The sequence below is a fragment of the Gambusia affinis genome, linkage group LG09, assembly GCF_019740435.1.
Source record: "Gambusia affinis linkage group LG09, SWU_Gaff_1.0, whole genome shotgun sequence".
In the NCBI taxonomy this organism is placed as follows: Eukaryota; Metazoa; Chordata; class Actinopteri; order Cyprinodontiformes; family Poeciliidae; genus Gambusia; species Gambusia affinis.
The window spans coordinates 9,915,452-10,059,630 of NC_057876.1; the positions used below are offsets into that span (position 1 = coordinate 9,915,452).

General features: G+C 39.0%; 7 protein-coding genes across 13 annotated transcripts in view; 4 read left to right on the top strand and 3 right to left on the bottom strand.

The window, feature by feature from the left end:
- The first annotated feature begins 54,183 nt into the window (after positions 1 to 54,183).
- sncb (synuclein, beta) lies at positions 54,184 to 68,936 on the top strand. 2 transcript variants are annotated; one of them, XM_044127931.1, is made up of 6 exons: positions 54,184 to 54,448; positions 55,474 to 55,607; positions 60,943 to 60,972; positions 61,954 to 62,039; positions 65,639 to 65,725; positions 68,060 to 68,936. In XM_044127931.1, the coding sequence occupies exons 2-6, from the start codon at positions 55,487 to 55,489 to the stop codon at positions 68,087 to 68,089; spliced, it is 354 nt and encodes a 117-aa protein (XP_043983866.1). In that variant the 5' UTR covers positions 54,184 to 54,448; positions 55,474 to 55,486; the 3' UTR covers positions 68,090 to 68,936. The 2 variants fall into 2 exon arrangements, with proteins under 2 accessions (XP_043983866.1, XP_043983867.1); XM_044127932.1 differs by having other exon boundaries at positions 54,245 to 54,448; positions 55,477 to 55,607.
- Positions 68,937 to 71,244: 2,308 nt separating this feature from the next.
- LOC122837529 (G protein-regulated inducer of neurite outgrowth 1) lies at positions 71,245 to 75,663 on the top strand. The gene is made up of 2 exons (XM_044127935.1): positions 71,245 to 71,801; positions 72,222 to 75,663. Exon 2 carries the CDS (start codon positions 72,252 to 72,254, stop codon positions 74,364 to 74,366), a length of 2,115 nt encoding a protein of 704 aa, XP_043983870.1. The 5' UTR covers positions 71,245 to 71,801; positions 72,222 to 72,251; the 3' UTR covers positions 74,367 to 75,663.
- A 138-nt stretch (positions 75,664 to 75,801) lies between these two features.
- Positions 75,802 to 89,323, bottom strand: cdhr2 (cadherin related family member 2). Its single transcript, XM_044127934.1, is given in 33 exon segments — positions 75,802 to 75,896; positions 75,899 to 76,137; positions 76,139 to 76,255; positions 76,513 to 76,602; positions 78,168 to 78,281; positions 78,373 to 78,494; positions 78,629 to 78,764; positions 78,992 to 79,060; positions 79,241 to 79,329; positions 79,441 to 79,537; positions 79,678 to 79,835; positions 79,934 to 79,983; positions 80,477 to 80,548; positions 80,666 to 81,250; positions 81,334 to 81,403; positions 82,082 to 82,321; positions 82,849 to 83,092; positions 83,214 to 83,275; positions 83,369 to 83,530; positions 83,606 to 83,755; positions 83,829 to 84,035; positions 84,413 to 84,522; positions 84,597 to 84,672; positions 84,839 to 84,982; positions 85,739 to 85,835; positions 85,837 to 85,880; positions 86,418 to 86,507; positions 86,587 to 86,637; positions 86,723 to 86,862; positions 86,954 to 87,013; positions 87,207 to 87,263; positions 89,062 to 89,148; positions 89,306 to 89,323. Coding segments are annotated over 31 exon segments (4,035 nt in total). The 5' UTR covers positions 87,262 to 87,263; positions 89,062 to 89,148; positions 89,306 to 89,323.
- A 5,602-nt stretch (positions 89,324 to 94,925) lies between these two features.
- On the top strand, positions 94,926 to 114,259 carry rnf44 (ring finger protein 44). Of its 5 annotated transcripts, XR_006371777.1 has the most exons (12): positions 96,546 to 96,976; positions 98,313 to 98,505; positions 99,064 to 99,286; positions 99,374 to 99,541; positions 100,504 to 100,677; positions 100,785 to 100,946; positions 102,028 to 102,143; positions 102,423 to 102,510; positions 103,880 to 104,001; positions 104,087 to 104,186; positions 104,276 to 104,428; positions 114,241 to 114,259. XR_006371777.1 is itself a non-coding variant. In XM_044127938.1 (11 exons), exons 2-11 carry the CDS (start codon positions 98,399 to 98,401, stop codon positions 104,336 to 104,338), a joined length of 1,323 nt encoding a protein of 440 aa, XP_043983873.1. In that variant the 5' UTR covers positions 94,926 to 95,245; positions 98,313 to 98,398; the 3' UTR covers positions 104,339 to 108,407. The 5 variants fall into 5 exon arrangements, 4 of the variants coding, with proteins under 4 accessions (XP_043983873.1, XP_043983875.1, XP_043983874.1 ...); XM_044127938.1 differs by lacking the exons at positions 96,546 to 96,976; positions 114,241 to 114,259 and adding an exon at positions 94,926 to 95,245 and having other exon boundaries at positions 104,276 to 108,407; XM_044127940.1 differs by lacking the exons at positions 96,546 to 96,976; positions 114,241 to 114,259 and adding an exon at positions 94,926 to 95,245 and having other exon boundaries at positions 99,374 to 99,493; positions 104,276 to 108,407.
- Positions 110,735 to 116,646, bottom strand: faf2 (Fas associated factor family member 2). The gene is made up of 11 exons (XM_044127936.1): positions 116,499 to 116,646; positions 114,888 to 114,956; positions 114,637 to 114,771; positions 114,471 to 114,547; positions 114,253 to 114,391; positions 114,074 to 114,159; positions 113,659 to 113,750; positions 112,544 to 112,721; positions 111,583 to 111,754; positions 111,359 to 111,502; positions 110,735 to 111,186 (listed from the first exon to the last, which is right to left on the bottom strand). The coding sequence occupies exons 1-11, from the start codon at positions 116,559 to 116,561 to the stop codon at positions 111,004 to 111,006; spliced, it is 1,338 nt and encodes a 445-aa protein (XP_043983871.1). The 5' UTR covers positions 116,562 to 116,646; the 3' UTR covers positions 110,735 to 111,003.
- A 1,278-nt stretch (positions 116,647 to 117,924) lies between these two features.
- pin4 (protein (peptidylprolyl cis/trans isomerase) NIMA-interacting, 4 (parvulin)) lies at positions 117,925 to 120,697 on the bottom strand. Its single transcript, XM_044127941.1, has 4 exons — positions 120,554 to 120,697; positions 120,295 to 120,362; positions 119,211 to 119,330; positions 117,925 to 118,656 (listed from the first exon to the last, which is right to left on the bottom strand). The coding sequence occupies exons 1-4, from the start codon at positions 120,588 to 120,590 to the stop codon at positions 118,498 to 118,500; spliced, it is 384 nt and encodes a 127-aa protein (XP_043983876.1). The 5' UTR covers positions 120,591 to 120,697; the 3' UTR covers positions 117,925 to 118,497.
- A 20,282-nt stretch (positions 120,698 to 140,979) lies between these two features.
- The window catches only part of LOC122837534 (D(1) dopamine receptor-like), a 7,023-nt gene continuing 3,823 nt past the window's right edge, over positions 140,980 to 144,179 (top strand). For both annotated transcript variants that reach the window (XM_044127942.1, XM_044127944.1), the window contains exon 1: positions 140,980 to 141,441. In XM_044127942.1, the coding sequence (XP_043983877.1) occupies positions 141,386 to 141,441 (56 nt within the window). In that variant the 5' untranslated portion in view covers positions 140,980 to 141,385. The remainder of the gene's footprint in view (positions 141,442 to 144,179) is intronic.

The window sequence follows — 144,179 nt, forward strand, 5'->3', positions numbered from 1 at the left end:
TTTATTTATTTGCTGTGAATTTTATCATTGTTTTTAATGTTCGTTGTGCCTTTCTCATCTGTCTCTAATTCTGTGGTTTAGTATTTCTACACTGTGACTTTCAAGAGTCTGATGTGAAAATAAGAGATAAGTCATTTCTAAATCTTCTCTACTCATCATGTGATATTTATCATGTACAAGACAAGCGAAGAACAAGATATATTAAATAAAAGTGCACACTTAACGCTAGCCGATTATGTTAAGAGCACACAAGCTTAAAACTATTCCAATTTCATTGCTAAAAGTCTATCAATAAGTCACATTTTGACTTGCCAATATTTCCTCACAGACCTTGCAAAATGTCAGATTTATCAGATATTGAGGACATCTCACAATCCAGCAGAAAATGTAATTGATTTTCTGCCGAACTCAGTTCTAGACTCGAGTAATTTGAAAAAAACAAAATCATTCATTTGTACAGTTGGACGTATACTCAGAATCAGAGTGATAAAATACCATCTAAATTCATCTTTCATTTTTTTTATACTAGACAACTGAAAGTTTTCTGTCAGATCTGACTGACGTTTTAAACTGTGGAGGATTAAAACCACATTCCAAGCTGCTCTGTGAGCACTATTAACTTTTGAAATGAATGTACGTTTTATCTTTTACATTAACCCTCAAACAAGTTAGTAATTTTTCACTTAAATTATGCCAAACAAAGATTACATTTTCTGTGAAAAGTGTTTTAATGAGTTTTGTTGCTTTCTTGTTTCAATTCTCCCATAAAGCTTTGAATATTTTTGCATAGTCTCTTCCATCTTAGCTGCTGAAGTTTCTATCTCCTTCAAAAACCCAAGGCAATGTTTCCTGTGTTTAGAGAAGAGCCAACATTACCCAGCAATAAACCTAAAATCTCTTTATTCACATGTACATACACTTTATTTGGCCCTTCAGGGTTTCCCACTTGCTTTTCTTGCCAACATTTAAAAATAGAGAAAATATTTACTGTAACAATGTACGGGTGGAGGATATCGACTAATGCATAAAAGAAAAGCTTTTTATATTTTATGTCCACACATGAGTTTCTCCCTTGATTTTGTACTTCTCGATCAAAAACGGCACCATAAAAGGAACCGTTCCCTTGCTCCTTCAGGCAATAAATAGCTGGCGTAACAGCTTTAAAGCTTCAAAAACTGACTTAGATTTCAGGTGAAACTGTTTCTTCTGAGTAAAATGTTGCTGCTTGTGTTGACATACAGATTTTTTATTGAATATAAACAGTCATACAAAGAACAGACAAAGAAATCTGGTACAACACAGCCTAGATATGCCTTAAAGATTTTCAATCACATTACCAGAAAGAACTCATTCAGAGGAGAAGGAAGGTTTTTGTACGCTGCTGTTCCTCGTCGCATGTACAACCCCTGCAATAATTCTCTATTTTCTTTAAACCTTTTGATTTTTACCTCAACTCAGTCACCATCTTTAATGCATTTTGTTGATATTCTATGTGAAAGACGAACACAAAATAGTAAGTTAAATGATCTTTAGCGAATAATTAATATCTTTTCACATGAAAGGAGCTAAACACAGGGCAACATTGGAAACTGCTCAGGTTTATAATTTTCAAATTTTAAATTTATAATTTTGGTGGATGGCAGAGCAGCGGTCTGGACCACCCTACAGAAAAATGTTGCTTTTTTTTTTATGTGTTGTTTTTAAAAAGACCCACATCCACACAGGATTGTTTTCAGCAATATTAAACATATAAACAATTTCAACCCGTTCTCACTCCCAACTCGTCATATATTGACGCGTGGGACGTCCTTCCGCGTCACATATTGACGCGCGGGGTACCCCTATCGCGTCAATATGTGACGCGAGGGGTTTTACCTTATGCCTTACCGTAATTTTTTCCCTAAACCTAACCAATTTGCGGGGTTTTGAAGTTTCGGCAGTGTTTGCGAGGACCCTTCGCATGAATAATCCATGTAAAACATGCGACCTTCCGAAATTGTCAAATTCGTCAACATTTTACGGTGAAGGAACCTGCCCAAGTCGTCACACAAAGGGGCTACCCTTCGCGTCAATATGTGACACATGGTCAGACGGCGTCCCAACTCGTCAATATATGACGAGTCGGGTGAGAGAATGTGTTGACAATTTTCACTGTGGAATCTGTTTAATAAAAATAAACAAATAATGCTTTGAGGTCCCTAATAATCCACCATAAGCAAGTTTTAGGCTATTTTTACACCGTTGGCATGTGTTTTCTTAAAACTAACATATGAAGCAAAACACTCAAAATATTGAAAAGGAGTCCGCCACAGTGAGATATGTAACCCTGCGATCAAGAAATGTGTGCTTCATGCAATTTATCTCTTTGGTTTGCTCCCTTTAATTTTCTAAACAAGGTCATGCAAGTCTGCCATCTGTCCTGACCGGACAATGAATACATATGAACCCCGATCATTATTTAAAATCTGGTGATTCAGCTTGCCTTGTTGATTACCTGACAAAGGAGAAATCAATAATGCTTATTTTTATGAAACATGCTGGCAGTTTGTTTCTATGGAAAGGCATTTTCAAACCTTAAAGTGACTGTATTCATTCTTAGGCAGTTAGATAAACTTAATTTATCCAATCTATCAAAAGCAATTTGCCATTCTTCACTTCATCCACAGGTGCAGATGTTGTCAACTTGATTACAACTCTTGGCGTGAATGAGCACTCCTGGCACGATGACATGTCTTAGATAAATATCTGTCCACTTGAAAAGACACTTTTGAGCCTGGAGCGCCAGCAAGATTAGATAGCAAAGTAATTTTGAATTTGTAAATGATTTGAAGTAAAAAGCAAAAATGTCATGTATGGTCTTGAAAGAGTAGTCGGTGGTTTGATTTTTCCCGTCTGAAACATCCGGTGAGATTTTTTCCTTTTTCTGACAGATTCGTATTATTGCACTCACCTAATTTGAAGACCAGTTATCTGCTCACTTCATCCCAAGGATCTAACACGCCTTAAATAAATGTGTTTCAGTGATGTGACTGATGAGCTGATGTCAAACTGACTATCCCCTGATAAAGAAAAAAATAATAATAATGTGTGGTGTCATTGGGCTCTCATTATTGTTTTTTTTTTCTCCCCTCCTTCTTTTTTTCATTTAACAGCACTCTGATAATGCGGGTGTATGGATAGCCATGCTAATTATAACAGGCTGCAATATGGAAGTGCAGTGAATTAGAGATGAGCACAAAGGGAAAGAGGAGGGAGTGTGCAGTTTTCAAAATCGATTTAAACTCCAGAACAAAACAGCGGACACGCCGCAAAAATGTGCGCGGGGAACAGAGGAGACTGAATGTAGAAAAATGGGTGTCCACCGAACGACAGAGTGGGAGCTTTGGAAGTACTTGGTTGAGGGTGTGTGTGTGTCAGGGAAGAGAAGCAGTGATGAGAGAGCACATTGGTACAAGAAAGACGGGAAGACTGAGGAGTGACAGAGTCACAGAACAAAGGGATGATAGAAAATGGGGAGCAGGGTAAAAAGTGAAGATGGAGGGAAGAGTTAGAGACAGGGGGGGAAAGAGCTGGAGTGCCCCCAACAGGCCTGCTGGCATAACACACCGACTTCATGTATCATTATAATGCATGGCTTGTGAAAATTGAAACGTTACACGACGATCACCTGAACGGTTGAAATCATTTCCTAATAAGATAAATGCAGTGAATGAAATGAATGCTATTTATTTTTCTGACAGATTTGTTTTCTCATTATGTAAACTATTTTCCTCGCGTTCTTCACGTTTGCGTGCAGTCGAGTGAAGATGAGCTAAAACAAACCGAATTTGACGGTACACCATCATAGAGCAGCAAAACCGCACAGAGTCTCACCTTGCGGCTAAATTTGTGTGTAAAAATAAATAAATAAATAAATAAAAAAATAAGAGGAAATTCCACAGCCCCAAGGTCAATCAGCACATCACATTCTGCTTGTGTTACCATGAGAACAAGAGGCCTTAGCAGTCTCATTGATATTCACAGACACACAGATGTACATTTGCAATTGCAATTAAATGCCATTTTGCCTTTGTAGGCAGAAAAACAGAGGCCGTGATTAGAAAGCTATTGCGATGCGTCTGCACCGAAATGTGATTTCATTCTGAGTATCTGTGCTTTTCATAGATTTTTCATGTGACCTTCAGTAAAAAAAAAAAACAAAACAAAAAAAAAAAACACATTTGAGTTGTTGTGATAATATGCATGTTTTATCGTCTCCGTTCATTTAAACTGCAAAATGCAGGCGGATTCAAATGGGAAGTGAGTGTCAAAACGCCTGGAGAGCTTTTTAAATAATTTTATGAGTGCATGCAAGTTGAATCACAGTAAAATTGAAAGGAGGGTCTGTTTTTTTTTTTGTTTTTTTTTCACTGTGCAGGCTGTAAGTGCCCTCCATCTCTGTCTTGTGTCTGGAAAGTTCATCGCAGTGGGGCTGGTGGATGTGCTTAATGTTTGTATCTCAGACTCGAAACATGAGTTCTCAGTTTAAGGCAATGGTGGGAGCGCCTGCCTCTGTGGGTGCTCCAGGCTAGAGTTAAAAAGCAACAAAAGTAGCTTGAGACCTTCAGGGATAAAAAATAAAAAATAAAATAAAAAATGGTGTTATCTATTGAGCGAATGGATGAGATGAAAGGGTTAAAAGGAATTCCAGGTGGATACCTTCCCCAGATTTCTGAGAAAAGTCAAACTTCTCCTGCTGCTTGCTCTGGAGATAGAAAAAAAAACAAGCAATAATGGTACAAGCAACCTTTCAATTGTCAACCCCTTAAAGAGAAATACTTTAAGGGGTCAGATTTTTTTATGACTAAACATGTGGAGGCTCTCTATAAATAGTGGGGAGAGAATGTTTGCATTGGCTCTGTGAGCATGACTGACTATTAACATCTCCGTATGTAGCAGAAAAACCCTCTGAACTTATGTTTTTCTGTTGGCAATGTGGCACTTTCTGGTCAGCAGCTGCCCCATTAAATCATTTCTCAGCAAACATGGCCAACTGTAAATAGCTGTAAATTTTGCTGATGACACTTCTCAGCTATTGGAGTGAGCACTTTTGACCAAGAATTTAGAAACATGCAGCCTTAGTATACATTTTAGAAATGATCCCTGCTGGAGCATTTGCTGGAGTATAAACAGCTAAACTCAGAGCTACCTGTATGTTTCTTGTAATTGCTAATCAGCTTTTTTTTTTTTTTTTTTTACATGATTCCATTAGTATTTTTGACTATTCATCTTTTGAAAGGAGCTGCAAGCTCTGAGATCGAAAGACTTCTTTTTCGTCTGAAGACTTGCCATTTCATCTGAAAATGTGTTCTAGCCAAAACATGCGAGTCAAACTAAAAGATTATTCTAGTTCTCAATCTTCCAGGGGCATGAATAATGTTGAACTCTGCTGTTTGTATAAACAGATTCCTCAACACATTTTGGTTTTATGTGATAAGGGTGAAATAAATATTGTGTTTGTAGTTGTAGGTTGATTAAATTTGTGTTCATAAATGTGAATAAAAAAGCAGCTTCTTGTTTTAATGTTTAAAATGCAGCTGGTAGACAGATCATGGTGCATTTCATTGCAATGGTCTTTGATATATTTTATAGCCTTTTATTAGGACTCAGTCAAAGTCATGGACAGTTGGATTCCTGATTGCTGTAGACAGGACTGGGTCTTATCTCAATGTGGAGAAACACATCAGTTATAATTAAGGACAAGAAATGTTTTCTGGTTTTATCAATTATCATCAAATTTCAAATGTGACAATTACTGTCTCAAAACAAATCAATTATATACTGTATCTGTTAATATGCTACTGTTTCTCAATTGTCCAACCAATACTGTTAAAGCTCAACCCACGACACACAACAAAGGCTTTTCAAAGATTTTTTTATACACAAGCCGGAAAGAAACAATATGACTTTCCCTCTCCCAGGAATGCCCAAGCCTGGTTAATTTGCTAGATTTCTGGGATTACTGGTTCTGCAGCTGAAGCTTTGCTTTTACTGTAGCTGCACACGTCACCAAAATTATGCAGGACTTTATGCCTGAACCAGATGGAGTGCTATGTATTATGTCGCAAAATTCAGAAACATTTGATGAACTATTATTGAACTTCCTCCAGACATTCACATCATGAGCCTTAAGTAGAACACTAATAGTTATTTATGCAAGTTGTTTAACATTTCAAGTGCAAACTCCAGCCAGGGTTATGAAGAGTTTGTCCATTGTTTCTGTGCATTTGTGGATTTTCTCCAAATGCTTTCATACCGTCCAAAACATCCATGTTAGGTTAATTGGCCATTCTACGTTGCCCTTAGGTGCGAGTGTGTTTTTGTGTTTGTCTGTCCTGTGTGTCTGTCTGTTAACCCTGTGAAAGACTGGGGTCCAGTCCAGCTGCTGCCTCTGGCCTAATGACTGCTGGGACTGGCTCCAGCCCTCTTGCCACCCTGAACAGGATTAAGCAGGTGAACAAAGTGGAGAGATTAGACTTTTAATGAATAATTAACGGCATCCTAACCACTTGGAATGTATGTTCTTTGTGTCTATGCTGTGTAATTTAACTACTTCTAACTTCTTTCAACGTCAATAAATGAAGGTACCCTGCTCCTGTGACAATTACTCACTTCCTAAAAAAACAACGTGTTGATCACATTTCTGAAGAGGAAGAGCTTGGCAGGCAAATAATATATGAAGTACATTGCACTGAGTTTAACAACTTTGGAGTACAACAATTTTACAGTTCCTTTAAAAAAATAATTATGTAGGACATCAGCTTCAATGATTTTCACGGTATAAACCCCAGTTTCTTATGCAGCTCATCACATTTACATTAATGAAGCATCTAGTGACAAATGTCTGCGTTAACACGCAAAACATTGAAATTCACCTCAAAATAAACAATCTAGTATGGCTACAAAGATTATGTAAAGCATATCGTTGTTGTTGGTTTGATTTTGATAAGACTGGATAAAAATAATAAATGAACACTCGCAAAATTTTGCTGCAACAGCAGAAATGCTGTTTGAGCAGAATATTGCCTATTTCCCCATTCGTTTTCTTTTCGAACATCTCAAGTATGGTAATCTGAAATCAGATTTTAATTAGTGAAGCTGCTGGTAGAGCCTGCTGTCGACTGCTTGACAAACATGCCAATGGTGGCCAAATGGCGTTTTAAAATGGAGTTAGTTTAATAAATAAGAGTGATATGTGGGGTTTTGACTAACTGTGCTTTGCATGACCAAACATTGTTCTTTCCAAGTATGTCTTTTTCTTTTTTAACTAAGGAGAAATTAAACACAAGCAGTGTAAAACGACAGGTGAGGGAGGGACAGCGCTGTGTTTCTGAATGTTCACTCCAGCACTTTCTCTGACAAATGATTAAAAGAACTTTATATTGTATATGGGAGAAAATATGAGTGGTTTTGAAATACCGTAGCAACTTTTCAAAACCTTGGTATGCTTTGGTTCTGGTCATTTTACAATATCCAATGAAGAGTAATAATAAAATAAATACATTTCAATTAACCTCATGCTAATACTCAGTCTTCAATCGATGAATGGACAAATATCCATGAATGTGAAATTATCAGTGGTATATAATTTTTTATCTTTACAACTGAAAATCTTAAACCAGCAGGAGAAATAAACTGAACTGCTTTACTAAATATGCAAACTAAGTGGTTTGTTGAGCAGCATATTTCTGTCAAGAATCTGAATTGATACATAAGGCAACCAAGAAGGTATATATTATTTCAGTTTTCTTAGTCTTGAAGTTTAGTGGCAAAGCATGATTGACTTTGTGCCAGTAGTCTTTAATGCAAAGCACCAATACATTTAAGGGTGCAATCTGCTTTAGAATAAAAATAAATAAAAGCTTAATGATATTTTCCATGTCAATTCATAGGATTAATTGTGCAAGACAAGTAGATCAGCGTCTGTGCAGCCGTCGTCCGGGCAAGGACTTGACAACGATGACCCACCTACACTCTGCCATCCCAGCTCAGTGTAATCAAACAGCGTGCGCTCAGAAAATGCAGACATGTTAAAATCTGAAAGGATGACATTAAGGTTGAGAGATGAACAGGATGACAGAGGGCTATGTGAGACAATAAAATCAAGGCCATCCAAGAACCAAGATGGATTGATGAGTCCATTGAGTGGAGATGGCAGGCAGCCAGCTAGCGCAGAGGTCAGCGCAGAAGGATATCTCTTGGAAGAAATGATGCATTTAAGGGGGCCAAGGCTGGCGGGGAAAGAGAAAGACGGAGATATGAAGTGAGCGATGGATGAGGAGGCGTGGTACAGAGACCTGGAGATGAAGCGGGGACTTGAGAAATATTTAAAACGAGGAATAATGGCACATGAAAGACAGATCGATTGAAGAGATGACCGGTAATTGGATGATTGGAAGGAAAATCTAGAAAGCGGGCCTGAAAGAGACTAATAAGTGCAACAGGTTATGAAAAGATGAAAGGAGGACTAAAGTTAATTTCAGTGGAAATAATGAAGAATTTACCAATAGACTGGATACTCCTTATTGATAATTACAAACTATAACAACTTTTATTAGAAGTTCATGTGAAAAGTCATACTCTGATGTGTAATGATCAACATCTTTTACGACCACCGTTCACTGCAATTACATCTGAAAGTGTCATGAGGCATATTTCTATATACGGCAAATGGTCAATTTTGGTTTCACCTTCTTCAACATGTGTCTTGTATCATTTTGCTTTTATCAAATTTTACCTTAATTTTTTTCTTTTGGCAATACTTACTTCTTGCCTCTCTATGGAAAACTCAGAATATCCATTGAATATTCTGTGAACAAATTCTCCCAGATGAGCTGTGAATCTATGCAGCTTCTTTACCATTGACGTCTAGAGTGATTCTCTAATTAACACGTGTCGGTTTAGGTGGATTGTCATGTTTGTTTGTCGCTACGTAATGTTTCGACAAACTGATTGAGAGGTTCAACGTATTGCTGCATGACCTATCTCATCTTTAAACTTATCATCAGCTTTATCCGGTTCGTTAATTGATGTTCAGACTCCATATGCATGTATGGAGTCTATTTGATAATTGAGTAACTTGCAACATTTGAACAATCCTGTTTTTTGTTTCACTTCAGAATCATGCACTAGCTACTCTGTGTTGGTCTGTTACATAAAATCCCTATAAACTCCACTCAGATTGCGGCCGTAATCTGACAATATGTGAAAAGATCAAGGGATGTGAAAAGTTTTGTAAGGCAAATGATGTACTGGACAAGAGTGAAAATCTACAATACAAATTCGCCAAGCGTGTGGGTACTTTGTGCTAAAGAAGCTTCAGTTTCACAGAGACATAATGTCTCATATTATAGTGTGAACCAAAAACATTATGCTGACAGATACGGGTTTTATTAATCAAACAGATTATTCAATGAGTCAGGCACTCAAACAAACAAGAAAAAATAATGAGTCTGAGGCCTCACCACCAAAAATGAATAATATCACCCGTCTGCCTCTTGTGATTTGCTGCGATGGATCCTGCTAAGTGTCTGCTAACACCCCGGCTGGCTAATTGAGTTAGCTTTATGACGGTGAGATATGCAATGAAATTTATGCGACCCATCTGCCACGCAAATAAACAATGCCAGCGGAGATGAAGTGAATCAGTCAGAAGTTAACAACCTAACTTTCTGAAAAAAGTATCTTTGAGTTATTTGACGTGCCATGCTAGGACATTGCCTTTCTTCCTCAAACTCTCGGCTCCCTTCAAAATCCACACCAAGTCACTCTCCCTTGAACTTAAGAGAAATCCTTGGTGTAATGTGAGCAGCACTAGAAAATGTCTGCCTTCATTATTTTCATCCCCTCTCTCCTCTGACATCTGGATATCAGTGCTGTGGGAGTTATTAGCCGACTCTGACTGATTGATATCCCCTATGGATGCCTTTAAGAAGTGAACGACTCCTGACTTCTTGTCACGAGTCAAGGTTGCCGGATAAATAAAGAGGTGTTTTCCTGGGAAAGCAAAGCACAAAACGTTTACAAATGTCTGATAATGTGTATTTAACGTACCTTTCAAAGTGAAAGATGAGATCTTAAGAAGCAGGAAAGACAATGCTCATTTGACAGGAAGTAAAGACAAAATGTAACAAGAATGAGTTCACGGTAAGGATTTCAGCAAAACTTCAAATCAGAGAGGTAGTGAAAAAGAGAAGCTTAAGTCTACTTTTAACTTGCCATGATAATGTTTGATGTGTCAGCTCATTACTTTTCTTTCTATTCAGAAATGCAGTCAAAGAGTAAAAATGAATCCCCTTAAGATGTCCCCACGGGAAGTTCTTCAGAGTTTTTCCCTCCTCCATCTGTCATAATCATGCTCTCACTCTAATACACAGCCTGCGGAGTGTGTGAAATGAGAAGCTTGTTGTTAATGTATATAAAGCTTTTTAGAAGCGCAGCTGACAGCTACCAAGGGCTAAGTTGCTCGGTTGAGGCAGAACCGGTTCTCAGGCAGGACACGCCATCCTGATGCGTACGAAACAGGTCATACGTACAAAACCCACAGGAGCGTCTTAGATTACATGCATGCGTGCACTGCAGGCACATATTAGAGAGAGATCGAAATGAGTTTGCTTGGAGTAATATTTGTGGAAGTAAAAAATATTTACCTCAATATAAAGATTTAGGTAAAGGCTTTGAACAGATATTTAATTTGAGTTTATTTGATAGGGACAGACACATGTAGACATAAACAAAGTGAACAGAACAGCAGTCCATATGTTTCCATCAAAGTGCTGATAGCAAAAACTAATGTCCCTTTTTAGATGTCCCTAATCAGTACATCTAAAAACTAGTAGAAAGTGAAATAATAATCATTTAAAATAATGCAGCATCATAATGACTTATACAATCATGCATGAAAAACAATGAAACATTAAACATTAAGTATGGATGCAGTTCTGTTGTTGACATAACCAGAGTTTTGTTTGATTTTGAACATATTGAAACTGGTTACAGACTTTACATTGGCAGGAAGTGAGATCAAATCTGACAGAGACACTCTGAGCATAAGTGGTTCTACGAAAGGGAACCTTACAATTTTAATGTCGCTCTGGTAGATCTACTGCTGCCCTGCAATTTCTGTATACAATGACTTAAAGGCTTAAGTGCAAGTCCGTTTAAACATTTAAAAGTTCATGATTTATAAAATTAGAGAAATCCAGAATGCCAAATTTAGCCAGATTGTTACAGTGATGGGATCTGGTTGGCTTTTGATGTAAAACCTTTAAGGCCCAATTATAGAGACTTTCTATGACCAAACAGAACCTCCATACGACAGATGTGAGACGATCATAAAGTTAAAGAACTTGCTGACCTCTCTGGTTGGGTACTGGGGCAGTCATTCATCCAGTCACTTGATAATTATGTGTTTTTGAAAGATTGGAAGATTAATACCTGAAATCCAATCCTAACAAATGCAAACATTCTTAAAAGACTTAAATAAATAAGCAAAGCTTAGCCTGGTGGGGGCACAAATAAAGCCTGACGGCCCGCCAGGCTTAATATATGCTGGGGGGAAACGTTGAGTTTGTATCTCATTTATCAATTTTGCTGATTTTATCAACATGGTTCCTAAAGTTTAACTAGGCATCGAAATTTATTCGTAAATATTTTTCTTGTGATACTTGTTCAATAGAATTTCCATTGATCTGAATATGCAAGAACTGTAATGGATTTATCTTTACTGAAAAGCAAATACACTTTGTTTTCCTTCTATTAAGAGGTAAACAAAAATTATTTAGCCATGATGATAATCTCTGCAAGCTGTTATTAAGCTTTTTTGCTGACTATAATGCTGCTTTTGTCTGATGCGGGAGCAATAGTGTCATCAGCATAAATTTGAAGGTTAATTTCAGGACAAAAATCAGGAAGACTGTTAACATGCAAACAAAAATGAGACCTGAGATCTGAAGTTTTAATATGATATGGTTTGTTCTGTGTCTTTTAATTAAATGCCAGAATTATTTAGAACTCAGTTATTGAAAAGCTTATTAGTTTTTTCTGTATTTTTTGTAAAAGAAAATTGTTTTTTGACATTGATTTGTTAAAAGCAATGGGTGCTGTACATGTTATTGGCTACAACTCTGAATATAGTTGTACGGAAACTTTGGTTAATAATTCTCCCTCTAATGTTTTATCATCGTAATTGTAGCTGTGATAAAGCAGCATGTTTGCAAGGCAGCTAGTTTGGTTTCTGTTGCTGACCTTTAGCTGCTCTGCTGTACAGGAAGCCAGACATGTCACTGTCTGTCAACCACTAGCCATGCAGTTCTACTTTTTGGCAGACTGGTTGTACAAGTTGCTCTTTTAACCACTCCTCATCAGGTGAAGTCTCAATCTGCCTGGTCCATTTCAGCTTGGCAGTTCTCCAATAAGCTTTTCCAGCATTTTTTATTTTTTTTTCCTCCATCCTCATGAGTTAGAAATTCCCGCTGCAGAGCTTTGGTATCTTTTCCTGAACTTCTACTTCTTTTCAGAGTGGAGTTACGAAAACAGTGATGGACAAAAAGCCTGAGAAATGTTGAGCTTGGGGTTGTGAATATTTGGACAGATTAGACTCACCTTTCCTGACCACGCTAGGGACTGTTCAGCCGTCAGCCGGCTTTCAGTGTGACAGCTAAGTCCCACTGTGTTTTCAGCTGACAGGCCTGTTTGCGTCAGGTTGTGATCCATTTAAAGAGAGAGCCTTAACCCCGCTCACTCAAAGACACATCAGACTCCACCTTATCCTCCTCCTTTCTCATTGTGATTGTGGGAATAGAGATAGGTGCTCTATCCAGCAGCAGGTACTTGTTTTGTCGTTTATCAGCTTTCATAGATGAATTAAAGCTGCTCTTTGGTTCTTCAGAACATGATATTATATCCCAAGAGCGGAGATAAAGACGATTGCCATTGTTAGCTTCTATATTCTGCTATGCTTGTGGCAGAACTTTGTTTTGATTTGTAGAATGGTGGGCTTGTGGCAAATCACATAAGGATATGTGACATGTTATGTGAAAACAGAGAGCGGAGCAAACGTGAGAGTCAGGTGGAGGATCTGTCGGTAGACAGCAGACAGGGCATGGCAAAAGCCCTTAAATATAATTAAGATGTAAATGACTCTAGCTTTGTGATACTATATAATATAATAATTCATTATGATGGTTCAGTTTGATAAATTTGTTTTTGTATTAAATAAGAACCAATCATTAAAATACTACATCAAAGCAAGAATAGCAGATTTCGTAACAGAGAATAAGACGTCTGATAAAAACACTGAATGCAAAGAGATTTATTTATACAAAACATCTATATTTGCTAAGTTACGCTAAAATATGAGGCTGCAGAGAATAAATTAAGACCCAATTGGGAGCCGAAAGAGCCAACTGCTCTTTGAAAACAGTCGAACTTCCCATCACTAGTGCTTTGACTATAAGGTTTCTGGGAGCATAACAATTTATATAGTTATTAACTGTCTGGGATACTTCCTTTTATCACAGTATAACAATGCAAGCCAAACAGTGGTAGATTTGGCTGCTGGTAAATTTGTTGGATTTATTAAGCTTTTAGTTGTGCTGGCTTCCACTGGCTGGGAAATAGAGTCTCAACCAACCAAAACGTCTTCAAGGTGCAGCTAGGAAAACCTCTGGATTTGCTTATTATGGTGCTCAGGCTCCAGGCTAGCCATTATTAGCAGTACCAGCTAATAACAATATGCTTTACTGCATTCAATTGCTGTGTCAGCATTTCTCCTGCTATAGGATAAGTAGACCATTTCCTGTCTGTGTGGCTTTTTTTATATATATGTAGATGGCTTTTCCACTTTGTGTTGTATAAATGTAAATGTCCCAGCTTCTGAGTTTACTTCAAACACTTTGTCACTTTTGTTGGATTTTTAGAGTAAATACTAATTTCTTACACATCAGTTTCAGTGTGATTAACTTTTAATGGTCTGGGGTAATCATACTACTAGCTTCTTTGAATTTGGATTTTTCTTAATGCAAATAAATTAAGGAAACTAATTCATTTGCATTTTTAGTGAGAACTGTATTAGCGTGTTAAAAAGAAATTAGATTATAAAGAACATGCCCTAGCAGCATATTCAATCTACCAGAATAGCTTTGGTTTAAGAATGAAGTCGTTTTTAAATTAATTATTGTATTCACTGTGTTTCTTTTGTTTGTTTGTTTGTTTGTTTCTTTTTATTACTGTATACAACTAATTTCACATTTCAGATTTATAGTCTTATTCTGCTGGCAACTATTGTGAACTGATCTAAAATTAAAGTTTGTCTACCGCGTGTTTTACCTGAAGGTCTTCTCAGTCCAGCAGAGAACATAATGGTGAGACACTTCAGCGTTCTGTCAGCACACTGTATTTTCAAGTGCACATTATTAGGCCCCTCTTGAAATATTGCCCTCAACATGTCAAAAGTGTACTATCTTTAACCTGCTCTGTTTTTGGCTTGCACAATTGCCAACACAACACTTACCTTTCACAAGCTCTTTGTTCTTTAGCTTTTGCATTGTGCTCCAGCAGAGATATACGTTAAATGGTACCAGATTTGTGTTTACTCATAAGACTCTTAAACTTGTTCAAAAAGCCATTGTGTTTGATGTGGATGTCCTTTTTGCACATATGTTTTTCAGAGCAGGGTAGACAGAGTGGTTTGTGAATATATATCACATAACGCATATAACCAGCATCCCAACTCAGGCAATCAGCTGTTTACTTATTTTTACAGATTCAGCTCAGGCCAACCACTGCTGACATAGTCTTTGTCCTTTTGCCTCATGCATTCTGTTACCACAACCTCTCGTCCCTAAAGGGCTGATTGGCTGGCAACACTTACATTTGCTTCCCCAAAGAGGAAAACTGCATCTTGAAATTATTTAAATGATTTTCATTGAGAGATGTCATTGATTATAATTGTTTCATCCCGATGGCTTTTATTGGACATGAGCATGGAAAGGTTACACATTTATTAAATGTTTGTTGTAAGCTGAATCCCTATGACTTTCTGTCTTCCACACAGTCAGTGATACACTTTGTAACTTATTTTACGAAGAACATGAACCTATCGGCTTAAGTGCACTTTCCAGAAATGAGATCCAAGTGCAGTTTGTGTCGCTGGACTTGTTGAAATGCACAATTAAGCTCGAAATTAAGCAGAATCCATCAAATATCAATTTTTTTTAAAAAGAAGCATTCAGGGGAAAATGCTCATAGATTTATTAGAATACAGCTCAATATTTTGTATAGAGAGAGACCAATGGGAATAATGTAATGATCAATAATGCATAGGGTCGTGCTACTTTCTGTTATAAATCATTTTGCACAATTACAATTTATTGTCTTTATCAATTAGAGATGCACCAATCCCTCATGATTTATTCTTGGACTCGAAGCAATGTCCTACCAGCATAGAGCAGGAAAGTGTTGCATAGCTTTGCAGGTAAACAGGATTTTATATAAAAAAAGACAAACTGATTACAGAGGTGACAATATGAGTTGTCTTTAGCATTTTTTTATAAGCAGTTAGCATGGTTAGCATAGTTTGCTGGAGTTCCTTTGGGTATTTTCTGCAGGATAAGTGTTCAAACGTGAGAGTTCCAACAGACTGTCAACTTCAATATGAAACTCTGAAAGCCCCGACATACTTCATGTGGAGCTGAACAGTAGATCAGCAGTAAACAGTTCATATTCATATCCGCACACACCTTTTATAGAACGGCACAGACCAGGAGCGCACCCCTTCCAACAAAGCTGTTCATGTGGCCCTCAAGACTTCAGAGGCCACATAAGCAGAACTTCAAGATACCATTTGAGTGTTTAAATATTTTGTCAGTCAAATCAAAATGTATATTTTTGCATAGAGACAAATTACATCAAAGTAACAAGATTTTAAATAATTCATTTTAAGAAATCATGGAATACAGTAAAAGCTAGGTTAGTTAAACAATTTTTTTATAGGTTTAATTTTATTGATGTAGTTTTTTGGGGTTTTTTTGCTTGGTCAGTTATGCAACGTAAACCGCTGTGTGAACGGTTTACGACAAAGCAATCGACGTGCAGAAGAAGAATGTAGATTTCAGACAGCAGCGCACTGTTTATGAAATTAATGATGGATGCCACCATCTATGAATCAATTTTAAAGTTATTCAGACCTGAGAGTATCGTCACAAAACCATAACAATACAAGGGACGCTAATAAAAAAGCAAAATGGAGCAATGGCTTTGTCCAGCATTGACTGAAATCTATGTAGAGAAATCTGTTTGGATTCATAGTAAGAGAAGGAGGCGGTTGTGATGCAAAGCACTCCACTGTCACAGACTTCTAATTTCATAACTATAATTTTCAATCATTGTTTTCATCTGGAATTACTGCGTCTGGATTATAACGTACATCTCACATCAGTGACATAAAAGTCTGAAAGAATACAACGTCACCATTCAGACTGCAAACACTAGAAAAACAATCAGATTCATACCACATATTGAAGTGACAATTCAGATTTTTGGGGAGTGAAAAGATTGGAATTGGGCCACGAAAACATCAGATATGGGTCACATAGAGAGCTCTGGTGAGCTTTGTTTGCTGGAAAGTATTTTCTAAAGTTAAAATGTCCACAGTTATTTGGTCCCCAAAGACAATAACTATTCTACTTGTGCTACATCATATACTGGCAACTTATAAATTATTGCAATAGACAGAAAGACGGTAGTCTCAAATTTACTGCAGCTTTTTACATTGTGCAACATTTATATGGTGTGAAAGTTGTCAGTAGCTGAAGCTGTCAAGGATTATTAGGTGAGTTTGTGCTTGTTGAAGGTGTGTTGTGCTCAGGCTATTACAAATTGATTTTTTTTTTCTGTTATGGACCAAACATCCAATCAATCTGACACTTTTCAACAACTTATAGTACCATCAGTGCTAGACCCAGGTCATATTGTTGTAGGATTTCTCTTTACACAATAATTGAGCCCTTTCTATAAAAAACTGATTTGTCAGAAATCACTTTGTAGTAAATATTTGCTTTTAGATGGAAGTTGTTTAAGCTGCCTAAGCCATAGAAGGATTGATGGTTGCATTAATAATGTTGAAAGTTGAGAAATAACATGAGACAAACATAGAAAAAGATGAAAGCCTACACAGAGTTTAAACTGCATTTCACTAAATGCGGAATATGCAACAATGAAGTCCTTTGTTACGCTGTAGCTTAAATGGTGATTGATCACACAACTTCATATAAATCAACACTCTGAAATATGCAGCTCTTGGCTATAAAGTATGCCTGACAGCGCCTGGACCTTGTTTCTTCTCTTGCAAAGATGCCGATTGAAGACTGAAATATCAAAGCCAGGCCAGGATGTTTTCTGAATTCCTCCTCCACACTCAAGTGCTTTCCCTTGTTGCTGAATTGAAGTGCTTTTGATCTAAAACTTGAGGCCGCTGTGTTCTCAGACGACAATGAATATTACATGGGAACAGCCCTGAGACGCAGCTCAACCTTGTGTCCTCTACAGTGATGTAGCGTGTGTCAACAGGAAAATGAGTGTGAAAAAAAACAAGCAAAAAAACAAAAGCTAGATCCCGCAACTTTCTCTTGGCGACTGCAACGGTAGGGCTGCAAACGTCTTAACTAGTAGCGACGCCCACCTAATTCCGCGTGTGGTTTATTTCCTGGGTTGTGCCAGCGCGACAGGCGATAGGCTGAAGGGGCAGCATGGAGGAATTACATGATGAATGGAACCTGCTGCTGATATCATTGGCCCTATGCCCAATGCACGTCAGGATGTCTGTGGCTTATTTAGCTACATCAAAGTCATGCTGGAAGTACTGCAACAGGTGAAATCACAAGGAGTCCTTTGAACCTGAAAAGCACATTATCGGTCCATTTCTACACAGATCTCTGTTATCTCACTTATTTCAGAAAATGAGAGGAGGAAATAACCATCGCAAAGCACAATTACATGACCCACACTGTGCAGAGAGCAGATCAGGCCAGATTTCATTTTGTCATGGTGAGTGGTTGCTCATACATATTGCACTAAGCAGAAATTATGTCAATTCATTTTCAACAGGTTTTGACATCGCTTCGCAATCAGTGCTAGTGCTCAAAAATTTATGCAGCTGGATTTCAGCCATCTCCTCCAAACCTGGGTACAAAGAATGATTTCTTTCCACCATCATCTTAATTCAACCCAAACATGCTATGACTTTGTCTTGAAAAGGTTACCGAAGTTGTGTTGCCATGAACACAAAGCAGTGATCACTTTGTGTTGGCTGCCAGCTGGTTAATTAGTTGCTAAGTTACGGATAATAATTGCTTAAGTGGACTAATGCATGTGCGAGGCTGTATTGTAGTACACTGGCGGTTGTTCAAATGTCTGTGACAGATGAGTCTTTTAAGGCGTACTGACATGATAAACTGTGGGTAAAAATTTGCTTTCTAATATTATAATGTTGCCTCTCCCCCTTTCACTTCAATTTTAAATTCGTTGTCGTTATCAACGCGGCTCCTGTTTGGGGTTTTATGTTTATTTCTTCCAAAGCCATGAGGGCACAGTTCCAGCTTCTTGAGAGCATCTGCAGATGCAGTGGCACCTGATTACTTTCATCAACTCTTCATTAGTTATGCCTTAATCACAGATCATAGCAGCTGAGGCACCTGTGAGCGAAATGGTCTTAATATGGCTGCTGGCAGAGATGAGCTCTCCAGCTGTTTGCTGCCCTCCAAAGCTGTCAGCCCTCATTTGAGCCAATTGCCCTGTGGAACTCAATAATCAAACCTGTAATAACCTCACAACCTGGAATGCGCCTGTGTACGGGGGGCCCGGCCGCTGCACATCTCATTTCACTCTTTCTCTCCTGCGGCCAAATCTAAATGTTGTGCAAGTTAGCGTAGAATGGAAACTGGTGGCTGCATGATTAATTTTTGACTTGATTATTCAGCGTCAGACTTTGTGCACCTGACGTTTTTTTGTTGTTTTTTTTCCCCTCAAACTGCTTCATATGGCATCGCTATAAATAAGTGCATCTTCCCAATTTGTTGAAGTCAAAAATTTCAGTTCTGCAGCATCGAAGACTGACACAGAAGACCACATCAAAGAGGTTACTTATAAAACATTACTTTGATATGCAAATTACTTGAAGGTTTAACCTGCAGGTTAGTGATATAGATTGCAGGACTGAAATATGAAATTAATAGACTTCTTCAAGGCAGCAATCAGAATTTATGTCCTTGTATTTTTAGTTTAGAGTCTGTTTGTTAATACACAGTTCTACCTTCCAGTCCTGATTTCTTCCAGCTTGAAGGTTATATACTCTCAAGATGAGTGTTTGGCTTTGTTTGCAACCCTTTCACGGAGGAATACGTTTCTACCTGACCTGAGTTGATCATCTTTGTTTTTCTACCAAAAACTTTCTTTTTTTTTTCATTTTCATATCTTCCCTTTCCTATTAAATTTTTTTATTTTATTTTTGCTGCCACTTCTTGAGGGAACTAAAGCATCATTATAAGATTATTTAGCTGTCATATTTATAAAACAAGCATATATTTTAGAAAAAAATAAAAAAATAAGAAAGAACACAGTCAGAAATAATCCAAAAGCACTAAATTCAACCCTTAATCTGAGAACATTTTATTGGCTAGAAAAATGACATGAAACTATGATGTGATAGAAGTAGCAATAATTATCTTTGATAAGAATTAGCAACATTGTCATTTTATGTGCACTCAATGGACACTTTATTAGGTACATCTGTAACTGCTTAACACAAACGGTTGAATGGCAGAAACGTTATGCCTGTAGGTGTCTCGACCCGTGAAGACAACTTTCTAAAGCTCAAACTGAACGGAGATTTAAGAGATTTTGAACATGGTTGTTGGTGCCAGACCGATTGGTCAGAGCATGTCAGAAACTCCTGATCTACCAGGATATTATTATATTTTACAAGCTTTCCCCAGATTTACAGAAAATGCTCAAAAAAAAAAAAAAAAAAAAAAAGAGAATTTCCAGTGAGAAGCAGGTATGTGGAGAAAATGCCATGCGGATGTCTGAGCTCAGAGAAGAATGGGCATCCTGGATGAAGACAACGAAATGCAGACAGTAGCTCAAATTGCCACCAGGCTGTGTAGAATACCATATCTGAATGCACAGCAACTTGAAGCGAATCTGCTAGAGCAGCAGAACTCCATGCCTCAGACACTCCTGTCAGCCAGGATAAGGAAAATGAAGCTGCTTTTCACACAGACTCACCAAATTGAGACGTAACAGATTAGCAAAGAGCTACCATGTCTGATGATGCTCAACTTCAGCTGTGACATTCGGATGGAAAGGTCAGAATTTGGTGTAAACAACATAAAAACACAGATCCGTCCTGCTTTGCACCAACAGTTCAGACTGCTGCTAATGTCTAATGTTGTTTGGGAGTTCGTAGCACAATTTGGGTCTCTTACGAGCTGAGCTGCAGCCGACCTGCAGCTCAACTTGCAGAGCTGCACCAACAGCAGAACTGCTACCGACCATGCCTGATTCTTGATGACCACAGTGGGCTAGTCTTCTGATGGCTTTCTCTTGTCTGGAGGATATCAGTGAAATAAAGTCTTCCTTCAGATGTTCAGCGATCAAACGACATTGAGGAGTGGATTAGCACCTGCCACATCTCTGCTGTGCCTCAAGCACCTGGGGTACATGCCAAAGAAATCAGTATTACTCTTTGGTCAGGCAATGTCTGACTGCCAGCTATGGTTATTCTTCATTGCTTGCACGACTTCTTAGGTTCTTGAAAACAAATTTTCAGTAAAACGTTACAGTTTCAGAGAAAGCCCACTGCTTCGCTGGTTGGACACAGGGGAACTTTTCCAGTCCACGAGAACATCTAGCAAGATGCAGAGTTGTTGCTATGGAACAAATTTAAAAATACTGCAGACTTTTTTACTTGCACGTGGACAACCTGCATGTGCATATTCATCTGTAAATAATCCATTCTATGAATGAACATTAGCAGGAAAACAGCAGTGGTGTAGTTTTTAATGAAGGTAAGCTTTAAGCTGTGCTTACCTAATGGCTGCGCTGAACAACCTCTGTGCCAAAGCACACAATTATTGTGTGTCCTTAACTCAGTCATGCTGCATGCTCCTCAGGAATTAGCCTTGCAGATTCTGTTTCATAACAAACTGGATACAACTGCTTTCATGGAGCGAGAGAGATGTAGAGCCCTGAAAATATGTTCAGAACGTGATAATGTTCAATTAATAAGTATAGTTATTTATTGGTGCATTTATTTGATTTGGTATTTAATTAGAACAATTCATTTGATTTATGGTTAAATATGTGCTAAAACTACTTTTTTTTGTCATAGATTACTGTCATGATAAAAACCCTTTAGGAACGACACAATGCATGATGGGAGTTGAAAGTTCATGACTCGTGATTGTGTGCGGAAAAAGAGAAAACTACACACGCTGTACGCGCGATCCGTGGATTTTGTTTAATAAAGTTGCACAAAGGCAAAAATCTACATGAGTTTTTCAGTTCTTTTTAAGGGTGCAACAGAGACGACTGTAAATGTGTTTGGAGAAATTTTCAAACTGTCGTCTCCCACCTTACTGCTAAATAATATGTGTTTTATAGGTTACCAATGTATCCTGCAGGTGTGACTGCCTGTCGTAGATTTAAAAAAAAGAGGGTATTTATAATGGGTTTTTGTTTTTTAAATCATCTAACTTTTGAAATGATAAAACTTCTAAGATAAAATGTGACGCAAACTTAGTTTTCATTTTATGCAACAATTAAGCAGGAAAGAGTCCTCGTTGCATCATCTTTGGCAGGTAGTCTTTTATGCTACTTTACGCAGCTTTCTTTAAACCTTATTGTACAAAGAATTTGCTGCGGTTGTTCACATTAAACAGCACAGTGCAAATTTGCAACTTCACTACTCGGTTTTCGTTTGATGTTTCTAAGACTTGGAAGCACCAATCTGCCTTGTCCTTTAGCACTCTTAATGAAAATAGTTTAAAGCCTAAACTTTTCTGAACAGCTTGCCTTTTTCTTTTTTGCCTAACAAGGTGGGTATTTCACTTCACCCGGGAGCTTTCAGATACACTTTAGTCTCCACAGTGTGATGAGGTGCCAAAACTACCAGGAGAAGGTAGCACTGTGGAGAGTCTGTCAGTTTGCCGAGGATCAAAGCCTTTTGCAAAGAGCGCACACACATCAAACGCTGCCGTGCACCGTGTTACCTAGCAACCTGGACCAGGTGGTGCAGAGCTGGAAATATTAAGGCTCACTTTCTTCCTGTTTTCTGCAAGTTTTAAAGGAAATCGATAAAGTCGTGAATGTGTTGTGCATGTTGGAGTAGTGGAGAGGCCTTTCCTCTGCATTATGGCCGACAGCAGGGACGCAGAGAAAGATAAGAGGTAATATTAAAAGCTGTAGACAGTTGGAAAAACATATGAAGTGATGACGCACATCTTCTGGTGGAGCACACTAATAATGTCCATCTGCTGCAAATAAAGTAAGTGCACAGTAAAGTTGGCAGAAAAAATTTGCATGTAAAGAAATAACTAAGATGTAAAGAGAAAAATGGAGGATCTGTGGAGTTCTTACCCTTCAAACTTTTTAAATTAATTAATTTTTTTTTTACATAGGAAAACAGCGTTTTATGGAGCAGAATTTGCAAGGCTAGCTAAAAACTTTTTAATTTATGTGATACACAAAGTAGTGAACATTTATGAAGTGGAAGGAAAGTATTTCTGGTTTTCCAACTTTCTAAATGAAACTGCTGACAGAATAAATGTTTCTCCACAAATCCGGTCTTTATTGAATGAGAAACATCAGAGATTGTGAGTGAAGGTTGTTGCAAGTCATTGAGTTCATATGGAAACATGTAGAAAAATGTGCTATGGTCAAATGAGACCAGATTTGAAGTTTGTGACCCACATGCAAAACAATAGTGATGTAGAAAAACTCTCACTGCACATCCTCCTGCTGTCCCCATAGTGACACCATCATGCTAAAACCTGTCAAAACTTCAGCTATAGTATTGTCACTTATCTACTTTTTTTTCTCCCAACTTAATCTGAAATGTCTGGCTGCATTAAAATTCATATTTTATTATATTTATAAATCTCGATGGAACAGCTTAATGATTGAAATTGGTCTTGAAAAACTAAAAAACAAGTGAGAAGTCTTGAAAGTTTGTGTTTACACATTATTTCTGTTCAGTTTTACTAAACCTGAAATAAGAATGAGTAAATATTTCACTCTAATGCGGCAAAGCTTTTAGATATATACTCGAAAAAGACTAAAATTGTAGCAAAAGGGGATTCAACAAAGTGGAGCACTTTTAAATGATTATCAATATTTTTAAAAGGTTTCTTTATTTCAGTAACTAATTTAACAAAGTGATTAAAACATCACGTAGATTAATTATACAGATTGATGTTTAAAAGCCTTTATTTCAGTTAATTAAGATGATTTCCTGAACAAAATATTTGAGAGTAGAATATTACCTTCGACCAATATAAAAATGACATGTTTGATACTGAAATGACGACTTAATGAAAAGCTTAACACCTGCTTTAAGGTTAACAGATATTCTAATATATTGAATGTATAAAAACATTTAAATGTTAATTTGTCAAAAAAAAAATTAGAAAGCCATGTTTTAATTTCTTTCCACTTTACAGTTGTGTAATACTTTATAATAAAATGCAAACCACAGACACGAGTTTGTGTTTTAGTAACAAAATGGAAACAACTTAAAGGCGTATAAGAGCGTTTGTAAGACACCGTATCACCTGGTCAGCGTCAGACGGAACCAGTGGCCATCATGTTCCACAAGCTGCTCCACATTTTGATTATAGCGCAGCGATTTGGTCAGGAGGAAACTGAGGATTCCTGCAGGTCTTTTCTACACGGAACAGGAGGCATCTATACCACCTGCCACAGGCAACGACTATATCACATTACTGGCCAAGTGTGAGGTCTTAGCCCACTATCCCAGCCCCCTATTCTACAGTATAAGCCGACCGTGAGGGATTATCAATGTCTCGTTGCTTTATGTGCTCCTTCAATGCACCTGCTGGTGTTTTGGTGATTTAGGCCCACCATTAACACCCCTTTTGTTGACTCCCAGTCATGCCAAGGCACATTAGCTTTATTTACCTATAAAATGTGACGGTCATTCTGGAATAAGAAATGAATGCATGTATAGCCACATAACTGAACAGCTGGGAGACCACCGAGAGCGACGCCACGACGCAGCCGATAGAAACAGGTGTATGCTGGGAAATTATTTGATGAATGTTCTCTTTAGTGTCGGTGACTGACTGCCCTTATTCAAACAGCAGACAGCTCCTATGGCCAAGTACTGAGGAAACACATACTGTACATGGCTCACGCTGTCAACCACACACACACACACACGCACACACACACACCGGAAGGTGAACACAAAGATATGTTAGCCTGAGCACCGCACAATGCCAAGCGCCCTCCGCTTTGATGGAAGACATATCAATGGAACATTTATTGATTGATTTGGTTTGTTGATCATAACTGACAGGAGAAGCCATCCTGCAGGCTGCCCATGGGTGGGAACGCAGGTATGAGAGATGCTCCTTTTCTGACAATACCGACATAGCCAGGTTAAAAAAAAAGAAAAGGTTGGGAGGACACAAGCCTGCATGTGATAACTTCATTAAGCCACACAGGATCAAAAAGAAAATCTTATCACAAAAGGGCATAAACAAACTGAGCAACATCTTTCATTTTTTACGATTTATAAATAGAGCGTTCAGCAAATCGACAACGGTGAGTTAGAAGGCTCGGTAAAATAAAAACATAAAAACCCCTGCCACCCTTTAAGGATGAAGTGGTGCGTCGTGATCTGAATATCCTCAACGCTCCAACCCTCACCTTTTACAAAGGCAATGAAGATTTTAGCTTTTAAACCAGGTGCTCACCGTCCAAACGTAGCTCTCATCTTTTTCAGCCTGACTGTAAAAGGGAAGCTTGCCTATGCTGGCATAAGACCCCAACACACACACACAAAAAAGAAAAATAAAAAAAAAATAAAAAATCAGCAACAACTGAATTCTGGTGCCATGCTTCCTCTCTGTGGGTGTGTGGATGTTTTATTGTTTTATTGTTTTCTTTTCTTGGCAGTACTACGACTCAGTTCGCACTATCATTTCTGTCCTCTTTTGTTTAGATTTTTTTTTTATGCAACATGCAATTATGTTTGATGTTGCAGGAGAAAGTTTCCCCGTGAAAACTATTCATTTATCCTCTGGCTGAAAGGGCTAATATTGATGAAATGATCAATGTGTTGCAAATGTGACAGGAGGGCTTTTTAAAAACCGTCACCGACATCGTGGTTTGAGAAACAACAACCTCTGAGCCCTCTTACAACCTTTCAGCTTTTCACTCCGCTACTTGTCCCAAAGAAACCAATTACTCCCTAAGATTTTCTGCAGCTCAGGATTAGGCCTTTTATCTGTCTTTGGTCCAGGTCAGTAGTTATTCACTATTTAGCTATTTATTTTATTTTATTTTTTCTTTAAACGCCTACATTTTATTGCTTAAACTGAAGAAAATGTGACCTGCTCTTTCTTGACCTCCGTGAACCAAACGTGAAAATAAGAAGGAAGCCTGTATTCACCACAATTCTGCCCCAGGAAAAAGCCAGAGGTGGCATATCCGGATGTAAACAATGACAGGAGATTAACATTATGAAATCATGAAAAGATCTGTGTCTGAAACGCATCACGTCACATCACAGTCCCACCAAACCTGGTCCAGCCGTACATCCAAACAGACTTTGTAGTCAGTTCTCCACAAAAGGCCATCATTTTAGTTGTGCTTTCATTTTGTTAGCTTCCCTCCTGTTATGATTTTGTGACAATACTTTCAGCTTGGACTAACGTTAACACTGATCCATAGATGGTGGCATCCATTATTACTTCTGTAAACAATGTGTTGCTTTGTGACAATATGTTCCTCTTCTGTGCATGTCAGTATGTGGGAGCCTTAAGTATTGCAGAACCAGAAGAAATCTGTAAGGCAGCAAATGCTTTGTCACAGCGCTGTGTGATAAATGCGTTCATCATTCTTTATTACCAGATGAATTCAGCCATGCAGCTGAGCTCCATCACTCAGAATTAAGTCAAAAACATGTTCTTAACCCGCAGAGTTTGGGTTTGTCCTGAAAAGGATTGCACTAGTTACAGTATTTACACCAAATCACAGAGAGAACAGTGTAAACACAGCAACTGTTGTTGCATTCAAACTCTTCTCTGGGGCGCCAGCACCAAACCCTTTGAGGAGAAAAATCTTCTTGATCTGCCTCCATACAGCTGAACTTTCCACTGGGGAGAAACTTCATTCGCATATTTGGCTTCAGCTGCCACAAGTGCTAGAATTATGAGCCAACTATCAGCAAGGCATCTGGCTGGTTGATCTCAGCAGGTGTGTGAGAGCGATTCTAAGTAATGTCTTTTTTTTTTTTATATATAAAAAAATTGTATTTTGAGGCAGGAGTTAAAATGTTGTTGTTGTTTTTTTTAACAATGTGTTAAAATAATTCAGTAAAAACATGTTTTAACATAGAAAAACTGCCAAATGTGTTGGTATTCCAGGTAAAGGTGTTTGAAAAGCATTGAAAGGTAATTAATCTTTTATCGCAGTAGCAACAAAAGATTCACGTGATCTCAAACCAGAAACAAAAACTTAACAAGGCTACCTTTATTAAGAGAACATGTATTCAATATTTAAATTATTGAATGTGCGAATATTGCTTTGCACATCATAGCAGTGCGTTCTACACCTTGTACAACCCATTTTCTAGTAGGATAGCAACAAGTCATCTAGGAATTTCACAAGGCGAGAGATTGCTAGACCACTTGAGCATTTCTGTTTGCACCATCTTGTGTTATTTTTTTCATTAGATAATGTCACAGGCTTTCTATGTGACATAGGTCTTGGTCAGTGATGGCGTTGCTGCTTTAAGTTGACCTTTGTTGACCTTAAGTTGATCGTTATGCTTTTGAAAGTCCAAGCGACGACTCATTTTGAGTCTGCTTATTATTTTTATTAAAGCTCGCTTGGTATTTCAAACACTTTCTGGTGCCATTGTAGAAGAGTTCCCAGGGCCTTTGGAAGAAAACGGGGTCACGGATCCTTCACTGAGCCTAAACAGGTGTTCTTTTTAGCTTTTTCATTTCCATACCAAACCTGTCTAAGATGTTTGGAAGTCAGTCATGGTCTCGTCTGACCAAATCCCTCGGTCCCAGTTACAAAGTCCCACTGGCATTTATCTAACTCTCCATATGTTCACATTTAGGATGGCTGGACAGAAATTTGTTCTTTCTGGTGTTTCTCCATGTGGTTGAGATCTATTGGCTGTTCTTTTTCTATTTTTTTATTTTATCAGTTTACACTTATAAGTGAATTGTAAGGTGTGCCAACACTTGTGCCACTGGTCATTCTGGTCAGTGCTTTCTTAATTTAGAACTAGAAATTATTCATCTTGAGATCATGTTAAAAACAAAAAGACAATTTTATTGTAAGCCTTTTTTTAAACTCTATTTGTACTGTTTCAAAACAATCACTATCTGTCTTCTATTTAGTTTGTATTCTTAGTATGTGTGGGTTGATTTTTTTATTTTCTCCCAATCATTTATAGCAGCAGATTGTCGATACGATGCTAATGTACTTACAAACAAAAATATGACTTACCCATGAAAGCTTTTTCAAACACCACTGGTGTCCTCTCTTGCCCTGACCCAGGGGGGGCTTCTTGGTTTAGTGTGCAACATATGGTGAGAGCACAAACCACCACTCCAGACTGCTCTGGGTCAGCCTGAGGCTGTTTTGATGTTTTGCATGCTGCTTTTGCTCTAATCGGCAGTAACTTTTTTACAAAGCTCTTCCATAGTTTCTTCTTGTCTTAAACATCTCTTATTCTTGCTGCGTTAAGAAAGAAAAAGAACACGAGTGAAAAACTTTTCCATAAACATACTCAACGGGGTAAAACAAAAAACCAACATATGATTTTCTTAAACCCAATTTCCACAGCATGAAAGCAAAAATCTTCGCAGATTTTCCAAAACATCTGAAAATGTTCTCTGATGAATTCCTCACATTTTCTGTTCAATTTAGGATCTAGCATACATCTTTTAGTTTCCAGACCGTTTCTTGTTGGCGCCAAACCTCAGTGTTTTACCAGTCGAAGGCAATTTGTCCAAGTGCTGAAAAGGGATTTCTTGTTGCTTTTAGAGCACTTTCTTTTGTTAAACTATTTCAGTGTTCTTTTTTTTTTTTGCTATTGAACTGAAGATACTGGAAACAATCAGCTTCTTTCTTGGCTGTAAAACATCCTTTACTGGTTGATTTTGGCCATTCAAACGCCGACAATCAAGCTCAGGTGGGCATCGCTTTAGTTTGAGGAAACAAATCACAATCAAACACATGTCCTGCTTGTGTTCTCCACTTCATTATGTAAACATTTATGTAAGTTCTTCTTCCATTATGCAAAAGTTTCTGACAAAACATTTCTCTAATTTGCAGGTGATTGTTCCAGATATTCCGTAGTTTTGTAAATAGTGTTGAATTAAAGGTAATTCTGAGCAAAGCTGGCTGTCTTTATATATTGTGCAATAAATTTAAGATAAATGAGAAAGAGACTGTGTTACATGCAAAATGGTATTGATTTATTTAAGAGGAATAATATATATTCAATGGCAATCTTTTCCTGTTGACCTGTTTATGTGGGCTTTATTCAGAGCTGTAAGGACAGAGACTCTCCTGGTATAAAGAAAAAATTGGAGACTAGCACAAATGCACTTTTTGTAATGTGGCACAAATTGTTCAGCTCTTTAAATTCACATTATTCCTTCAGTGTCATCTCTCTTTTAAAGTGCTCTCTGGTGCTATCAAGTACAAAATGACTGAAGGCTTCTAAGTTTTGGTCTTGGATCGTCACCAGCACACCTTCAAACCCGCAGTGGTCAGTTTGTTCTGTCTGCACTATGACATAACAAATATATAATTTGCAGCAGACTCACCTGAATTATTGGATTCAAAGGAATTCTACTGGCAGTAAGTGTTTCATAAAGCTGTCTTGAAACACTGAAGTAACTTTTCTGTCGCTTGGAAAGAGCAGATTGCAGCCACAGAGCGCATGAGTCTGGAAGCAGATGCATGCTTCATCAAACTTTAATCACCAGCAAGTGGTGTCCTCTTCTAATCGAACACACTCAAGTCTTTGGCCCAATTTGCGACTGAAGAGTAGGATAAAGTGGAAATGCAATGTTTGACAGCATTTAAATTAACCATCATTACACATCGCAAGGATTTTAAATGTCACCTCTTATTTGAATTGAACTTCAAAAACTGGGTTTGTTGACTCCTACCAGGGCTAATCATGTCATGAACTATGTACTGGGATGTTGAGCGGGCTGTTATGTGAGTGTAAAAGTTAGAAAATGAAGGGGATTTGTATGGCATCAAGTCGTGCCAAGTCTTTGAAACATATGTATTGCCTTTTATGGGCATCTGTTGTGAATAGTGCATGTGTACTGGGATCCACGGTGTGGATTTGACAGGGTTGGGTGCATTACTTTTGCTGTGATATCAGAGCTTATGTTACAGAATGATTTGACATTTAAAAATAAAATCTGGCACAGCGTGCCTTATCTGTGTATGAAACAGTGTCAAATGCATAGGTAGATTATGATTTTTCTTTCATTTTCCACACATACTTTTTTGTATTAAATCAATTTAAACAAATTTTTTCCCTCTATTTTTGATAATCACAAATGTATTCTCAAGCTACAAAATATCCAGCGGCAAGAACATGTTTAATAATACTTTCCTTGATTCTTTCTGATCTCTATGTTGCATATGTCATCTTAAGGCCACAGTTTATGCGCACAGTAAAGGGATTTAATAAATGGAAAGATATTAGATGTCCATGCGGATAGATTTGATATATATTGATTCTATCCAGCAAGAGCCAGAGCACTGACATGCCCATAAAAGATACAACTCACAACAAATCTGATAAAAGTTGTGTTCACCCAAGCTCAGCATAAGTCACAAGCACTGTGTGGATCTGAGATGCTACATTTACAAGTGCAAAATATTCTTGTGTCCTGAACTAGCTGAAAGTCTAGCCAGTATCTACCAGTACACAACTTGTATCTAATCCCTGCTCTTTGAATGCAGTCTAATAACTGATGCATGTCAGCATAATTTTTGTTCAAATACAAGAACACATACGTGATATTACCTAAGGGCAATGCTTACTTTCTGTGAGCAAATGTTTTTAGACTGTAAAATTTAGAGCTATAGTCCGAGGCAGTAAAACAAAATAAAAAATAGAAATAAATTAAATATATTGTATTTGATATACATTTTGTATAAATTAAATTAACTCCCCTAATTAGATTTTTTTGTTATTTTTTTTGTTTCTGGATAGTAACCTATTCATTTTAATATGAAACCATGGATGCAAAATGTCTTGAACTGCCAGAAAATAATTTATTTTTTTAAAGGTGTTTTTGGCTCTAGTGGCCATTATTTGACAGTGGTCAGATAGGAAAGAGGGCTGAGTGAGAGAGGGGGAAATCATGTGGCAAAGGTCAATAGGCTGGGACTCGAACCCATGACGGCTGTGTCGAAGACTAATGCCTCCATATACGGGTTGGACGAGTTACCCCAGTGCAATCGCAGTGCCTATAACAACCTTCTCTAATAAATGCCATTTACCATGTCTAAAATCTCAGAGCAGGAAATGCCCAATGTGACCTGGAACCTTTAGTAGCTGCTTTGCAGCCAGCAGGTGTCCTGTGGCTCCATGATCCAGAATGACAATAACATCTCTTTGGGTATTTCTTAATTGTGTATGCCTTCTAATTGCAACGAAGAGAATAAAGGCACACCATTGACGCACAATTGCCTCCCCAAACTAGCAAAGCTCTATGTGCCCTGCCACTCAGGCTGCACAGAGCAAAATAAGCCAAACGGCCCCTTATGACCACGTAGCCACATCAAACAATATCAACAATCACGTCTGCATTATGCAAAAAGTGGGTAAACAACAGGCTGAGGGACAGGAATTGGCTCAACACCAGCTGTCTAATTAGCTTTGTGCTTTCTCTTGAAAAGGAAACAGAGAAAGCGGGACTGTCTGAAAACCGGCCAAGCATCGGTTCTAAGTGTTTACTTGCCTTCATGTCAGATGGGCCGCTGCATTTCGACTCGCACCAACGTGTCAGATTAGACACCAAAATTAGATCCTTACTTGAGTCCCCAGGAGGCCATTGCTGGGCTATTTTTGAATCACTGTAAAGACTCGCTAGAGAGATGGGTAAAATTTACATTTTAATGAAGGCTTATAGCTGATTGCTATTATGTAGAGTTATTCACAAGCGCCGGGGACACACACACAGACACAATGAAATGGTTTAAATCATGTCTTCTTAGCTGGGTGTAGATGCAGCCATGCCCCACTAATTTAACATGCTCCTGTTGAGAGTACTTGCAGAAATAAAGTGTCCTGTAAACACGAACCGAGAGCAGAGAGGACAGAGTGGTGCATTACATGACAAAAAAAGTCTCACTCTGGACTAAGTGGCTAGACAAAAACACTTGGAACAATTTTCCTGAAATCAGAGAGGCTTTGGATGCTTTAGTGGACATGATTTGAGACAAGAAAAAAAAAAAAACATGAGGTGGGCTTTGTGGTAACATCACAGTGACAACTACAGCACTGAGTAGCAGGGGCACTGTGACAAGTGGCACCAATGATGAGCGTTGCTGACGAATTTAGCGCAGTGAAAGGCAACATGTATCATGTCAGAATCGTCACTTCACTGTCATTTAGCAGCAGCCAGCGTGGGAGTGAGGACAAATCCAGACTCCTGCGTCGTTATCAGGCACACTGCAGTCGGCGGCATTGGGCAGCAATAAGTCATGTACAGTGGAGGCTGCTATTCAATAATGGACAACGACAAATTCCTGCTGTTAATGACATTTCAGTGAGTGACATGAAAGGCGTCACAAAACCAGCTTCCTGCTGCGGGAAACAAATGCAGCTTGTGTTGCAGGAATTGGAGTGAAACAGAGTCCTGGCAGCCTCAGCACTGCTTTAAAAGTGATCAGCCCTTGCCTTGTAAGTGGCAGACGATCCTGGCACATCCAGTGCAAGGGACATCTTATCTGCAGTCCCCCCACCCACCCCTTTATCGCTCAGCCCCAGTGGAAATGATTGCCAGGTAGCAGGTTGTCATATGACACAAAGCTACAGCTCAGCATAGCTTCCCACACCAATGGTAGCTCCCATGTGATAACACAAAACACAACAGTATGCTGTTGCTTCTAAGATAGCGCCAAGGGGAAATGTGAGCCCAGTGAAGATTTCTATCTGCCTTATTAAACAGCTGACCTTGACTTTAGGGAAAACCGGATTAGCATGACTTTTTTTTTTTCAGTTGAAATGACGAGCCTCCTTCTAGGGATGGGAGCTCTCCATTGCATACCAGGGTATGAAATGAAAATGCCAGTGTACACCACATTAAAGTCTGCCTTGTCAGACTTATGATGTTGTACAATTACTATGTGATATAAGGCATTTTAAGACTTTCTAACAGATTTCCTACATTAACTATTAGATTAAACTTTGATATCACTAAAAATCAACAGGGTTTTTATATGTTGACTGCATCAAGACTAAGAAGATTGAATGCAAAATTCATGTTTGTGCCACATCCAAGGTGGTTTTATTTTGCTGCTATTTCTGTCTTTTATAGAATCCCCATAATACCCTATTAGTATGTATTTTTTTCTAGTTTGTTACCATTACCATTGTCACCTTATTTGCTTTCTATAATTGAGGTTTACCTTGCTTAACCTCCACATCAGAATCTCACATAGGCAGGCAGTGTCGGCGTGATGCAGAATTTTGATTGACCTTGGCTAGCTCTTGCGACTGGGCAAGGGTGAAACCAGATGGTGGTTGGCTCTTACCTATTGGAGCACAGGGCACTAAGTGACCTGCAGATGGCCTAAATCTGGGTGAGGGCTTTAGCAGATACTTTGGTATGATTTATTGAAAGCTAGCCCGTGGTCCAGGTTTTTGTGGGTTGACCTATGTCAGTTTTCTTTCACAGTCTAAGCTCTGTTGCTCGACCAGGGATAAGAAATCTCCAAACATCCCAGAGGAAGGAGCAGTTGAGGTGAGTCTTGTGTACTGACAAAGACTCACTACAACTTGAGTGGCAGACTCAGCACACTTAATTCAATTAAGTTCAATTCAATTCTGCAATAATTGCTGATCTCAACCTGACCATGAAACCCTCATCATCCACGTCTCTTCAAAATCCATCCATCCATCCATTTTCTACTCACCCTTTGTCCCTAATGGGGTCGGGAGGGTTGCTGGTTCCAATCTCCAGCTAACGTTCCGGGCGAGAGGTGGGGTTCACCCTGGACAGGTCGCCAGTCTGTCGCAGGACAACACAGAAAACAGACAGGACACACAACCATTCACACACACACACTCACACCTAGGGAGAATTTAGAGAGACCAATTAACCTGACAGTCATGTTTTTGGACTGTGGGAGGAAGCCGGAGAACCCGGAGAGAACCCACACATACAGAGGGAGAACATGCAAACTCCATGCAGGAATACCCCGGGCCGGGAATCGAACCCTTGCTGCAAGGCAACAGCTCTACCAACTGCGCCACTGTGCAGCCTCTCTTCAAAATATTTATTGTAAATCAAAGTTGCAGTGGGCAGAATGGATCTCTTGTAGCCATCTGTGAAGCAATGGACAGATAAAGCCTCTGACTGAAGAATTACTCTGCTGAGTTTCTATGTAGTAAAGAGGATGTTCAGAGGATTGTACTTCAATGTATGCAGCATCCATCATTGTGCATTCAGTTCCAGTACAGAACCAGCCTTCAACAGAGTCTGGTTTAGTGTTAGAGAACAGGTCATACCTCTCACCCATTTCATCACAGAGCATTTACATACTCTCCAAAAAATTACAGATGCACTTATCCAGAAGTACTTTCTATGTTAAGGTTAAGTAAAAAGTTAAAAGGGTAAAAAGGGAATGTTATCTCCTTTAATTGCCTTATGTAGCCACTAACATTTGCAACATCTTGCTGCAAACAGTGGACCAGAGCTTCCACAAAAAACAGACTATTCAATCGCTTCTTCAAGAAAACATCACAACTGTAGATTTCTATTACGTCAAACTCTTTGCTGATGAAGGTGCATGAAACCAGAAAAAATAACTCAAAGTCCTATAGGTATAACCTATGCAGCATTGTAGCCAACCCTTCAACCCTACCTCTTTCTTGCTATAATTTTTTTTTTTTTTCTGTCTTGGATTTTTACCAGTTCTCACTGTTGCTGTTTAACAAATGGAAGGACTCACACAAAGTCCATTTCCAGATAAGTGTCCCTCCCCTGGCGCAACACAAACACATCAGACAATGGGTTGGCACTTGCTTGAGGAAACAACACATCTTAGGCCTCCGCCGCCTCAGATGTACACAAGGGTTGATGAAAGGATCCAGAGCATGATTGAAAGGATAACTACATCCTCCAAATTGCAGCGTGTGTCAGGTATACATCCATTTCTCCCTCTCAGACAGAAAAAGAAGAGCATGTAATTTCTGATATTTAGAGGACTCATGTGTAAAGACTTTTTTTTTTTTTTTATCCAAGACTGTAATCACGTTTCTACCCTTTTATGCATCCTGTAAACATAATTAAACATGGCTAAAGGATTCCCTTGGCTCATTTACCTAAATTCCTTTTGACACCTTTGGTTTGCAAAGAGCCTCTCCGCCCAGGTTCAGCTCAAATCCATTTTGAAAACCGATAATTGCAAAGTGAGAAGTTCTTGAATAACTCGGCTGCATGGTATTTACATCACTGAATTGAGTGTGAGTGTGTGTGTCTGAGGGAGGTGGAGCTGAATTGGCCTTTCATTATGGGGTTACCTCTCTCTCTCTTTTTCTTCTTTCCCAGACATAACCATTACTGCTCCTTTTCCTTCACCCTTTCCATACCCTTCTTTCCATTCCTCTCTTGTTTTCTCCTCTGCTGTCTGCACGGCGGGCTCCTTTTTTTCCCCTCACCGTTAGACGTTATCTCAAAGACCAGATCACCATGGCAACAATTAGTCACATCGTCATCGCCCACACTTGTATTTGATGGCTGTTTTTATTTTTTGAGGGTTTCTCAATGCACCCCTACCTCACTGGCAGATTGCCAAGTAACCTGTTCCGCTCATCGAGGAACAATGTTGCCATCTGTTGGCTCCGTGTGTTTGCACACAAGCAGGCGACATTGGAAAAAGAGAGACAAGCACCTCCTCCACCTCTTTCCGTGATGACTCATGACGGGCAATCACATGGCAATTAGGACCTTCGACTCCAACTAGTCTGTGGGGCTCAAGTTTGAGACACGTCTCATCTCTTTCAGAAGGTCAGTGCAAACACCACCTTTCTTTCCATTAATGAAAACAGAGATGAAACACAAAGATGCTGATTCCCTCTAGATCCACACACACACATGCATGCGCTCTCTCTCTCTCTCTCTCTCTCTCTCTCTCACACACACGCCTACACGGAGAATGAGGGTATGATACGGGCCTGACTGGGATAAAAGCGGAGTGCAAGTAGCTTCCTGACAGCTTGGTTAATTAAACATGGAGAATACTTGGGCTTACGACCAGGACTCATACTTATTCATGTCTGCCATATTGTATATCTCTAAGAGAAAAGAGTGCTCTCTTGCAGCAGGGTATCAACTAATGTGAGAGATAATATATTGGCTGAGATTTTGGCTGAGTGTTACCCTTGAAATCTTGGACCTGCTTCTGTTCTCCGGAGGCGCTAATTACGTTTTTTGTTTTTTTTTCTCTCCCCAAGTCTTCCAGTTAAGTGATGTAATACTTCATACTCACAAATAATTTTCCATTTGGGACAAATTGTTGCTCTTGCTATTTTATTCTGCCTAGTTCAATTCTTGCCAAGGAAAAGCTGGGAGAAGATTCAACTCCATTGTTAGGATTTTCATCATCAGGCAGACATAATTTAAGCACTGAAGGGAAAGGAGCAAAGGCGACTGTTCAGAGTGGTCTGATGCAAGACTGGAGGAAAACCAACTCAGTTCTGCTTCAGGCGTTTCAGCACAGAGCTGCAGTTGAGGACCCCTGCTAAGACACAAGCCCGAGGCTACATATTAATTCAGCTGAGCTGTTTAGCAAGAGGTGTAATTCACCTGCTTTGCAGTTGAGACTTACAACAGAGCATGTCCACTAGAGCTACAATGCCTTACATAATGACTTAGACCCCTTGAACCTTTTCGCTTTTTTCACTTTACAACCACAAACTGCTGTGTATTTTATTGATATTTTGTGTGATTGGCAAAGTTACATAACGATACAGTTGTTTGTGATTTTCAAATGAAGCAAAAAGGACACGTGGTTTTGACTTTGTTTTCTAAATTAAAATCTACAAAATATACCATGATTTGTATTCTTCCCCCTTTTTATGAGATGCTGCATTAAATCAGTGGCAACCAAAGATCTTCAAAAGTCCCCTAATGAGTAAAATGATTCTAGTTTATTGAAGACTTAAAACACACAGCAGACAATTCAGGGATTAAGTTGTGAGGTAGTTTTACAGCTGTTAGAAAGTTAATATCCTAAATTTGGTCTTCATAGAAAAGTGGCCAAACAAAGGCCACTGTTAAAAGTCTCATTTGCCACAAACCTTGTACTGGACACAGAAAAGGCTGTGAAAAATGAGTAACTGAACCTACAAACTGGATACTGCTCTATCAAATGAAATTGCATTAAAATGTATTCAAGTTTTTTGTACCATGATAAATGTGAAAAGGTGCAAAGGGAGTGAATCTTTTCGTCGGTAACTGTGGATGTCCATGTTAGACCAACCAGCCTCTGGCAAACAGGGCTGAGTTTGCTTTCAGGTCTTCATTAACAAAAGGGAAAGGCTTTCCAGTCCTTGGACTATAATGCTCTGTTATAGCTTGCCAGACATTGGGAAACAAAAGAGACAAGATGCAGATGCTCCTGTTTTCAGATATAATGACGTCTCTGGTTTTGCTCAGTGAGTCTCATCAAAGCTTTCACAAATAAATATGCAAGATGCAAAAACAAAGAAAAATCAGCCGACATAGCAGAAAATGTAGACATATCTATATTTCTATTTAATGTTCTGTATCCTACAGCCACACAACACACGCACACACATCCTTGTACTGCTGTAGAAATAGGACTTTGAATTGATTTCCTTCATTTTAGAAATGGCAGACATTTACCATGACGGTAACCAATACCAAACAATGCCTAGCTCTAAGCTTAACCAAAATTTAATTCACACCATTCCTCTAAACCTAACTAGTCGAGTGCATTAGAAGTACAAAACAGTGAGAACCAGAAAAAGGTCCTTCACAAAAGACCTCCCTTCTTTGGTAAATATTGTGATTCTGGTCCTCCATACGTAATAAATACAAGTACACACGCACACAGCAAATCCTTTTGGTTTACATTTTGATTCACAATGCTTTCTATTTAATTTACTGTCAACTGCATTGCATTTGTTAACTTTCCTCTCCCAAGTGCCGCTATTTTTGGCTGCATGTCATAAAACCCTGCCATGAGAAAATGATCCCTCCAGAAAACCCTGGCTCAAAGGTCTGCAAAAATTCCCTGCATTTGGTGGTGCTTTGCAAATTAATGCAAACACCTCATCTCCCTTTATTATTTATTCATTTGGAGCAAATGTTTTTCTCTGCATTCATGTGGAAGCTTTGCTTTTACCCTTCAAAGGACAAAGCTACAGTAACCCAGGTGTTATTTTCCACCATGAAAGGGAGCAAAAGAAAGAGTTTGCTATTGTTTATACTCCATATGCTGTCTCGTCAACAACCTGACAGAAAACATTATGACATGGAGAGATAAAACACTTTTTGTGTTGCTTTTCTGTGTCAGAGGCAGGTGAATCTTTTCTCTTTTTTTTTACCTAGCAGATTTGCATAAAGTTATAGGGAGATTAATAGAGCAGAAAGGATGCTTCACCTGTTGATTCACTGCCAGTCAATGCTAAGTCAGGGACCTGCTTCAGATTCCTTCCCTTACCTACAATCCCAGTACAACATTATATAACTGCAGCAGAAACAAGACCAAGGCAGCTTTGAGATTTGTTTGATTCAGGGCCCCAGTGTAAAAATACTCAGATCTTTAGGAACACATTTTTTAAAAAAATAAAAAATACATGTTGAAAATCTTATTTTTGCACATTTAATGAGCTCTTGTTTAAATCACCATTCCTAAGCAGCACTGTTTTCACCCATTATCCTCAGTAACACATCACAGCAGTCATCAGACCTGACGCAACAGCGTCTCATTAAGCCGGATCGAGATCCTGACAGACTGCGTTTATTGTTGAAGCCTTTCCCGAACATTTAAATGTCTGTCGCGCCAGACTGGATTGATCCTCTCGGGTACATTAACCTATCAATGAACGAGGTGCTGCGCATTATGATTAAGCACAAGGAAAACATCCACGTTCTTAGCTCAGAGGTCAGAGAGAGGCGGCTACAGTAAACCACAAAAGCACAACATTGAGCTGCTTCCTGGCATTAATATTCATCAGATGAAGCCCAGGCTGTGTGTTGTTTCCTTCAGGAAGGAAAGAAAATACCAGCGGCACATCTGGGCAGTGTGTGTGAGTCCAAGGTATCGATAAGGACACATTGTTGCATAAATGGGGCAAGAGGACACGGAAATAGCCAGCAGCAAAGATGCGGCGTAATTAAAGTGCATGGGGGTGTCGGTGGGCTCCCTGCCACATTTGCCATTGACTTTCAACCAGATGAGGAAGGTCAGCAACAAGGTGTTTAGAGCAATCTCTGCAAATTGTTGGACTGAGGCTTGATAATCTCCAAGGCTTTAATGGATCTCAGATCTGTTTACCAAGTGAGTGCACCTTACAAAGTCATTTGGCAATTGTTTTACCCTCTAACGTAATAACAGAACTGGAATTGGCTTTTTGATCAATGACATCAGTGGTTAAGTTGATATATTCAATAAGAGCAACAACCTTGAGCCTGTTAGAGTTACTCCACATGTTTCTATGCGTGTGTGATTGAATTAGAGGGTGAGACTGTAAAGTACTCCCTAACTTTCATACCGAATGCATTTCTTTCAGTTTTCTCCTCAGTGTCTCATTAAAAATGCTTTGAGGTTGCGTCTTCTCTGCAGACTGACCCATGCAGTGCTTCTGGGGTAAACATTAACATACAGTACTGAGTGCTGAATGTTTATCTCAAATGTCCCAGACATTTATCATCAAAAGTAACCATAATTAAAAACAGTTGAGGGGACGTTCTTTGAATAACGTCCCCTCATGGATACATGGAACAGGCTTTGCTGATCTACCATGTGTGAATTTTGTTTGTTTTGTTTTTGTACTTTTTTTTCTTTTCTTGACCATAGTGGGACAAAAACAGCAACTTGACTGCACAGGAAGAGCAACCCACCAGAAGAAGAAGAAGAGCTACCCTCAGAGACTGTTGGTTTATCCGAGTGCTGTAAGATTTCCTCTGGTCTCCGTTTAGGGATTAATGTTTGAATGGATAAGACGTACCTGAAGACTTAACCATCTGCAATTTTCACTCTTGGCACAATGCTACAGCTTAAATTTAACACCTTAAGAAAGCACTGCAGTCATTGCGCAGGTGATGATTTATAAACATTATTGTCTCTTTTGATATAGACAACTCGTTTGTCAGACATTAACAGGTACGTAGGAAGACAATTTTTCCCAAGAAGAAATGCATCCTCAAACCATTGACATAAATTGTACTTGCTCGCTTGGTGAATGTATTTATGATCATTTTAACAGTGCAATATCAGAACTCCCACCGTAGTTGAGGAATGTAAGCAATGAAAATAATTTTACATCCTTGTCATTGTTTCATTTAATGAAAGAAATCCCTGAAGTTTCAGAACCTGACCTCACCCAGACAGAATACCTTTGAGATCATTTGTGGAGACTTTGTTCTAGGCCAGGGGTCTCAAACTCAATTTCCCTGGGGGCCAATGGAGGTAGAGTCTGGGTGAGGCTGGGCCGCATCGGGTTTTCCACAAGAAAAGCTCTTACAAAAACATTCCAATGTTATCAAATGTCTTTATTTTTATTTTTTAAACACAAAATAAGATGAAAAAATAAATAAATTAACAATTCATAAGAAAAAAAAAATTAATCAGTAATAAATAAATAAAATATAATAATAACACAGCAGCTATAGAAGACTAGATAAATGTAATTATTCTAATTCAGATTCAAATGGCTGTATTAACAGTTCTTTAACCTTTAACTTTCTGAACATGAATGGAACATTGAACATAAACTGTTATGAATATAACAGTTTATAAACTGTTTCTTCTGCCTACTTCTTACTGCTAGAGGTCTGGCAGCGTTTCCTCTCGACAGGAGCCACATTTGGCTTAAGGGAGGAGGCAGTTGAGACCCTAAGTAGAGCTTGAAGATGCTCGTCAGTAAGTCTGGACCTGTACTTGGACTTATTGAAGTTCAAGGTAGAGAAGAGCTTTTCGCACAAGTATGTGCTCCCAAAAAGACACATGGTCCGCTTGAACATTTGGGAAAGCTCAGGGAAGCTGGGTGGCAATTCTCTCAAAAATTGCCCAAGCTTGTCTGCTTTTCCACTCACCTCCCTGAACTTGGCTTTGAGTTCAGAGTGGCACTCTTGGTCAATGAGCTCCATTTGAAGCACTGTGATTGGTAAGTTAGTTCAGCTCCGCACACAACACTGAAAAGTGCCAATCATATCAAACTCGAGCAGTGTTGGGATAGTTACTTTGAAAAAGTAACTATAATCAGACTACTGATTACTCCTTGAAAAGGTAACTTAGTTAGATTACTGACTACTTGATTTGGAAAGTAACTAAGTTACACTAAAAGTAACTTTTTAGTTACTTTCAGCAGCTGCTGACAACAACGCTCCGCCTCCTGTGAAAATCACATTGAGCTTTGCCAATACTTTTTTGTAAGCTATTTTATAATGGTAACATCAACAATGTGTCTCCACTGATAAGGTTGAACTGAAGAGGAGATTGTAGAAAAATAAAAAACGTGAGTAGTTTGTGTGGTCCACTGTTGTCTGGAAAACTCTAAGAAGGATTTTAAAGCCCCCCCTCCATCCCCCCAGCCTCCAGGTTCTGTGTTACGGCCCTGCGTTTGGTGTCACAGCGCACAGAGCTCCTCCTGCAGCTCACAGCTCAGATGGCTGCACAGATTTGCGACACTTATCTTAGTATTAATAATTAGAATTAAGTTGCCATTATAATTATTGGAAACTACGGACACGTTCATTCGTGGCTGTTTTCACGTTTATTGCGCTGTTTAAATTAGTCTCGATGTTTGCAGTTTTCTGGGCTATAATTCAGAGGTAATACATTAACTTGACATTAACAAAGACACAGCGAGACGGATCATCTGAGAAATGATGAACAGGAGAGACTGAGTAAAACTACCATAATGACGGACAAATTCTGGGATTTATTATGAGTCTCTGCTTATTTCCAAGCCCAAATGAGCAACTTCACGTTCAAAAACGAGCCAAAAAAGCGCAACCTGCCACTCATTAAATCGGCAAGCGACTTTAAAAAATGAAGCCCAAAGCCACTTATAATACTCGGACTTGGCGACAGAATCTCAAAATAGTTCCAGTTTTTCCACCCACAAAATGCTCATCTCCCTCCATTGTTTACATTTCTGTCGCATAGAGACGTCGGTCACTCGACAAGACGAGTAGAGGAAATACGATTCAATAACAAAAGAAGATAGTAACGCAAAAATGATTTTGATAAGTAACTGTAGTCTGACTACTGGATTTGAAATAGCAACGCGTTAGATTACTCGTTACGGAAAAAAGTGGTCCGACGTCAGTAACGCGTTACAAATTAACGCGTTACTGACATCACTGCTCGCGGGCCACACTAACATTAAACTTTCATATTAAGGTGGGGGCCACAAACTATCGTCCCGAGGGCCGCAGTTGGCCCGCGGGCCGCGAGTCTGAGACCCCTGTTCTAGGCCTTCTCATCCGACGTAAGTGTTTGATGTCAAATGAGCTTTTTGAAGAGTAATCAAAAATTCCCTCAAACGCATATCTAAAACTTGTGGAAAGCTTTCCCAGATGAATTTAAACTGTTTGAGCTGCAAATGATGGCCTGACATCAAATAAAGTCTTTGGATTTAAAATGGGTTGCACATACCAACTTAAGTCATATAACAACATATATCAATAAGACATATATTGGCTTAATAAGGATTACCTCAGGCTTAAAAAAAAAACATTGGTGACTTATGATCAATAAAAAATATTATTTGTTTTAGAGCATCAGTGCAGCATGGCATGGAGACAGTCCGCCTCTGGTTCTACTGAGGTGTAATGAAAGCTCAGGTTGCTGTATTGGCGTTTTTTAGTTGATGTGTATCTTTGGGTCTGGTGTCCCAGATTGTCCTCTTGACAACATCCCATAGATGACAGGTCCTCTTCCACTCTTTCTTCAGATCCTAGCAGCTTGATTTCCAAATAAAATGCACACTTTACTGTTATTTGAAATGAGGACTTTGAGCCACTAAGCTACAGTCCATTTCTTACTTTCTGTTTTTTTTTTTCTTAGTTAAAATGTGCCGTCTTGTTCAAGAGGATGTAGGTACAGATTATTGCCCCATTATCCCATGTATAGGACTCATCTATGCATAGTTGCTCTTGATGTACTGAATCCCACCTCAGTTTGCTCCTTATTAATACTTCCTAAATTTTTGGAATCAGTTTTGCTGGTGTATTGTTTCCTAACTCACTGTTGTGGTTCACCCTCATTGTGAAGGGTGTCAGTGACAGTCAGCATTCTTCCCCATATTGTGTAGCCTACTGACCCAGACTGAGAGGTCATTTAGAGGCTCAGTAAACCTATGCAGGTGTTCCGAGTTAATAAGAGTGTGACACCAGGAGGCATTCAAATTTGAGGCACGATCATCAAAATTGTGAGAAATAAAGACCTGAAATATTTCACTTGATGTGTAATGAACTTAAAATATGAGTTTCAGTTTGTCAAAGAGTGAGAAAAAGTCTTGAACTGTTTCCAAAACTTTGTTGGTTTTTTTTGTTGTTGTACCTGTGAATACAACATGACATCAAGTCCAAATATCACAGGAACACAAGATGCATGTCATCCACTGCAATGGGAGGTCGGTAATAGCATGTGGTTCACAAAGACATAGAGTGGGACATGAGGGAAATAATCACACAATTACAGCCCCACTTCTATGTCTATTGTATTGAATGAGACTCTATTATACACATTATACAAGGAAATTCATATCATAGTTAATACAGATGGTTATTGCCTGTAAGAATGCACCAGTTCAATATGTGAGGCTGACGAGAGGAGTGAGTGAAAAAGTAATGAGCAATATGCTTTTAGAGGTCTTTAAAATGAGCTGCTTACAACAGATTGCAGCTCAGATGCAGTTGTGAAACATCCTGCCTTCGGAGCCTTTTTAAGATTTTATTCCTTTTGTTCTTTATGAATTTAATTTCACTGCAGTAATATCTATAATTCAGAGCAAATTCTCCCAATCTCCTTGTCTTTTCCCCCGTGTGGGAAAAAAAAAGAAGACAATATAGATGGGCTCTGCTTAATTTTTATGAAAAAAATGCCATATTCTCAGGCGAACAATGGGAACACTATTACAGGCCTTGGCACAGAAAAGCCTCAAAGGCCTTGGCACAAAAGCCTGTACAAATTGAGAAGATAGAAGTGCAAACTCATTAGCTTACCAGGTTTCAAATCATAGCATTTTTTTATATATGCTGGATGTCTCAGTCTGCAGAGCTCTCATCTGATGAGGGCTTTTTTGCATGACTTCAAAGGATACTGATTTGCTTTAGAACTTGTGGCTGATGTTTTTTGGTCTGATATGTTTGGTCAGAACACAGGCTGTGATGTCTTTAACTGCAGAAACTCTTTTATAATTGTTAAAGAATTTGGTGTAAAAGCACTCATTTTAAAGTTTCTTTGTGAGATGTGGTGCAGTGCATTGCCACTTGTTTCACTGCATATTATTTTGTGTTTTTGGATAGTGTTCTAGTCGGCCCAACACAAAATGTCTTCAAGGACCTTTGAGAGAGCAAAATTATCTGATGGGATGCACCACAGCCGATAGGTAAAGCTTGGCTTCGTTGTTCTGGTGCAAAGTCAATTATCATCTCTCCAGTTTGATCTCGCCTCGGTGTGCTCTTTCTTTGAGACGAGCCTGAAAGAAGGCCAAGTCTGACAGAAAAAGGAAGTTTCTTTTCTTCATATTCGACCTCAGAATTTCTGTGATACAATCCTTGCAGTACACCTAACAAAAGGCGATGTTTGATGACACCAAAGCTAGAAATCCTATTGCAGCACAAAAAGAGAAGTTGCAAAGCAAATAAAGCCCCTGTAGACACTTTTAACTTCTCACATCTGAGCAAACTTGATATTTGCTCTGATCCTTGTTTGCTCTTGGCTTGTGCTGTGCCAAGTATTTAATCTGCAGTTAGAATATTATGATAGCACTTATTGCTGGATTCAATTTCGAAAGTGACTCAAGTCTTGAGCTGCAGAAGCACGCACATTCACTGCACCTCGACAATCGGCGTGCTCCACATCTAATGGTCCCCCTGGGTGCACCGTATAGGTTGTGTTGAAAGATATACTGCTGTCATTCATAATTTCCCTTCCCGTTTTTTTCTTTAAAATGTGCCGTCTTGCACAAAGAGGATGTAGGTAAGATATTGCCCCATTATCCCATTAAGATCTCGTACTTCAGAATCTGCAGCAGTCATTTTAGATGGCTTCTCTTCTGCACCATTTTCGTCCTGCTGCACATGAAGCTGTTCGGTGATGCTGCACTACCATCTGCTGGGAAACCTACATGTGGAATCCATTGCAGCAAATGCCCAGCTGTCTTTCTTCATCTAAGCCAGTGTGTAACAGAGATTGACTTCTCCGTCTGTCACTGATGACATTGTACGACTGCTGTGTTTAAATTAGCCGCGGCCCGATAAGAGAATATAAATTACTCCAAATCTGCCCGGCCTTAGAATCTGACAATTCATTGGGAGAATATATTGAGTCGCCGTGGGTAAGTCTACTGCTGATGTGGCTTAGTATTGACAGTGCCCTGCTACGACTCCCCTTTATGATGAAACTGTTTGTCTAGCAGAGCAGCCGAGACGAAAAGCCGAACAATGCTTGCAGCAGAACAAGCAATAGCCACAGCTGTTTGACTCTCCTATGAAGTAGCATAACACATTATGTAATACAATTACGCACCAAAATTAATAGCAGGGCAATTGTGCAGGCAACCAGCCAGCTGTGATGGCTTTATGTAACTGTTAAAAACCACAAAAATAAAAAGGCAACAAGGACGGGCCTTTTTCGTTGTTTTTTTTCCCAAGTAATACATTTTGAGACAAAAATATTACACGTCATACTTCTGTCTTGAAAGTTTAACACATTATGTGGCATAAAATACTCTTAGTACTGTTTTCAGCTAGTAGGAATTTAACTATGAGATGCTCTATAAAAAGATGACAATGTATTTGTCTCCATTTTATGTCTCCATTTCATGTGATATAGACAATAAAGATTGCCTATGAAAAGTTTATGTCTGCTCTGCCATTTTTGTTACAAATTGCGTCTGCAGAAGCTGCAGTGGAGAGTGAAGACTTTTGTCCTTTCGACAGAAAACTCCAGAGAACGTGACTTCTGACTACAAATAAAATGCATCATAAATATGTATCTGATAGTTGTGAAAAGGTAAATATTTAAAAAAAATGTTTAAAGACATATTTTTATTATCTTATGGAAAAAAGATACGTTTTTAAAAGTAGGGCTTGTCTAATGTGCTCTGGTGGCAAGCTGTTACCCCAAGCTTTTAGTTAGAACTAAACAAAACCTTGATTTCCTAATGAACAGTATTTTCTAATTTTGCAGATAAAAAAAACAAAACAAGTTACATCATATTTACATACAAATACATTGTAATATTGCATCTGGTACGTCACATTGCCGTTGGGTAACTTAGCAATACATGAATATCACAATTATTTCTCTACATTTTACGAGTTTTGACATTAAAGGAACATGTTCACAATAGATAATCTACTATGTGTTTCACTAATTTAAGGTGATAAAACAATTACTGATTGTGCTGATTAATAGATCATATCGGCAACATTTTAAATGTTTCATACACATGGCAGTGATGTTGTGATGAGGTGAACATTTTGGGGGATTTCCAGCTACTAAGAGAACTCCTCTTCATTGGATTAAGTGTAAAAATCATAAAAGACAAAAAGTTAATTAGAAAAATAAACACTATTTATCCCTGTTTTAAATTGCTACTTCTGTAACTCCCTGCAGTGGCTAGAAATGCAGCAATGCTACAAAACAATTTAGCACATTGCTGCAGCACATAGAGTCACTGTAATATTTTCTCCAATATATTTATGTTATTTTATTATGTTGCAGAACTATGTGAATATGAAACTTTCACTATGTCCTATATGTGCAGCAGCAATACCTGATACCAAATTTGAGGCAGCTCAGGGAGCTCCAAATGTTGGATTTCCTACTGGGACGTTTAAACTCTTGACTATAAACACATCGCACAAATATTTTCTATCCAATGTTTGCAAAAACTAAGAAAAGTTGGTTTAACTGAAACATATTTGTCTCCGACAAAGTTTTCAACTATTACTTTTCTAACTTCCCAAAGTGACGAGCTGTGCCGCTCGGCCACTAAATGGGCAGCCTTTTCATCAGTACAGCAAATTTGCAGATACAAGCCTGCAAGTCCTGCTTCTGTCTCAAAGCAGCTTAACAAATTGCCATGACATAATAGACTGTAATATTACTTCCAGTATGTCACATTGTTAATTTGTGCAGCTTGGCTTTTATTCAGGTGCTGCCTATCGAGCGCCATCGCTGCTGAAAGTGCTTTCACAAAGATTCATTGAATTAAGCCTGCGTGCATAAAGAAGATGGAGAATAGCTGGGAGCACTTGTTCAATCTACATAATGCCTTTAATTTTACTACATTTGCTAGTAGACCCCAAGGATAGTTCAATCAGCTTATTGTATACAGAGTTCAATGTACAGAATCATTAACACAAACAGATTAACAACAAATGTTGCACAAATTAACGCTAATTATCAGTATGTACTATAGGGGCTGACTTTCTCAAAAGACGCGGTTGAACAAAGTGATAATCACGTATCCGTGGCAATACAGAAACCCTCAGAGAGCATCAGTCGTCTACAGGTGCATCTATGGTCCGGGGTTTCTCCAGGTTAGGTGATGGACCTGTTCTACTTTCCTTCCATCTTGACTGTGTGGCTGGAGTTCATCTCAAGCCATTTTGGGTGTCGGAGGTAAACTTGCCGCCAAACGCAGCGAGCTCAGAGCTTTCCAGGAGACGACGGCGGCGTGATAATGTCGACGCACTTGAGCTCCGCAGGAGGAGGGTCACACTCAGGTGAAAATTACATCCTGTACAAACCTGGTTATACATTAAAGTACATTGATCTATATATGTCTTCTCTTAATAGGCTCCCTGGTTAGTGCTGTGAATAGCGATCACAGCCTTTATGAAGATAAACGGTCTCTGCTGCCACCTAGAGGTATCAAAAGCTCCCCACCCCGTCCTACTGGGCTATTCATCAGTGCTAAAAATATCACAGATGTTTATTTTTTTCTTTCTTTCTTTTTTTTTTATTATTGAAAGACCTGCAGCAAGCACTCCCATTTTCCCTTTCCCCATTTACGGTAGACTAAATGCAGTCTGATGCGGCGTGTGTGTAACCAATCATTCATGCCCACTTCGGAGAAGGAATAAAACTCTCGTTTGAAGTCCTCCCTAGGCAAGGTTTTTATTTGCACTTAGCTCCAAAGGCAGATGCAGTATGTATGCACATGCCACAGGGAAATGACTTGCAGTCTAAAGAGCTGTAAATTTCTGCTGTGTGGCGGCCTCAGCTTATGTCAAGATTTTAGAACGGATTGATTGGAATTATATAATGCTTGCTTTGACTGACTGAATCCACTCAATGGATCTGTTAAGGAGAAAGGCCTCGCGCGAGCGCTGGTTGTTAAAAGAGGGCATGATAAATAAAGACGGGTTCACTGGGGGCTGCGGGGACCTCTGCCAACCGAGGCTGAGATTCCGGCTGTGCTTGCGATTTAGGAACTGCGCGCAGAGAACATTTTATTGCACAATTTATTTCCGAGATCATAACGCACAGTGAATCACCTTTATTTTTGGCCTGCTGGCTCTGTGGATGTCTGCTCAGCCTCCTTCAGATGTTCACGTCACTCATTTACATGAACCAGTGGGCACAAACATGTGCAAATACAATGTTCAGCTGTGCACCAGTGAACATGTCTTAGCGGTTTGGAGGTTAAGGGGCAGATGTTATTCCAATCCACAGAGCCTCAATTCAAAGGGACTACAAGGATGAAAGTTGTTTACGGCGGAGTTGTGCAATTTAGTGTAGTAAAAGGATATTTATTAAATGGACTGGAAAACTAAATCCTCGAAGGATGCACACTGGACCCTTATTAGCAGTGAACAGCAAGCTCCTTTAATTTAAATAAAAGTAATCCTACTGAGAACTGATTTTAGTCCATGCTGATCATTAAAATGCTGTCAAAAAGAAAAAGGTTTTTCACTGAGGGGGGCCAATCAGAACCAAATCCAACTGTGATGTATCCACTGGAATGATTCTTAAATAGAATGGATCTCCAACCAGGTAAAGAAGGTACCTGCCCATCACAACAAGAACTCCCAAAGCTCCAACATTAAGGGACAGAGTCATGTAAAATCAACTTTTTTGAGCCTCTTACCATGTTATAATGTCATTCCTTCATCAAAAACACACCTGGAATGTTGCTTTGATTCTATCATGCATGTTTGAGAAATCCTTTAATGTCCCCTGGTAGTTATTCTGGGTGCAGAAACGTGCGGTCTCACCGGGCGCTGCCTTCTCTCCTCGGAGCTCCGGTCTCCAGCCAAGCTTCCGCCTCACAGAGCAGGCATCCCTCACGACTCCCCCATTCAGCACCTTCAGACAAGCGGCAGCAGCAATTAGCAAACACCACCTGGAGCTGTGCATCTGCTGAGCTTATGAACTATTTCTCAGTACAATTGTTGTCAAAGGCTAAGTAGAGGGACGTTGTTGCAATGATGCGGTGAAGGGACATCCTGTCACTGATGTGCAGGAGCTTCTTAACCCTTTGAGGCCCTGCTCTGATTTGGAGTGCATTAACCTCTAGAACCCGACGGACCCACCGATGGGTCTGTCGGGTTCTAGAGTTTAAAGAGACAGAGGCCCAATTTCAAGGCGTCAAACTGCAAAATCAAATTGTTTTCAAGTTGTGTGTGATCTATATGGCAACAACTCAAGGTAACGTTGTTACTTGTTTGGGCTATAAAGTGGCGCTATGCCCAGAAGACATATAATATTGCTCCTTTAGAATGTTTTTTTTTTTTACTCAATGTCCCTTTTGTGTGATTAATTTGTTTGACTGCAAAATTGTAAGGAATATTTATGAAATTCTCAGTCCTCCTCAGAATTAGGCATTATTGTGTTTACTGTCTAAGAGCTTTGTGCAACAATAGATTGGTAACTTTGATCAAAATTAAAAGTCCAAGCATCGCCTGAGTATTAGTCAAATTTCAGTTGTTGCTCATAAATACTTGCCTGCTAATTCTCAGGTATTAAAATAACAACCGATGAAGAGATAAGTCCAGCACTGACATTTTCGAACAGTAAGGCACTGTGCTTATGGGATAAATGTGTCTTCTTTTCAATGTAAACCTTCCTGTAAAAACATACAAATAAGAATAGAACCAATAAAATGCCGCAGTTATGTACTTTAAACACCATATATAGCAAAATCAATTTTTCATGAGCAGCAGCGCTTTGCTGCTGCTTACCGTGGCACAAGCAGTCATAAAAGTCAGAGAGCTGCTCTGTTAATTATAAAACGATTAGGATATAAAATAATAAATATTATGGTGCACTGCTCTATGGGTTTGGAAAAGTTATGTCTGAATTATCCACAAGAATTTTGGAAGAGTGTCATTTGAACAGACAAGACCAGTGTTAAAATGTTTGTCCATTTGTCCAGTATGGTGAAAACATATTTCTGCATTAGTATAAAAACCTGATGCCAGCTGTCAAGAATGGATGGTGGAGCGGTGATGGACAGAAGACCTTCTCCAAAAGATCTGCTGAATCTGGAGGGGCTGTGTGACTGAAACAAATCTGAAAAACCAGGTGGGCTAAGACCATTAAGAGTGTCGGCTAGGAGAAATTAATTTTCCATGATTAAATAAAATAAATTAGAAGACGGCTAGGTACCCAATGCAGAAAGTATGTGAGTTCGCTTCTGATCATTATTAGCATTTGTCTAGTTCTGAGGTACCTATAATAGAGTTATTGATCTTTTGGGAAAACCAGAAAGCAGAGCATTGCTGTAATCTATTCCATGAATTAAAATCATTGGACAGGGAGAGAAAACGTGTAGCCCCTTTCTGCTGTTTGGGTCAAAGACTCTTCTGGACAATTATGTTTATAAGGCAAGGTTTTGGATATAGTAAACTGTCATAAAAAAGAATGAAATATATAAAATAAAATAATTTGAATATGTTGTAACTAAGAACTATTTGTGTGTGTATATATATGTATAAACAAATATTTTAAATATTTTTTATTCAATTATACAAATTTGGACTCCATACACCGACTTGCACTCCCCACTGAACGCTGTACTCCCAGGTACAGGCAACTCCTTCCGAAAGGGGCAACCCGTCCAGTGACACAGGAGAGGCTCCTGTCATTCCAGGGTGGAGAAGAGCGGCCCACCCAAACCTCCAGTAGCAGAGAAGCCCATCATCCCGGATGAGAGGCAGATATCACCCGAGTCACTGGGCCCAGACGCTGACCACATCCAGAGACGGGGTCAGAAAGAGTCCACACACGCCACATGAGTCAGGCAACTAGAGCAGCCCCCAGAATAAACAGCCCCAACCTCCCAGTAAGTTCTTACCCCAACTCCACAGACCTCCCACCGCCCATAAGCTCCGACATGAGTTCACCCACAGAACCACCTCCGACCAGCACACAAACATCGAACATATGCCCCCAAACAGAGATGCCATGAATCTCACATCCACAGTGCGCACCCCGGTGCCATGATTAATTAACCTTTTCATTCACCACAAAAGCTGATGAGAGCACAGCACGAGCTAAACACACAGCCCCACTCCAAACACCCCCCACCACATCCAGTGCCTCGCCTCACAGCACGCCGACACCGAGCCACGAAACTACACCGGACCCCTAGGGTGAGAAAAGACCCCCCACTCAAGATGACTTTCTTTACTATCCTCTTTCTTAATGGTCAGATTTGTAGATCGCACCATATTTTGCATATTAATGTTTACTTTTTTTTTCTAGTGGTTAAGGTAGACAGCCAGGAATTGGAGTCCAGTTGGACTCAATTCATCAGCTAGAAAAGTGTGGCACTAGAAAAGGGAAAGAAAAGGGATTCAATACAAATGCACACCAAGTTTCAGAGTTACACTGCTAAAAGAATTTGCATAAAATCCCCATAAAATACTTTAAAGTAGCGGGTAGTTTTGCAAAGCACTCTATATGCAGAGTAATGATGGAGTGAGGAGAGTGAAATTCAGTGTTGTGTCTAGTGTTTTTTTTTTTTTCACTTGGATTTTCCATTTGAGTTGTTAATTGTTGTGTGAAAGAAATAATAAATCCATGTTTAGATTGTTTCTATGCAATTCTATAAGAAAGGGCTCATTGAGGGAGGACAACATTTTATTTAAAATCTTAATTTTCTTAAGACACTAGCAGTTTTATTTCTCTTTTTGTAGTTAAGTGGCCATCAACAATGAATATTTAATGTGAACTAGATCTGCTCAAAGTTGCTCGGAAGAATTACCAGCTGTTTAAAGCTGACCATTAAAAAGCAGTAGACTATAGCTATTAGGGGTATTTTTTTTTTTTTGTTAGAGCATCGTGACCTCACTAAGACTTTCATCGTTCCCTAAAGAACGCGATGGAAAAATGATCAGAGTGTCATTTTCACGTAAAACCACAAGAGGGCAGAGTACGCTCACAAGAAAACAAGCCGTTACGGGAAAATAACCAAAGGATCACCATTGAACACGTTTAATGCCCTTTTATGCTACAAATAAATGTATTTTAGTTTATTAAATACTGGCTTTAAAAAAAACAATACAGTTTTATTTAAAGATTTTGATTGTTGAAAAAATTGACTGCGGTTTATTGTGTTTTGTTTTTATGATGCCCAACACGTACTCCACCGGACATGGCGGATCAGCACCAGGGACAGCGACTCATTTCAGTACCAAGGAAAGCTCGCTGAAATCTTCTGTGACTGCGATTATCAAGGGATTTTTTTAATTATTTTTTTGTAAACTATAATTCAATCTTTTGTGGTGATATCGAGATTCTGAGCGCGCGTGGCTTCAGAAATGAAATCTATATCTTTTCTTCCCCGTCCTCTTTCCTTTCCAGGTCACCTTGTTGCAGAATGTGGCACAATCTGGTCAGATCCACGCAACTGAATGAAAACTACTGGCTGCCCACTCATGTCTGGGATTTCCTCAAATTGGGAGGGGGGTCGCTGGGGGTATAAAAAAATAGGCAGGATTTCGTTTCACATGGAGGATATCGTCACTGGGCGTACGTCAGAGATTGAGGGTTTTAAAAAAAGAAAAGGGGGACGAAGGAGTGAGGGGGAATTTAACCCTTTGTCATCAATCAGCAGGACTGACGCCTGTGATGGGAACTGGTCTGACTAATCTAAATAAAATCTTGTTGGATTCTGCATATTTTTCCAGATGTACCTTTCCATTTGTATTTCATTTTAATTGCTGTGCTGTGTTTACCAAATTAAAGGGTGCATGTATATCACATGTCTGAATGTGCCATCAAGTGTGGGTGCAAAATTGGCGTCCCAAAGTACATCTTTATTTAAGAGCTACTTCCTATTACAAGTGTAGCCCAATAGCCACCAGCATTAATCCTCTTTGGTGTCCCCACATTGTGCATTTAAGAGATGCATTAGAGTTCATTAGCAAGTCAATACTGAAATCCTTCGGTTTAAAAGTATGACAAACATTAACTAGTTTGCATTATTTATTAGATAAACATTATGTAGGACAGCATGTCTTAGAAGGTGAAAACTGCCAATACGTGGTGTTGATGTGGATTATTTCTCCGAGGAGAGAAACATTTCAAATAGCCTATGTTTGATCATTTTTGCGTCATACAAACCTGCGTCACAGCAACTTGTTTTACAATTCCCTACAGTGAGAAAACAATTCATTAAAATGTCTGAACCGCAGATTAGGTTTCAAGGTTGTGTTCAGTAGAACTTAATTATTTAATGACGTAGTAACCTTAAAGTAAATGCTGGATGTCGCGTTATAATCTCTCTTTAAACATCATTTAAAATGTGGTCGAGTTGTTATCCTGGAGCAGACTGACAACTCTATTGCTCTGAATTACTTGCAGGCAGTTACAATGTGCGTGAAACCATTATTTTCAGTTCAAATAGCAAGAGCAGAAAAATATTCAGTTGTTGACACAACTTTCAAACTATGAAGTAGTGCGTTTGTCCTGTGGGCATGCTGTCAAATGAGCAACTCAGGACGCTGAAAATCCGAATAATTTTCTGTTTCGCTGACTACAACTTCAAAAGTGTAAAGTTATAACTGGATCTAGAAAACCACAAAGGTGCGCCTTCACGCTACAATTTATCTACTGTGTTTGGCGTGTGGAGAGGAAAAATAAAATAAGCAGATGAGCGGGCTTTGTTAAATTGATTTCCTTTGCAGTAACATCTGGACTGATCGATAGAGAAGGGAACCGGTGGGGAAAAACAGATGAAACTGAAGCGGAGGAGAGAAGGAGAGGTGAAGGGGGAGGAGGGGTGGGTTGAGCGTGAGGAAGAGGAAGAGGAGGAGGAGGGCGGCATACGTGATATTCTGAGCCGCACTGTAAAGTGGGCCGTCCCTGTTTAGTGGAGATCTGCCCGAGGAAGGCCCACCTAGAGATCATCTGAAGATATCTCCGATTCAGACGATAGTTTCTCGTGTGGGTGTGACCGGACCATAAGGGGACAAGTCGAAGGCTATCTGCAAAAGAGGTAAGGACGACTCTCCGTGTGCCGTCTCATCGTTCATGTTGACGGCTAAGCGTATAGAGGTCACCACCATTTGATGGCCATGCCTGGGAGCGCCGTCGTACGTAGTAGGGAAACCGGTTTCCGCCGAGCATTAAGCAACCCGGAGCTGGTGAAGAAAGTAGACGTATGTAAATTTATAGACCGCGATGAATTTGGAGCACGGCGTGAGGGCTGGGAGCGGGGGGGGGCTCGTCTGTGTGTAAAGACGGATGTGGACGTGATGCGAGATGGAGATGGTGTAACTTGATGCATATAATTAGGCTGGAGATGCTGGATGAAGAATGTTTGACCCGCACCATCCAGAGAGTCTCTGAAGGGATTGGCGCCTAATGTTAGTCCAAGCTGATAATCTGAGGCTTTACGCTGGTTTTCGTTTAATGGTAGACTGTTTCTTGTATTGGTGATTTAATCGTGACTCCCTTCCCCCAGCAACGTAGTGTGGCCGTGAAAATATACATTAAGTCCAACCTCCAGATATAATGTAATCTAGTATACTGTGTAGTCTCTTATGTGTAAAACAGGCCAGGTGGAGTCCTGTCTTCTCGCTGCCACTTGGAGTAACATTTAATTCGAGCAATAATTAATGAGCTCTTCCGTGATTAGCCCTTTCATTCAAATATATTTTTCCCTATAAATATTTAATGCACTGACATGATTTGGAAAAAAGGGAGTTGAATGCATGAGTGAGCAGAGAGGTTTTTATATATTTATATATATACCACTGGCAGCTGACTGAACTGCAGCCGTCACGATCTGCCACAGGAGGCGGTGCTGCCTGTTTCACCACCTCCAACTAGTGCTCCACTAAATTACATCAAGGCTTCATAAAAACACAGCCACAATACAGTTAGCCAAGCACTAGGATGCAAAAAAACAAACAAAAAAAAAACACACACACACACACACGAGCGATAAGGATTTAAATATATGTGAAGCTGAAGCTTATTTTAGTCTGTGATTGTCATTGACTGCTCATCTATCCACAGTAGCTCGGCCAAGATGGATGTGTTTATGAAGGGTTTGTCTAAAGCAAAGGAGGGGATGGCTGTGGCCGCAGAAAAGACCAAGGAAGGAGTTGCAGTGGCGGCGGAAAAGACCAAGGAAGGAGTCATGTTTGTAGGTGAGGCGCTCTCAGAGTGATGTTTGCCGGGTCGTTTTCATGCAAATCACCTAAATGTGCTGTGAGACTTGATTTATTTGATTGTCTTGATTGATTTATACAAGACATGTCAGCCTTGTATTGATTCCCCAACCAATACAAGGCTGACATGGTTTTGCATTTCAACCCTTCTTCAATATTTTCTAAAAATAAATAAATAAATAAATAAATGTCACTTATACAGTAACCTCTCCCGCTCACTGGGCGGATGTCCTATTTCTTACACAAAGTAATCAGGAGAAAGAAGAGCGCATGGGTTTAACATTTGGTCAAATTTGTATTCCAACAGGAGAACATTTCCACAGCTCTCTGTGGGTGACCTGTTATGTAGCACACAACTTCAGTAATGTTCTTAGTGTTATATGCCATGTAGTAAATACCATATTCTCCGAACTATAAAGTGCACCTTATTATAAGCCGCACCTTTGAGCCGCTTTCATGTTATTTTATTTTTTATTTTTATAAATCTGCTGGATTTATTAAGGACGCAGCCCTCCGTCTCCAACGCCGAACCATGGATCCGTTCACGATGAGCTTACGTGCAGCGGCTATCAATCTGGTCTTATTTGCCCAGATTGATAGCCTTCACTTTAAAAGCTGCGTCATACAAACTTCTTTGTGTGGTTTCCATGTTGAGGGTGTACGAGTTTGAAGACATTTCTCCGTCGTGGCTGCTGCTAGCATGTGCTTGTTCTAAATAAAAATTAACACTTTCTTCTTTGATTTCGAATTTTGACTTCTAACGATTCATTTCGTGCTAAAGAGCCCCCTAGTGGTTGAAGAAAAATCCACAGAAAAGCCGCACCGGGCTGTAAGTCGCTTGGTTCAGAGTGGGAAAAAGTAGCGGCTCATAGTCCAAAAAATACGGTACTTTCATATAGAGTTATATAAAAACACAATCCAGAGATACTTACGTACGTACGGTACTTTCATATACAGTACAGACCAAAAGTTTGGAGACACCTTGTCTGTACTGTAGATCTATGGTAAAAAAGATTTGATCCTCCCTTTATTTTTAAGATCTGTTTCTTTGAGTTATTTTTTTGTTTCAGTGTTTGACTCTGCCACTTTTGAATCCAAATTGGTGCTGTTTAAAATGACAGGTAAAACACAACACCATAGGGAAACAAAAACTTATTCGTATCTCTATCTAATAACTAATTATATTAACTTTAAATACTCTGGGGATTATTAAATACATTTAAAAAGAAAACATTTTGTCACATCACAGTCAGAGACTTTGACATAATATATCAGAATTTCATGAGATAGACCGACACCAGGAAGTGCATAAATGCTGATTGGAAGAAGAACAATAAGAAAAAAAAATATGCCAGGCATTTATATTCGACCCAGTTTCATCTGAAACCTTTAAATAGTTCACTCATTTCACTTCAGAAGTCACCAAACTAATAACTAGAGTCCATATGTGTTTAAAGACAAGGAGATTATTTATAAACAAAGGAGCTAAAGGGACCCATGGTGTCACTGGGGGAGCTGCAGACCCACAGCTCAAGAGGGATAATCTTTTGACAGGACAAATATCCATCTGCAATTTTCTGCTTATCAATGAGTGGATTATAGTCCTGGATCAGAGAGACTCTCTCCAACTCACGCTGAGGTTTCCCAAGGCATTCTTAGGCTAGAAGGGCTTTACAGCCCTGAAAAACCTCCAAATTGAGGCACGCCGGGGTTAAAGACCAGCAGCTCTATTCCAAGCCTTCTCCGGACGACTAAGCTTGTCTCCCGATCTCTGAATCTGAGCTTGCTTCCATTTTACAATTATGCTCTACTTTGTGTCGGGCTGCGACATGAAATCCAACTAAAATACATTGAGATTTATGACTGTAATGTGAAACAATGTGATAAAGTTCAGGGAGTTAGAATAGCAGTGCGCTATAGATTTTTTGCTGCTAGAAATAGCACCAACCCTGACGAGTATTGTTCAGTTTGTTTGTGTCTCTCAGAGAAACTGAGCAATGCTGCAAAGGGTTTCTCGGTAAGATGCTGGACACTTGTTCAGAAACCCAAATTTCCACTCACACATAAACCCCTCGCCCCTCTAAATTCATCAGCTTGTTTTGTTTATTCTGCAACGGTTAGCTCTTTTTGTTGCATTCAGAGAACCTTGCCTATTTTTAGCCAACGTTGTCAGATTTGTCAGTCTGTAGATGTCATCTTACTACCCAGCACATTTAGCACAGTGCCCCTGACTTTCAACAGGACTCCAAATATGCCAGACTGCAGTCACAACATGTGCAGACTCATTTCCACTGTTCCCACACTGAGCAGCAAGGAAAAAAAGGACAATTTCTGCTTCTTCTCTGCCGCTGCATGTTGGGTCTGGTGGTGTCCTGGAAAACTGCTCATGTGTTTGCTTGGAGGCTCCTCTTGGAGGAGGGGTAGCAGCGATTTGATTCATCTGAGACTTTCCTTTTGACAGCTGCTGCTACTGAAGACCACCCACCCAGCTGAGCAAAATGAGAGAGGCAAGGAGGAAGCAGTATGCAATTCATGCTGCAATAAACAGGCAAATTCACTGATTCATGTACCACATGTAAGAATAGAATAACTTACGTCTTGCATTCTCTGAATCATTGCTGTTACATCAACGTCTGGCAATTCGTTTCTGTGCTTAAATATTGATGATACTATTTATATTTTTAGTCACAGAAGTCATAAAGTGAAAAAAGTGCTTGCTGAATATGTGCAAAATCCTTTAGATATAATTAAACTTTTATTGTAGCAGTATATTCTCACGCTGAAAGAATGGTCTGCCATCCTCCGTTGATCTTTTAAGATTTTCTTGCCACACTACTTTATTTGTGTGGCGGTAAGATAAACTTAAGTTCTTGTCTTGTCACATTTGTCAGAGATCCAGTTGTTTCGAACACTTGTCTTACTGTAGACATTGGTAAGTGTGAGGGTTTTGCATAGACCAGCCAAGGAGACGTAAAATAATTTCCAAAAATAATCTTAATTTATTACAAAAAATGTCCAAAATAATTCAAAATGACAAATTGGGCCCAAAAACTGAGGTCAACATAACAAAATGTAACTCAAGTGGTAACAAAAGAAACTCAAGCACAAACTGACCTAACAAACAAGACATGAGGGAAACTTAAATAGTGGCTGATCAGACCACTGCTAACACACACAAGGGGGTAACTAAACACACAAGAACCTAACAAATATTAGTGAGATCATTATTAAATCTTTAAATTAAATAAATATCAAATTTAAACTAACTTTCAAAAAGAAGAAACATTAAATAAATGGTCAAAATAAACTATAAACCAAATATCCCCTTCCCCTGGTAAACAAATGGACCGGCCCGCTGAGGGAGTTTGACATCCGTGGACCTCAGTCAGCTGGAGCTCATCTGTGATTTCCAGGGGCAGATCCAAAGGAAACTAATAACTCAAAAGGAAGAAATTAAATGGTTGTCTTTAACAAAAAATACAAAGAACTGACAAATAAAGTTAACTAAATGTGTGCACGTCAAATAGTTAACTTAAAAAGTCAGACTAATAAAAATAATTTCAAAGATATAGATAAATCTAAACTAAACACTAATTAATATATGTAAAGTAACATTAAAGAAAACAGAAAACCATTACCAATTCTGTGTGACAGCAGGGGCAGCTGTCACAGTAAGTTTAGGGAACAGTATTTTTGTAGCTATTTTGAAAAATATCTATGAGAAATTACCCACTGCGCAATATTTTACGTTTAATTCAGGAAGACAGAGAGCCTTAGATTCCTTCTAAAAGGTTCCTAGACTTTCTGATCAACAGAAGCACTTAGCAACTCATTTGCATATTTTCTGCGTATGGCTCTTGAGATTTTTTTATTTAAAAAAAATTTTCTTTGTGGAAATCAAATGTTTCTTGAAATCCACCATTCAAGCTTGTGTGGCCAATTTTTCATCAACTCTGATTTCCAAAAGGTTTCCAATATTTTCAAATCCAAAGTTTAAAAGAATTCAACAGAGCAACTTCCTGTAATGATCTATATCTCTCTCTCCTCCTCCTCATTTTCTTCCAGCCTAAACAAGACATATCTGTTTCCTCTTAGTTATATTTCTGCATCTTCACACTTTATTTAAAACCCCTCACTGACTGGAGAAAGCAAAATTAAAATTGTCTTCACTCTTACTGAGTCTAATTGTGCTGAAGGAGTTGACAGTATACATGTTATATCAGAAAAAGATAGAATTTTTTGCATTAACGAATGGCGAGTCACTAATAAAATCTTATTTGTATTGTTAGCATATGCAACTGTGACTTTTAAAGACTTTTAAAGTATCTCTATAAGGATTAATAATAATTTTGGGGGAGATTACAACACATATATTTAAATACAATAGTAATGTATTGCAGATTACTAAAAATGCATGGAGAACTTTATTTATTTGGCCTTGACAGATAACACTCTAAAGGCTGAAAATCCAAATGGAAAGAGTCACTCCCATTTCTTTAAAAAAAATATCTGAATAAGGTTTATTCAGTGGGTTTATTGCTCTTTGGGATACTAAATTCAATATTTTGTTTTAGCGTGTTTTTATATAACTCTGCATTTTACATGTGTTTCAATGCATATCGGCATCGTTTTTGATATTCCAGTCACAGCTAGGGCATGTTTGCACCACGCTGATATGTTTTCTTTCAAGGTTCAACCTTTGTAGAGACAGCTCTCTACTTCATCCACATTTGTCTTTCCTCAGCCCTCAGTGGCCAAAAGAACCACATAGGATGACAGGCACTGAGTGATCTGTAGGCACACAGTAGATTGCCTTAATAGCTTGATGAAGTTCAGCGTAGATGAATGAAGTCTACCAAAGGTCAGAGACTTGAACAATGGCTGTGTTGTAGTTTAAAGTGGCTATAAAGTTTTATAACCTCTCCCAATATAACAACTGAGAAATCTAAAAGGTTAATGCTTCTCGTTTATCTCATGCGGTCAGTGAATAATAGATGAAAAATTGCACTGTTTTATTTAATTTTAAGCCAATTCTGTCTGGTTGTGATATTTCAGATGTAATCAGAATAAGGACATGACTCTCTTGGAAGAACCTCGGAAGTAAATACTGAAAAGTGTTCAATTAGTCAGGCTATGCTTCTTGACGACAACTGGACACAAATTGAAATGCAGACTGAACTGGGTGAAAGTCAGTTCATTTTACTGAGACAAAGTTCAGCAGATATGTTTTTACCCAGGCAGACACAAGCAGAGAGTTTCTGGAGGAATTGAGTTCATTTTCTGACCAATTTTCTTCCCTCTTTCCACATTTCAGGTTCCAAAGCCAAAGACAGCGTGGGCACAGGTGAGGTTTCCGTCTGTCAATAACATGTTAATTGGAGATGCACAGACCAGAGGTTTTGTGGACAGTGTCTGAATGTGTGCAGCTCACCCCTTTGGGTGGGCTTAAAAGCAAAATGTTTGATTATAATAAAACGATGGCTTTCACAGAAACATTTGGAGGCTATGGGGATGCTTCTTTCTGAATCAGTGAAAATGTACAAACAGAGCAAAATTCATCAGGTTATGAAACAGAGGTTTCAAAGCAACTCAGAAAGAATTACACCACATTTTTTTACATAAATATTACATCTTTGTAAGTTTTCTCTTTCTGTTTTGCACATCTTGAAATGTTGATGTGAGCCATTTCACAGAATATTCAGTGAAATGGTTTCTTTGTACTACTTTTTATTTATTTATATATTTTTCTACAAGACCCAAATCAAAATCAATATCAGCCAAGTCCAACCAAATGTTTGAGAAAATTCCCAACATTTTCTAATTCGACAGTTCAGACATAAAACTGAACTGTTTAAACGGATAAAAACAGAGCACCGTTGCAGTAACATGTTCAACTCATGTTGTCTGGAAAGGTCTCACCTGTTACCGCAGGAGAAGTCAACATGCTAATTAAAAAAATGCATAATTTACAGTTTTTCTTGATTCATTGAGTAGCTAAGTCATCATTCTTCCATTACCAAAGAGTGTTGCAAAGAAGGCTTAGGTGTGGTGTGTTCACTGACAGGACAAAAGATTGGATTTTTTGTTTTCAATCAGATGAGTCCCTGCTTATCTTTCATTTTAAAAGTGTCATTCTTACTCTAAGAAATAATCATTTCCTTATTGTAGCAAAACCTAAATTATTTTTAAAGCTCACTCATTATGAGGCTAAGTGAAGGTCAATTATGAAACACAAGAGGACAGCATTTTGCTTTTAGTGTATCTGTTGGGTTTTGCGGGGTAGAGTTACATTTGTGTGTGTGTGTGTGTGTGTGTGTGTCTGCAGTGGCTGAGAAGACCACCGGAGCGATGGGGAATATTGTTGCTGCCACTGGTCTGGTGAAGAAGGACGAATTCCCAAGTGACATGAATGTGAGTGCAGCGGGTCTGTCTAAAAATCCTCCTGTCACATGAGACATGGATATATATATATATTTTTTTTTTCAAGAGTTGCTGAATTGGTGTAATCATAGATGCTAATGGTGATCTGCATCCAGAGTCTAAAATCTTGTTATGGTTAGTTTATGGGTTGAAAAGAATCTAAACGCAGATCTATTACCCGAGGCAAGCGTCTTACAACTTTCAGAAGCAGACATTTGCAGTAAGTTTTTTTTTGTTTTTTTTGGTTAAAAATCAAAGAATATCAATTGTCCTACCATAGAAAAAAACAAACAGAAACAATGTCCTAACTCCATGTAAGCTTTGAAATTTGAGTCAAATATATTTTGTAATCCTATGTGGTTTCTTCACCTGATATAAAAACTGGTCTTCCACTGTTATCAAAGTCACACTTGGTCTAACTTTTCAGATATTCTGTGAAACTGTAAGCGGTCTCATCCCACAATGCTGGTCTTTTCTCCACTGTTTCACTAATATAATAAATCTGACAGCTTGTTCTTATTGCCCACTCAGTGGCTCAATACATACAAGTGATAAAACAGCAGAAGTGCTACACTGTTCACACTGTACTGAACAATTTGCCAGCACTGACACACCAATCACTCAAAACATTAAAACAACCACGGCAGTCATTTGAAAACGAACAAATTATAAAAGAATGCCTTATTGTCAGAACAGGGTCTGAACATTTCTGTCAAAGCTAGTTTATTTATTTTTTCTTCATAAAAGTGGTTTAGGAAATATTAGTAAGTCATACGAGCTGCAGGATGGATATTGAGACTTCACGCCACAAATTTTGCAAAAACCTTTTTCACATAAACAGACTTAAAAGATGTTTTCACAAGTTTTAAAAGCTTTAAGAATGTTTTGAGGTGCATAGCAAAGAGTAAGAAGAGATGAATGAGTTCAAAGTACCTCTAATCTCAATCTAATCTAATCCATCTCTGAGATTTGCTGAGTAACTCATCTTAGAGGATATCCTGCTAATGTCTTGCTGGCTTTTGGACACCTTAAAAGGTTTTGAGGAGTTCATGCTCTGCATGTTTCAATACAGTAAGTTACGTGGTTGGCTATATAGTTAGAAAAATGAAAAGTAGAATCTTCTATTTATACCTTGAGAACATGAAAAAGAACTTTTTAAATACGATATGAACATTTTTGTGAGCGTCTGAATGAAATGTTACTACTGTGTCTACCCTAAATACGTGCAACCAATCATAAAATATCACGTTCACTTTTTCACAATCAGTGATCCATCTGATTAGGTGTGTCTTTGTGGTGGTATCCCATGGTGCATCCTCTAAGGCCATGTTGATCTCATTGGTGGATTTACTGCAAAGACACCATCTTGCCAGAGCACACAGGATTACAGCCTGTTCCTCCTCTGTGGCCTAATTGACTTGATTAGTGCTGGGTTTAAAAATAAATGGCGTGTGACCCACTAGCTTTGTTTTTCAGGGCTAGCCAAAGCAGGTGGGTCAAAAGCGGATGCATATTGTGAATAGTGTCGTTTTTCACAGCATGCATCAGCTGCTCAGGCCATATCTGACAGCATTGATATGATAAAGTAACACAAAAACCCTTTGAAATTATTTTCCCTTTCAATTCAAAGAACACCCAAAGTCAGATATTTAAAATCTACTTTGTTTTAAAGCTACAGTGTCATTGCATTAAAACAAATGTCTAAAACAAACATTGGATATGATGATCCCATTTATTTTAATTTGATAGTTGAAACGTAGACTTTATCGGTTGACTATGTCAATAAGTAATGCCTGTTGATATGATGAACTTTGTTCTTTTTACAAATTTTTACACAAAAACTGGGTAAATTTGTGGTTGGTCAATTATTTGTTTGTAGGTTCTTGCAATTCCTGACTGCAAATTTTTCTTTATTTTTTATTTTTTTACCAGTCAGAGAACCTGTTTATTTCCCTTTAAAATCCTATGTTCGTGATTAAAATACTTTTATGGATAAAGCAGCAGAGTTGAAAAAGTTGGTGGTTGAAGTGTTTTCACAGCACAACACACAAATCAATGTGGTTGACAGGCTGTTGGTTGAGGTGAGCAGGCAGTCCATTTCATCATCTCTAACTCACACCATGGAGGACTTCTCTGGAAAAAAAAAAAAACTGCAGCAAACTGGATGTTATCACCTTAGAAGATAATGTTTGCTTCCTAAGAGAGGAGATATGTGATTGCGACTGGTAGCAGAGTCTAATCTTGAGATCTTTCTGCATTACGGTAAACTCCTGTGATCACAAGTTTTGCATTTCCACTGAGGCCAAAAGCAGAGATGATTTGCATGCAATCCACATAACCAAGACTGTTACTCAACCTATGAATGAATTGTCCTTACAAATGTAGTTTAAAAGGAAATAAAGAGACTTTTGAATGGATTCATTCAGACTAAAGTGGTAGGCTAAGCACCTCATGATCAACATGACAAAACTCACTTGCTGGTGTTCATATGTTTTGCATGCTTGGCCACCCATCTTGACTTTAGGCAAATACAACTATTGTAAAATTTAACTGTTGTCATAAAGTAACACATGGAGCTATACCTCTATTAGCCTCTTTTATAGCTTATTAACTAATTGACCAAGTGTTTGTTGGTGACACAAATTTCTAACTAATTAGAACAAAAGCTATGACTAAACCATCTCTGAATTTTTGATGAGAAACACCCCAATATTAACCAATTAAAATGTAATAAAAACACTTCCAGTGATATTTATGCACAGCATCAGCATGAGCACATTCTGAAAAAATAAGCATTGTTCTTCGTCTTCAGTCTGATATTATCATTGTGCATTCATTTTTTCTTGTAAAGTGGGAACTTAGATCTGCTTGCCAACACCTGATGGTGTCATCCTGGACATGCATGTCATGACATTCATGATACTGTCCTGTCATATAGCAACAGGTTCTTCAGACCGAGGCTTTTTTTTTTTAGATTTGTTGCAAGCCTGACTGCTTCTGGAGCTCATTCCTGCCCACAGCAATTACATCCATGATGGGCTGTAAAGATTGTTGGATGTGTTTGGATGCAGCATTTGATTTCCCTTTCAAATAAAGCATTGAAACTGGAATACAGGGTCACGTGTGAGGCTTTCCTAATGCAAACTGACAGAAGTGCTGAAATAGATTTCTGCAACTGTTTAAATTTTGTAGGCACAAGGCAGCCATGTTGGATTTTGAGAACAGGTTTGATCTGAAATATCAGTCTTCCCAAAGCAATCTGACTTTTCATTGGGTTTGATCTGAAATTGGAGCTGACTTATATAACTAAGTGAAAGACAACATACCACAAAGCCAAATGTAAAGATTTTCATGGATTTAGAGCTTTCCATTGTATTTTAGAGCCTAATGGTTGCATGTCTTTACTTTACTTTTCTCATCTTAAAGAGAAACTGAAATCAATCTCACAATGAGAGATACGGGGCTTTATGAAGAAAACATTTAGCTATTTAAACACATGTCGAAGCTTGTAGCATCATAAGCAATATGCTTAGTTTCTTCTGCTTCTGTGAATCTTTTCCCGTCTCATTTTTCTCTCACCTTCTCTGCAGCCTGAGGAGTACGGGCAGGAGGCCATGGAAGGCCAAGGAGAGGCAATGCTGGAGCCAGAAGGGGAGGCATATGATGAGTCCCAGCAGGTAACCGGCACAACATAAGCCTGAATGTCTCCCTCATGTCTGTTCTTTCAAAAGTCACATGTCAACGTGCAGTCAATATGAACCGGTGACTGTACAGCAGAAAGCATTTTTGTATGTTATGTAAAACACTGGGTCGCAGGCAGGGACGAGTCCATTCACTTACAGTAGATGGAGGCATGCTGGTGTTCACAAGCTTTGCATGGCTTCACATTCACGCTGGATTGTATTTCAACAGCCCTCCACACTTGCCCTCCACTTGTCTTCCTCTCAAATACTACCTCGCTGAGGTCGCTGTTCATTTTTTTTTTTTTCTGGGAGTAATATCAGAAGATTTTCCCAGCCATTTGTCACACAGGGTACGTGGAGTACAGTGACTACAGCACCACCTAGCAGCAACGAAGTGTGTGTGCGTCGTCATTCTGTTCATAGATGCAGGCAGGATGTGAGTCCGACACAGATGGTTATTTTTGGAATTTGACTGTCAGGGGCAAGACAGACTGCGCAGAGTCAATGTCTTTGATACCAGATTTTAAATAGCCTCAGTAGTAAATGCCCCACAACACAGATTATATGGATAGTGTTTCAAGTACATATGTCATGATTTTCTGGAATTTTAGTTAAGATTAAAAAAAAAAAAAGGAAAATTAGATAAGACTTGAAGATCTTACAGTGCAGTTACTTACAGCTGTTTTTTTATTTTATTTTCTGCATGGGCTAATATATGAATAATAATATTAAATTCTAACTTAATCCTAGACCAGGCTCCTGCAGGCATTAGCATGTATCATCCTTGCTCTCCTCCGTTTCTTCTTTCTCCCACTCCTCTGCATCTCTTTCCCCTCCCCCATTTTCTGCTACACAAGCGATGTGCGAGCTCAGTCTCAATGGGTGTGGCGATGACGCTCTATGCCTCCATGCATTGTGGGTAATGTCAGGGTCTCCCTGTGTTGTCATAAATACTAATTTGTACTGCTGCACCGCGAATGTCGCCTTAAGACCGTTTTTCAGGGCATCATCATCTTCTTGTTGCATTCATTTTAAACCAGCAGAACTTATGTGCATTTACTGTTCTTTTTTGTGTGTGTTAAATAGAGCAGTGTGTATTACAAGCAAACAAGGAATGTGCACACAACTCACCCCTGGTGCTCATACAGGATTGTGCTGCCATCTGTTGGCTGGATCGCAGAAGCTCAATTACAATAGAGTGACATCACTCTTGGCAATGAGCCTGTAATATATATATTCCCAGCAACATTTTAAGATCCCCCTAAAAGTAGAGCTCCTTTCTCATGACGGGGTTTCAATTGTTGTACTGCAAATAAAGCCCTAAACCATCAGTTGTGAACAAGATACTTAGAGGGTTGTATGCAAAATCGACCTTTTTTGTGTTTTATATGGGACTTGTGTTATATATACTTGTTATAATATTATTTCCTTATCAAAAACATACCTGGAGTGCTGTTTTTGATTCGTTCATTCAGGTTTGCGAAACCCTCGAATCTCCCCATGGCAGCCATTGGGGGATGCCAAAAGCTTGCTCCTCCTTGGCACTTCAGTCAGCATTTTCCCCACTCAGCTCCACTAGACCAGCGGCGGTAGAAATTTCCAAACACTTGATGGAGCTGAGAGTCTGCTGAGCTTATCATACAAACGCTCCTAAAGCTCATCCTAAATGGCACAGTGGAGAAATACTGTGGTGACGACTCGCTGAAGGTGGAGTTTTGGAAAGAGCAGGAACTTCTTAAAGAGACAGAGGCTAACTTCATGTGTCAGAGGCAAAGTCAAAATGTTGTTTAAGTTATGCTTGATATAAATCCTATTTTCATAGCAAAACTTGAAGTCTATATATATATATGTATATATATATATATAAATTACAGACTTCCTAAGTGAAATATCTTGCAAAACTACATTCCCATTCAAAGTTGCAATACACAAAGTTAGCAACAAACCAACATAAAGGTTTAAACATGTATGCAGTGAGCAACATTACCTGTTTGTAAGTATATATTTGACCTAGACTGGCTCCACAACCCCATCTAATTTGTAAACATAGTTTGATATGTACATAATCCTTAAGTTGTTCTTTTATATTTTACTTCCAAGCCGTCTAACTTTCCTATCGTCATATAAAATGGATCTTTATGTGTTTTAACATTGAATCATCAGATAAGTTTGTTGAATTCTTTTCTTCTTTTTTTTTCACATACTATGCATACTCTCAGACACGCTTCCCAGTAAAAGCAGCTTGGCAGCACCACTAGTTAAAGTCTTTATGTGCAACAGATATGACCTGTCTATCTCTCACACTCATCTCCTGTTCTTCTCCTCCAGGAGAGCCAGGACTACGAGCCGGAGGCATAAATGCAGAAGTCCAAACCATCATCCAACCAGCAGCACAATAACATTTCTAATAATAAAAGGACAAATGCTGAAACTATTACAATTATATCCCTGTTGCAAAAAAAATAAATAAATCCAACTAAAAAGGCAAGCATTCCCAGTGAAAAATGTTCTTCCTTCAAGACAAATCTTTTAATATTATTATATATTGTAAATGTCATGTTATTAATGTAATGTGTTGGGTGTAGGTATTTACTGAAATGTAGGATTCGTCCTCTCGGTCTCATTTCCTTGATTCCCTCCCAATGAAATGAGACCAGAGGCAGGACTTGTGACTTTGTACTCGTGCGTATCTGTATCTAGAAATGTGCAATAGATGTTCATCAGCTTCCAAATGAGATTTTGGGGCTGAAAAAATAACAATAAATGAGTAAATATGACCTGTTGCAAGCAGATATGAGAACAATAATATCCTCTTAAATGTCGATAATGCCTGTTTGTGTTTTATTTTTTATTTTTGTTTTTATTTTTTGGATTTCTTTGGAGATGAGCTTGTTTTTTGAAGTGAGAGTTTTTTACATCGTATCTTTATAGTTACTCGTGAAATCATTCCACTACACTATCTGTTACAAGCCAACAGAGTGTACATGTTTGTGTGCGCGTGTGGGTGCGGGTGTGTGTGTGCGTGTGCGTGTGTGTGTTTGTGTGTAATAAAGATTTTAACAAGTTAAAGTCAGTATATTCTGTCTTGGAATCATAATGGTTGTCATATCAATATGTGCTTTAAATTGCAGGTCTTGTCACTGTAAGGGTTTCTGTGTTAAGCCAGACAACAAATCCTCTGTAAATAAAAAGTTTGAAAAACAAATGTATTCTTTGCACTCTTTCTCTGCTTGAAATGACTGTCTGCCTCATTGTTCAGCATTGTAGTTTTTTGGGGTTTTTTTTTTTGCTCACTCCTGTCTGGGGGTTTGGTCTGGATGTGGAAAATCTGCTGAGTAGGCTTGAGCCCCCTGGCAGGAATGCTGTCATTCTTAGGATGCCAGTCTGAACCAGCCCTTTTTTGGGGGGGTTTGGAGGGGATTATCTCAGTTAATCCGCCTGGAGCGTGCAGGTTTAGGGCTCAAATAGGTTGGTGTGTGTGGAGGGGGGCTGTTTTAAACAGTCCCTCCCGTTCCTCTTGGATCACACAGTTCTGTGGAAGCTACAGAGTTACAGACAGGAACCATGGCCTCGTTTAAGAAGTCCTTCGAGAGCCTGAAAGGAACGAGCCACTCGGCTGCAAAGGGGGTCACAGACACCGCAGGTACAATCACAGGACTAATCCAGCAACGTGTCTCATTAGATGTGAAATGCGTGACATATTTTCAGTTTTTGAGGCGAACTTCCAATAGATCTTGTGATGTGTTTCCAGTGCAGGCAGCTCAAGAGGCTGTACAGCAGGTGGCAGACTCCTCCAAAGAAACCGTTAGCACAGGTAAACATGCACATTGCTTTCAGCATGAAGATTAGTTTTAATATGCAAGTTATTTTAAAGAAGTCAGGTTTTTGTCATAGGTTAATTAAAAAAAAATACAAAAAGAAATCTTTCCCACACCGAGCAATTTGAGCCTTCAGATTGAAAGTCACTTCAATTATTATAAAACTAGTATTTACTTATTGTATGTCACTTGATAGTAAAATACAAATTTTATAGAATGTTTTTCTAGAACTGGAGCATAAGTGAAATGATTTATTTATACTAAGAATTACATTCTCTCCCTTGCAAAATTATTCCTACTCCTTATATTTTGCGCAGTTTGAGAATGCAACAACAAAATTCAATGTACCGTACTGATATTATAGTTTATAGACTCAAACAAAGTCGCTCATAACTGGGAAGTGTAGAGAATATATACTTCACTTTCCAATTATGAAAATTAACTCTGGAGGAGCTGTAGAAATCCATAGCTCAGGAGGGAAAACTGTCAGACAAAACAACTACTTTCACAAGTTACTTTATGTTTTATGTCATGAACAAATGTCAAGTGAAATTTTGCCTAACTTTATTTATTTTGTTATAATGACTTGTTTAACCTCCTGAATGTTTCTTCATTTTTTTCTTTATGTTTTGACTTGTTAAAGCTGCACAAGAAGCCAGCAGGCAGACTCAGGCTGTCATCGGAAAAGCTGCCGACAAGGCCACGGACACCATCAAGGAGTTCGGACAAAAAATGGAGCCCAAATGAACAGTTCAAGCTGCATGTTTGATCATCCACGATGACTCTTAAGACAAACCAATCACGTGTGGGATAGAAAATCTTAACGTGCAGTGTTGTTTTTTTGTTGTTGTTTTCTTCACACAAGCGCACATTCCAGCAAGGAATCTTTTAAAAAATGTGTTTTCCTCCAGTTTTCTGCTTGTATTGATGATTTTCATTCTTCATAACACATTCGGGTATGTGCATGTATTTTTGGCAAATAAACAGAGAACAACTTCTCCCCTAAGGTTCACGAAATGTGCTACCCCCACTGTGCTGCTAACTGTACAAGCAACTCGCTCTGTGGCGTCGCTGCTGCGCGCTGTTGAAAGCACTCGTCAATGAATCACCACGGTCATCATTACCAGCACGTCGCTGAGGAGATGGCCTTTGGCGGGCCGATAGCTCCTGATGGGAGTCCGATCAGAGCTTGTCTACCTTGGTGCTCAGCCACACGCCTCCCTCCGTCTCGCTACATCGTCGCTAGGCAACAGAACTCAGGGCCGGTGTGTGATTGGTTGTGGCCTTCGAATAGAGAGCGAGCCTCCTTTCTGCCAGTACATGCTGTTCCTGCCATGCTCACAGCTATGGTAAAACCAAGACGGAGGAGGTTTTTTTGTTGTTGTTTTTTTTTAATCCAACACACATATACATCCAAAATAATACATTAAACCTTTATGAGAATTACAAAGCGGTTCCGCTTGCAATGTTGGACTAAAGGGATAGGGGTGAACAGGATGAAAGCCTTGGTTTTAGAAGTGGTTCGCTGTGTGGGAGGCTCTTCACTGCTTCCTCCAGGCTTCTTCAAGCTGAAATTCTCTTCTGTCTTATTATATTTTGGAAGCAGAAGAAAATTCCTCTTATATCTTACATATTATATCTATACAAAATGTCTATGTAAATGACTTTTTCAGGAATTTTTGCAATTAATCTTCTCATATCCCACTGAGAGCTTGCAAAAAAACATTTAACACAGATAAATGTTTTTCTTGAACACACATTTACACATTTTTGCGTCCCACCAGCTTTCGTTGACATGAGCTTCTCGTCACTAGTGCCTTCTTTAATCTGAAAAGCCACTTCTCCCAGATCAAAAGTTTATCTATCCCCTTGCCGTCTGCCATTGTGTGGCGGTGAGAACCTGCGGTTAATTACAGTGATTTACGTATGACTAGAGAGCAGAGCACAGATTTTGTCATTACATTACCACTCGGTTACCAGAGCTCAAAGCTGGTTTCCAGGGAAACTGGAAATGTGAAGCTTTTTTTTTTTCCCTCTCTCACAGACAGCCAGAGCCTGAAAGAGCGAGGATTGCCTAAGAAAGATTCTTCTAGAGGCAAACCTGTAGCCCGTGCAATCAGAATCAATCAGACTGTTGGGGGAGAGGAGAGATGCATGGACAGATGTTGCTCTCACTCAGGGGGTTGAGATTTTTGCCATGTTTGACCCAGTTCTGAAGAAGTGTTGCAGAAAGGTTGGACTTTGCTGCTGAGGTAGGTCTCCGCGCTACATTTTCAGCCGTGTGCTCATTCTTTCTTCTAGTCGGATAAATTTGGATTCCTCTGCATGGTATGTAGCGTTTTGTGATGTGATGAAACTAAAACAGAATTCAAATGTGAGGTATGTCGATGCCTTCTTAAGCTGAAAGGCTTAATATCAAATCAAACAGTGGGAGAGGAATTCATGGTATATTAGTAGTTTAAATAAAGAGTTTACCAAAAGTATCTCTTATGGTAAAATAACCCCCACATTTCCAGAAAGTAGCAACAATGATTTCATGACAATTTCTGTATCGCAGAAAATGTGTTTTCGTATAAAGATTGAGCTATTGTTTTCTCCTCCGCTCATGCGTGGGTTGGTCTCTGGTTACAGTTTGCACAAACAGTGTGTCTGTGCTGTGTTATGCCTCTCAGGTTATCTCAACACCTTACCAAAGAGACAGAATGGGAAGCCTTAAGGACAAGAAGCGAGCTCTCAGGGAGGACCGCCAGCCTTGCGAGAACACAAATAATGAAGGACTTTCTGAAGACTCAGACAGCAGCGCTGCCGCAGAGGGATGTCCCCTACGCACATGTCAAGAGTCAACAACTTCAGAGGACTGTCAGTCGAAATGCCACATGGATGCCAGCTCTGTTGGGAATAGTGAGAAAACTCTAAAATGCAAAGATACAGAGCTTTGTGGAGTCGACAGTAAAAGCACTGACCCATCGGTCTTTGAGCCAGTTAAGAACTGTGCACAGCCTGATGACATGCCTGTGACCCTGCAAACTGTAGCTACACAAAATGAAGCCACAGTCTCTACTAACAACCAGGGTAATGGAGATGCTGAAGGTGAAAACGTGGCTCTTGACAAAGAAAACGGAACAGATGTTGTGAACATCTTTGTTCCTGTGCCATCAACTTCTGACCCCTTGGACCCTCGCTCCCCAGCCCCTGTTGGGCAGCAACACATGCGCACGCAAGTGAGCCTTGAAGTGGTCCAGTGCTGCTCGGCTGCCACCAGCCCCATGACTCCTCCTGAAGGAGATCATTCCTTCTTTTTCCCAAACACTTTTGGAAAACACGGAGCTCATCCTGTTGCGACCGCTGCCGGCACCCATGATGCAGAACTGCAGGTTGGTCCACAAGTGGAGTTCTGCTCTGTCGCCACATCCCCAATGACGCCAAAGACACCATCAAGCACGGCTTTCCCAGTTCTCGTGGGAAGAGGGACAGGGCAAAAGGATGAGGAGCAAAGGGAGACTGATCAAGGGAAGAGTAGCACAACGACAAGATGTACCGAAGAATATTCCAAAAACGACGAATCGTTGAAATGTGCTAAGGGCTTGAGTTCATATGAGACTATAGGGAGTTCCACCAGTGGTCTGGCTACTGCTGTAACACATTCCCAGGGGACAGTTGACAACAGTACCCAGCAATGCAAGCAGCAGAAGATGGGGAGCATGGATCAAGACATTACAATCTTGGTCACTCACTATGGCAACAATGACGAGGAAGCTGAGTCACATTTTCAGACCGTGGAGCCTGACATGGTGAAAATAGAAGAAACTGAGAAAGGTGAAGAAAACATCAGCAATATAAAGAGTGAGGACAGAAAAGAAACGGCCTCCACAGTAGCTCCTGATCATGCTCAGGAAAGATCAAGCCCAAAGCAGCCACAAAAACTACCTGGGAAAACAAGCGTTTGCACTGAACCCGATAATTCAGAGGTCATGGCTCACAAAGGTGTACAAGGGGACATGAAAAATGTATCCGTACCAAAATCTCCAGTCCCTGAATCCCCAGCTCCTTTTGGCTGCCATAACATCCGAACACAAGTGAGCCTGGAGGTGGTTCAGTGTCAGTCTGTGGCCACCAGTCCCATGACCCCTCCTGAAGGGGACCAAGCATTTTACTTCCCCAGCTCCCTTGGGAAATGTGTGAGCACAGAAACAAAAGATGCTGAGATGCAGGTGGGTCAGCAGGTAGAGTTTCGCTCCGTTGCCACTGCACCCATGACTCCGAGAACTCCAGTCGCCACAACTTTTCCAGAGATAAAGAAGGAGATGAGCATTGAAGAGAAGATAGTGGAGGAGGAAGAAGAAAATAGAGAACAGCTCATAGAGAATAAAAAGGAAATACCCAAAGAGGTGGAGAAATTAACCCAGAAAGAAAATGTAGGGGAGGACAGTAAGGATGTGAAAAACTGTAAGGAACAAGATGAGGAGAAGTGTGAGGAACCAGTGCAGGAAGTGAGCTGGGATGAGAAAGGGATGACCTGGGAGGTGTATGGTGCCGTGGTGGAAGTCACCGTGCTGGGCTCCGCTATCCAGAAACACCTTGAGAAGCAGGTACAGAAACAGAAACAGCTGTCCGCCATGCCTCCGCCACCTCCACTCAACGCAGCAGCGTCCCCCCTGCCTTCAGAGCCGGGTTGCGGGGGTTCATGCAAGCGCCGGGGGCGGAAGAAAGGGGAGCACGATGGGAAAGCAAGCCGGCGCAGGAGAAACCCCTTCCGGCTGTTGATGGAGAACGTACAGCAGCCACACTGCTGCTCCAAAGCTCACACTACCGAATGACGGAGGAGGCGGGCTTGGATCACAACAGCTGGCCGGAGACAAAAATCCCATCTGATCTGCGTGGCTGTGATACTCTGATTTACCACAGCTTGAGTTTATAGTGTTGGACGGGGTGAGAAACAAATCACACCCTCACACGAGACAAACAAGCTCAAAAAGCATATACGGACTGAGCCACGGAGCATCAAGAAGCAGCCATACTATTTTATTTTGTTGTTGTTCTTTTGGTAAAAGTTGCTGTGACGTCACTTTAACAGATTGTCGGGTTTAATGGAGTTACTATGAGTGTGATGCATCAGTGTCATTGTTAGCTTTGCTTTTTCAGTTTTTCTTTTTCTTTTTTCTGCTCAGCCCATTCAGTCATCCAGTGAGTCATTTGATCTATTGGTATTTTTTTAATGCACCTCAGACAAGTGACACCATGGCAACAAGCTTTTCCTTCCTCTGGCTCATGATACTGAAGCTGAGACGTGAGGACGGTTTTTATGTCCTGTCAGTTCAGTGCGGAGGTGATTTTTATGACATTTATGAGAATTTAGAGTTACATAGTTAATCTTGATGTTTGTGCATAATATTTCCCAGGCTATTGTGCAACTCACATTTTAATTTAAGTATGAGTATGCTTAGCCATCACTCATTATTGTGTTAAAATACAATGAAAAGTATTTCAGCTGTAAAATTTGCTTTGAAAATTGATTCTAAGTGTGTTTTATTTCAGAATTGAGTGTCGTGTTAGTGTTCTCACATTAAAATTCCTCAAGAGCCACATACAAGCAAACTACCTTTATTCACAGATTGCACATGTAATACATTCATTAAGTTGTCAGCAAGCACTGAAATATATATATTTTTTCCATCAGCAGTTTGCAGAAAGCATTCCGTGAGCGAATGCATCAAACTCAAGGTAAACATTGACAATCAGAGAAAGATTTCCACTGACTAACTAAGGACTTCAAACATACACAGACATTGCATTTTTGTATTTTCTTGCTTTTCAATTGGATTCATTTTGTAGCATCAGCTGCAAGGAAAATTAACATAGTGTGCTAAAGTGATTCAATGTGCAAAAAAAAAAAAAAAAAAAAAAAAAAGTTTTGCATGCTTTGCTGTGCAAATTGCTTATCAGAATTAGCCTTTTTGGAAGAGATTTTGCTTTTATCATTACATGCCACGAGTTTGATATACTGCCAATGCCTATTTATTTATTCCTAGCTTTTCTCTGGTGTTTTCTGCACAAGACTCTACCACCTATATCTTTAAAACTGAAAAACTTATCAAATAAACAATCTAGAAGCTGTATGTATTTGTCATTTATGCGCAGATCTTATGTTCAACGCCAGGGCTGATACCTGAAATTTCTGGAAAGCAGAACTGATTCTAAAGCCAAATTGAAATCTAATTTCAATCCAATCCTAATTGTTTTATTTATTTATTTTTACTGAGAAAAATGTTTAAATATAGTCATGAGTTATGTGTTGAAACTGTTGCTTACAAGTGTATTTATATCACTCCTTACAGGCTTACTTAAAGGCAGTAGCTGCATTTGTTTTGGATTGCATGATTTTGTCCATCGCTGTTACTCTGTTTAATGTTACAGATCTGTTGTGTCAAACATCGGGTTGATAACCCCAAGGTCAGTCTGGTCTTTGATGTTTTTCTTATTGTGACCCAACTGGGCGAGCGCTGCACCCAGAGGCTCATTGTACTCCGACGACTCATCGACGTCTTTGTCCCACATGATCCCCTTCTGTAATATAATGAGCAAATTGGAATTAATCCACATTCCAATCAATGGGTCCAAGTCAAGATAGGCTTTAAGGTGCAAACTCACTTTGTCATCGTCTGTATTGTTTCCAATCATTTCATAGTTTTGATCAAGAGAGTTGAGGCTTTAAGGGGGAAAAAATGTGTAAAACAATTAGGAGGATATGTTTGTAGTGTTCGATTTAGTTTTTTTGATTTGAACATATGTCTCATGGTATGGCTGGAAGCAAAAAGCCAAACATTATGTCCAAACATGCCGCCAGGAGCACACAGTGACAATATGTTCACCTGGAAGCCGTCCCAGCTCAAAAACCAGAACTGCCATAGATTAGATGACAAATTCTGATGATAAAGTTGAATTTTTAATTTTTAATTTTTTTACCTGGATTTGTCTGCATCCGAGCTTTCGTCATTTAAATCCAAGTCCAAGGCTAATGTTGAGGGGATGTTCAGGTTTAACACTGGGTTGGCACTGTAGCAGGGTAATGGTTAGCAACGGAAAACAGAACAAAGACAAACATTGAGAGATATATATACACCACACTATTTACAATTAATTTGGTTGGTAGTAATTTGTAGCCATTAACATATTTACAGCAAAACATATTAGTTTGTAAATAATAATGAAATCTCAACAATATTAGCCATGTTATTTTTGTAGCAAATTTGATCTAAAGAAACATTAAACATTAAACCCCTTAAGTTTAAAAAAATTTTAGTTTGTTAATGTTTATGCTAAGAATATTCAAAATGTAACTGCATTTTTCTGTAGATTATTTGTTTTCTTAAATTTCTCTGAACATCTTGATTAGAATTTAAATGAAGATATTTGTTCAGTCAAGTTTTATCCTAATTGTTTGCATTGTACTCAGAGAACGGTAAGGGTGACGTGTTTTGATGAGTTGTTTAATGAACAACTACCAGAAATCATTGAAGTTTAATAACTATCATAAGGTTTGTGGTTGAAGCTTCTAAACTGAAGTAAGCGAGGAAAGTTTGCATCAAGCTTTAGCTACAGGGACAGCGCCAACACAAAATGAAGCAACCAGGACAGAGCAGAGAGGCCTTTTGGTCATAAATGGTTTGTGCACACTAATGACTGCAACACTAAGCTTGCATATTAATCTGGCGTATTTGGTATTGACCGATCTTAGTTTATACGCTGCAAAGGAAAATAGTTTATTCCACTGGCAATTTTAGACAGTTTCAACCAGTAAGTTTGTTTGAGACAGGCATCTCTCAAATATAATCAACAATGGAAAAGGAGTATCAGTTTCATTTACATTTTGATAGCAAAATTGCACTTATAACCTTCTCAAACATTCATGGAAAATTGTGTTTTGATATTACAGTAATCAAACATTTCCCGCTTAAAATTGCACACCAGATTTTTGCATGTTTTTACTGAATTGCTTTTGCTGATGAGCTCTAACTGTATGGCTGAAGGGCCTTTCTTCTTTAGATCTTTCTCTCTCTCTGTCTATCAGATTCAATTCAGACCTCTGGACTCTACAAATTGTCGAAGCTCCTTCCGGTCGGAGTAAACAAATTCCTAAATTTAAACCATTCCTTTCATCTACCAGAGGTATGGATCATTTTTAAATCAAGGAAGACATTTCTGGACTGAGAAATTTAAATACATGCCAATATCCATTTGTTTAATAAACTGTTTGTGAAACTGTTATTTATTTAATAAAATGAAAATGGGCAAGTATTGTCTGTTGTCTTCAAAGTGTATATTAACATAAGAGAAAACTGTTAGCAGCTAATTCATTAAAGTGAATAAATTAATCAAATTTCATTATCTTAAACATACATAATTCCTACTCAAAATTCTGCCCTCCTTAAATAAATGTATGTTTGTCCAATAAGTTTGGCCAATAAGGCTTTTATTTAGTCTACTCAATTGGGTCCCACACAGAAAGCCCTCTTTGCATGGCTCTTTCAAGACCAGAAACCCCCCACACTGTATGTACAGTGACTCTATATATTTTGTGGTAAACTGGATATATTCCTTCATCTTGTTAATGGGCTCACCCTTCCATGGTGTACTTGTTGGTCCCAGGCACGATAGCACCACCTTTCTGGTTGTCAGAGTTCAACATAGTTGTAGATTTCATGGCATTCGCTGCTTTCAGCTTCCTTCTGTAGCTGTGATGCATTAAAAAGTTGCATTAATATCACGTTAAAATCTGCATTAAAATCTGCTAATTATTCATCCTGCTGAATTTCTTTCTCTTACTTTCTGCGAGTGCACAAAAGCGAGGTCGTGAGTAAAGCCAGTACAACGAGGAGACCTCCAACCATTCCCAGCAGACCGTACACCAAGGGATCCTGTTTTTTTTCAGTGACGGGAACGCCACCCTGAAATAAATTTAAGGAAACTCATCAGCATTACCTGTAGCGAATGAAGCTTACATTTTTACTTGTTGTCCATCACTTCAGAGAAAAGCAGCATCACTTTTAGGAAAGCAGACTCTGAATCTGAATATGCTTACAATATTCATCAGGCCCAGTTCATACAGCTTAGGAAAATTATCTTGATCTGAAAGCCTCTTTTCTACTTCTGAAGCAGAAAGAGCTGTTCCATTCAAAAAGATGAAATATGCCACCATGAAAGACTTTGCAATGTTCCTGAGAAAAGAGAAAAAAAAAACATTATTTCATCCAATATGGATCTAATATGAAAGCTCAATTTCTTAAATCATTATTGCGTGTTGTGATGTGCTTCATTAATAGGATCTCTGTCACCACCTAGTGATCAATATCTATATACATTTTTAAAAAGCATTTGTTGTTTAGTTTTTTGCTGGTTTTGGCCAGTGACTTTACTATAATATTAGCTGTAAAAAAATTTTTACCTGGATGTTGAAGGCTGTTCTTTGATTGAAACGATGTCAACTGCAGCACCGGTGGCTGCTGAGAGTGCCCTGGAGGAGATTAATTAATTAAATCAAAGTTTCTTTTTTCATATGTATATATATACGTGTGTATATATATATATATATATATATATATATATATATATATATATATATATATATATGTATATAGTATTGCAGTTTTCATAGCTTTCTTCAAAAAAAAAAGTATTGACAGAAGAAATTCACCTTCTGATTTCACTGAGTGACTGTTCGACCTCACTCACTGTAGTTCTAAACTGGAGTTCAGTTCGGAAGCTCTGATCAATGGTGAAAATCTGAAAAAGAAAAACAAAGATACCACAGAAGTGGAAACACAGACATTTTAAACCCTGTGTCGTGTTTGTACGATGTTTCTCTGAGTCGTGAATTCACATCCAGTCCCTCACCTCCAGGACGGTGGTGGCTGAAAGGCTGCCAGAATCTGTTGCAGTGACCGTTACCAAATATTTCCCTTTCAGTGTTAGATCAAGACCTTCTGTAGTTCTGATGGAAGAGGACAAAACAAGTACAGTAATCACACAACAATTAGTTCCAAGTCATCAACAAGTAACGTCTGACTTAATATGTTAAGCAGGAGTTGATTTGGAGCCAAAATGATCTAGTAGGTTTTTTTTTGTACTTACTGAATAATCCCAACGTAGACATTTTGTTGTTGTGTAGTGATAGCCTCAAACAGGATCCTGGACGTGTCGGCGGTAGTGTTTGTGATCCTGTCCTCAAATTGAACCTTTTCTACTTTAAATTTGATCACCCTGTGTTCTCCAGAGTCCCGATCTGAAGCCTGGGAGCAGAAACAGAAGCTCAATTAAGCGTCTAAAGATATTTGCTACAACTTGTCAGAAACAAGTTGACTATGATTTGTTGTTCAGTTATACTCACTGTGACTCCTGCAACTGATGTTCCTTTGCTGGCACTTTCTGGCACCACAGCTAAAGCAGCAAGAAAAGATTAAAACAATCCATTTTTAAAAAGTATTGATTATTAAAAAAAAAAAAAAAAAAGAATTGTTTGAAGCTATGACTTGTACACGACTTATATTTGTCAGCAAATGTCTAAGACCAAAATTTGGACGCCTGGAAATCTTTCTACATCTTTGTCCAAATATGTGATGTATTACTTAGGTAAATATGCTGTTTATTTTTTTTAATAAAATTATTTACAGCAATATTTGCAAAAGTATATAAATCCATCAGAGTTGATAGTAGCAAAGTGTAATAAAAAAGGAAAAAACCCTAAAAAGCAATATAAAAAACATTTCTTGTGATATTTTTCTTACCACATACATGATGAAGTCTAATATTCTGTCTCCTCTTGTTTCATTGTGTGCACTTTGTTGGATATGAACTATTTAAATATGCTTACCAACTTCCTAACATTTGAAAATAGTTACTTCTAATCATTTATTCTCAAAGCGTTACTCACTATATACAGAGTCGGAGGAAATAAATTCAGGACTGTTGTCATTTATGTCTTCAATGTTGATCACCATTTCTCCTGGAAAGATCGAGCAGGAAAGATTTTAAAAAAATTTTAGGTTTTATGAAATCAACATTGGACTATAATTTCAGCTTTCTGCTACTGAGATAAAATTGTGAACAACTCAGTCCTGACCTGGCGTAACGCTGTTGTTCTCTCCCTTTTCCGTGAACAAGTCCACCACCTGAGCCTTTACCACAGCTTGGTCGCATTCTTCATAATCCAGAAGGTCTCCTGAACGGACTCTAACATCCCCGTTCGGGTCAAGGGTGAACCACGTGCAGGGCTCCAGTTTGCCACTACACTTGCAATTGACAGATTCCAGCTCGTAGACCAGTGAATGGTTTGTGTCTTTGTCCTGAGCTATGAAGGTCCCGACAAGCACATCTGCGGCGGTGTTCTCAGCCACAGAAACGTCTCGGACTGACGCGAACTCTGGTCTTTCGTCGTTCACATCCAACACGTTCACCTCCACCACCGCTGAAGCTTTCTCCTGATCCAGGTCTGCAGCTTCCACCCGCAACGTGAACTTCTCGGGTGCCGTCTCATAGTCGAGCTCGATGTCCGGGTCTACCATGATGTTGCCGCTGTAACCCTTTTCCTCTGCCGAGGTTCGAACAATGAAGCTGCCGAAGCTCCCATCGATGATGCTGAAAGAGATGCGGTTGAATTCGACGGTTTGGTCCAGATCCTCGGCGTAAATGAAACCCGCAGATGCGCCTGATTGAATGAATGAGTTCAAATGTTGTAATCCTGTAATGTAGTTAGGGATGAAGCAAATGTTTTTAAGCTGTAATACTTGCCCTTTTCTCCTTCTTTAACAGAAAAACGGTAGAGCGGTGCTTTGAAAGTTGGGGCGTTGTCATTGATGTCCTAAGGTCCATCAGAAAGGAAACGTGAGCCTTCATGTTCTGTGTTTTGCATAATTTTTCATGCCTACTGAATTTATTCCTCTTTTAGCATGTAAAATACACAAACTTTGGTGTATTTTATGGAAGTTTTAGGATAGATCAACACAAACCAGTGCACAAATGTGAGGCATTTATGAAATGTGTGGCATGCATTTGTCCACTGTTTCCACATTTTTGTGTTTGTACGATTGAATTAAATTGACTCCATTTCTTTGTATAAGCTGGATGTAAAATGAATCTACTTTAGTGGTGGAAAAAAATCAAAAAAATATACTGTATGTATACAGTAAATAAATTAATTACAGCATAGACTATTACTGTTTACTAGTTAGGTGACATCGTAAAGCGATTGCTTTTCCTGGATATTATTTAGAGGTGTTTTAGTAAATCATGGTAAATACAAATGCAGACCACACTTTTCACAATTTTTTTTAATAAAAAGATTAAACCAATGTTTCTTTTTATTTTTTGCTTTATATTTATGTGCAACTTTAGGTAGTTCAATAAAATGAAATCCCAGTAGCCTAATATACATCGAAGTTTGTGTATCTTGATAGAATGTGGTAATTTACGGGCTATGAATGCTTTTGCGCAACTATCCACTTGCAGCGGGGTGGACATAAACAGTTATGGCACCTACCAGCACATTGATAACAACCGAGACGGAGCTTGACAGCGCGGGCGTTCCCTTATCAGTGGCTATTACAGTGAGGTCTATCCTGCCTTTCGATTCTGGATCCAGTGCCTCCCGATCCAGTTCACCGTTATTTGTAAACACACCGGTGTTTGGGTCAATGCTGAAGCTGCTGCTGTGTGTGCTCGGCTTAATGCTGAATTCAATCTGGCTGTTTACTGTACCAGCTTCATCTCCGTCTGTAGCCTGGAAAAGAAAAAAACAAAAGTAACTGTTAAGGAGCTGCATTTCTTTAATGTAATCTGTGGACAAGCATCAAATGCACCAGATATATTAAAAACAAAATTTACTACTACCTTCACAATGTAGTTCAGATGATACTTGAAAAATATAATTATAATATACAGTATAGACCAAAAGTTTGGACACACCTTTTCATTTAATTCAATTAGAAAGTGTGTCCAAACTTTTGGTCTGTACTGTATAATCTAATAATTCTAATCATTTATTCATTCTTTGAATCTTAAGTCACACTGATATATATAAAATAACTTCAATGTATTTTTTTATTGGTAACAAAAGAAAATAACCGTATAGTAGTAACATTTTATACTGAAAGTCATGTTCAAACATGCAATAAAATATTATTCATCTTATGATCAAAATGATAGGTAAATCCTAAATAAAATAGCTTAACTCAGGCAAGAGGTTTGTGATGTTGCGACCTTCATTCCAAGTGTCACAGTGAGATCACTGTCGGCTTTCTTGTTTACCTCAATCGGGAATTCAAGCTTCTGACCCTCAACGACAACCTCTTGGTACTTGGCTATGTTGATGATTGGTGGCTTGTCATTAATGTCTGTCAAAGTGATCTCCAGCACCGCGGTGCCGGGGTTGCCATTTGTGTCTCTGGCCTGCAAGGTGGCTGAATAGAGAGATCTGAGCTCGCGATCCAGGATAGTCTGATTTTTCACGTAGATTCTTCCCGTGTTACTCTCAACGTCAAAGTACTGCAGTCTGAAAGACAGGTTCAAACTGTTCAGTGGGGTTGTTTGGAATAGCCAACGTTAAATTGCAAATTAAAAAATTGTTATATAGATTAAACTAAACAGAATAAATGTGATTAGGGTAAACATACATGCTCTCTGGACGAAGACTGTAGGTGATTTTGCCTGCATCCATTGTGTCAAGATCATCTGCCTGGAAAAACAAAGGAAATGCTCCCACAGTAATTTATTATTATTATTTTTTTTTATTTGATCGATTAAAATATCCAGCCGGTTCTGGTCTTACCGTGACTGTTATCACCTCTGTCCCAGCAGGAGAGTGTTCAGCCACATTTATCTTGTACGTGTCCTGTGGGAACGTGGGGCTGTTGTCGTTGGTGTCCTTTATGATTATTGTAACTGTGGCAGTGGACTGGAAAGTGGGTTCGCCCTTATCTACAGCAATCACCTGCAATGTGGCACATGCATATGAAACAAAACTCAGGTGGACTACTGTACTCTGTTTTTATTTGTTCTCTGTTACCTGAAGAACCATTTGCTGCTTTTCTTCAAAATCCAGATTCTCAGGCTGCTTGACCAGAAGCTGAACGATGTTCTCTGGTCCAGCATTGGAGGGTTCCACAGAAAACACGTCTTTATCCTCTCCTTCCAACCTTAGCTCGGTTTGCACAGACTGTAAAACATAAGAGCAGTCGTTGTCACTCTGAGCTTACCATTTATTAAAAATGCATTGCTTTATTTCTCACCTTGTCTAGATCGTTGACTGTCATGCCAATGGAAATTGCCCCCAATGAGTGTTCAAAGACGTTGCCTGTGAATTGAGTTTCTAGCACACAGGAGCCTTCACATTTGTAAAATTGAGGCCGGTTGTCATTGACGTCGCCGATGTTGATCTCGACGGTTGCTGTCGCAGTGGCAAGTTGTCCGTTGACGTTTGGTTTGGACTCGGTGCCCTAAAATCAAACAGCTGACATTAGTTGTTTTTTTTGTTTGTTTGTTTTTAAAAAAAATCATATTTCTTGTCATCTGTTGGGAAAATAAACACAAAAAAACTAGGGCCCAATTTATTAGTTTAACTTTCTTTAAACTGAATGTTCTCTAACTATTTAAAGATAATACATTTATTACTGTGAAATCAAAATCCCGTCATGGTATCCCTGTTAATTCAAATACAAAATACCTTCATGTTTGGTCCCAAATTTTGTCTTAAATTAATCTCATTAATCACCATGCCTGTCACTTGAATTCCTACATTACCCTATTTGCCTGCTGATGTTAACTTTGCATATCTTAAAAAGAGGCTAACAAGTGGTTCTTCTTGGTTTGTTACCTTAACAGTCAGAGTTACTTTGTCACCAGTAGCCTCTCTGTCAATTCCCGATGACACAGATATGACGCCGTCATTCTGTGAGATTTTGAACAAGCCTTCAGCTGAGGAAGCTTTGAAACAGGAACAAAACAAATTACTTTATTTATTCCCATAAATAACAAAGTGTGACATTCTTTGCAGCTACCTTCAATGGTGTAGATGATATTGTCATTGATTCCCTTGTCCTCATCGAGGGCGGTCACTCGTAACACAGACGTGTCCTGAGAAAGGGGAGGAAATAGGATTTATAATGTCAAAGCATTTCTGACTTTCAGACAAACTTCATTTTGTGGCTATTTAAATCAAATTCACTGTAAAAAAAAGAAAAAAGTTTGCTCTTTATTTCTGTAATGTATATACGTTTATTAGTGAATAATAAACACTCACCGCAGGAGAATTCTCTTCAACGCTTCCCACATATGGACCACCGATGAAAACGGGGTCGAGGTCTGCGACGTCCTCAACCGTCACAAAGGAGAAAACATCGTTGTGCTGGAAAACCTTATCCCCAAAACAAGAGCCTCCAAGATCCTGAAGAAGACATAAAGCACCAAAGTGACTATTAATAAATATAACCGTTGAATTTATAACCACCAAGTTGTTTTTAAAATAAAACAAAATAAATTGAAGCGTAAGGAGTCGTTATACTCATTTCAGAAGTATTCACACTTTTTGGACATTTTCTCATTTGGTCACTTTGGAAACACAACTATCTTGATAACGTACAGTGGTTATTATGGCACTATGAGACATCCCCATATGAAAATCATCATATGTGGATGATTTTCAAGTGTTTTTATAAACACTTCAAATTGGGGTCAAGGTTCACATTTTAAGCAGGTCAATCTACGTAAACTTATATTTAGACACCAATGTGCTCTACAGCTTCAGATTTATTATTATTTCAGATTTACATTTATAAATATCTCTAAAAGACACTGTAACTTTTGCACTTCATGCATTTTTAGTTATGGTGGAACACTGCATTACAATTCCGGATGTTTTAAGCTTTAAATGCAACCATAAATGCACAAATAGGACAATGCCTCCTAATTCTATTTTTCATTGTAGTGTATTATTATTAGTTATTTTAGTTAAAGTTCCCAGATCCCAGAAGCCTGAAATCATGTTATACTCAAAAATATTTTGTTGTCATTTTAGAAGGAAAGTCTTTTGGAGATACAAACAGATGATTGCAACATTTGAGTCATTGTGTTTGGATAGGTGGTATATTTCATTTTAATTGTTGGAAATACAAAATTTTATATCTTCACGCATCATACTCACCTTTGCTTGAACCTTGAGCCGATAGAAAGTGCTCAGTGTGTTGTAATTAAGCTGGCCCTTTAACTTCAGGTCACCAGTAACATCATTGATCTCAAACATCACTTGCTGTAAATTTAAAAATTGACGTTCCTACAGCCGTATTCTAAAAGCAGAAGGAAAACACCAAATTAAACAAAAAGAAAAAAGTGTCACACTTTTCTTCAGAAGTAACTCCAAAAACCTAAACTAGACTTAAAAAACTGTCATCCATCCATTTTCTGTACACCCTTCTTCCCTAATGGGGTCGGGAGGGTTGCTGGTGCCTATCTCCAGCTGCGTCCCGGGTGAGAGGCGGGGTTCACCCTGGACAGGTCGCCAGTCTGTCGCAGGGCAACACAAAGACAACCAACACACACACACTCACACCTAGGGAGAATTTAGAGAAACCAATTAACCTGACAGTCATATTTTTGGACTGTGGGAGGAAGCCGGAGAACCCGGAGAGAACCCATGCATGCACAGGGAGAACATGCAAACTCCATGCAGAAAGATCCCCGGCCGGGAATTGAACCCAGGACCTTCTGGCTGCAGGGCAACAGCTCTACCAACTGCGCCACTGTGCAGCCCAAAAAACTGTCATATTCTTTGATTGAAAACTATAACTTAAATCAAATGTAAGGTTTTAATGTTATTTACTTACTTCTAGCACTGTCATGTCAAAAGAAGGATTTTTAAATATAGGCTTGTTGTCATTGGCATCATGTAATATTAAAGTTAATGTCCCTGGTGTCTGAAAGAGAAGATGCACACTTAGTACAAAAATGAAGCCGATGTTTAGGAAAATAAGCAGCTGCTAAAGTTTAACTTACATTATTGGAGCCATCTGAAACCAAAACATTGAGTTCCATTGTGACGCTGTTCTATAGAGGATGAATAAATATACATGTTCAGTCTAAAGGAGCATTTTTAATGAAGTAAAGTCGCTCTTCTTTTCCAATATCTCACCTCTCTATCAAGGGCAGAATTTACGGTCACCTGCCCATTTGCTGAATTAACTTCGAAGAATGCAGCATTGGGCCCAGTCAGTGTGTAAGTCAGAGCATCTCCTTCTGGATCTGATGCTAATATAGTAAAAGCAACTGAACCTGTGTAAGAAATATAAAAATGGATGTGTGAACACATAATTACATTCACGTGTAAGAAAGAAATGTTTCACAGTACAAACACAGTACATACCGACAGGAACATCCTCACAGATTTCAAAAACGTTTTTGTTAATTGTAGGACTGAAATTGGCTGCAAAGAGAGAATATCAAGTGGGAATGTCAATATAAAATGTACTAATAACAATTTTAAGAATAACTGTATTTATATGGCACATCATTTGATAGTAGTTATGAAATAACTCACTAAGTAAAAATATTAATCATATGTTAAAGGTCAAGATAAAACAGAAAAATAATCATTCAGTAATAAACCGAAAGCCTACCTTTGCTGGAGCCGACAAGGCACAGTAATAGCAGCCATGTTGTTAGCCCACCCATGTCTGTTAATGACATAAATTGTTAAATAAAAAAGAAGTCTTTTTTTTTTTTTGCTTTATTGCTTGTCAACACTCAAGACAATCTAAAAAGCATGACAGATTAATTAAAGCTGGTACAGTATTCAAGCTAAATGTTACATCAACATTCAACAGCAACATCTGACATTCACATATATCATTAGTTAGAATGCAAATGAGCTAATCTTATACGATAAAATGTATAGCATTTCAAAAATAAGCTTAACAAGTTATGCATTCTAACATTCTGCAAGAAAAACTAGAGCTGGTAATTCTTCTTTAAATAAGACAATAAATTTTTTTTTAAAGTTAGCTTTTGTGGTTGTTAGCAAAAATAGAGTTCATTTTCAACCGGTTCATTTTGTTTTATAATTAGAAGTAAGAGAAAAGCAAAAGTTATAGCTGCATGTAAATTCACTTCTTAAGAGTATATTTATTCAGAGCAATGACATGTAATCCAATTTCCTCCATCTCAAGAATGCAAATCTGTGGTTGAAAGCTGAAAACACATCAACATAAATATGATACATATACTACATTAGTATATGTAGCACATATACTGATGTCTAAAAGTGGTTGAAGGTAACTGGGGTTAGGAGCCTCAGTTTGGGTTAAACTACTGGGGCAAAAACCCCAGTTTCATACTTGTCTAAGTTAAATAAAGAGATGACTGGTCAGGGTGGGCACAAAAATGATGTTAATGGGTCATAATGGAATTTTAAAAATGGAAAATCTTACTAAATTGAGCTGAGCCTAAAGAAGACCATAAAATAAGTAGCTTATAGTTCTAGAAGGCAATGAGGAAGCATCTTACTTGACGTACTGGAGGCAGTTCCTTCTACTTGCAACAATAAATCTTATTGCATGATAAGAAAATGGTCAGTAAAATTATCAATAAGATCTAATCAACTTATCTTTCTTTTGCTGTGTTTCTAAGGCACTAAAATGACTCATAATCTGGACTAAAATGTCCTGACTTTGTTCGCACTGAAAAACATTGTTATTATTTTTTACTAGTTTTCTTAAAACTCTTATTGTGTAGTTTTCTGAGGTAAAAGTAGATAGGTAAATCTTTTTGTCACATTTTAAGAACAGGTGAATCTGTTTGTATAACAAACAGATTCACCTGTTCTTTCTTCAGACTAAAGAAAAGTAAAACCAAGATGGAGGCAAAAAAATAACTAACCACTGGGCCGTAGAACATCAGCCTTGGACCTTATAAGTGATGTCAATGACTGTACGCTGTCACCGCAGTTTCTACAGTGAAGGACTCATCTGTCATTTTACCTTGATTAATATAGCTTGAAAATGAACAGCAAAATGTTTGTCTGGCCACACCCAAACAAATGACAGCAAGCAAACGGTTAAAACGCCTAAAAGGGATTTATTGCAGTAAAGCTGAATTATTAGCTTCACAAATAAAAAAACAGTTTCTGACTTTATGTAGAAAACATACAGAAAATATTCTACTGTGTTTAAACCGCTCAATGTAGGAATTTTTATAATTACAAAACTTGATGTGAATAATTGAATTTTGAGCTTTTAACACCTCCTAACATGGCTAAGCTTTCCTCCTGTCCGCTAAGATCAGAGTTAAGAGTCCAATGTGTCAGCACTGAGGTGTTGAAAATATTGTTTTTAAAAATAAGCTGATTTTATTTCAATATTTCCGGAACTACATAAGGACAAGTGAAAACAAAATTATTTATGGTGACAATAAGATCATTAAGTTAGTATTTTAACAAAATTTAAACAGATTTAATTTGTAGAGCTCCAAACTTACCTGGTGAGATCAACAGAGGGCTTGCTTGCAATGATGTGGCGATAAGACCTTTGGTTCTTGTTTGTCCCAGTTATGATCCTGTCAGAGCTGTAAACATAAATGATTAACACGCATAGAGCCACACAACCAACATCACTGCTCCTGGTCCTCTTCCTTGTTTTAGCGATGTCAGGTTAAGCGTATCAAAAAGTATAGTCAATGAATTGAAAAGAAAAGTTTAAAATAAGTATCATATTAAACCTACAGCACTTATGGCTTGATGTTAGCTGTATATCCTGAAATATTCATTACAAGGACTGTCCATACAGCAAAGTTGCAGCTCCATCTGGCTAACCTCGTCACTGGCTCTCTGTTCTTGTTGGTCACCAGAACCACATGAGGCTCTGAATGGGTCGCCTCAGTTGTCATGGTAATGACAACTGAGTAGACCCAATGAGATCAGAGGGTTTTTTTGTTTTTTTTAATTTGTCACTTCAGAACCAATCAGTGGGTCTCTGTTTTGTTCAGAAACTGTGGATCCATGTCATAATGAGGGCTCCTTTCGGCTCTCCCGCTCTAATTAAGGGGCAGCACACAAAGGATTCTGGTCTACTGTACTCACCAGCTTCATTCACAATCAAATATTTGTCCATACACAATGGCAGAGGATCTCAGTTTTTAATGAAACAGAAAACACTCAGCAGTAGAAATGTGGCTCACATGATCATACAGTCCTGCACCTCTACATTTTGCCACTTTAAAATGACACAGTTCAAAGTATTTTATGTTGGTTTTCAGCTGTTCTTCTATCCAGCTGTTCTGCGAAAGCAGATGAGAGGTGTGTTAGAAAACATCAGTGAACAAACAATTTCATGAAGCTCAAGGAACGCAGAGGACAAGTCAAAGATAAAGTTGTTGAGAAATTTATGGCAGCAATATCCCAGCTTTAAAAGTCTTATAGATCACAAATCAGGTGGAGTTAAACAGAGAGCAATCCTGAAAAATAACCTGCCATGCAGGAGACTTCAATGTGGGATGGAGGCTTACCATCCAAGCAGGTCAAGAACTCCTTACACACAATCAAAGTTACAATGGAAGGTTTTAGTGCAACACATATGCCTGCTTTAGAATGGCCTAGTCAAAGTCTGGACACAAATCCAATTACAAATCTGTGACAACACCGGGAATTTGACATCAACAGACAATGTCCATCCAATCATCTACTTTCCTACTTTTCAAAGAAGTTTAGATTTTAAAAAAAGTCTTAATATGAACATGTCTTTATTTTTCCCAGTAAATTTTTGTTTTTCCATTAAATTCCCCATCTTTTGAAAAGACATTTTGTTGCGTAAAAAAAAGTAGGTACTAAGAGATCACCTTCCCTTCACACAGGACATCAATACTGAGTTTAAAATTATGCTGTGTCATTTAGCAACTCTGCGGGTCTTCATGTGGACCCCAAATCCTCAGACAATTACTGAATACAAGGCTGGTAACTTTGCATCTGTGTGATTCATACACTAATCTGCAGTTCAGGTCCGACCTTATAAAAGAAAACAAACATGAATTCCATGTAGGACTTCATCAAGTTAAGCAAACTCATCTCATTATTATCCAGTGTGACGACCAAATCGATAAAGGTTATGACAGGAAAAAAGTCAAGGAATAAGTTTTTAAATAAGGAGGTGATTGTACAAGACATTTCTCTCAATTTATCAACAAATTGATAAATTTATTGATAAAACAATGAGTAACATGGTGACTTGCATAGAGATAGTCAAAACTTGATAGAGAAATGATTCTGATTGGTAAGCACAATGTGCCGTGACAGGCTAATATGTTGGTGGTTATAAAATACAGTAACTGTTTCAAGACACGTAAAAGATCTCAAAGTACGTGTCAATGACAGCAGTCAGAAAAAATGCTTCCTTCTGCCTTATCCGAATAGACTTTGGTTTATGACTTACAGCTCTGAACACAACACTGATATAAGTGGGCAGGAACCTAATAAATCCTTTGCTAAGATATACCAGTAAACAGGAACATACAAACGTTTCCAACCTTACAGTTAGGCCTTGATAATGACATTCCAAATGGAAAATATTTCACGTCACCATAATTAAACAGTGTCACTAGTTTGATATGTGCTGTGCTAAGGAGTCCATCAAGATGCCTAAAGAAAAAAAGGCCTCAAGTTAAACAGACATTTGCTAAGAAGTTGCTCTTTTCATGTTTTTATATGAAATGATATGCTTTCCAAAAACATATCCCTGTAATATTCTTCTTTTAATCTAATTTTGCCATGTTTCTTTTTTTGTCTGACTTCTGTTTTGTTTTTTTACCACCACTCTCATGTAAGGTTGTTATTTTTCTTGATATTGTCCCCAAAGAAGATAAAAGACAAGAAAAGAAGAAAAGAATCCTGGCCTGTGTTTTGCTCTCCTCCTTCAATAAAAGTTCATGGTGCCTGTCTCTTTGTCAAGTCAAATGAAAAAGGATATAGAAGTCATGTTTAGACATGCTCATGAACCACTTACATTCCTTACAGAGAAACAAATATTTATGTCGGGAATTTTCCTGTTATTTTACTTCTCACCATAAAATAATTCATTGGCCTCGTTCTCTGTCAACCGAGGTTGATGACAAAAGAAAATGTTGGATTAGAGGACTTTTAATATTATGTTTTGCCCCCTCTTGTGGCGGCTAAACGACACAACAACTTGTCCGGAAAAAAAAGTGCTATACTGTCCATTAAGCAGGAAAGAAAGCTTTGCTTTTCATAATCAAAAATGTGAACAAAAATGTCTTTTTTTATTTCAAAAGATGAAGAAAAGTCACGAGATTGTCATAATATTTGCCATGTGGGAAGATTTTAAACAAATAGTTATAAATAGAATATTGTTGGTTTTTTTTGCTTCTTTATTTTACAAACTGTTGTTGCTGATTATGGTGCTTTAATATTTATGGGATGTTGTCATTTTGCAGTCTTATCATTTCGTATCGCTGTTTTTGATTTGTTAATTTTGTACCAAAAACAAACAACCAAAGGCCACCAATTCATTTTTTATAAATTTTTCGGTCTACTATAGCAAAATCCAGTGAGGAACTGTAACAGCATATACTATCTACCGGCAAGTAGTTGCTTTTAGTTATTTTAGTGTTATCAGAGGCCTTACCTTATTAATCTGGAACAGGATTTAGAGCTACTGCTTTTTTTTAGTGGTGGAAGATTATATATGATGGCGACTCATAACTTACAACTTGTAAGTAAAGATGATGAAAATATGGTGAGAGAATATATGTCCTTATTGAAGTTAATATTTGTGCTGCTTATGTAAAAAAAAAAAAAAAAGGTCAGTTCAAAATTTGGTTATTGTTTCTTTCTGTAAAAAAAAATATCAACTCTGAGCATATATCAAAATCTTCAGATTCAAAACTTTGTATCTGCTATGGTTCAATTGAAATGTCATATTATGAGAATGTAGCTCTGTGCAGGAACTGAAAGGAGCCCTAGAGAGCCTAAATGTCAATGTTTTTATTGATGCCGAAGTTGACGTGATCTCTACCTACATTCTCTACTTAAACAGACAAACAGACAAAGCAGGCCATCCCTTACTGCAGTAAACCTATTAGTAAGGGATGTGTTACATAAAAGCTATGATGCCCTCTTATACAGTAAAGATAAGGAGAAGGTGGAGGCCAAAACAAAGCAGCCAGGTCTGGGATCAGAAGGGCAAACCTTCAAAACATTCTTAATGAAATTAAAGATCTATGGAATAGCATGAAAGCTGTGACCGGACAGAACAATGAAAGGAGTAGATGACTGGAGAAGATTTTAAGGATCAGTTGGGGCTTGCAAACACTATGAATGATTTTTAAAAAGATTATAATGACGAACGGACTTTTACAAAATTACAAAGGAAACTTTTTATGTTGTCTCGTCTTCTGCGAGTTTACAATCAATTTTCAGTAAGATCTATTTTCCACAGCTGCAAAATCAAGGAAATCTCTGGACCTGACAGGATAACAGTCAGACTCATTAAAGTTGGTGAAGACCAATTGTGTGATATTTTCCATAAACCGTTTAACCTGTCTCCCATTAAGCAAAAGGTGTACAAGCTCTGGAAGGAGTCTGGCTTGTACTAGTGCCAAAAAAGAAATACCCAAGAGAACTTAATGAGTTTGAGCTTGTAGTTTGGACCTCTATTCAGTTTATTTGTGCGTTTTACTTCAGCATTCAATATGATTCAGCAAATAATTATAGTGTCTTTAAAAACAGACATCACCCCAAGTTTGCAGGGAGATTCAATATGAACCTTTTTTTTTTGTGAAGTGTTGTTTGAACATTACCTGAAGGTGAATATCAGTAAAACAAATCATAATATACATCAGGAAAACCCTGCTGTACCGACAATAATCAAAGAATCTCTTGTGGAAACCGAGGACAGTTACAATTTTTTCAATTTCGACCAACACCCATGCAAAGACGTTTTCTATAAGTTGAAGTTTTTTTAACATGGATTTAAAAATAATAATAAAAAAAACAACTCTTGTTTAATTTTATGGATCTTTTATTGAGTCTTTTTTGATATTTGGTTTTATTCAAGACATGGCAAATTGTCCTTGAAAAATAAGAACTGTATGTCTATTGAGAGAGTAATTGGCATTCAACAGTGCCCCCTCTCTGACATCTAAAATGGAGTGAAAAGGGCCAAAACCATCCTGGTCAGCAAAGATCACGGCCTTTAGAGGAAATGGTCATCCTTCCCTTAGGTGAGGGCACTGGTTTCTATCTGTGAGGTGCAACTGTACAAATAATATTTTGTTCCAAGGGGTTTAAAAACTCTTAATGAATTTTGACCAAGCATGGCACAATTTAGAACATTTTAGACTGCTTTATTCTTTACAAATTTCCAGTCAATGATTTGATTGGAATTTATTTATTTATTTATTTAATTCATGCAGTTTAACCTATTTTTCCATTGACATCCCTGAAGGGTGGTGGTGAAGTATTGCTTTGATTTCTGCTAAACTATAAAGTTTTCAAGTGAAAATGTAATTTTTGGAAAATTACATTATTGAAAACTGTGAATTTTTCATCTTTCACTTATTACTTACCATCATTGCCTTTATTAAAAACAAAACAAATATGTCTATAGTAAATTGGAATATCACAAAAAAAAATGTTTTTTTGGGGGGTGGGGGGTTTTCAGTGAATGACTCAGCAAGTCATATCCTGCCTTTGACTGCGCTCTGCTGGATATTAAATCAGAATCTCCAAAGCTTTATCTGCATTGGCTGGACTGTTTTAAACTGAGCAGAGCAACGTATATTAGTATCAAGCCAACAAATATTTATTAACATATGCATGGTCTGTTTTGTAATCTTTGAATCAAATTCCCTCTTTTTTATTAGCATTTGGAAACTGTGCTTCCAAATCCTTATTTTTCTTTATTCTAAAATGTAATAATATTAGTGACGTGAATTGCTGTTCCATTTTAATAACTGAATTAGCCGTTTTCTTGATACAATTTTGAACAAACTCAAATATAGTGCTTTTTCAAAGGGTTCTTTCAACACTTCTGCCCATCTTTCTGAATATGATAAACCAAATAATTTGTCATACCTCTCAAACATAAAGTTCAAAATAAACGCTCGAAATAAGTGGCCAACATGGCTTACTGACATGCGTTTTTTCGTCGGTGGCGTAAACTTATTTATTTTTAATTGCAAGGCAGATGTCTTGCGACTCTCAACAGAAAGCGAATGTCTTTCCTCAAGGTTCATCCGTGAAACGAGCCGTGAACTTTCAAATCACACTGAGACGCTTTTCTGTCCATTACGGTAAAAATGGCCGCTCGCCGTGCGCTCCCTGCCCTTGCAATACGCCGAAATGGGGGTGTAACTGACAACTGCAGATACCCAAAACATCCGCAGGGCTGGTTTAGCGCTGCCTAACCAAAAATGTGGCTTTTACGGGTATAATCTTGGAAGTTGGGAAGCCATAAGACGGCACAATCCATTCTCAGTATGCGCTGATAACGTGGGACGCTTGTTATTTGAACCTTTTTCCCCAGCAGTGGTGAAATCCACGGAATGTTCCACACGGTAACAGCTCGACCAGAGGATGCCGCACTTAGCCTAACGAGATGAGAGCGTTATAAGGGAAATGTCACAGATCAAATGGTCTCATATTAACAATCAGGTAAATGCACTCTTCCCTCTTGCTGCTGCTTTGGCTCGGCGAAATTTCGCAAAGTTGCGCGACATTTTGTTGCGGAAGGCGGCTTGACTGTTAGCTGTCATCCTGCTCAAGCCCTCCAGCCCCTCCTTGTTTTGCTGCTACCGAGAGCGATGTTGTAATGTTTACATTTAGTGCATGCACGGCGGCTCCTCTCTTTTTCAAATAGGTGCAGAAAGTTGGACGCGTTCAGAACATTGACATAGTCGCTCCAGCGCACTGGAGTTTAGATTAAATTACACCATATAATTTCATAAGTCTCTGTAGACAAAACGGGCCTCCCACATGACACTGAATTTACTTCGATGATCATCAAGTGCAACATCAGATTTTGCAGCTGCAGCCGGCCTGCAAAAGGCATAGATGCAAGTTTTCTCCTGACATGCAGAGAGCTGACTGGATTAGGAAAGTGCAATATTACATAACCAGGACGCTCTGGCCTCCAGTGAGAGTCAGCACAGAGCTCAGTGAAAGTTTGGCCAGAATAAAAAAGCGTTACGGTTGTCTGAAAGCTTGCTGTAACTTGCATAAATAAGTTTTGAAATGTTGAAGTTAGTAGTTACTGCGAATTTATTAGTGAAGTAACTTCTCGTAAAGGGAAAGACACCCAAAGTCTTTGTAGGGTCACTAGATCTGTTTGTGTTATGACTGTTATATTCACTGTATTATAACACCATCATCGTAAACCTTTCCTATACTCGTTTATAAGTTTTACAACTCTGCTCCGGACAAACAAAATAGCTATTTACATTTTTGTTGTTCCTTGCACGGATTCATTTTCTTGTACGAGTAGTTTTGGAGAAATATACAAAACACAAATTTAACTGATATTCTAGTGCATGTTCTTTATTTAAGATCACATTTACTTTTAATCCACAACTAATTCTAAACCTGGATTTTTATACCTATTAATAATAGCATTGTCTTCATTGTGAGCTACTATGTGACCATCACTTTATTTGCTGCTGATTCTCTAGAATCTTTTTACTGTGAGGAATAAACAAATCATTTTTTTCCCCATTTTGTTCTATTCTAAAACAAAATAAAGAGCAAACAAATATACCCTAAAGTTATATAGTGTAATTCTATGTATTTACTTTTAGGTTTCCTTGCCACACATGAGGGAGCATTTTATTTAGAAGCCAGTAACAACAGACGCCGCTTGTTTTGATACATTGTAGCTAAGACTCTGTCTGGGATGTCTGCTGTCTGCGATTTCTGTGCCCTTATTGGTCGCTGACATGAGGGGGGGCGGGGTTTTATCATAACAATGCACTTCAAGAATCATACACGCGCCAACGGGATGTTTTCTGTCGTTGGGGAAATAACCTTCGCTTAGAACGACCGTTAACGGTGTTTCCCTCTCAGGTATTCGGTGTCGGTAACGGTTAGCGTTTCCATGGTTTCCGGGGAGCACGGCTCTCCTATGCAGCAACTGAGAGCGTGTGTAAGGTGGCTAACGTTAGCAAGCTAGTACCCGCTCAGTCGGGGAGGGGGGGACGTTTATTGTCAGATATCTGACGGAAGAAACGGCGGTCTGTTGATGGCCTGTTACCTCTACATTCTATGTTGGACAATGAAATTCGCTTAGACGAAAACCTTTGAAAATAAACAACTCGAATGGGATACGAGATTTCGGAAGCTGAAACACCTGCAGCCCTCTCCAATCACCAAGGAAGCAAACTAGCTAAGAAAGTAAGCTGTTGTCTGTGTTTTGCTTAAGCTTATAGTAACATGATAATATGGACGTGCTCTTTCCGCGGTGTAACATCTAACTGGGTTGTAAACACACTAAGAATGCGCGTATGACTTAGCTATGATTAGCTTGCTGGTCTCCTGAAGCTGGGGAGTATTGGACAAAGCATTAGCATAGCTTCGCTAAAAGGACACATTAGGTTTTCACAAAATATAAGACTTAAAGCTGGCTAAAGCGTAGTAACGCTATCTAGTTCGACAGACTCCACAATGCTTTGCCCTAGTCTTGAAAGAAAACTCTTGCAACGCAGCAGTAGTGTCAGAAAGTGTGCACTAGCGAGCAGTGCTTCATGCCTATCACATCTTTTGTTGTTGCTTTGTCCTATGAGCACATGGCATCCCATGTTTTTGGTAAGGCAAGCCACAGCGACCCCTTTTTATTCCATGGCATTCACTTTATAAACAGAAATAAAGTCAGCTCAGGTATTCGCCAATTTATCATAAAATATACAAATTAGTTGTATATGAAGTGGAGATGTGTTGGCTTCATTTTTTTGCACTTCTGTATATGCAAACTATTTGGGCTTCATGCATTACTGGTATTAATACAATGGTGCCTGCATGTGCCAAAAAGATGTAATAAAATCATTGAAATGTGTCTGAAATGTATGTTTGCTTTAGTTGATCAGATTTCTTGAAACAGCTGAAGTGATACACATGTTACATTTAGTTGTTTAAATGATTTGACCTTAAACCTAATAATCATTTAAGCTTCTAATTGGATTATATTTAATACGTTTAATGTGTTGGACTTTATTTTATTTGGTGCTGTATTGGCCCCTTGTGGCATCACACTGCTACTCTATGTGTGGCAGAACACAATGCAACTCCTCAATCTTGCCCTCAATCTTTGAAAGACTGTGCAAAGAGAGGCTTTATTGTGGGTACATTAACAAATATTATTACCTGGTAATGGAGACAATATATATTTTGGACAGGCAAAAGACTTAAACCAAGAGGAAAACAAATTTTCTATAAAACATTTTTGCGCAACAATTGTTCCCTGCCAATCTGCACTTAATCTAATATATAATACTCTTCTTCTACATATAGCTATAGGATATGATTACTTTCAAAGTGGGGCCCCTGTTATGTTCGAAAAGTGCCTTTTTTACAATAAATTGTGACTAAATGCAATTTCATCCCTAACTTTTGGTGCACTTTTTTAAATGAAAAAAAGAAAAACAGTCCTTTCAGGTCATAATTTTCTGTGAATGCTTAAAGCTCATATGCATAAAGCATCGTTGATTTGATGTTTATTTTTTCTTTCCCGTAGGGTTAAGACAATCAGAGGCCACATACAAGTGCCTCCACTGTACACTTTCTTTCCCCAGAGTGTGACTCGTCTGCACGACGTCACCAATGCGACCATGGGAATTAGCAGTAAATAGGCTGCCACCAACAGCCCCCTTAAACCCCAGGAGGTTCCTCGGAGAGCCCTGCAACGCCCCAGTGCATCTCAGGAGAAGGTGACCTTTCTTCTCGTCTTTTTATTTTATTTATTTACTTTTTTCAGATTATATTCTTTGAGAATGTTTTACATTGAAAATAAATCAAAACCTGAAAATATATGTGCTGTTCATTCACACATGGATTTTATGTGTGCAGTCATGGCTTGTTTATAACGTGTGTGGTCTGGTCAGAACATTATGATTTTTGGTGTATAATCACATTTCCTCCTGTTGAACTTGGCTGAGTTTGTGTGGCCACATGAGGATCTGTAAATATGGTTGCCTGTATACAAGCAAAACATAGTAGTTGATGAATTTATGAGAAAATGAGAGAGAAAAGTAGAGAAGGTGCTCCATTAAAATTTGGTGAACAACACAAGACATGATAAGACATGACACTTCTTTGTCCATGTTGAAGTATTTGTGACTGAACCAGTGTGTGAACAGGGCAAAATGTTTGCATGTTGCAAACAAATTTGTATAGCATTATTTGTGTTGGAGCATTTTTAAATTTTTTATTTTTTGCAGCCAGCAGCAGCAGGGAATAAATATGCTTTTTCTTCTTTTTCTTTAAAGCCCACCAGTGAGACGGCAGTGGGGGAGACGAGACAGACCTGTACTGCACACTTCCCAGATCCAGGATGAGAACTTCCACCACCTGTTTTTCTCCCAACACCCCCAACAGGTTCCTTTAGATGAGTCCAGACAGTACAGCCACACCAGCACAGCACCACGCATGCTTCACCCTGCGACCCACCTGCCCCAGCAGAGCCCCATCATGGTGGATCTACATGACCAGGTAACGCGACGCCAGGAAAAGACAGAATGTTTATTGTCTTTGTGAAACCCTCTCGCCGACCGCCTTCGTTGTCTCTCATTTTAAAAGATGCACCAGGGATCCGTTCCAATATCTTACACTGTTACGACGGTGACGACCCATGGATTTCCCATTCACACCGGGCAGCCCCTTCCAGGGTGCAACACTCAGCAGCTCCCTGCATGCTCGGTAATGTTCAGCGGACAGCTCTCTCTGCTCTGCTGCCTTCCTCCTCCTGTGAGTTTGAAAAGGAAGAGCTTAAATGTCAGTGGCATCCATGTAGCACACCATACCAGCCATGCAATCTGTCACTGTTCACAGCAAAAGCAAGTTGCTTGGTTTAAAAATTTCTGTTTCCACATTTGGACAGTAATTGGCAGCAGCTCAGTAAAATACAGGGTATTTTTTTCTGTGGAGAAGTTTAATACATTGCCTTGTGAGAGAATCAATAATCCTTGAACTTTTTTGCACTTTGTCACATTACATTCAGAAATTTGAGTCTGCTTTATTGAGGTTTTATATTATGGTTTAATCAAAAATGTCCTATGATAATGATGTGTAAGCAAAATTATGTCAAATTTTATTTACTCTGACTTTAATAAGCAAAATTCCTTTTAGAAGTCCGCTTATGTGTAATTATAGAGCACAGGGTAGCTGTAAGCATATCAAGACTTTGCCATCCACCTAAACTGACAAGCTGGAATTTAATTTGAGAAAGGTGTTTCTACAAAATATTGATTTAGCTCAGCTAAATACCAGTCACATCACATTGTTTATATTTCGAGCTGTAATAGAATTTGAAAACGGTGTCGTTTTCTTCCACTTCACATTCATGCGCTACTTTGTATTACCTGAAGAGAAAACTTAAGTTAATTAATTTGCATTAACCTAATTGGAGGGTTTTGGTTGTAGTGTGACAAAATGTTAAAAGCTCTGAGGTCCTTTTGCCAGACAGTATATGTGCTGCTGTAGACATAGTCATTTTGTTAGCCTGTTGTTGTGACCGTACTGTCAGTGGTGTGGTTTTTATGCACTGTTTTGCCTCTGTTCACTACATGCTTACAACATGCTGTCATTCAAGCTGGCTTGTTGATATCAGGAGAAAACTGGCTTTATTTTTGTGGAGGATTTTTTAGCTATGGGTTTGATTCCTTGAAAGTCATGTTTGGTTCTGTTCTTCTGCTGTCTTTTCTCCCCAGCTCATACAGGCATGTACCATGCAACATATACCTGTGTCTTATCAAGCTTTTCCACCGCTGATGTCCAGCGAACATTTTGTATTGCACCCGACCCCATCTGTACCCCCCCACCAGCCGCCGCACCTTACTCCTTTGAGCCAGTTTGTCCCTTTACAGCCTCAGCACCCACGCATGGTAAGTCTTATGAACACTTATTAATATTAACACAACAAACAACAAGCCTTGGCGTGTGTGAACATCTTCTGAGCCTGTGAGTCTGACAAGACTTTCTGTCCTTCTAGCCTCTACAGAGGGTAGACAATGAAGTTGACCTAAGAGGGGACCAGCACCCATTAGGCACCTTCTCTTACCCTCCCTCTCATCATCCACCAGCGCTGCCTCCTTCACTGCCCCTACAGTATCTTCCTCAAGAGCCTCTGCATCAGGAGCTTCCCTTCGGAGTGGTAAGATGGCTTGCCAGTCTCTCTTTTTTTTTTTTTTTCTGAAGGGGAATTGACGGTTTTCTCATCGCTTTTTTTTTTTTTAGCCTGACCTATTTAACACTTGCTCAGAAACCCACATTCACAGCTGGAAAATATTCATTACATCCACGGTCTCATAAAGGGTCCTCAGAGCAGCTGAACTGGTGCAGTGTTGACAGAAGCAAGTTGCTTAAATGCACCTTGGTAGTTCTTCTTACCCATAATGCAGCTTGCAATAAGCAAGTGATGTGTTTAGTATGGTTAACACATACTAACACATGTTTAGTATGGCTCTAACTAATTATAGTGCTCTGCTTTATGAAGTAGTTTGCTTAAATGGTTCAGTAACAATGGCCTTCTTTCTTACTGCTTTTATTTATAGTAATTATTGAAGGAGATTAAAAAGACTTGTAACTTATTCATGGCATCTGATGGTTTCAAGTTTGATGTTGAGACGAACGAGTCAGAACTGTTGATGCTCTCAGACTTAACATCCTAAAGAGTGAGCAGCAGTGGATGTATTAGCCTGGCCTAGTTGTGCTTATGTATGGTATTTCCATTTGCTGCTGGGGGGACAGATTGTATTTCTGAGATTCTGATGGGTGGGTCATCGGTCAGGGCTGATGGAGTTGTAAATTAGCCAGTTCTGGGCATCAGCCGGTTTCTCAGATCTAATAGTTCTCTTCTTTTAGCTTCAACAACACCATCTGGATGATGTTTAAGATTCGTGTTTCATTGCTTTTATAGTCTTTTTTTCTTCTTTTTTTTTTGCATTTTCTTATAATAATCTTGTAACAGATTGGAAAGTATTTTTGCAGAACTGCAAATTATTCTTATTTAAAGCACAAACCTGAGCTACACTAAGCTACTGTTTTTGCATTAGTTTTTCCACATTACTGTGAAATTATGCCAGGTTGTTTTCGTACGCCAAGATATTGTGTTAGTTTCTTATGTTACCTTGTTTTAGTTCGATCAAAAAAGCACAAGAAACAGTGTGACAGGGTCAGGTTTTACCTGAGCTTAATGATCTAAATGTTCTGGGTTTTTTCCATCCATTTTGCAGCCATATCCCCACATGCTGCCACGGCGAGTGAATGGACAAAGATTTCGGTTGCAGCAGCCTCTCCCTCCCCCTCCTCCTCCTCCGTCTTACTACCCTGGCTTCCTCCCTTACTTCCTGTGAGTACCTGCAGTAAAAGCACTCTGTTAATGAAATTTAGAGAAGTACTGTTTACATTTAGGACCCAATCAGTTCTCGCATATTTCACATGCACAAGATCACAAATAAGCTTTTCTTCTAGAACAAAAGAAGTGTGAGGCTGATAGTTTTGCTTACATTTGTCACATGGGTAGATGTTCTTCACCTGGCTTGAATTTGCAGAGCGTGTAGTGGTACATTGAGGCTGATATGACTGGTTCAGTGTGTGCACGTTGGTTAATATGTCTCTTTCTGTTCAGGTCAATGCTTCCTGTGCCTCCAACAGCAGTGGGCCCGGCCATCAGCTTAGACCTGGATGTGGATGATGTGGAAATGGAGAACTATGAAGTTAGTGTTTTTTGTTTCTCATTCAACATTTGATGAAGGACATTTTTGCCTAATATAAATCTTTGATTCGTGTATATTTTGGGTAGTTCAAGTAAAATAATATAAAAAGAAAAATCAGATTACACTTCAGAGGCAATGCATTGCCTCTTCTCTTATCGTCCATGTAGACTGCATTTTCTACATAAATCAATTGGCTTTACACCACAAGTTACATTTTGAGAGATTTTTTTATCTATAAGATGTTAAAGCATTTGGATATTGTCATCTGTTTATTAGGAGGACCAGTAACACTCTGGGCCTGGTTAATAATGTCTGCTAAGGCAGTAAATCAAGAACTTCTCACTGCTGTGTTGTTTACTTTGTTGTCAGAAATGTAGTAATAAGGTGCATGAAGTTTTCTCTGAATGATACAACAGCACCTTACAGCATTTTTAAACACAAATTGAACATGTAGCCCTTCAAAATGGCCACACTTAGCTAGCACCCGTTTGCTTCCACCCTTGTATAATTTTCGGACCTCTGTGTAGTTAAAACTGCCTGCCTTGTTTTTAAACGTGTCTAAACATCACCTGTAAACAAACCTTTTTTTTTTAAGAAAGGTTTCTGCTTGAGTCATATTTCTACATTTCCAGAATATAAGCGTGGCAAACTTATGGAGAAACTCATTTAGTTGGGTGTAATAATCATAATCATTGCTACAAAAAGGCCAAAGGACATCACAGGTACATGCAGTCAAACAAGTACATTAGTAACCAGCCAAAAGCAGAACTGCGAGAGTGTAGATTGAGAACTAAACTCCTTTTTAATGAGCCGTTAACAAAATTGTGAGGTTAAGCAGGAGCAGTGATTGGCAAATGATGGACCAAAGGAAAGATATTTTATCAAATATTCTGGAGCTTTGCAAGCTATCACTATTTCAGATAAATATACTTCCAGAAATGATTCACCCTAAATCAATATTTCCTGGTTTTTGCATAAGTGCCATCTTGTGGCCTACCCCTAGATTTTAAAAATGATAAGTTAAAACTTGTGGATAACTGTCTTGGAAACCTGTGATGTGTCATGAATAAATGTTATTCAGGTGATGGAACATCTAAAGATGAGCTTAAGTTTTTGTTGTTTTGTAAGTTATAAACAGCAGAGAGGTTGTGATTCATGTCTTTTATGTATATTTGCCTGTATCACATGTTTAAAGCCTCATTGCTGCAAAGCATGTTAAAAATTTAATTTCAGGTTTCACATTTCTTTGTTAAACTGGCCAGAAAAGTCATCCACGTAAACCTTGACATTTTGAGTGTGGAACTGTTTGCTCTTTGACCGAACCTGGCAGCAGGCATAATGGCACCTTTTTCCCCTTTTGTCTTTTAAGGCACTACTGAATTTGGCAGAGAGGTTGGGTGAAGCAAAACCACGTGGACTTACAAAAGCAGATATAGAGCAACTTCCGTCCTACAGATTCAACTCAGAGAATCATCTATCTGAACAAACGCTGTAAGCCTCTCCTCAAGCTATTTGCAGCACTCCAAGCAGATTTGTCCTTTAGCAACCCCTCACCTGTATGATTTTCCCCCCACAGGTGTGTTGTGTGCTTTAGTGACTTTGAGTGTAGGCAGCTACTTCGAGTGTTACCTTGTAACCACGAGTTCCATGCTAAATGTGTGGACAAATGGTTAAAGGTAAGTTGGGATTTTTCAGTAGAGCTTAGTTTTTAGCACACATGTTTTTTTTTCTGGATGCTAAAGCGTTTCTACTTTTTCTCCCCCAGACCAATCGCACTTGCCCAATCTGTCGAGCGGATGCCTCGGACGTCCACCGGGAGGCGGAGTGAGACAGGTCTCTGAGTGTTGAACTGGAATGCTGCACCCACCAGAGTCTGTCTCAAAGCTGGGGACACCTGCCACATAACCTGCGTCCTCCAGTAAATATAGCTTAACAAACCCTCTACTCCTGCCCCTCAGTTGACGATAAAGAAGCCCAGGATTGTTTCTGGAGCGCATTGTTCCTCCGCTGTGCTTCATTGTGCGAGTGTCACGAAACCCACTGCCTACAGCCAGAGTTCTGGGATTGCCAGCCACTTCTGTCTCTGCCCCCCACGATGCAGATTCCAAAGATTTTCCCCTACAATGCATTATTTGCTGCTTTTGTTTACAGGGTTTCCTCTTTTTCATTTGTGGATTTTTGGTAGTGTTCACAAAAAAAAGTAGGAGTCCTGCATTGGAGGAGATGAGTCGGGAAGCCTGGAGGATGGCAGGCTTGGACGCCTTGTGCAATTAGCAGGAAAAAAAAAAAAATATTAGGAGTACTTCAACGTGGGTTTCTGTGTTCAGAGGCGACGCTTAACCATCGGAGATGCATGTTTGTGTTGGTGTATGGCAAAGTGACTTGTTAATAATGTATGTTCTGCAATAACGTATCGATTGTTTTTAATAGATTTCCTCCTTAATTGTTTTAAACTTTGCCAATGCTGTTGTGAAAGTGTGATTTGCTGCGGTGGCATACAGATTCTGCGAAGCCCGAGGTCGTGGACTGCAAGCGGACGGGACGTGCGGCTTGTAGGGGCGTCTCCGAGCACTCAGAATCTTCTCTGGAACACAGATCTGTACAAAAGCAGTGATGGATTGATGGATTTTTTTGTGGGGGCGATAGCGGAGGTTTGTGGGGTCGTCTGCCGTTAACTGCACAAGTGCTACAATCCTCTCTCCATGTCGGCATTGTTTCTCTAGCAAGTGCGTGCGTATGTGTGTGCGCGCGGTTGCGTGTGTGTGTGTGTGTATGTTTGTCCTGTTCGCAGAGCCAATGCATTTTGTGTAACCACTGGATACAGGGCAGCATGCTAGGATTTGCATGAACTGTTGATTCAGACTAGCAATATTATCAAGTATTGCCACCAAAATGATTCACTTTTAAGAAAAGATGAGACATAGAAGCATACTAAAAAGAACTGCTTGCTCACCCAAAAAAAAGAAAAAAAAAAAGAAAAGAAAAGCACCACTAGTGGGGGAAAAAATAGCATGTGGTTACACTCTGGTTGTTTTAAAAGAAAGGAAGAGCTCGTCTAAAGGCGCCGACGAGTTCTGGAAGCCCGTGCAGGAAGCAATACGTGCTGTGAGCGGACATTTTCTTCCCCTTTTAGGAAGACTTTGGCTTTTTCTTTCTTTCTTTGTGAGCCAAATCCAATATACGTATTTAGCCTACTGTTAAATATTTCAGATCTGCCTTTTTATGACGTTGACAAGCACAAACCTGTTACTAATCCTAAAAAGTACTTTGTTGTTTCCACTTCTTTGAATAGTTTTTAAAAGGAGAAGAAGAAGAAGAAAAAAAAAGAAGGTGTTTTATTTATTGGTTTTATTATCCTCAAGAGAAAAATCCATTGAAGGAGACCGTTGAAGCACTAATGATGTTTGCATTAGGTGTCTGTTCTAATCTGGTAACTTGGTCAGGTCATTGTCTTAGGCTATGGTAAACGGTGTTGTAAAAGAGCAACTATGTATAGCTTCAGTGTGGATGCTTTTAGATAAATGTTCGAAGACAGAACGAATGTTAGAAGTCTCTGGTGACGCTCCGTGTGTTAACACCAGCTGTCTTCTTTTCCACAGTCAGAAGATTCAGCTGGAGTGTTCAGTTGTGTAGAAACACTGTAAGACTTCTGGTCCCTCCTCCCTCCCCCCACCCCCCCGCTCGTGTTACGCGTGAAAAACAGGACGTATAATTGGGGTTAGGAAGGGAAAGAGCAACGTGTAAAGTGTAACGTGTAAAGGATTCTTGCCTTTTCTTTACTTTTGTTTAAGTGAATGTGAGTCTTTGACGTGTGCCACCTTCAAGAGAAAAAAAAGCCATTTAAATGAGTTAAACCCACAGCTTTGAGAATTAACCTACGTGTACATATCTATTTGCTGGCATATATTGTAAGTTTAAAAAAAAAAAAATCTCTCAGGGCCTCTCGGTATATATATAAAAACAAAATAAAGAAAAATAAAGATGAACAGTCCATTTTTTTTTTTTTTTTTTTTTTTTCTCAAATGGAACAGATGCCATGTAAAGGGTATATCTGAATTCAGTTTGGTTGGTTTTCCTAGACCATAAATGATTTATTGTACTATTGTTTTGTCTGAAATAGTAAATGTTACACCATTTAAAGACAGGCATGCAAGAAAAAAAAGAAAAATCAATACGTATGTTAACAATACTCACTGAAAAGACGATAACTCATTACAAGTGTATTATTCAAACCTGTTAGACTTCCGTTCTTGTACTCCGACCATATTTTCACACATAGCAATTGTGATCCCATATTTAAATGTGCCACAGCGCACTCTATCCTACCTAAGTCACTCCTAAATCGACTTCAGGTGATTGTTTTTGCATGACTTTAAAAAGAGAAAAAAAAAAGGGGGGTAAAACTAATGTTACAGTGGAGGATATCTTAAAAAAAAAAAAAAAAAAAAATCTGGTGGGGGACCTATGTAATGGTGCACAATATGCATGCTCGTCAACCAGATCCCAACTGATTTTTAGCTCTAGTTGGCTCGGGGTTCTGGAAGTTTGGATCTTAACGCTCAGCTGATAACTGCCATGCATTGTACTGCACACATTTGTAATAGAACTGAATGACTACAAGATTTTATTGCGCTAACTTCATTTTATATAGGGGGGCATATTTAAAAGTTTTAAAAAAGGAGGGGAGGGGGGGAGAAAAAAAGGTTAATTCTTACATACATTGTGTTACTGTTATTGCCCTAACGACTGAGAAATACATGCTCTGATACTACTGTAGTCTTATCAAAAAGCCATAGTGAAAAGGTGCTAGATGTTCTGCTTTTAGGTATGAAAACTCACACGCGTGAATGCAATAGTTTGTCATGGATCTCATGTATTCTTAAAGCATGTTATACCAATACCCCGAAACAATGTCAGTGAAAATCAATATAGTTTTAAGGGATTTAAGTAAAAAGCTTAAAAAAAAAGAATAAAAGTGTTGTCATACTTATTTCAGTGTAGTACTGTATCTGCCTTTCAGGCTCTTGCTCTCAGTGTATGAATATCTTTAAAAAATGTATTGTTCACTTATAGAAGATACCTTAATTCATGGTAATGTTAGCACTATTCCTTTATGGGGGAAAAGTATATTTAATTGACAGTATCCAGCAACCTTGTTAAATAATAATAATAAAAAAAAGAACCTTCCATTTAAGGCCTAGTTAATGAGCTAATTTTAATGATAACTCAAAATAGAGTCTTGTAGTCTTTCTGTTAAGAGTGAATAATGAATAATCTCACAGCTTGTGTGGTGCAAAAAAAAAAAAAAAAAAAATTAAAGGAATAAAAAAGATTTTCCAATAAGCAGCTAAAGTTTATTTAGGAATTGTGATTGATTGCTCCGTAGACGCCATTTATTGTTTACCAATGATATTTTTGCTGTGGTGGGATAGTGGTTTCCTGTTATTACTCTCCTCGGCCTCCAGGGGTCCTTGCCTGAACATCAGATTTAACCCACCCACCCACAGAGCCAGGGGGCATGTGTTCTGTGTTTAGGCAGATATTTTTTTTGCTTTGGTACTTGCACATTTACAGTTACCTCATTTGTTTTCCATGTTTGTATTTGCGAGGGTGGGCGGGAGAAAACGACTAATATATATTATATATAGGAAATGGTTCTTATTAATGTTATAATTTTTTTTTTTTCCATTCCATTGGAATCATATTGTTTGTAGCATTTAACATAACTAGTTAGTGTATTATATATACATCTGTATACTGTTTGAAATTTTTAAGATTTGTACTTTTTTTAAATGAAAGTTGCTAGTTATGCTTTACCAAGTAGTGCAATCATTTTTTTTTTATTGTTGTGGCTGATTTGAGAGGGTTGTTCACTAATAAATGTATGATGTATACCAGCGTGGCATTCGTCTCACCTGACTTCAAAACAGTCAAACAGTTTGAAGTTACCCACAGCGACTAAGTGCAGAAGAAGTCTGGAAAAAGATGGAATTTTGATTTCCAGACAACTTGAAAGAATATGTATATTTTGTAAATCCATGATTATTATTATGCAGATATAGGCACAAGTCCATAGATGGATGCCCACGTCTATTTGATTAATTGTTACTTAGCAGCTTGCACAAGCTTCTGGTTGGATCTGTGATTACATTTGTTCCATCAAGTTTATAAATTTCTTGAAATACGTTAGTCTTGAGTTCTGGCAAGTATTTCAAAAGGCTTAGCATTAGACTTCTTTAATTTCAAAACCAGTTTTCACCTGACTCTGTGACTATTGTCATGTTAAAACATCCAACTGTCCAATCTGACCTAAACCGTACACCGCTACACCTTTCATAAGTTACATAAAACATGCAACAAATGGGAAAAAAAAAAGTACATTTTGGGAAATCAAAGCTAAAACTTCCAACCGCCTGACGTGGTTGTGGCAGCATCAGCCTGTGGGGCAGCTGTTTTTAGCTGCAGGCTGCAACACAGTAATAAATAACGAAGGAGGTGGCGTGCTCTGACATTATTATTATTATTTTTTTCCCCCCCACAACAGTTACATTGTTGAAACCTGGGGACAGCAGAGTGTTTAAACAAGACAGCAGTTTTAGTAAGCTTTTAAAATGGACAGAGCAGTTGGGGATACATTAAGCTTTTAAAATGGTCCCAATCCCATTACAAATGGATGGATTATGTCTAAAAGCTGGCCCTGTGTCAGGAAGGGAACAAAATCACACCAATGGCACCATTCCAGTTAAAAACTTGTCAATCATTCACTTCAGTTCATTTATCATAGAAAATTTCCAATATTTTTTTTATCTTGAATGTTTGTGTAGAGGTGCAACTTTCCATGTTCAAGTGAATATAAGGTAGTGCTGTATGGAAGTATTTAAAACTGTATAATTAGGACTTATGGATAAGAAAAGACTGAGAACTACAAATTTGCAAATCAAGTTCCCCTCAAAAAAAAAATCTTTTACCATGGAGAGAACTGCTGGAATAAATATGACATTCTGACTGGAATGTCTGGAAACAGAAGCAGAGAAGAAGAGTGTGTAAAAATCCCACAGTCGCACCGTAGACACACATAAACTTAATCACTCATCTGTTTGTGGTTGTGTTTTTTAAACCTGATCCCAGTAGAAAATCCTAGCTCTTTTGTCCCAGCAGTTTTGCATTTCTACTTGAAAATATTTCTAATACCATCAGAATACTAGAAATCTGAGTCTGGGAAAAAAAAAAAAAAAATGGAATTATGACAGCAAGAAATTCAACAACGCGTGAATCATTGCTGAAAACCCCCGCGTTTTTGAAAAATTCTCTCAATCCTCCAGAATCAGTGGAAATAAGACACTTGTGCCACACAACGTTGCTGTACAATCTCAATAAACCCACATTTTCAAAAGGTTTTTAATTTATAGCTGGAAAATTACATCTTGTACATGAGCCCATTGTGGTGTTACAGGCAAAAAAAAAAAACAAACAAAAAAAAAAAAACAGGCATCTATGAGTAACCACAGGCACACTATGGGCAGACTTTTACTACACTAGTTACAGCCACAAGTAAAAGCTGTGGCGTTTGTTAAATATTGTGTTTAAACTTCATACGGTTGAGGCAGTCTGCTTTACATAGTAACAAACCTGCATTTGGTCGTTTAATGACAGACTGAAGTCAAAAAACAAACAAAAGCAAAAAAACAACAAAACAATAAGGTCAATTTGGGGGTTTTAAATATTGAACTTATGTACAGGTAATGGCTCGTTCAAACCAGGGTTCCCACGGTCTTCCTACGCTAGTTATACGTCCGCCCCTCCACGGCGAACTCATCTTGAAGAAAATTAGTTGTGCTTGTCAACGAATGCGGAGAAACTGTACAAACATTTGGCAAAACGGCTTTTGAATTCAGACGAATGGATCAAGCAAGAATATTAGCAGCAGATAAAAGCCAAGGCGTTCACACAACTCATTCTTCTCCATGCTGTATCTGCTGTATATATTTAGCAAAAAAAAAAAAAAAAAGAAAGAAAGAAAAAGAAAAAAAATACACCTCTTTGTTGCCCAAACAGATCATTTGAAGATATGAATGTGAACAGTTATGCTACTGCTTTTTTGTCAGCAGGTATTAATAAGCTACTCAGACAAATTATTGTTGAAGAGGGAGAATTGCTGACAGCTACTGAAAGGACAGAAGCAAAAAAAAACAAAACAAAAAACAAACGGTATTTTCAACATAAGATGAGTTCAAGGAACAACTTGAAGAAATATTTATTTGATAAAATTCAAGACTTTCCAGGCTATCGGGAACCCTGTAAACAACTAAATGTGGTCTGGATGCAGGATGGTTTAATCTTCCAGGAGAAAATTTTTTATCTCAGTGATCCCTTACACATAATGGCCATTTAACAGAATATGAAAAAAACAAAACAAAAAACAAACAAACAAAAATAAAATGTGGGTGGGTGTCAGAGGAAATGCGTTTCCACGTGGAAGAGGTATGTCATTTATTAATCGTCCGTCAGGTCCTGAACAAAAAGGACCTCGGAGCGGCTGAGTCCTGCCTCTTTCAGGGTCGGTGGGTTGGACTGCTCCTCGGTCGGAAGGCAGGGCAAGACTCGGCGAGGGAAGTTCGTGACTATCTGGAACTTCTCCGGAGTTTCTTTCAAAGAGAAAAGGAAGTCGTGTATTACCTGTAAAAAAAAAAAACAAAAAAAAAAAACAAAAGAGAACAGCTGAGTGGGGAACTCGGAGCAGCCGAATGCAGCGTGTGCCGCCCAGTTTATTTGCTAAAGTTTTTGAGCATTTCGAGTCGACATCTGCAAGTGAAAGGTGTTGCTGGGCATGGAAACGGGAGTTACTCACCGTCAGAGACTGACCGAACAGGAATCGTCTCTCTACTCTCGTATCATTCGGCAGCTTAAACACTATTTTGACACTTTCAGGGTCGTCAGCCGGTGGCTCTGGAGGAAGACACTCCGACTTCCTCTCCTTCTCCTCTTCGAGTGTCTGGAGACAATGTGGATTAGAAATCGGAGGGACTGTACGAGCGCGGAGCAGCTTCAAAAACAGATACCCAAACCACTCACTCTTCGTCTGATTTCCTCTGCAAGAGCACTTTGTCGGACCTTCTCCTCCTCTCGTTTCCGTTGCTCCATCTCCGCCCGTTTCTTTCGCTCCTTCTCCTGATCGGCACGCAGGGAGGCGAGATAGGCCTCGTCCTGCTGCTGCCTCAGAACTTGGGTCTGGTTCCTCTCTTCTCTGAAACAAAAATGTTTGACGTCCAGTAAACGGATGCATCTGGAAGTCAAGATTTCCCGACAAATGATGTTCGGAAGTCTCTGCGCTTGGGCGATGAGGCTTAGAAATGAAATCTCAGGTTTTTGTCAGACCAGATCTGACTTTCGATTCTAATTACGAAAGTAAAATTTCCCTCACTTCCTTTGGTAAAAAAAATATTGCAAATGACAGAAAGTATTTTCAATATTTTCATTTATCCCTTCTGTGAGTTGCACGGCCGCGTAATCAGGCTGCAAGAATTTGTTTAACTTCAAGAATGTAGTCATAATAAAGGAAGAAAAAAAAAAGCATCTTAAAATTATGAGAAAAAAAGTTGTTTATATAAAAAACCCCAGCTTTGATAGAGTTATTAAGATGAGTAAAAAGATAAAGTATTTCTATTAAGTATCATCTGTAAAACGTATACCAAAGTATAACTTCATAAAAAGCTCAACAATTGTTTTTGTTATTTTGGAGAACTTTAACTTTATTTTTTACGTTGGAATTCTCTGAGTTACTACTTCATTCTACTAGTGATACAACTTTATTTTGGTGACACTATGACTTTGTTCTCAGACTTAAAAAAGCAAGAAGCTGTAAAACGCGCTTATGAATTAATGTAAATCTCCTAAAACCAAAAATATGATTAGTTGATAAAATCGATTTATTGCCAAAGTGATTCCCTGGGGACGAAACTATGGACTTACACTACGAGAATAAATTAGGGAAAAGCTTCCTTTCAAACTCAAGCAGACTGGTGATTTGTGGTACCGTTCAAGACGCTCCGACATCAGATATGTTTGGTTGGCATCCATGATGAAAGTAAGTTGATTGATGAGGTCCTCTGGCTGAATGACACCCTCCAGCCGTCCCACCACGGTCATCTTGCGGTCCTTCAGCATGATCATGGCCAGGAACGGGTAGGTGTTCTCCCGCAACGCCTGGGACACTGAAACACGCCGGAACACGTTGCATCGTCTCGATTAAACGCTTCAAACCGTCGTTACTGCACAGTTATTTTAACTCTCAAGGTAGATATGTTTTTAATTTTCCAAAAATCAAACCACTTGTGTTGTTAAAAACAACAGGGGAATCAATAAGCATGCTGAGTCTGTTTCTTAAAACTCTCGTTATAGAACTCTAAATTATATCTTTGTATCCACACAATCAACACGGCACTGAATTAAATATTACTTAGAACGCCAAGAGGTGAAATGTAGAACACAAATAGCCACCAAGTGCTAACACCGCTAAAGATTATAAGACTTAAAATATATTTGTGCACATTGTGACAAACATTTCTTATACGGTCGCATAACGCTCACACATTGAAGAATGATTGTTAGTTTCAAACCTTAAAGCTGCAGCTTGTAACTTTTACAAAACATGTTTATTACATATTTGTTAAAACTGTGACTATATTGAGACTGTTTGATAGGACTCAGGTAATCTGTAAAAAAAAAATAAATAAAATAAAAAAAAATACATAACATTAATAATAATAAAGTCTCCTGTAGTCCTACTGCCATCTGCATAAATATACTGATCATTCAGAAACAACCAATCAGAGCTAAGAGGAGGGTCTTAGTGCAGCCAATCATGTATGTGTATGCGCTGCTCATGCCTTCTAGTTAGAATGATGACACCAGAGAAGCACCTGTAATGGTAAGTTGTTTCTCTGCTATGAGCATGTGGAACAGTGCGTACATGAGCATGTCAGATAAAAACAGAAAAAAACTTCTGATTGGTTGCTTCTAACTTGGAGTGGTGCATTTCTGCAAAAGTCAAAAGGAGTGCTGGAAGGAACACAGTAACATTTAAAGAAACTTACAATTATGTAAATAAATAATCAAATACGTATTAATCTTGGGAAAAACAGCCGTTACCTCTGTAACCCTCTGGTTTGCTAGTTGAGCATACCCAGAAGAGCATTCTTGTGTTGAGAAAGGTTATGACCTCTTCCGTACATAACGTGGAGCTAAGAGACGGATAAGAAATAAAACCTTCAGATGGATCGACTTTTTTGCAAGCTTATTTTAGTTTTACATTTTTGACATTTAGATCAGTGTTTCCCAACCCTGGTCCTCAAGGCACACTGCCCTGCATGTTTTAGGTATTTCCTTGCTTCAGTGCAGCTGATTTCAATTGATGACTGATTAACAGGCGTTTGTTGAACTGCAATCAGTTGAATCAGGCACATTAAAGCAGGGAAACCTCTAAAACATGTAGGACAGTGTGCCTTGAGGACCAGGGTTGGGAAACACTGATTTAGATAACCGACTAAAAAAACAAATACTGCACCGGCAAAACTCGTCAGTGTCTTGATGATCGTCCCCATGCAGGTACACCAATAGGTAGCGGAGCTCCCGTTTGGCATCATTCAGTGCCTGCATGAGTTACAGTAAACAATGTCAATGCATTAGATTTTCTACCAATCTTTTGTTTTGTTGTTGTTGTTGTTTTCATAGCTACGGGCTCACCTGGCTGTACGTGCCCTGGTAAAACACGGGGTGTGACCGACCGTATTTTTCCTCGAAACTATGAATGAACGACACAACGTCTCCGACAGGGTCGGTCACGCGAGCCCGGGGATCTGGTCTGATGAATCGCAGGGCCAACCTTGGAGCAAACGACAACATGTCATCCAAAGTCCTCTTCCAGATTTGTGACTGCTTGTAATTAAATCCACTATGAGTACCTGAATATATCCAGAAGTGTGTAATATGTAACTCTGAACGGTAGCATAATCAAATAGTAACCCCATCCTAGTAAACCCTGGGGGGAAAAGAAAAACAGCACTGATTAACTCTGATTAACTGAAAACATGCTTCTTACTATTTATTTCTTAAATCAAAAAGATGTACCCTGGGCTGAGGCCTTGAGACGATGTAACTATATACTCTATGGTCTGCTGTGTTGACCTGGAGAGGTCTGGATGGTGGAGGGTTAAACACACTGGGAACTCCTTCCTGCTCATTAAGTCTGTCCTGAACTGCAGCCTGCAACACACACATGCAAGCCCATCAAAATGGAGTTTTTCAGCATTATGTGCAAAATGACTGACGACGACGACAGAGCGACAATAAAATGTGACCGCTTTGTCATGCGACTTTACCTCGATGTTCCAATTATGCTGCTCTAATGTTCGGCGGCATTGGTCCATTGATTCCAACCCAGTTAAGTCCTGTTGGACACGGGACAGAAAGTCAGGAGGAAGGGAAAGTAGAAAAGCTGGTTTTAGAACTAATTGATTTGTGGATTTGTTTTATCTTTTCAAAATCGATTTGGGACATTTATTAACGACTCTGAATGGTAGTAAATATGAATGGTGATTCCCATGTGAATCGACCTTTCATCTTTATTTAAGCTGCACTCTAAAAACCTTTGGTCAACCAAAACTATTTGATTTGCCTGAATTTTTTCTCCTCCGTTAAATAAAAAAAAAAGAAAAAGAAAAGGTAATTTAATTTCCACGTATCTACACACCAAATATCAAATAAGAACCTGCTTAGTCCAGATGTCATCATAGATGGGAAACTATTTGTTGGTTAATTTCTTGAATTTAAATATAATGCAAAAAAATGTGGCAAGTTTAATGCCTCTTTGATTCTAAGGAAAACATTTCCTGTTACTCTTTTTAACAGTGAAAACTTTTCTTATACTAATAAAATTCAACTTTTTTTTTTTACAAATAATCAATTATTTAGCTACTATGACAAGGTTTTGGTTAAAATTGAGCAAATATAGAATAATTTGTGACAATGATAAAGCAATATTAACATCAATATTAACTTAACTTCTCTAATTGTGTAAAGTATTCTGGTTTTACATTCAGATATGAATGAGACTTTGGTCCAGTTCAGAGCAATGAGTTGGGATCTGTTGTGAATTGGCGGTATAAAAAATAAATTGAGCTCAATTAAGGAATATGTCAACACCTTAATTGGAGGCATAAGTTAAAATAATTGCAAAAATAACAAAAAGAAATCTTGTTCAAGCACCATAAGTCTTTTCAGCTTTTAACTTAGCTCCAAATATGATTGGATCTGATAAAAACTAAAGTAATCGTTTTGTAAACAGTTACCTAAAGAGGACTAAAGCAGTTGACTAAACCTGTCATAACTAGATTACTAAAACAAAGAGAATGGAATATACATTTGACTCGAGTATAACTGAGCAAAATGTGACTTGATTCACACGACTAGCACACAAACAGTCTCCTCAACACATATCAGATTAAAGGGATAACATTACAGTGCCAGGTCTTACTGTCACATCCTAATACGTTGAATAAACGAATCTGAAACACTGAGTCGTCATGAAACTTCAGTGTCAGTCTGACAGCTGTGCTAATGTTGACTTAGCAAATGTTAAGTAGCCAACGATAAATGGAGATACAATCCAAGATTGATATTCCTAAACAGTCGAAACACTGATGTTTCTGATTCACAGAGTTAGGCCGAGTTTGTGACTATATAACAAAATTGACGCCTTTTTAGCCCAGCCACGTCCCAGAAAGTCTGCTAACTTGTTGGTTAGCTTAGCTCCTTTTTGGTAGCTATGCTTCCAGTTGCCGTTGGGGGATCGTTATCGAAGTTAAATGTATGAAAAAAAGGCTTTCCACACAATCCTTCGACCTGTTCACAGCGACCAGCTGTGGGTGGAAACCTATCGACATTGGAGGTTTCAAATGGAAGGGTGTTGATGAAAATTTTTGGCTGTCTACCTGAAATTGAAGGAGTTTTTCGGTCTGCGCCTGGGATAATTCTGGCTCCTCTGGCGCCGCCATCTTACCTCGCCAATCATCTAGCCAGGCGTAAGAACGTCAACCGTCTTTTCCTGCTGCTGGTTGCGTTACCGCACGCCCCGAGCGCTGCTGCCGCCTAGTGTTTTGGACATTATATTACAATTGTATTCTGGATATGATTTCTATGTACTCTTTACTGTTAATAAATCACTAAATGTTTCACTAATTTTGTTTTTCGTTCTTATAGGTAAATGGATAATACAATGATCCATTTACCTGAATTTAATGACGTAAAAACTAAATAATGGACTCATCATTTTAAATATATTGTGTATCTAATTCACACAGGCTCAAAATGACAGTTTCTCTAATACTTGCTGCTGGACTACTTTTTTATCCTTAGGAGTCAAATATTAAAATGTCTTTAAAACAATAATTGCAGATGAATCATGTTAAACTATGCAGAAGTTGCCCACTGAAATCTAAACCATCAGCTTCAATTTGATGCTTGTCTATCTGTCTGATGATAAGACGGCAGTTCTGGGTGAGGTTTGTCAGCTTTTGTATTCACTTCTTAGTATTAATAATGGATATAAACAGAAGTCTCTACAATCTTTTAACATAACTTAGTAAAACTGTGATTTCCTTCCTGCCTCCAGAAATGATGAAATATTTGAAAAAAGCCTCTTATCAATAAGGATAACATTATAATGATGTTTATAACAAAGCTATAATAATAGAGTATTGGATCTAGATGTCTCCAGTAGTTGACAGGTTTTATACCATTCAGGATTGTACTAACTTCTGTTTCAGTACATCTATCCCCAAAGCTCAGTTCAAGACTGGCTGCATTACTAAACTGGAGAAAGACATTTTTATTACTTGTGTTTTTATTGTTCCACCTGGCACCAGATGCAAACTTTTCTTTGTCCAAAATGTTTTTTCACCAGTGTGAGTGAGAGTTCTTATTAAAAGAATAAAGATCTCCTGAGAGCATTGCTTTTGAACAAATTAAATGTATTTTTTGATTCTCCTAGCTATCATGAGATACTATAACTTAATTATACCATATTCCAAACAAAATCTCTCTGTGCATAAGCAGAAAGTAATAGTTGCATTATCTAGACATTGACCTACTTTTTATATCTCGGAGCATTGAGGACAAAAAATACCAAGCAGCAACCAACTGAGCACAAAAAGGTCTGATGCGGTTCTTACTTCATAATATAGGATAATCTGAATATTTTCTAGGATTGAAAAAGGCACAAAATTTGGGAGAAAATAAAATTCATCCTTAACATCTCATACATTAGAATGTATGAGCACAAAATGTTGCAAAACCATTTCACATGCCTTTTTGTGCACCATTCTGGGTAGTATTCATGCTTTTATTAAAAAAAAAAACAAAACAACTTGCATAATCTTGTCTGATTATCTTTGTGGTGACCAAAAAACATTTGATGTGTCATCTTGGGCAAAGTTGTGCAAGATCTAGTAACTTGAACCAAATGTGGGATTGCTTTTGAAAGTTTCAGTCTGTTAAAATACAACTAAGATATAAGACGCTAATATATCGTTTGTCATCATGTGTATGCCATAAAAACGACAAGAAATAAAGTTCTGAAATGTTTCACTGTATGTAATGAACCTGCATAAGTCTTAGGTTTCACTTCTGAAATGAATGACAAAAAAAATATAAAATTTTTCACATTTTCTGTACCACCACTTTTCATCCACAAACCAATGCTACAGATTTAACACAACATAAACAAAAATTATTCATTTGCTTGTGTTGGCATTCACATCGCAGAAGCCTTAAAGTCAAGTAAAAAAAAACAACAAATGAAAAAGTTTATTTTGAGAAAACAGACCTAGAATAGAAGTGAACATTTTAATAGATTAACTGGACAATACATTTTTTCCCCTCTTCGATGTTTCTTCACAATTGTGACATTTATTCCAAAAGAGCTAGTCTGTTCTACTTTTTCCCCTCAACCATAATGATATGATATCCAAACTTCGTCTTGACAGGTGGGTCTGTGTAGACAGGTTTATCCATCGAACTGACAGGTAGAGCAAACGCCGCCTCCTGGAAAGGTCCGACCATGGAGCCTCGCGTCATCCAACCCAGATCACCCTGTCATGGAAGAGCAATATTCTTGATATGAGTGTAAGCGTGATGCACATATTAAGATTTTCAAACCTGGACACATATATTTATCCTAATATAACCACTTCGTTGACGTTTCTTTCAATTTCAAAGGAAACCATGAGTGGGTGTTCTGGTCTGTGATGCAGGTGGAATAAAGAGGAGTTGATGCCAAATAAAACGGCTGTCAGCAATGACGCAGTCAAGAATCTTATATTCATGGTTTGATCATGACTAACAGCTCATTGTAAGGTCACTCAGAACTTTTACCTTGCATTTATTTACAGTAGGTGTTGTTTTCCAGCAAACGGTGACACAAACAGAAACTTTGCTAAAAGATGTGATGTGGCAGTTCATCCAGGTATATCTGACCTCATTCAAGCAAATATATGATGGAAAATCAACAAAAAAGTAATTGTGAGCTAAACTACAGGGTGAATGTATAAGTGGCACTTACTGGAATTGTCTAAATCGAGATGCAAAAATACACAGCTAGTAATAAAAACCCAAAAAGGAATCGGCTGGCTTGTGCGCATACTTACTCCTTGTCTTGCTTTGTCTTCACTGTATTGCGTTGCTACTTCACTGAAACGAACTCCAGCTTTCAATTTCTCCATGGCCTCCATGCATTTTCCGTGCTTTTCACAGAGAATGTGCCGAACCTGCGGAGAGAAATATGTTGGGAGGTTAACAAATACAATTTGCTGAAACGGATGATTCTTCAATATTACTGACACCGTACGGCCAGGACCTGACAGAAGATATTTTATACATTCCTCTCATGCCTCTTGAACTTTTTCATATTCTGTCAAAATATACATTTATCTGTATATTTTGGGGGAAATTTTGTGACAGACCAACACCAAGAAGAGGGATAGGATCAAATAAGTGTTCAAACAGAAAAGTACTGGTAAACAAATTATTAGGTTCTTGGTTATGTATGCACATGATTTCTCTGTCGTACTGACTGCTTTGTTTCTTGTTTTTAAAAACCTGTCTAACATAAACAAATCAAATCAAGAGCATACGGTAATTAATAATTGAAAAGAAAAGAAAACATAATATTAATTCCATGCTATTTGAGCTGAGAAAATCCACAACAATCCACCCCAAGTTGATAAATGGAGGCAGAACCATGCTGTGGGCATAATGTATTCTTCAGCGCGTACAGGAAAACCGGTCAGAATTGACAGGGAGATAAATGGAGCTAAATACAGAGCTATCCTGGAAGAAAACTTCCTCATGTGTCAAGGAAAAGCCTAGTCAAAGTCCATACCTACATTTAGATGAGACTCTGTGGAAAGAGTTGGGACCTGATCCAAACAGACCTACTCCAGTTTGGCTCAGCACTGTAAAGGTGGTTCTAGAAAGAAATATCTACGCATTTCCTACCACTTCACAATTATACGCTCCTTTGTGCTGGTCTTTTAACCAAAATTCAAACATAATACAATTAATGTTGTGATAATAACGTTGGAATATGTGCAGGTTTTACACCAATGACCCACAAATAAAATAAAATGTTTTAGGGGTCAGACAAAATGTGACAAACCCCCTCAATAATAACCATGTGTATTGGCATTGTTTTTGCAGAGTTGCTGGGGTTAAAGTATATTTAGTGGATACCTTAACAGCTGTGCCTCCTTTAGGCGTTTTTTCCTTTTTGTCAGCGTCCGAACTTCCTGAAGCAGCTCCTACACAGAAAACACCACAGCACACGTCACACCACAGTGGAGAGCAACACGTTAATCAGAGTAATGTTAGTGCTAACTCTTTCACTACACTGAAGTGCAGCAGTGTATGCTAACTTACAGGCTAGCACCTGCAGCTTACAATATCAGATTAAAACACATCATAAACAGAAGGTACGCTGTGGGTCACTGACCTTTACCACCCTTTCCACCTTTTCCCTTCGGTGGCATTCTTTCTGCTAAACGTGGGTTTGAAATTTAAGCAGAAAACATGCAAATAATAACGTGGTTTCGAGTGTAGTAATAAGCATGCGTTATAAACTGCTGCAAAGGATTGTTTTGGTTTCTTGTTCTTTAACTTGTTATTAAGAGCGGACTAAAACAAGCCACAGCCACAGCGCCATCTCGTGTTCAACATCGTCTTTGCAAAGTCGCTTGGCTGGTAACTTTTTTAAAAATGTATGTATTTAGTAACATTAGCCTGCTATTATTTTTAAGAACTTGTCTGGTATTTCGTGATACAAGACTTCATAAAACTACAAATGCAGACTACCAAATATAGATATATTTATATATAGCAAGCAGAGGCATAGCAACAACAGTTGAAAATTTATACATTTGGCCCTGTTGAACTTGTGTTTTCTTACCTAATTCCTCTAATCTTTGTTTTATTTTGTCATTTCTATTATCTCCCTATAATACAGGCTAGAAAGCTATATCTGGTGGGAGCATATCATTTATGATTTGAACAGTCATACTTTGTTGTGCTGTAATCAGATAATTTTTTTTCTGTTGTAGTTTCTAAATATAGGACCTGGTTTGTTGTGAACTAATAAAAAATAAACTATCTACACCGATATGGACAAATGTTTTATTCATCTTGTTTTTCAAACACTTCATTGAATCACTGTTGAATTTTTTTTTTATATGATGTTATACAGTTCAAAAATAAACAGATTAATTTACAGGAGCTGCTGCTAACTTTGAGTTAAGTGAAATTGGAGGGAAGCAGAGCGGTCCTTCACAGAAGTAGTGGTAATGGAGTGGCTCACAGGTCAGTGTGGCTGTTAAATACGCATGAAGACATTCAATATCCTCCTGACCAAACCTGATGTCATCTCCTTGTCTGGTATTTTCTGGACTGCCTCTGGTATAAAATATGCTCTCTCATAGCAGCCATTGTGGCTCCAAACCTCTAGAGTGTGTTTAATAGGATTACCATGGGACAGTATGACCCTCTGTCTCACAGTGTTTCCTTTTTCATCCACATCATGCTGTGTTTCCATACAAAAGATAAACGTACTTAAGCATGCTGAAGTACAAAATCAGTTTCGGTGCGTGTGATATGTTAAGGTACAAATGAAAAAAACTCTTCCAATTAGCGGTAAAACTGGTAAAAAAAAAAAAAAAAATCAAATGTGAAAGCTTGTGAAATTTAGGCCATTTTTTTTCAACAAAGTTGCATACATTTCCCTGTTAAAGGTCATCTTTGTTTTTTCTTCCCTTTATGCTTTTCGGTTCATGAGTTGTCATACAGAGATATATACCACATAAAACTGCACTTGTAGAAAAAAAAATGTGTGAAGTACATTAATCTTTCATAGCTATAGCAATAATTTCACATTCAATAACTTGGAGCAGCTTTCAAGCTAGAATTGGGCTTTACTTTTCTAAAACCGTGAGACTTTGACCCCACGGTGACCATCCTCTTCACAGGTGACAAGATACACTCAGGTGCTCTCAATATAAATCTTCTATCAGAAGAACAACTTATGTCATGAAAATAACTGCTGTCGTAAAATTTGAAAAACAAAAAGTCCTGCCTACTGTTTCAGCAAGTTTCACTCTAAAAAAAATATGCAAACTTTATTTTTAGAATTGGGCTTTATTTTTCTAAAAACGTTAAGCTCTGTGACGTCTTTTCTTTTGTTGATCGCATGACTTCCTGTTTCCCTGCGTATCGAGAAGACATGACACAAAGGCCAACTTCTGTTAATTAGTCTTAAAAACGAGAAGGAGAAGAGAGCAAAGAACTTTACAAAGAAACAACATTCGCTTCAAATGAAGCAGTAAAGGATTAAAACCAACTGGAATTGAGACAAACAGACACTTTTTATGCAATATCATGCGATCCACTTTAAAAGTAACATTTTTAAAGAACTGTCCTGCAAGAGAAAACCATCTGCTGCCATGGTGCAGGCAGTAAAACAGAGCTTGCTTGATGTTCCACAGCATGGGTTCAAATTGATCACTTGATGGGGCTACAGAGAACGCATGCATCCGATTCTTCACTTTGATAAGATCAGAGATACAAAAACCTGTACAGAACAAGTCCCTGGATTATTACTTACATAAAAAAGTAAAGTGAACGCTTGAAATGTCATTTTTGCTAAACTAAACATATTTTCTTAACCTTCATTCACTTTTTAAGTTTCTTTTTTGTGCAACTTTCACTCATATCTTTGTTTCAACATGACATAAAAGTACAGCGTTTAGAACGAATTCTCATTCATGACAGACATGTGGAATGCATAAAAGGTTGCACAAATGTTGCCTCACATGACTCAAAGCAATACCAAAACCAAGATACCTTAATTATAAACCGGTGTGATGAGACAAACTAAGGTGAAAATGCTGCCACCTACACACAATGACAAACGAACGGATGATGTAGGCTTACAGTATGTCTGACAACCATAGCCACCTACATTGTTCACAAGGTTGATGTCTTGTCTACTTGTTTCACTATGTGCTGTGCGATGACCTATGAGGTACAATAAACCCATTCAATAAATTTGGATGTTAAAGAAGTAGCACCAATGCCTTGCAATAAGAATGTTCTGGGTTTGAATCCTGGCCTGGGATCTCTCTGGATGATCTCACCGTGCAGGAGTGGCTTCTCTCCTGGTACTCTGACTGTGTTTGATCTCATCATCTGTACTCTTGAATAATTATTTCATAGCAATCACCTCCAAGAATGTCCTAAAATGCACAAGTGAGAATTTATTTTACAGGTACAAAATACAAGGACATTAAAATGAAATGGCAATGCGTGTTTGTATTATGGATATTAATTGACTCCGGTAGAATTAACCCATTCCTATTTAAAACACTCAAGGACCAGTGTTATATGGAAAATAACACCGAAGGCAACAATCTGAAAAACAAGATGGAGCACCAAAGTATCCAACATTTCATTCAACGCAAACTTTAAGCAGGCCACATATTTTTGTTTATCTGCCTTTAAAGTAGCTACTAGAAATCTACTAAAAAATAAGTAGCAATAATAATAATAATAATAATAATAATAATAATAATAATAATAATAATATTGTGGTTTGCACTCAGGTTTGACTTTTAGATTAGAGGTTTTCATGTTTGTCTACGTGGATTTAGTTTGTCTTGTTCTGAATTATGATTGATAAAAAGATGGAAAATGTTCATGAATCAATATAAAAATTATTACATGCATGATATTCATTATTTGTTGATAGTTCTTTCGGAAGACAGAAAACTATTTCAATCTGGAGAGACTCAGACAGAGAAAATGAACAGCGATTAAAAAGGTTTATTGACAGAAATGAATTTAAAGTTCTTTGGCGCTCGGGCCCCGGCTGTGGTCATCAAGCTGTGAATTGCAATAAGCTCGGATGAGCATTCCCGATGTAGGATAGGAATGTCATCCCCCCGGGACCCGGCCCTGGTGGTGGAGGTCGGAGAAGGATGCGAGCTTGAGGATCTGGGCGAGGGAAGGTGGAGAAGGGGTGGAGGAGGGTTGAGCGCGGTTGGGATGCGGAAGACGCCATGGATGGAGGTCCTTTTCAGCTGGGCCTTGGAAGGCGATTGGACGTGACGTGGCTTGGTCCAGCGTTGATAGGACAGCGGTGATGGGCGGGATGCTCCGATAGGACGAGCCAGGTGGGGCTAAAGAGTCTTCCAGTTTGAATTTGCGCCCAGGCTTCATTTCAATCTGGAGAGACTCAGACAGAGAAAATGAACAGCGATTAAAAAGGTTTATTGACAGAAATGAATTTAAAGTTCTTTGGCGCTCGGGCCCCGGCTGTGGTCATCAAGCTGTGAATTGCAATAAGCTCGGATGAGCATTCCCGATGTAGGATAGGAATGTCATCCCCCCAAAAGGGGAGGCTGAGGCCGGGGCCGAGGCCGAGGGATAAATGTCGTAATCGGAGGGCTGAGAATGCGGTGAAGCATAAAGGGGTTTGTTACTGGTAAGCGAGAGTCAGAAAGGGGAGCGTTGCGGCATAAAATAGCGGCGTGCGGGTAGGTGAAGGCTAGCTGGGGGCGGCGCTGTGCGTGAAATAACTGAATGCTGGTAGATGGAGGCCAGCCGGGGATGCCGCTATGCGTGAAATGACTGAATGCTGGTAGGTGAAGGCTAGCTGGGGGGATGCCGCTATGCGTGAAATGACTGAATGCTGGTAGGTGAAGGCTAGCTGGGGGCTGCGCTGTGCGTGAAATAACTGAATGCTGGTAGATAGAGGCCAGCCGGGGATGCCGCTATGCGTGAAATGACTGAATGCTGGTAGGTGAAGGCTAGCTGGGGGCAGCGCTGTGCGTGAAATAACTGAATGCTGGTAGATAGAGGCCAGCCGGGGATGCCGCTATGCGTGAAATGACTGAATGCTGGTAGGTGAAGGCTAGCTGGGGGCGGCGCTGTGCGTGAAATGACTGAATGCTGGTAGGTGAAGGCTAGCTGGGGGCTGCGGTGTGCGTGAAATAACTGAATGCTGGTAGATAGAGGCCAGCCGGGGATGCCGCTATGCGTGAAATAACTGAATGCTGGTAGATGGAGGCCAGCCAGGGGATGCCACTATGCTTGAAATAACTGAATGCTTGTAGATGGAGGCCAGCCGGGATGCCGCTATGCGTGAAATGACTGAATGCTGGTAGATGGAGGCCAGCCGGGGGTGCCGCTATGCGTGAAATGACTGAATGCTGGTAAGTGAAGGCTAGCTGGGGGCGGCGCTGTGCGTGAAATAACTGAATGCTGGTAGATGGAGGCCAGCCAGGGGATGCCACTATGCTTGAAATAACTGAATGCTTGTAGATGGAGGCCAGCCGGGATGCCGCTATGCGTGAAATGACTGAATGCTGGTAGATGGAGGCCAGCCGGGGATGCCGCTATGCGTGAAATGACTGAATGCTGGTAGGTGAAGGCTAGCTGGGGGCAGCGCTGTGCGTGAAATGACTGAATGCTGGTAGATGGAGGCCAGCCGGGGATGCCGCTATGCGTGAAATGACTGAATGCTGGTAGGTGAAGGCTAGCTGGGGGCGGCGCTGTGCGTGAAATGACTGAATGCTGGTAGATGGAGGCCAGCCAGGGGATGCCACTATGCTTGAAATAACTGAATGCTTGTAGATGGAGGCCAGCGGGATGCCGCTATGCTTGAAATGACTGAATGCTTGTAGATGGAGGCCAGCCGGGGACGCCGCCTTGCGTGAAATGACTGAATGCAGGCAGATATTGGCCAGCTGGGGGTGCCGCTGAGTGATGCTATGACATAGTGTTGCCAATTAGAATAATATCCCCCAAAATGAAGCTGCGGCTGGGGCCGAAGCTGGGAGTTAGAGACTGGGGAAATGAGAATAGGCCGAAGCTACACTAACTTGAGGTTTACGGGCTGGGACTTTAGGAAGTCAATACCAGGTGACGTTACTGATGGAAACACTTCCTCGGCATGCTGCATACTTCAGTGAGTCAGGGGAGGCAACTTTATTCCCCCACACAAACTCTGAGTGTGGGCGATGCCAGTGTGAGCTCGGCATGAGAACTCCCTAGAGTTTGATCCAAAGGCTGTATCTCCAACCTGGGTTGCTCCAGATAACTGCCTGCTACTGGAGATGAGATGCTAGAACTATGGTTAGACTACGCAGGGACATTAAAGGATATGAGTGAGCTATGGGAACATCCTGGAATGGAACTTAAGATGGGGTGTGAAGGACAAAGGAGAAAGATGATGTTAAGGAAGAAAACAATTGCGTGATGGCGTCACAGAATTACAGTGTCTAATCCCATACAAAGAAGCGTATGAATTAACAACAAAACTTTTGAATACTTACCACAAACCTGTTCAAAATTAAGAAATTTGTTCAGAATAAGAATGTTCGAAATATCTTTTACCCATGATACTTACCACAAACCTGTTCAAAATTAAGAAATTTGTTAGGAATAAGAATGTTCAATCTACCTTTTACTCATGCCGTAAGATTAACTGTATTAAGCACAAAATAATCATTTTTCTCAACAATGAGCATAACATTTGCTGGATGAGAGCATGCATTTGCATGAGGTTGACCAACCACCACCAGGTAATTGCGCAGTGCTTGTGAGGCACTGAGGGAAGCTGAGAAGTTACGAGATATAATTATAAGAAGAGAATGCTGGAGATGACTACAGAGCTGTTGCCATAAGGTCGAGAGGGTACCTTGAATACTGGTGAAAGCGTGATCTTAAGAATTGAATGCTGTATAAAATTATGATCCTATGGTTGCGAGAATGCAGGGGCTTGGAACGATGGCTGAGCATGAAGCGAAGATTGGGGCAGGAAATGAGGCTGAGACACTGAGGAAATATAGGGTATAAAACTACAGTGCAAACGTGGATGACTGTTTGACGTAAATGATTTTTTTTTTTTTTTTTTTTTTTTTTCCTCTCTCTAATAGCTGGACGAACGAAGTCTGGGAGAGATGCTTATTAGCAAGGGTTTAGAAGGCGGGATGCTGGTAGATGAAGGCCAGCTGTTGAAGAGAGCGTGTTCGAATGGCAGGATGTTGATAGATGAAGGTTGGATCTGCGATAAGCGGACGTGATTAAATTGATGAATAGCAATAGAATTGCTTAGGGTGAGTGATAACGATGAAAATAGTGGCGGTTCGGCTTGTGGGTCGAACATGATAGCTTATGGCAGAGAGCTGGGATGTAGGGACGCTTTGCAGAAAAAACCCCTCGAGAAACAGGTTACAGGGTGGAACGGGTTTCGCAGAAAACTGAGGACTCGTGCTGTTGAAAATGGAGGCGGAGCAAACCGGCTGCATGGGGATTCAACGGCTGGAAAGAATGGGAAAATTAGAGAGGAAATGCGATACGGGACTCCCGGCGACAAGAAGGTGCTGATTCACCCCCGTGAGGATATTGGCTCGGAAGAGGGACTGGAACGAATGGGCGAGTGAAACCTGGGAAAGCAAGAGGACAGGATGGCCTGGGGATAACGTCGAATTCAGGCGATTTATTTATTTTGATGAGAGATGAAGCCTAGAAGTGCCAGCAGGGCATGAGCTTGTAATGACAGCATGCGAGGCAATTTACTGTTGGTGGAGAACGCCGAGCTATCGGATGGCAAAGACTAATTGAGGGGCAAAATGAATCTACGTAGCCGAACGTGGGAAACGACTCGGTAACCGCAGGCTACTGTTAACATGCTTAGGGTGCTGTAATGTTATCTGGGCATGTTTGTCTGTGATTACCGGCATCTGGCAGTAGTACTCGACTCAGTTGATTACTTGGGGAAAACTTAGCAGAGTTCTGTATTTTGTTATGACTAATGCACATGCATGGCTCAACCGGCGGCAGGTCTCCTTCACTGTTGCATAAACCCGGCAAGCGTCTCGGTGTTCAAGTTGCGTTTGAAGGCAGCTCGGGATACAGGTTGCAACATTTAATGAATAAAACGGTTTTAACTGTGAAAGTGACGGGGAGACACGGATATGTGAAAAGCGCGAGCCCCTATGTATGAAAGAGTGCAAGATTGGCACTTCTGGGGTGGGGACAGACGGCTTCCGGTTCAGAGGGAGGGGAGGGGCACTGCTTTCTCTGGGCAGGCAATACCCTACAAGCTCACCGTACCGCTAGGCCTGGGGGGACGCAGTTAAGCTTCTAGCAAGGAGAAACCCAGAAGCAACTTAGCCAATCCTAAAAACCTAAGTTAAGAAAAGGGATATTTGATAACTAGCCTGGTGAAAACCGCTGCCAGATCGTTAAGGTCTTCTAGTTCACTCGGAACAGCACGACTGTGATGAAAGCGTGAGGTATCGATTAGCCTTTGCATTATGTAACAGGAAAATTACTGAAGCTCGAACGCCGGACGCTTATCCTTTGAGGTTAATGCGACATCACCTTCTATTTAAAGTTACCTTTGATGGGTAGTGAATGGGACTCTAAGCAAAAATTTGATGAGAAACGATGATGCGATGATGGCCCTGGCGTGATGACTTGGTTACCGATTGGAGAAGCTCTGAGCTGATTGGTACCGATGTGACCTGGGGGATTATTAGCCGGCTTCACATTCTACAGCGCATATGACTGACTACTGAGACTAGGAGCACAGTTAGACTAGAGCTATAATTTACGGCTTGAGTCCATGCAGTCACCTCGCTTTTACAACGCGAACGGCGTCATGAACTGTAGTGGCGGGTGGTGAGGCGGTGCAAGGAACCGAGTAGCAGTAAAACGATGATGTTTGGAGAAATTTATAGTCTGGTAGTCCAGATTATCCTAAATCCCAGGCAGCACTGCCGAGTGGAAACCAGGGCTCAAGACGGGTAGGAGCGGGGTGAACTGATGGACCGAGACGTGACGAGCGACAGCTACGAACAGAAGGACAGGGACTCAGACATGGTACAAAGCACGGGGTAATCAGGGAATGAGAGCACCTGGGGCAAATCAAGGGGAGAGGGACGACACAGAGACTCTGAAGGCACATGTTGAAACAGAGAAATTAATGCGGTAACCATGACAACCCATGAGCGGCTCTACGTAGCTGGGTGGCTGAATAATACCGCTTTGCAAATGAATGTGGAGGGGCACGGCCGCTGACTTGAGACGGACCGAGAAGCGGAGCTGAATGTCTGGTGCGGGCGTACTAAAGTTCGGGGAGGAGTATGTGGGGCTTGATGCCTGCGAAATGACAGAGGCTACTACTAGGTGCCGGGCGCTGAAGAAACGCAGTCGGCGGTCCGCTTTGTCGCCGCTGGGAGGGATGCTACTAGTTACTGATTTATTTATGCATTTATTCGGTAAAGCTCTGAAGCATTTAAAGCGCAGCCTGGGTGACGCATGCGAATAAGGCTTGCAAGTTCGGGAGGGAGATGGACTAAGAAAAAAGTCCTCGTTTCCTAACATTGAAACATGGATGAGATATGTGAGGATACGTCTTACCTGGAAGGCCCGAGGCGGGCGTGGCGTGGGAAATCCGACGGAAGGAGCGGATGACCGGGCTGATAGCGGCTATACGGAAGTATGTGAAGTTGTTGGCGTAGGTCGGTGCGGCGAGACCTGGCGAGCCGGCCAAGGCCGTGAAGTGGGTAGCGCTGGAGCAGGTGACGGTGGATCCCAGTCAGCGAGAAAGCGGCGGGAGAAGCTGCTTGGAATGAATGAGGTCCAGGGATTCTCTTCCATCTGGGGAGCGTCTGAGGGAAAGAAGCGGCCGAGCACGCGGCTAAGCGGCTTTATGACGGACATGAGAGGTGCGGGGGCGAGCAGTCGCTCTGAAAAGAGGTCTGGTGAGATATTTGACCGAGAGCTGAGGCGTGCGGCTGAACAGGTTGAGCGCGGTTGGGATGCGGAAGACGCCATGGATGGAGGTCCTTTTCAGCTGGGCCTTGGAAGGCGATTGGACGTGACGTGGCTTGGTCCAGCGTTGATAGGACAGCGGTGATGGGCGGGATGCTCCGATAGGACGAGCCAGGTGGGGCTAAAGAGTCTTCCAGTTTGAATTTGCGCCCAGGCTTCATGTGTATTTTTAGAATAAATGTGATTTTTCTAATAAAATGTTTTACTATGTATTTAAAAAACAAAAATCCTTCAAAATTGCATTTTTTTACATGTTACTGCATATATTCCCAAAATAAAATAGATATGTCTCCTGTTACAGTTAAATAAATCTGTGCTCCTTAATAAATGAAACCTTATCTTTTTGTGATTTTGCTGCTGAAACCAGTCAAGCCGTGGTTTATGATTGTTAAAAATAAACACCAAGGAACAAATGTCAACTTAAGTTAAACTTTTGCTCATTCACTTTACTACATTTATTATGAAATAAAAGGTAACTGTAAAAAGTAAACTGATGACAAATCTAAGTGGGCGACCAATCGCCTCTCTATATTTGCGTGGCACAAAAAAAATCTGACAGCAGTTTTCCTGTCAGTACTCTGTGACAGATCATCTCCATGAGCTGTAAAATTCATGAGAAAAGAAATCATGTTGCAGAACCTACATGATGATGATGATGGAAGCAAGGTAGACTTTGAAAGGCTTAACGTTGCCTCACGGAACTATCAGATTCAGGACCTTATCATCACACCATCTCTCATGGTTAGACCAAAGTTTTCCCTTTCTTTGCAGTCAGCAGTCTCGACTTGCCTCACTTTACCTCCGTTAGTGGTTCAACGCACAAACAGACATTGAAAGAGACACATCAGGCCTTTTCCGTGAACTAATTATCCACGTATAATTGCAGAAAAAGACAATACTTTCCTTCTCTGTATCCATCACAAGTTTGCAAATGGCCCAGAGTAGACGACTACCAGTGTCAGAAATTCCAACTTCATGGAAGAAGACTGAACAAAGTCCTCCCATATGTTGGTACTTGATTTTGTATTGTATCTTATCATTGATCTCATGGTCTGCTTTTCAACATCTTCGCCAGAATTAACTAAGCTCTTGCTCTCTTATTGCAAAGGCAGGGAGTGCAGAAAGAATCCACACTCTTTCACTTACAGACCAATTCTAACTTGGGGATTTTTTTTATCTACACAAGGGAACCTATATTGACATGGCAGAAATGTGCTCAAATAATCTGTGTAGGTTTGTGACATGCCTACTCGTAATGGTATCTGGACTGGAGGTGGGGCACATCCTGGAGATTTTGGAACATTATCACAGCACAACATAGAACAGATAACCGTGTATCTGGTAGAAATCTCCCACACGATGTGAGGCTGCCGTCTCCAAATCTCATGTCCTGCAGACGTGTAGTTCAGACCAAACGCGTGTGTCTTGCTTTCGTCCTTTTCCTGGTCTCAGAATCTCTAAGGTAAATTTCTTTACATGGAAACACTGGAGCTCTTAGCTTTGTCAGTTTGTCAGATCAACAGAGGGTCAGAGCTTTTCCCAATTTTATTAACCAAATAACTTTTTATACTTTCCTAGTTCGATGGTCCCATTTCACACAATCTGGTGTCAGAGTCGGACAATCCCTATGATTTCACTGTTCCAATATGTGCTGTCAACAGTGAGATCCTGCATAGACAAGTGTCTTTCAGCCCAAATTGTGTCCAGTTGACTGGATTTACATCAAAAGGACAACTTTAGTTGCAGAAGCCTACCAGGGAGAATGAGTGGGAATCAGATGCACTTGAGTTATGAGAGTGATTGTAAAGCATGTGAATATTAAAGCTGGTCACAGCTGTTTTCATACATTTACAAAACGTTTCTCCTTATCTTTACGGCCAAGTGTGTGTAGATTAATTGAAAGGCAAAACACATTCAAATCTATTGACGGAAAAAGTTTGCAAGATGACAAAAGTGAAGGCTACACCTGCTTTCTAGTGAAACTGTACTTTACTGAGCAACCGAGAAAACGTGTAACTTTGATGCTTGGATTTTGAATACTAAGCACCGGTTTTCTATTTTCTTGTCACTGTTTGAAGATTTCCCCGGGGTGCAAAGAACAACTGCCTGGTTTATTACAGTGCACAGTCATCTCATCCACAACCTACTGATTGTGTCAAGACAAACATAGCACATGTTGACAAGTGCGACACAGTGCAAGAAGCTTCCCCAGATCACATAGAACATGAGTCATGTTGAGATTTTCAGAGATGAGATAGGGAATATTTAAAGGAAATAGATTTGGCTGATTGCTGTTTTTTTTTTTGTTGTTGTTTTTTTTTTTGAAAGATTTGTCTTAAATCGAGTAAGACAAATCTCTATTTGTCGTAAGAGTAGTCTTTAAAGTAGCTTGGATAGACTTTGGTTTCAGTCAGTGATTTGATCGTCAAGAGTCAAATCATGCAAGTGGTAAGGTTTGGTAGCAGGAAAACTGACAATATCAAAACTTGCAGAGCCGACACGCTATGGTTGTTTCCTTTTTGGGCTTTCAAAGATTCATTCTAGATTAGTCGTTCTTAGTTGTCACAGCTCTTTTGCTGTTACATAACACCGGGGACATCGGGTCAGAGAACAAAAATGGCTTGATGTGCATATTTCACTTAGCATAACATTTTCTTACTACGTCGAGGGATTAGACATGTCTAAATTCTGTAAATTTCCAAGAGACTCACTCAGTGGACCATGAGAGACTAGAACTAGATCATAACTATTTCTAGAAAAACGCTCTGCATGCTGATTTCCTGCATAAACCCCCAGTGCATATTCTTCATTGAACACTCCTACAAGTGTCCAAGAAAGGATTTTCCCCTTGACCTTTCTTTGGCTCACCAGTGGTGTTGCCCATTTTCTAGAAGCGTGGGGAAACTCCCACGATCTTTTATTTATTTTTTTTTTTTTACATCTTAATATAACTCATCTTTATCATCTATTACTAGTTACTCTCACAAGAGACAACACAGCTATATTTACATACACAAGCATGTCATTTGTTTCATAATGACATGCTTCATGTTTCATCTCTGACCCAATGTCCCCTGTGTTATGTAACAGAAAAAGAGCTACTAATCTAGAAAGAATCTTTGAAAGCCCAAAACGGAAATGACCATAGCGTATCGGCTCTGCAAGTTTTGATATTATCAGCTTTCCTGCTACCAAGATGGCATCTATTTTTATTCGCTGTTTAGAAACCCCATCTAAAATCCCCTCCCACCACACCTTTCTGATGGAAGAAAGATTTCAAACTTAAAGAGAATTTATTTTCTGCCTGGGAGAAGCCAGCGGATTGCCTTCGTCTTGTTCGCCCACATTACGAAGCAGTATGTGTACGGAAGTGATACAGCAGGTAGACAGGTCTCAAAGTTCCCTTCTGTGTCATTTGGTTTGACTCAGATGCTCCTATAGTTTTTCACATATGTCATATTCCAATGGTAATTGTGTAAAAAAGGATGCACTTCTTTCTATTAATGTAACTCAAAATTATTTGCCTTTAAAAATGTTATTGAACTAGTTATTGAATTTTTTTTTTTTAACAGTACAACCCTGGACAAACAAACACTAATAAAATGTAAAAGAAAGGAAATCTGTTCCATTATTTGTAACTGACTACTGTTCGGATAATTGACAACCAGGCTCTGGAAATGTAACTCGGTTTAACATTCAAAACTATGCCAAAAATAACAAAATAGATTTATCATTTGTCATGTCATGGATTCACTCATTCTCACAGTTTTACCCAAAACATTTTGAAGAAAATGCAACTTGGGAGGCTGAAATACATGGGCACAATGCAAGATGACACACTTTTTCCTGGCGTTCGCATAGCATTCAGTCCATGAGCACCATTTATTTTCTGCTGCGGGAATTGGCTGTACCTCTTTTGGCTGTAGCACGAGAAGAAATAAAGAATACTGCAAATGCTAGCTTCTGTGGTAGAGCTTAGACAGTTTCCACTCTGCGCATTAATGTTTATTAATTATTTGGTCTTTAAACCATTAACACAGGCAATGAGTATAGGGTCATTTTCTAGCTCAAGGATATCAAACTCCAGTCCCTGTACACCACTATCCTACACTTTTCAGATCCAACACACCAGAATAAAATGGTTGAATTACTTCTTTAATATGTACATAAGTTTTCTAGAGTCCTGCTGATGGCCTAATAATTTGATTATGCACTGGAGTTTGACCCCTTTGTTAGCAGTGCTACCTTGCAAGGCCTTTCTGCATAGAGTTTGCTTTTTGGTCTTTCAAAATTACCAGTAGGTCCAAGTGTGTGTGTTTGTGTATAGTTGGGCTCAAGCCCCCATGGAATCCTCCATAGAGTAACCAAATGTTGAAAATTGATGGATACAGTCATTCTGTCTCCTTTAACACAGTTACATAAGTTCCCGAGTTTATTATAAAACAGCTATAAAAAGCTGTCCCATACTTACTACAACTGTTCATGTGGTTTAGTTCAAAGCAATTAATTTCAACCTGCAGCGTTGCATCTTTGGAGACAAGTCCAACAGCAGCAGCAAGTCCAACCAGTAGTTTGGTAAAAAATAAAATAAAATAAAATAAAATAAAAACAAAATAAAAAAAGAAATACCTTAGTAATAATATTAACTTCAGTCATGTATTTCACTTCAAGTATTACCTTAATATGCAATGTCATGCTTTCTATATGACAAGAAATCACAGATGGAGGTATGATGTTTAATAAAGTTTAATTTACCGCTGGAAACACCGCCACAGGCAGCCGACACAACAGTAATACTTTAATTATCAATAATTCAAATTAAATGTTAAATACAACAGAGATTAATTTAATGTAAATCATTTCTGTTGCATTTATTTATAGTCTCATTTAATACTTTACAAAAATAAACAGGTTCAGGTCATTTTTAATTGTGCAGCATTCAATTGGCTCCCAGTGTCACTCACATCATTCTTATTTATCGTTTCTGATTAACGCACTTCCTGCTTGGCTAATGTCAAGGCCAGAACTGCATCAAAAATTTCTCTTCAGATGTGCAAACATTATGTGGAAGTCGATCAACGATGAATAAGATAATTATGCAAATAATTGTTCACACTCTTTGACAAGGTTTCCAGCAAAACTTTTGTCTTTCGCTGATACTGACCACACTCTCTCCACCCACACTCTGTAGTGGTGATTCTGTTTGATCCCTTCAGCAACTCAATTTTCTGTGCTTAATAATGACAGTTTTTGATTTTTTTCTCTTTTTTTTATTTTTTTTTTTTTTTTATAATTGTCAGTGCCGTTGAACTGAGATATCATCACAAGTTGATAATCATTTCAAAGTCAGCTTTGGGGTAGTGGTTGCTGTGGGTTTTTAGCTGAGCGAGTTGTATCTCAATCTGCGTCAACACATAGTAATTTCCTTTATCTGACAAACTTGCTGTGTTTGCAGTCACTCACACGGCAGCTCAACCCAGCCTTGGGCCTGTCATTAGTGTGGCGTTAAAGTGTCACTTTTATTGCTCTTACTGATAGGAGCTGCACCACGTTTAAATTTCCCCTGATGCCACTCAGTGTGAATGAATGAATTGTAATGAGCACGGTCTCAGATTGAGGTCATATGGCATGAGAGGTTATTTTTAACAACTCTTAGAGGAAAAGTTTCTAATAAAGTCATAAAGTCAGAATAAAATTCCTGTCCGATCACAACCCTATCTTAAAATAGCAACCCATCGACGAAACCTATCAAAGGACCTTCATATATTAATGTATTATATTAGGATTGTGTACAACAAATGCAGCTAAATTATTTGTGCATGCCTGTTGACTTTCACATGAGTAACTTGTTTCGGTGGTTTCCGGCTCTCCTCCAATCTTTCTGTTCTGTTTTTTTATTTTTTTTATTTATTATTATTAACATACTGATAACATGCAACTTGCATTCTCACCCATTTAAAAAAAAAAAAAAAAAGTGTGATTTGGTTTCCATTCGTGAAAAAAGTGACATCAGCTCAGACTTCCTTCTTGCTTCTTCTATATATAGCGTAAGGGCAGACTCAGATCATTTCGACGCTCACCCTTTATAGAACAGCAAAAAAAAAAAACACCAAAAAAAACTGTCGCGAAACAGAGAAAGGCATCACTGCAGAATGATGAAATACATATTTGTCTTGGTCCTGCTGCAGGTCTGCCACAGCGCTCCTTTAAATTTTACTCCAGACCCCAACCTGAACAATGAGATTATAACTGACCTAAAGGAACTCGATGGGAATGTCAGCAACATGGTAAGTACAAAAGATTATTAATGTTACATGGTGTTTCATTTACTACTTCACTAGTATGACTTTGCTTTAAACATTGTAGGTAATTAATTATTTATGTTATTTCTTTCTCCTCACATCTAAAGTCCATTCCTAATCCTGGAAAGTACATGCTCTGTCATCCTGTAAGTTTCCCATCTTTTCTGCATTTCGTTGCTTTTGCTAGTCAGAATGAAATTTTGTTGTCCTTACTTTCAGCACTTTTGATGCATGTCGTCTCATAAAGCCAATGTTTTGCTTCCTCTACAGTCCAAATGTGTGTATACCTTCAGCCAGAACCTGAGACATATTCTTAAGGAAATGAGAACGAACAGCACACTGGAGGCTATTATTGACAGACTTTTGACAAATTTGAAAAGTCTAGCAAAACATACACAGGTAAATGTCAAAAAGGAAGCCATTAAAAACACAATACTTCTTGGTAAATGTAGTCCCCAAAGCTGATATCCAAATTAATTCAACCTCTCTTTTTCCTCGTACAGAATGACAGCAATTGCACGATGACCACAGCAACAACAAGCAAGCCTAACCCTTTCAAAAAATACATAGACTTCATGAGGAAGCTAAACACCGGGAGATGAAGATACACCTCTGATTTCTGCTAGGCAGCTCAAGAGTTTTGGATATTTACTATTTATTAGTTGTTATTGTCTCTTTTTTTATTATTATTATTATTTATTCACGTCAGTTTTCCTGATGTATTTATTTCAAATTCGTATTTATTTGAGTTTGCAGGCAATAGTCAGATTTATGCAAACATTTGTAATTTCAACTGAATATTTCAGTCCAACAGAGATGTGACGCTGTTTTAAAAAAATAAATACATTTTCTACTTTCATAAAGCACGTCTTCTTTGGTTCGATTCATGTCGCCAGATTATAATCTTCTTACCTTTTACCTTCATTTATCAACTTTGTGGGTCTTTTAATTAATGACACACTCAAAAGAGTTAAAGTAACTTTAACTCTTTCGAGTTAATCATGGTTTAAATAGACGTGAGCTCAACAACAAAGATGCTCATTGTTTCTAACCGCCAGATTGGTCTAAAGGGTTATTCATTACACCCAATCAGCTTTCAAGTGTTTCAGTGTTTCAGGCTGGCATTTGCATTGAGGACCTAAGTCCTTACTGCAACATGTTAATCATTGATGGCATTTTAGGCTTGTTTAGCTTTGGTGATAGGCTAATTCCTTTGTGCGCCATGTGCACACAATAATAGTATTTTCCAGCATCCCATTAGGTCATTTTTTGAAACAAATATAAACCAACCAAGGGTCAAGAGATGAAGCTTTGTCATCCATCGCTGCTGTTTGTCTTTTGTGCATCCAATCGACGGGCGTACCAGAAAAGTACAAATACAAAGGTTCTGGCAGGAATCTTTGTATTTCCATCCATCCATCCATCCATCCATTTTCTGTTCACTGTCCCTAACGGGGTCAGGAGGGTTGCTGGTTCCAATTTCCAGCTACGTTCCGGGCAAGAGGCGGGGTCACCCTGGACAGGTCGCCAGTCTGTCGCAGGGCAATCTTTCTATTTGTATCTATGTAATTATTTTATCAAATAAACGCATTAAAGTCCCAGACATAATTTATTTTTTATAACAGTCTGCTAGACAAAGTACTGGGGGGTAGGATCATCCTTTTAGTGCTGTTTCAAACTCATAGTGGAACGTAGGCACAAAAAGTGTCTCTCTATGGGCGCCATATAAAAAACAATTGAGGAAGCTACTAACAGTCTATGAACTTGTTTTATGGCCCGGGTTTGTTTTGTTTTGGGTTCTTTTAAGCGAGAAAGAATCAAGGGATCAAAATGATAGGATCAGCGTGAATGAACTGCCTGCACACAGCATAAACTGAACTTGGACACTCTAAAACGGGACAGTTAAATCACAGCGTGGAAAAAAAACGTTGCAAGAATTTAAATAACGGGCCCTTTCTTGATGTAACGAAGCAATTTCTGCTGTCAGACTTGTTGGAACCAAAGCTGTTTGTGTTCCTATAAGAAAATGTGCATTTTACAGAAAACTAGACTGAGACTTTGGAAATTCAATTGTTAGGAATAACAAGCATGCACACATTTTCTCAATGTAAGCCCTCGAGAAAACTCGCAGATAGATCAGAACATTGTCTTACCTGTTCATCTTCAAGGCACCCAGAGCACAGATAGGAAATGTTTGTGAGACGACTGTACAAGATGCTGCAGCCCATACTTATACTGCAACAGAGGTTTGATAGGCCTTGTAGGTGATGGTAACGTTTGATAAGAAACTCATAGATCCACACCTTTTATTCAACCTGAGTGCAGAAGAAGAACTGAAAGTAGCAGAAAGCAACAGCTATCTGCGTTTGTCATCAAAGGAAAACAAGGCGCCTTTTTCACATGCAGACACAAAGACTACCCAAGCCTGCAACTATCCATAACAGAGACACACACACAAGTCAGTTATTATCATTAAGGCAATGAGAGACGTTCTGATCCATTCTCCTCTCAAACCTTTTCAGTTTTTGTCACATTACAGCCGCAAACTTCAATGTATTTCATTATTTGAAGTAGGTCATTTAGTAGGTCAAACCAGAACAAAGTGGAGAATAATTATCAAGTAGGTGGAGAATAGTTCTTAACATGTTTTACGAATGCAAATCTATTTCCGTCTTGTCCCTCAGAGGCAAAACTGTAGGACATGAACATGTTTCCATCTACATCAGTTGTCAAACTATTGCTATCTGTCTCTGCCTCAGTCTGAAAGGTTTTGCAGTTTTGTTGTTTCGTCAGGGTTGATTTTCCTTTTAACTCTGTCCCCGTGGAAAAACAGCATCTCCACACACAATACTGCCACCACCATGTTTCAGACTGCGGATTGTTAGGCATTTTGACTGTAGAGGAGAAAGTTCCGTTTCAGTCTCGTCTGACTAGAGCACATTCTTCTAAGTTGAAAAATTTTTACTGGGAATTATGACGGTGGTCTTTCTTCTTGCCACGTTCCCATGAAGCTCAGATTTATGGAGAGGCATGAATAGTTAGCCTGTCACTTTATTTCCATACATCTGAACAGGTGAACAGCTGTGTGTCGGTAAGTTTTCAGCTTTACAATTATTATTTTCTACATTCAGTCAGAATGTCCTGTTGCTCAGGAATACTGGAATATGTAAACATTCAACACCCTCAGTGAGGAAATCCTCGAGTTTGGTTGCTTTTAAGTAGTATCTGACTGTGTTTTTATAGAAAATACTTTCACTTCTAGCTACTTATATATGCAATATTGAACTACAATGTATTTGTTGGATGTATTTGTGTTTATGATTGTTTTATTACAAATGTTATGGCATTCAAAAGCGTGTGTTTATTACCACACATTTAAGTGAATGTTAAGATGAGAGGTTGGCCTTTAAGGTAATATCCATGTTTTGGTTTGTTTTGATATCAGTCTGCCAAGAGGCTAGGGAAGAAATTTAGCTTTTAGCTAGACACCAGTATATTTTCATGTGAACATCCATTAATATGCAGTGTCCCAGTATATAAGGAAATATTTAGCAATTTTAAATGATACATTTAAACCAGGCTGTGCTGGTGTTTAAAATGCTGTTTGTTCACTGTTATCTATTAAATTAACTATTTAGTAATTAGCTTATCTCTGAAGGCAGTGTCATTAGCTATACACACTAATTACACCAAGGTTTCTGGTTGTAACATGACAAATTGCGGGAAAGTTCAAAGCACACGGGTGACTTTTGCCAGGTGTTATGTATCTAGTGAAAGAAAGAAAAAAGAAAAAAAAAACACCAACTGTGGAGCATTTCTGTGTGGTGTGAAAGTTAGAATCAGTAACACAGAGGCAGCTGCACCTTTGAACACAGAAAAGCAGCAGCGCTCTAAAATATAGGGCGCCATTGCATTTCAACTCTGAGACCTTTCTGCTCTCAGCCCCGCCCGGTCTGCTGTGTTTTTCATGTCCCTGCAGCCAAGCAGCACTCAGAAAACAGTCCCAGTGAATTACTGTGATGGACCAAAGGGACAAACTCCTGCAAAGAGATGCAGGAAGGAGTGTTTTTTTTCTTTCTCTTTTTTTTTTTTTTAAAACGACCGCACCACCCAAAACCACCAATGCACCTTGTTGAATATTCATGACTTGAAACAGTCATCAGTCATTTCAGTTTAAGATTATTAAAGATTGGTAAAATGGTTAGCTGCGTTCCACAAATCAGCGATGTGTCATTGCCCATCTAGCAGAGGGCATATTTGTGGAGGAAATGGGTTAATGCTGTTCCACTTCCTCCTGTCAGAAATATTCACATCAGCGCAAGGTGACGGCTGACATGTCATGACGGGTTTTTGCATCCCTCTGCTTCTTTCATGCGGCACATCAGGGAACCACAGTGCAGCAGCGCTAGAGACACCAGGCTGAGCATGATTACGTTTGGAGTGATACAGATTATTTATTTATTTATTTATTTATTTTTACAAGCTCTACATGATTTGTCACTCAGATGACCTCTGTACATGACGAGTCTGGCAGTAAACCTGTCTGACTTAAATTGTGACTGAAAGGGGCGCTGCTGTGTACTAATTAGCTTGCTCCGCTAGGTGGAGTTATTGAGCCGATTTTGAACCTGAAGCTTGACCCTTGTCCTGGTTTTATCACCTGTCTTTGTTTCATTAAGCTCCACCAAAGCGCAGCCCGAACCGCGTCAGTTGACAAGAAAAACGCAGCTTGATTATGATGGCTTTAGCAGCCATCAGAACTGCTATTGACCTATTGACAGGTAGGACCCGCGAGGAAATTACCTGTCGCAGAGAGACTGCTCGGGCAAATGCCACAGTCGTGCTTTTCCTTCCTACAGTGAGCAGGCAGCGCTTTTTACTGAATGGGAGCATCATGTGAAACTTGAGGCGTCTGGCGTAAGGATTTCTGTTTGGACGCCGCACGTACTCTGGCTGCAGCAGGACGCAGCGAAAGGGACATTTCATTCCTGTGGTGTCTGTCTTCAGTGTAGGGTTTTTTGTTTTGTTTGTTTGTTTGTGTGTGTGTGATTGCGTTTTGCTTTGAATCAGCACATAGAGTGATGTGTACATGGAGGACATAATTCGGGACGTTGTTTGGTTTATATTGGTGAGATATGGAGACCGGACGCGCTCTGGATGGACGCTGCGCGGTGAAGTTTGCGTGGAAGCGGTGAGACAGACATTTGTTTTTATGGGTCATGTAAAAAGCGCTAGCATCCGTGTGAGGAGATCAGTCAGTAAATTAGAATGGAAAGCAGCGAGAGGATGATATTACTCTTTATGAGAGGCATGTTTGAAAAAGCAGGAACAATCTGTTTTAAATCGGAGAGATAAGAAATTTAAAAAATATATATAGTAAAAAAAATACTTTTATTAAAAAAGAATAATCCAACATTAATGCACATTTTTGTTTTCATTGGTTCGTTTATTTAAATTGTTTATCTGCGAAACAGTTTGTAAGTTCAGCTTGTAAAGTGATTATCTGTTGACCAGATTAATTTCCATAAGGGGTCAGATAAATAACTATGATGTTGTTGAGTGTCAGGATCCCCAGCCAACATGTGTATGTGGGCCCCATGAGGATTTCTGCATGGGCTGAATGGGTCATAAGACGGCCTTGACCCACTGTGGGCTTCTTACATTCAGTTAACCCAAAAATGATTCATACCGTTGGTAAACTTATATTTAAAAATATTTTAATTCAACCAAGAAAGTTGTTACTGATAAGACATGAGACCGAAATCTTAAGAGAATAAAAGTGTTACCTTACAACCTAGGCTGTAATTTGGTTCACTTACCTTTACTCTATTAAAAATATGAACCAATGCACAATGTCCCTTCTCAACAAATAGAATAAAAATGAATGAAGTGTAAAAGATAACCAGTTTTGTATAAAAATATTTTCTGTTTTTATTTACATTGTATTTTAAATGATGTATAGCCTTTTCTGTAATTAGTCGGTAAATCTTTCCTGGCATTAAACCTTTCTTAAAATTGCTGACCAACTTTCCTCAAAGCTTCAGTATGTCACTTTTTATTAAAATATGTTTTTTTTATTTGCTTTGCAAAACTGCCACTATAGAAAGACTGCAAAAAAAAAAAAAAAAAAAAGAAAGAAATCAAGCTCCTCTGCCTCCTCTCTGTGGTCCTACTGCCATGTGCAGAAATATACAGCTCAGAAACAACCAATCAGAGCCAGGACGAGTGTCTTAGCAGTGTCAGTCACCCTTGTGTACGCGTTGCTCAATGTGCCAATGGTGGAGATACAACTTATTGTTCCAGGAAAACTGTTTATCCGCCATCATCGGTGGCCATGCTAACAATCAAGTGCATTCGTGACAGACTGCTGGAGCGGGAGAGGGAGTGAGCAGCATGAACAGAAGGATGATTGACAAAGCTAAGACCTTCTTTATAGGTCTCATTGGTCGTTTCTTACTGAGCGGTGTATTTCTGCAGATGGCAGTTGGACTACAGGGAGGAGGATGAGGGCCCTGATCATTAGCCTCATATTAACTTGTTTTGACAGTTTTAACAAATATGCATAAAAATGTTATATTTTTTAGTAGAAGTTACTAACTGTACCTTTAATGTTTAGAGGCGTGTTTATAGAAATTCTGCACCATTCTTCCAGAAGAAGACTTTTTTTTGTTAGAATGCAATTTTATTTTATTTTTTTTTTCAGGTCAGACGCTGAATTTGAACCGGAAGGTTGTCACTGTTACACTTTTCTGTAATATTACTCTTGTAGTGGTGTGAATTAGACCACTACAAGATCCACTCTAATTCACACCAAACATATTTCATCTGGTTAAGTCCAGTGCTTTGTGAAGGCCAGCCAGGTTCTTCCATGTCAAACTTGTTCATCCATGTCTTTATGGGCCTTGCCTCGCGCATTGGTGTGCATTCATGTTGAAACAGATAGGGGCCGTCCAACAGCTGTTCCCACTAAGGTGGGCGCATGAAAAATGTCCAAAATGTATTTCCTGAAGTCATAGGAGTTACTGCTAGAGAAATTCATATATCGAGGATGATTGCCGAATGCACTGCAAATTCATGATTATCACGAAATTGCGATCTCAAAAATTTGTTTGGGCAGCAGTAAACATCGGCTAAATCAACAATTACCATGCACTCAGACTACCCATGTCAGCAATAAATGAGGTAATTCTTGTTTAACAAGAAATATATCATAAGTGCACTTGGTTTTTTTTAAATTAAGTGATAGAAAGCTACAACAAAACAGCCGATGTGGCCAGTTTCAACTTTTTAATAGAACGGTAGAGGCGGAGATTAGAAATTTGATTCTTCTTTTGTTGTTGTTGTTTGTTCGTCCCTTGAAGCTACATTTTTTTTTTTTTTTGTCTTGAGCTAATCTGAAGATCTCATAATATTTGAATACCTGTAGCTGTTGATTCAGCAGTAAGTCAATGAACTCTGCACACGACACACTGAAGCATCCCGTGAACTTATACTGTTGAATTTTTATGGGGCCTACCAGTTTGAGGCTCAGCTGCTGTCATTTCCACCCATTTTTTTACTTTGTTAAAATTGCACAAGCAGTAAAAGAAATTTCATAACTGGATTTATTGCACGTCATGCTCTCAAGGTGTCACACTGGATTTCACTGAGCTTCTGAGCAACTTTACATCTGACTTCAGTAAATGAAGGCAGAGTTTAGCTGCATGATATTAGGAAATAGGATTAGGCTGATATTGCTTCCATCCCTCTGCAATTTGACCGTCATTTGTTAGTTGTGGGCATATATTACAGTGAGACGCCATCCAATGCTTAAAATGTCTGATTCACATGCAAAGCGAGTGCTAATGACAACTGGAAACAACAACAAACGAATACTGCATTCTGGACAGTCCTTTGTGAGGTCCATGTATTATTAAAACACATTTGTCA

Bases quoted from the DNA above. Each gene is read 5' to 3' on its own strand.
- sncb (XM_044127931.1), top strand. From the start codon at position 55,487: ATGGATGTGTTTATGAAGGGTTTGTCTAAAGCAAAGGAGGGGATGGCT. The intron at 55,608-60,942 runs GTGAGGCGCTCT...TCCACATTTCAG, and splicing joins GGAAGGAGTCATGTTTGTAG to GTTCCAAAGCCAAAGACAGC. The intron at 65,726-68,059 runs GTAACCGGCACA...CTTCTCCTCCAG, and splicing joins CATATGATGAGTCCCAGCAG to GAGAGCCAGGACTACGAGCC.
- LOC122837529 (XM_044127935.1), top strand. From the start codon at position 72,252: ATGGGAAGCCTTAAGGACAAGAAGCGAGCTCTCAGGGAGGACCGCCAG.
- rnf44 (XM_044127938.1), top strand. From the start codon at position 98,399: ATGCGACCATGGGAATTAGCAGTAAATAGGCTGCCACCAACAGCCCCC. The intron at 102,144-102,422 runs GTGAGTACCTGC...CTTTCTGTTCAG, and splicing joins GGCTTCCTCCCTTACTTCCT to GTCAATGCTTCCTGTGCCTC. The intron at 104,002-104,086 runs GTAAGCCTCTCC...TTCCCCCCACAG, and splicing joins CATCTATCTGAACAAACGCT to GTGTGTTGTGTGCTTTAGTG.
- faf2 (XM_044127936.1), bottom strand. From the start codon at position 116,561: ATGGCGGCGCCAGAGGAGCCAGAATTATCCCAGGCGCAGACCGAAAAA. The intron at 111,503-111,582 runs GTGAGTGGTTTG...CATTGTCTCCAG, and splicing joins CAGAGGAAATCAGACGAAGA to ACACTCGAAGAGGAGAAGGA. The intron at 111,187-111,358 runs GTGAGTAACTCC...TTTTTTTTACAG, and splicing joins TGTTCGGTCAGTCTCTGACG to GTAATACACGACTTCCTTTT.
- pin4 (XM_044127941.1), bottom strand. From the start codon at position 120,590: ATGCCACCGAAGGGAAAAGGTGGAAAGGGTGGTAAAG. The intron at 120,363-120,553 runs GTCAGTGACCCA...TTTTCTGTGTAG, and splicing joins AGGTGGAAAGGGTGGTAAAG to GAGCTGCTTCAGGAAGTTCG. The intron at 119,331-120,294 runs GTATCCACTAAA...TTCTCTCCGCAG, and splicing joins AAGGAGGCACAGCTGTTAAG to GTTCGGCACATTCTCTGTGA.